The sequence below is a fragment of the Canis aureus genome, chromosome 27 (genome assembly GCF_053574225.1).
Source record: "Canis aureus isolate CA01 chromosome 27, VMU_Caureus_v.1.0, whole genome shotgun sequence".
NCBI classification, from domain to species: Eukaryota; Metazoa; Chordata; class Mammalia; order Carnivora; family Canidae; genus Canis; species Canis aureus.
Genome location: NC_135637.1, coordinates 27,051,299 through 27,188,941, shown reverse-complemented (window position 1 = coordinate 27,188,941; position 137,643 = coordinate 27,051,299). Strand labels below are relative to the sequence as shown.

General features: G+C 50.8%; 7 protein-coding genes and 1 long non-coding RNA gene across 20 annotated transcripts; 5 read left to right on the top strand and 3 right to left on the bottom strand.

Annotated features, from left to right (window-relative positions):
- Positions 1 to 8,096: 8,096 nt before the first annotated feature.
- Positions 8,097 to 20,116, top strand: LOC144299041 (SEC14-like protein 4). 2 transcript variants are annotated; one of them, XM_077874322.1, is made up of 12 exons: positions 8,097 to 8,242; positions 11,146 to 11,221; positions 13,291 to 13,334; positions 13,647 to 13,706; positions 13,843 to 14,031; positions 15,486 to 15,586; positions 15,840 to 15,943; positions 16,982 to 17,065; positions 17,413 to 17,519; positions 17,609 to 17,748; positions 17,842 to 18,011; positions 19,126 to 20,116. In XM_077874322.1, exons 1-12 carry the CDS (start codon positions 8,189 to 8,191, stop codon positions 19,263 to 19,265), a joined length of 1,269 nt encoding a protein of 422 aa, XP_077730448.1. In that variant the 5' UTR covers positions 8,097 to 8,188; the 3' UTR covers positions 19,266 to 20,116. The 2 variants fall into 2 exon arrangements, with proteins under 2 accessions (XP_077730448.1, XP_077730449.1); XM_077874323.1 differs by having other exon boundaries at positions 8,098 to 8,242; positions 15,486 to 15,581; positions 15,883 to 15,943.
- Positions 20,117 to 29,292: 9,176 nt separating this feature from the next.
- Positions 29,293 to 39,044, top strand: LOC144299040 (SEC14-like protein 3). Its single transcript, XM_077874321.1, has 12 exons — positions 29,293 to 29,428; positions 30,413 to 30,488; positions 30,753 to 30,796; positions 30,930 to 30,989; positions 32,010 to 32,198; positions 33,133 to 33,228; positions 33,849 to 33,909; positions 35,035 to 35,118; positions 36,865 to 36,971; positions 37,370 to 37,509; positions 37,608 to 37,777; positions 38,624 to 39,044. Exons 1-12 carry the CDS (start codon positions 29,375 to 29,377, stop codon positions 38,743 to 38,745), a joined length of 1,203 nt encoding a protein of 400 aa, XP_077730447.1. The 5' UTR covers positions 29,293 to 29,374; the 3' UTR covers positions 38,746 to 39,044.
- An 11,993-nt stretch (positions 39,045 to 51,037) lies between these two features.
- MTFP1 (mitochondrial fission process 1) lies at positions 51,038 to 54,543 on the bottom strand. The gene is made up of 4 exons (XM_077874319.1): positions 54,239 to 54,543; positions 53,191 to 53,318; positions 52,582 to 52,814; positions 51,038 to 51,611 (listed from the first exon to the last, which is right to left on the bottom strand). Exons 1-4 carry the CDS (start codon positions 54,303 to 54,305, stop codon positions 51,539 to 51,541), a joined length of 501 nt encoding a protein of 166 aa, XP_077730445.1. The 5' UTR covers positions 54,306 to 54,543; the 3' UTR covers positions 51,038 to 51,538.
- A 3,085-nt stretch (positions 54,544 to 57,628) lies between these two features.
- Positions 57,629 to 77,594, bottom strand: SEC14L2 (SEC14 like lipid binding 2). Of its 7 annotated transcripts, none has more exons than XM_077874313.1 (12): positions 77,434 to 77,594; positions 75,152 to 75,227; positions 70,673 to 70,716; positions 70,220 to 70,279; positions 69,758 to 69,946; positions 68,609 to 68,704; positions 68,371 to 68,431; positions 67,896 to 67,979; positions 64,042 to 64,148; positions 63,800 to 63,939; positions 63,467 to 63,636; positions 57,629 to 57,886 (listed from the first exon to the last, which is right to left on the bottom strand). In XM_077874313.1, the coding sequence occupies exons 1-12, from the start codon at positions 77,485 to 77,487 to the stop codon at positions 57,756 to 57,758; spliced, it is 1,212 nt and encodes a 403-aa protein (XP_077730439.1). In that variant the 5' UTR covers positions 77,488 to 77,594; the 3' UTR covers positions 57,629 to 57,755. The 7 variants fall into 7 exon arrangements, with proteins under 7 accessions (XP_077730439.1, XP_077730438.1, XP_077730437.1 ...); XM_077874312.1 differs by lacking the exon at positions 77,434 to 77,594 and adding an exon at positions 76,830 to 77,040; XM_077874311.1 differs by lacking the exon at positions 57,629 to 57,886 and adding an exon at positions 62,622 to 62,871.
- On the top strand, positions 77,430 to 92,121 carry LOC144299039 (uncharacterized). 4 transcript variants are annotated; one of them, XR_013365851.1, is made up of 4 exons: positions 77,430 to 77,757; positions 86,523 to 86,719; positions 87,347 to 87,482; positions 91,479 to 92,121. It is a non-coding gene; the product is annotated as an uncharacterized LOC144299039 (long non-coding RNA). The 4 variants fall into 4 exon arrangements; XR_013365850.1 differs by having other exon boundaries at positions 91,467 to 92,121; XR_013365852.1 differs by lacking the exon at positions 91,479 to 92,121 and adding an exon at positions 90,105 to 91,393.
- Positions 92,122 to 92,288: 167 nt separating this feature from the next.
- On the top strand, positions 92,289 to 99,384 carry RNF215 (ring finger protein 215). Of its 2 annotated transcripts, none has more exons than XM_077874318.1 (9): positions 92,289 to 92,615; positions 92,870 to 93,013; positions 93,495 to 93,566; positions 93,647 to 93,732; positions 94,207 to 94,363; positions 97,768 to 97,884; positions 97,976 to 98,119; positions 98,369 to 98,471; positions 98,559 to 99,384. In XM_077874318.1, the coding sequence occupies exons 1-9, from the start codon at positions 92,325 to 92,327 to the stop codon at positions 98,579 to 98,581; spliced, it is 1,137 nt and encodes a 378-aa protein (XP_077730444.1). In that variant the 5' UTR covers positions 92,289 to 92,324; the 3' UTR covers positions 98,582 to 99,384. The 2 variants fall into 2 exon arrangements, with proteins under 2 accessions (XP_077730444.1, XP_077730443.1); XM_077874317.1 differs by having other exon boundaries at positions 92,310 to 92,615; positions 97,765 to 97,884.
- Positions 99,385 to 100,894: 1,510 nt separating this feature from the next.
- Positions 100,895 to 115,673, bottom strand: CCDC157 (coiled-coil domain containing 157). 2 transcript variants are annotated; one of them, XM_077874308.1, is made up of 13 exons: positions 115,143 to 115,673; positions 114,832 to 114,923; positions 111,675 to 111,813; positions 109,348 to 109,606; positions 107,445 to 107,616; positions 106,068 to 106,713; positions 105,249 to 105,326; positions 104,706 to 104,896; positions 103,353 to 103,529; positions 103,017 to 103,185; positions 101,823 to 101,962; positions 101,315 to 101,403; positions 100,895 to 101,225 (listed from the first exon to the last, which is right to left on the bottom strand). In XM_077874308.1, exons 4-13 carry the CDS (start codon positions 109,593 to 109,595, stop codon positions 100,976 to 100,978), a joined length of 2,160 nt encoding a protein of 719 aa, XP_077730434.1. In that variant the 5' UTR covers positions 109,596 to 109,606; positions 111,675 to 111,813; positions 114,832 to 114,923; positions 115,143 to 115,673; the 3' UTR covers positions 100,895 to 100,975. The 2 variants fall into 2 exon arrangements, with proteins under 2 accessions (XP_077730434.1, XP_077730433.1); XM_077874307.1 differs by lacking the exon at positions 114,832 to 114,923.
- Positions 115,427 to 134,238, top strand: SF3A1 (splicing factor 3a subunit 1). The gene is made up of 16 exons (XM_077874306.1): positions 115,427 to 115,625; positions 118,284 to 118,405; positions 122,338 to 122,545; positions 123,693 to 123,950; positions 126,314 to 126,388; positions 127,119 to 127,269; positions 127,591 to 127,784; positions 128,671 to 128,788; positions 129,069 to 129,254; positions 129,901 to 130,022; positions 130,126 to 130,371; positions 131,138 to 131,345; positions 131,819 to 131,973; positions 132,648 to 132,749; positions 132,858 to 132,929; positions 133,719 to 134,238. The coding sequence occupies exons 1-16, from the start codon at positions 115,563 to 115,565 to the stop codon at positions 133,818 to 133,820; spliced, it is 2,382 nt and encodes a 793-aa protein (XP_077730432.1). The 5' UTR covers positions 115,427 to 115,562; the 3' UTR covers positions 133,821 to 134,238.
- Positions 134,239 to 137,643: the final 3,405 nt, after the last annotated feature.

Genomic DNA, 137,643 nt, shown 5'->3' with positions numbered 1-137,643 from the left:
CAAAGGGAGATGCTTAACCACTGAGCCACCAAGGCGTACCCCGATAAGAAATTTAAAAAAAATAATGTTTGTGGAGGTGACTGGCTGGCTCAGTCGGTAGAGTATATAACTCTTGTTTTGGGGGTTGTGAGTTCCAGCCCTATGCTGGGTGTAGAGATTACTTAAAAATAAATAGATAGGGCAGCCCAGGTGGCCCAGTGGTTTAGCGCCGGCTTCGGCCCAGGGCATGATCTTGGAGACCTGGGATCAAATGTCAAAGTATAGAGTTATAAGCCTGTGCTTATACTACAGGAAGGTATGAAAGCAAGTACAGAAATAGCCAAAAAACGCATTAAGTTCAAGTGGGATATTTAGGAATAAGCCTAAGTATAATGGTACTAACTTGGGGGAATCATTAGGTTCCTGCCTTTGCTAAAGTATTTGAAGTGCTCAAACTATCCATTATAATGAATTTATAATTTACAGGTAGAGTGTAACTCCCACAGGCCAGGCACTGAGTGACGTTGAGCTTTCCATATTCCCCAAGGAAGTTTGTCAACACGGCCATGGTTTGGGACAGAGGTGACACTCTGACCTGCCCCTGATCACTGTTTAATCCTCTGCTTCCTCTCCCACATCCACCATGAATTTATGCAATAGCTTCCTGACCAGTTTCCTGCTCTGAACATCTGCTGTCTAGCACATTCTTCACTCTTGGCCCATGGTTGTCTTCCTCACACAGGGAGTAATCACATCTGTTTCTGCCTCTAAAACTTAAAGGCTCTCCACCAATGACAGGGCATGGCCCAAAGTTCCTTCATGACCTGACTTCAATCTTTTTGAGGCCCCTGACCTCATAGCCTGTCTCTTCTCTCGCCCTTCTGTGAGTTTCTTTAGGTGGTTGCCTCTACCTAGAATATTCTCCTAGTACCACCTTAGAGGCCCAACCCAAAGACCATCTCCTCTGAGGAACATTTCCAGGACCCTCCCTAGTGCAGTGTTCTTGTTTATATCTTTACTAAAACACTCTATCTTCAGGGGGCTAAGGCAAGTGGTGGTTAATGATCCAGGCCTTAGGTACAGACAAATAAGGGTTCAAACTCTGGCTCTGGGTCTCACCAGCCTCTCAGTTGCTGCATGTATAAATGAGCACTCTGGGCACAATGGTGAGCACAACAAATATGGTCTATGCCTTCATGGGGCTGACAGGTAAGGGGGTGAGTCAAATAGTCTAACTAAGCAATGTCTAATGAGAACAATACTCTGGGGTAGAGGAGCAGGGTTCTGTTTGAGTATTTAACTAGAGAATCAGAGGAGCTGAGGCAGTGCTAACAAGGCAGTGCAGAAGGAGGTAAGGTAAGATGTTCAAGTCAGAGAGAATAGCATGTGCGAAGCCCTGTGCTAGGAGAAAACATCAAGGGAAGAGAGATTCCTCTATACACTCCCTACCTGATGTTCTGTGGCTTGGGAAAGGCAGACCTCCTGGTATTGCGGGGGGAGAGAAATAGAAATTCACCTGTGGCCCCAGACCCCTAACCCATGTTTTTTCCTGGCCCCAGGTCTCTCAGGTAGTTGGTCAGGCTCTCACTGCCCACCGCCCCCGCCCCTCAGGCCCTTGTGCCACCTCCCTTCCTAGAGTTAGAGAGTAGAGGGGATGTGGCCACACCAGGCCCCACCTTTTCCTGAGGTCACCCTGTTTGGTGGTGGGAGCCAACAAAACCTCCCCCAGCTGCTATAAAGCCTAATCTCCACCTCCCAGGCAAGCTCAGGCATGAGGCCACACCTGTCCTGGGCATCTGGGTCAGGTGACACTCCCTCCCAATTCCTGTACCTAGGGTAACCCAAGCCACATCGTACACATTTGGGGGGACATTAAGTAACATCTGTGGAGCCAAGACGTCTGCAGAATAGGACTGAATTAGCTATGATGTGGGGTAGAGCAAGCAGAGGCTCCAGCAAAGTCTGGTCCCACTTCACGCCATTTACCCACAAAGAACTTCTTTTTGTTGGTTACAGGCTTGAATTAGGACCACAAGCTGGCCACCCCTGGCCACCGAGGGATGCTGCCTGGAGAGTTTCTGGAGCACCCAGAAAGTGAGAGGAGAGGCAGTGTGGTGAGTGGGCAGGAGGTTTGGGATTAAGGTTACATACCATAATGACACCATCATTGTAGTTCAGCTTCTCAGCCCATGGGCCAGGGGATCAGGCGAAGGAGGCTGGGAAGGCACACCGTGGGAGAGGGGAGTTGTCTGTCCCTCAAAGCACTGGCATTCAGATGGTTAGAATGAAATTCCTCCACGCCCCGCTAATAGCTGACATTTGAGGAGGTGGCAGGTGTCATGCTACAGGTTCAGAGGAGAGACATCTGTGCTGTATTAGCCTGAAGGACTTGAGCATAACCTGGAAGCATGAGACTTGGCAGGTAGGAGTATACAGCATGGTGATGAGTGCCTGGACCTGTACCAGTCTGTCTGGGTTCCAGTCCTGCCTTTGCTGTTTGCTGGCTCTGAGACCTCGGAGTCTCCTTGCACTTCAGTTTCCTGGTCGCTTAGCGGGGTAATAATAGTACCCATCTCCGAATGCATCAGGAGGACCAAGCAAACTAACCCTGCACTGTCCAAGAGGGCAACCACTAACCACCTATGGTAGTTTGCTAAGACTGCTGTAACAAAGTACCCCAAACTGAGTGGCTTACACAACAAAATTTATTCTTTCACAGTCTTGGACATGAGAAGTTCAAGATCAAAGTGTCAGCAGGCTTGATTCCTTCATAGGGCTATGAGGGAGAATCTATTCCCTGCCTCTCTGCTGGCTTCTGATGGTTTGCCGACAATCTTTGGTAATCTTTCTCGGCTCTTAAAAGCATTACCCAGTCTCTGTCTTCACCCTCACATGTTACCCTCCCTGGGGGCATGTCTGTATCCAAGTTTCCCTTCTTCATAAGGACATCAGTCACTTCGGAATAGAGACCCACCTTTCTTAAGTATGACCTCATCTAAATTAATTACATCTGGGATGACCCTGTTTCCAAGTAAGGCCACATTCTGAGACACTGGGGATTAGAGCTTTAACATATGAATTTGGTAGGGGACACAATTTAATCCAATATACCACATGTGGCTCACTGAGCCTTTGAAATGTGGCTTGTCAGAACTGAAATGAAAGACTACATACTAAGCTGAAATACTAAATACACACTGGATTTCCAAGACTTAGTACAAAAAAAAAAAAAAGAATGCAAGATATCTTACTATTAATTTTTAATGAGATAATTAATTTATCTTATTTATCAATCATATTGGTTATGTGTCGAGATGATAATATTTTGGATACCCTGTGTTAAATAAAGCATAATTAAAATTAGATTTTTAAAAATGTAGCTGCTAGAGAATTTAGAGTTACCTATGTGGCTTCTATTATTTATGTATTGGACAGTGCTGAACTAATATTTACAAAGCCCTTAGAACAGGGCCTGGCCCATGGAAAATACCTGTAAGCACTTGTTAAACAAAGCCTTCTCTTTGGAGGTGACTCATTACTTGTGGCATTTTAAAAATATGACTCTTCTATTTCTCAGACACTGGGAAAATCTGGGAACACATGTCTTGCCTGGCCCTTGTTTTCTTTTTTAAAATATTTTATTTATTTATTTATTTATTTGAGAGGGAAAAAACACACGAGCAGGGGGAGGGGCAGAGGGAAAGGGAGAAGCAGACTTTCCACTGAGCAGGGAACCTGCAGGGCTCCATCCCAGGACCCAAGGATCATGACCTGAGCAGAAAACAGACACTTAACCAACTGAGCTACGCAGGCATCCTGGCCCTTCTTTTATCAAGTGGATTTCATTTTATATTCTGGAAGCATATAGTATATATATTGTGGTCTCATCTTTTCCAAATTGCCTCACAGTATTTCTTCTGTGTGGTTATAAACTCCCCATTAACCACATTAAGCACCGTGGCTTCCTGAAAAATTGTTCCCAATTTTCCTATTAACAATGCATGCATAACTTTAAGCTGAAAGATCCTTTCTTTTAGTTAGGATTAAAAAAAATACAAAAATAAAAAAAAAGATTTATTTGAGAGAGAGAGCAGGGTGGAAGGGCAGAGGAAAAGGGAGAGAGAGTCCCAAGCATACTCTTTGCTAAGGGGGGAGCCTGTCACAGGGCTGCACCACCTTGAGCTGAAACCAAGAGTTGGTCGCTAAACTGGCTGAGCCACCGGGTGCCCCTGTGTTATGATTTTTATTGGACAAAGTGGTCAAGTATTGAAGGATCCTAATGCGGGGATCCCTGGGAGGCTGAGTGGTTTAGCGCCTGCCTTCAGCCCAGGGTGTGGTCCTGGGGTCCCGAGATCGAGTCCCACATCGGGATCCTTGCATGTAGACTGCTTCTCCCTCTACCTGTGTCTCTGCCTCTCTTTCTCTCTCTCTCTCTGTCTCTCATGAATAAATAAATAAAATCTTAAAAAAAAATAAACTTGTTTGAAGGATCCTAATGCATACTGTCAGGTAGTTTCTGACAAGGAAAGCTGAATCACTTTCCAGTCCTACCCCAATGTATATATGTCTCCATTTCACCAACTTCTACCTTTATTATCATATTATTTTAAAAGTTGTGTGTGGGAGGCACCGGGATGGCTCAGTTAGTTAAGCATCTGACTTCATCTCTGGTCATGATCCCAGGGAGGGTCCTGGGACCAAGTCCTGCTCAGTAAGGAGTCTGCTTCTCCCTCTACCCCTCCTCCTGGCTCATGCTCTCTCTCACTTGCTATCTCTCTCATAAATAAATAAATAAAATCTTTCAAAAAAGTGTATGGGGAAAAAAAAGTTGTGAGTGTATGTGCAAGTGTGTGTGTTTGTATGTGGTTTGCTCTGTTTTGTTGCTGATTTGGCGGGAAAGGGGGAGGGTGTATATCTCATTGTTTGTATACTCATGTCTTTGATGACCTAGAGGTTGAGCATTTATTCACTAGATTATTTCCCCTGTGCATTTCCTCTTCTGATAATTAGTGTTTTGAGTCTTTTGTCCACTTCTTAGTGCCTCGGTATTTTACTTATTAATTTACATGCATTCTTTTTAAAAATATCAGTTTTCATACATTTTATTTATTTATTTATTTTACAAATTCACATTAGCAACTGCTGACTTAATTTGTTTTTTTTTTAAGATTTTATTTATTTATTCACAAGAGGCACAGAGAGACAGAGAGGCAGAGACACAAGCAGAGAGAGAAGCAGGCTCCATGCAGGGAGCCTAATGTGGGACTCGATCCCGGGACTCCAGGATCATGCCCTGGGCTGAAGGCAGGCTCTAAACCGCTGAGCCACCCAGGGATCCCCTGATGACTTAATTTGTGTATCTTGTTTAACAATTTTTGTATTTTTATGTAGTCAAATCAATTGATTGTCCCCTTTGTGATTTCTGTCATTGCTTTCAAGCGAAGACATGCCCTTCCAGAGACATGGTGTCAATTTCACTTTCTTTTAGATTTTTACATTTCTTTTAAAAAGATTTTATTTATTTGTTCATGAGAGACACAGAGAGAGGCAGAGACACCAGCAGAGAGAGAATCAGTCTCCCTGTGGGGAGCCTGACGTGGGACTCGATCCCAGGACCCTGGGATCATGATCTGAGCCAAAGGCAAAGAGATGCTCAATCACTGAGCAACTCAGGAGCCCTACAATTTTTAAAAATTTTTATTTATTTATGATAGTCACACAGAGAGAGAGAGAGAGAGGCAGAGACACAGGCAGAGGGAGAAGCAGGCTCCATGCACTGGGAACCCGACGTGGGATTCGATCCCGGGTCTCCAGCATCGTGTCCTGGGCCAAAGGCAGGCGCCAAACCGCTGCGCCACCCAGGGATCCCTAAAATTTTTTTTTAATTAAGATTTTAAATCCCTCTAGGGCAGTGTTGTCCAAATGAAATACAATGCAAGTCACAAATGTGAGCCACATATGTAATTTTAAATTTCTAGTAGCCACATTTTTTAGAAAGTAAAAGGAATAGAGCACAGAGGATTTTTAATAAAAATAATAGAACTATTCTGTATGATACCACAGTGGTGAATATATGTCATTGTATATTTGTCCAAATCCATAGAACATGCCACCAGAAGTGAACTCTAATGTAAACTATGAGCCTTGGGTGATAATGACGTGTCAATGTAGGTTCATCAGTTGTAACAAATGTCCCACTCTGGTGGAGAATGTCCATAGAGGGGGAGGCTGTGTGTGTGGTGGGAGGAACAAGGTATGTGCGACACCCCTATACTTCCTGCTCAATTTTGCTATGATTCTAAAACTGCCTTTAGGGATGCCTGGGTGGCTCAGCGGTTGAGCACCTGCCTTCTGCCCAGGGCGGGATCCTGGAGCCCCGGGCTCGAGTCCCACTTCGAGCTCCCTGCATGGAGCCTGCTTCTCTCTCTGCCTATGTCTCTGCCTCTCTCCCTCTCTCTCTCTGTGTCTCTCATGAATAAATAAATAAATAAAATCTTTGAAAGAAAATAAAAAAATAAAACAGCCCTTAAAAATAAAGCTTATTCATTAAAAAAATTCTAAAGCATAAAAAAGTAAAAAGAAACAGATGAAATCAATTTTAATAATATATCTTATTTTTCCCAATATATAAAAAATTGTTGCAACATGTAATCAATATAAGAAATTAATGAAATACTTCATTTGAGGAGTATTAAGTCTTGGAAAGTTGGCATGTATTTTACTCTTAGAGCACATCTGCATTCGTGCTAGTGACCAGCCACAGTTTCAATACTCAGCAGCCACATGTAGCTAGCTCATGGCCACCAGAGCTACAGCAGAGATCTAGAATTTGTTCAACTCAGAGGGAGGGCAGAGGGGGGAATGTTCTGATGGCCTAATTTACCTCCTCCTTCACTTTCACCTTCCACCTGCTGTCTCTTGAAAATTCCTGCCCTGCCAACCTGTGTTTTCTGACCTTTCTCAGCGAACCCTGCCTGATTCCCGGATGTCATCCTGACCACCTGTGTCAGCCACCCACCACCCGGGGTCTCCTGAGCCTTCCACCACCCCACCGGGGCTTCCAGTGACTACTGTCCCCTCCCATGCCCTGGCCTTCAGGCTGTAGATTCTACCCAGGTGCTACCAGAGGGGCCATCTCAGAATTTCCACCTATGCAGCCCCTCCCTGTTCTGGTGAAGGCATCAATCATAGTAATTATTATGGAACAATAGTCCTCATCCTGGAGACCCGGGATCGAGTCCCACGTCGGGCTCCCCGCATGGAGCCTGCTTCTCCCTCTGCCTGTGTCTCTGCCTCTCTCTCTCTCTGTGTGTCTCTCATGAATAAATAATAAATAAAATCTTTAAAAATAAAAAAGTCCTAACATTGCACACTTAAGTGGAATGCCAGGCTAACCCATGGCGGATCATCTTATCTAGTCTTCTGACCATCTTGGAGCTCGAACCATTTTGCACATAAAGGCCTCCATCAGCTTGTGAGCACGGATAGGGCGCCCCTAGCCAGTGGTCAAGGCCAGGGCCGGGAGGTTGGGGCCCCTCGGGCAGAAACTCCCGGACACATCTAGAGGGTGGAGTCTGGTTTAGGAAGCCCCAGTTCCTTGGGCAGCCCGGGTGGCTCAGCGGTTTAGCGCCTGCCTTCAACCCAGGACGTGATGATCGAGTCCCACGATCGAGTCCCACGATCGAGTCCCACGATCGAGTCCCACGATCGAGTCCCACGTCGGACTCCCTGCATGGAGCCTGCTCCTCCCTTTGCCTGTCTCTGCCTCTCGCTGTGTCTCTCATGAATAAATAAATAAAATCTTAAAAAAAAAAAAAAAAAGAAAGTTTTAAAAGGAAGCCCCAGGTCCTCCAGCTTGCTGGGGAGGAGAGCCGGGTGTGCTCCCCGAAGCTGCCCGCAGGCCCGCAGGCCCGCCCGCCCTCCCCTCCACTCAGGACCCCGTCCGAGCCCCCGCACGAGGCGGCCTGGAGGTGGCGGCGCCTGCGGCCTCCCCTCGAGTCCGCTCTCCGGGCTCCCTGCCCCGCGTGGGGCGCGCCCGGGCCACCGCCCGCCGGACACCCCGGGGTGGGGGGCGGTACGCGCGGGGCGGCGCTCTCGGCTTGGGGCGGGGCCGACATCTGAGCCCCGCACAAAACCACGCGGCGGCTGCGGGCCTGGCGGGCCGGCGCCCTCCTGGCACCCCCGCGCCCCCCGGCCCGCCCGCGGCACCATGAGCGGCCGAGTCGGGGACCTGAGCCCCCCGCAGCAGGAGGCGCTGGCCACGGTGAGGGGCTTCGGCCGGGAGGCTCGGGAGGGGGGAGCTGCCTGGCGCTGCCCACCTGGGCTGGAGCCCCGGCGTTTGGATGGAAAAGGGGTCCTTGCGAGCCTCCTGTCCCGCGCACCCCCTGCGCCCAGTTGCTGAGGCAGACGTGTATGGGACACTGGCCTTGAACCCTTCCCTGGGCTGCCCTGGGGCCAAATCCCGCTTTCCCCTCCCGCCCTCTGCGCCCTCTGCTGCCCGCAGGCCCCGGCCCTTGTCCCCTGGTTTTGGGGGTGGGGTGGTGCTGCCGTCCCCGGCAGCCTTGGGCACACCGCCCCGCAGATCTCCTGCCCGGATTGCAGCATCTGTTTGTTTGGTGTCTTTGTGGCTTTCCGACTCCCCAGGGGGGAAGCCATCTCCCCATCGCTGGTGTTTCCATTAAAGAGGAATGGAGGGGTTTGGGGGATTTCAAGGCCGTCCGTCAAGCTGCCGCTGAGAGTGTCACACCCTGGGGAAGGGGGACATATTCAGGTCTTAGGTGCCACAGCATTAATTTGATTAGGAGATGGCAGGGCCTGGAAACTGTGACTTTACGTTAGGGGAGTGGGGTGACGGACCTACCTGGCTTACACTTTGGGCCAAAGAAGGGCAGGTTTCGGACTTGGGGAGACTATGGTTTCTTTTATGGCTCCCACCCTGGGGAGGATCCTCCAGGGAGGAATGAAGACCCCCCATGGAGGAGGACCCTGGATGAATTCCTGGTGAAGGAGAGAAGGGTCCCAGGTGAAGGGGGGGGGGGGGCTGGGTGAATTTCCAGGTAAAGGATGAGGTTCCAGGAACAGAGAGTCTTGAGCTGAAGGAGGGGTCCCCAAGAGAAGCAGGAGGGGGAGTCCCCTGGTTAACCCTCTCCCTCCCCACTGGCAGAGGCCTCAGGGGAGCCCTGACACTAGGCTCTTGGGAGGGGCTGGACACCTGGCCTTTGGGGGTGAATTATGATGTAAATGCTTGTGGGTCAAAGAGCTTTAAACAATGTAAAAAGAGTTTATTCTTATTTTTTCCATTATTTAATAGAAATGAATGCTAGTTATTTTAAAAATTAGGGAGAAAAAGGAAAGTAGGAAAAAGAAGTCACCCGTGGTCCCAGAGATCTAGACAACCATGCCTAGGAGCATTTCCTTCTAAGTTTTTTACCTTAGCCTAGTTTTAACCACCATGGTTGGGCTGCCAGAGGCTGCTTTCTCCATTTGGCCTCATTGTTCTTTTTTGTTTGTTTGTTTTGATTTTTTTTTTTTTTTGTTTTTTGTTTTTTAAGATTCTATTTATTTATTCCCAAGACACACAGAGAAAGGCAGAGACAAAGGCAGAGGGAAGAGCAGGCTCCCTCGGGAGAGCCCAATGAGGGACTCAAGCCCAAGACCCTGGGATCACGACCTAAGCCAAAGGCAGATGCTCAACCACCAAGCCGCCCAGGTGCCCCAGTATGGCCTCATTGTTAAGATATTTTTTCCATTAAGTTACTCTGGACCCTTCCCAGCACCTGCTTAGTGGTCTTATCTTTTACTTGACGTGCGTCCCAAGGGTGGGGTGGCTTTGAGACTGGAAGGTGTGGACTCCTCCTGGCCTTGTAGCTTTTTTACTTTGTCCATGGGGAAGACCCTCCAGCACCCCAGCCTCCCTTCCCACATCCACAAAGCAGGGATGTGACCCTTGCTTCTCCTGCCTCAGGGCACATCCCAGAGGTTCACAGGAGGAACTCTGGTAATCTGAAGGGGCTGAGCGTGCAGAATTATTATTTCTTGGTTATTGTGACTCTCCGTCACTCCCCCTAAAAACTTCCTCAACTGATCCTTGTGCCTGCTGGGACTGGGTGGGCGATGATGATAGCTGGTGCTCTCACTCACCTTAGTTGTTGACACTGGAGATTTTTCGTCTTTTTATTTGTTTTTCATTATGTGATCAATACATGAACACATTCTTTTTTTTTTTTTTTTTAAAGAGAGAGGCAGAGACACAGGCAGAAGGAGAAGCAGGCTCCCAGCAGGGAGCCCATCCCAGGACCCCAGCATCGTGGGGTCAATGACTTCTAATCCTAAATTCTCATTCACAGTTTCCCACAAACCCACCCCTCCAGGGTTTGCCTTCTGCTCCCTTAGTCCCCATTGAAGTGGGGGACAGTTCTCTCCCAGAACTGAGCCCCAGACCCATACCTAAACTTTCAACAGGTTTCCCAAACTCTGCCAGTGGGCAGAGCCTGCGTCAGCAGGTCAGCAGCCCCTCTCTTTCCCCAGTCTTGACAGGGCCTGATGCGGCATCCCTGGCTTCTCTTGCAGTTCCTCCCTGCTGACCTTTGCCTGGGGTTGTTTCCACAAAGACTCCCCTGTCTGGAGCTCCGAGCAGTCCACATTTGCTGAGTGCCCACATTTTTCTGGCACCTGCTGCAAGCTAAGACTGATGCTAAGTGCTTTACCTGTACACACTCCTTTGACTGGCACAAATTTATCTTTATCCCCACTACACAGATGAGGAAACTGAAGCTCAGAGTGGTTCAGTAACTTGCTTTCAAATCTAGACTCATAAGATCCAGTATCAAGGGCAAGGTTCCTAAATTGTTCTGGTTTGCCTGCATCAGATTCACCAGCGATCTTTGTAAAAATGAGGATGGCAGGGCCCCACCTCAGACCTATAGAATAAGGATCTTGGGGAGGCAGAGAACCCCCAAAGTTTGAGAAGGACCCAACTCTGGTTGCCGTGGTGGGGTGCTCCATTCCCAGTTGGCAAAAAGATCCAGGCAGCTGCTGCTAACTGTGTGATTTCCACCCTGCAGGGTCCCTGGGAAGGACTGACAGGCTGAGTTTAAGAAGGATCGGGGTGGGGTTGGGAGCCCAGGGATCATGGGAGCACCACTGACCATTATATCTCCCCCTCAGTTCCGGGACAAACTCCAGGACCTGCTGCCCACCCTGCCCAATGCCGACGAGTACTTCCTCCTACGCTGGCTCCGAGGTGAGGCTGGCAGGGTCAGGGAGGCAGAGGGGGAGAGAGGGAAGAAGAGTTTCAGGGAAGCTGGTGGGACTTTGGAATCTGAGCTCCCCTCCAAATCAGCAGGGCACAAAAAACCTATCGAGCCTCAATTTCTTCATCTATAAAGTGGGATGGGACCACCTCCCCAAGGACTGTTGTGAGCGTTAAATGAGAGGGTGTAGTACCTGGCACTGGGTGGGCACATGGTCGAGGTGAGCTTGGAGTTCACACCTGGGAAGGTCTCAGGGTGACTGGCCTGGCCAGGCCTTGAGTCAGATAGGCCTGAATATATTCTTCAGGACTTGCCTGTGGGTCTGTCTCCAGTTCCTTGAAGGCAAGGCTGTATGGTCCCCTGAGGGAACCTGGCCACCCAAGCAGGTGCCCAGCAAATACTTCAGGAAATGGATGCCATTAAAGGTAGACAAGGAGTTTCTTCCAGGAATTGCCACAATAGTGTAAAATTAGAATAACAGAAACCAAGGTGGGGGAAATTCATTCCAATTCAACACACCCCATGGTATGTTGTTGAACTTGAATCAGGACAGAAGTCAGAAGCTGGGCTGGGAAGTGCACACACAGCCTCAGAATCTGGCAAACCTGTGATCGAATCTCAGCTCTGCCGTGTGCTAGCAGTGGGCCTATGGCGCTCACTCATTGACTCAGCCTCACTTTTCTCTTCTGGGTAATGGGTATAAAACTCGTCCCCGACCTTCAAGATGCTGTGAGTCAGACATGAGGTCATGGATGTGCACAGCACCTACTCAGAGGAAGCCCTCCCTTCTGTTCTGTTCTGTTCTGTTTGGTACATTTTTTAATTATTACTTTTTATTTTTTTTATTTCTAAAATAAAGCATCATATTTTCAATTAAAGTGAATTTATTTCTTCAAAATAAGTAATCACAACAATAGTTAACCATTTACTAGGAAGTTCCTGGGAACCAGGTAATATGCCAAGCATTTTTTTTTTAAGATTTTATTTATTTATTCATGAGAGACACAGAGAGATAGAGAGTCAGAGACACAGGCAGAGGGAGAAGCAGGCTCTACACAGGGAGCCCGACGTGGGACTCGATCCTGGGTCTCCAGGATCACGCCCTAGGCTGTAAGCAGCGCTAAACTGCTGAGCCACCAGGGCTGCCCTGTGCCAAGCATTTTATATGCTTTTATCTCATGTCACCCTTTGAATAACTGAAAAAAATATTTCTATTTAACAGATAAAACTAAAACTTAGAGAAGGTAGGTGAGTTGCTCAAAATTGCACAGCAAATAAAAGGACAAAACTAGAATTCAAGTCCAAGTCTGTCTGACTCAAAGCCTATGCTCCTCACTACCCCTAATACCAATGGGGTCTGGGCTCCCATGGAGACATCAATATTACAGGCTAGATCAACCTCTGGTTTTAAAAGTTTATAAAGGCTTGGATACTGATATCAAGGGCCTCTAAAGTCTTCTAGAGGATTAAAAGTCCTTGCTTTTTAAAAACATGCAGGGCACCTGAGTGGCTCAGTCAGCTGAGTGGCCAACTCTTGATTTCAGCTCAGGTCATGATCTCAGGGTCTTGAGATTGAGCCCCAAGTGGGGCTTCATGCTCATTAGGGAGTCTGCTTGAGATTCTCTCTCTCACTCTCCCTTTGCCCCTCCCCTTCTGTGTTCCCTCTCCTTCTCTCTCTTTCTCTCTCTAAAATAAATAAACATTTTTCCCCTAAGGATTTTATTTATTTATTCATGAGAGAGAGAGAGAGAGAGAGAGAGGCAGAGGGACACAGGCAGAGGGAGAAGCAGGCTCCATGCAGGGAGCCTGACGTGGGACTCGATCCCGGGTGTCCAGGATCGCATCCTGGGTTGAAGGCAGTGCTAAACCGCTGAGCCACTGGGCTGCCCATAAGTAAACATTTTTTAAAAATAAAATAACAAAAAATGTCCAGAGCCCTAATGTGTTCTTGAGGTGTCACAAAAGGCTCAGGTACTCCTGTATTTCTGTATGAGTTTTCAGAGAACTATGAGTTCTAGATCCGACCTCAAGCCTCCTCAAATCTTGGCTCCTTTTGCAGCTCGGAACTTTGACCTGCAGAAATCTGAGGATATGCTCCGGAAGGTGAGGCCCCATTCTCATGAGTGTCCTGCCTCCCACACACTGTATCCCAGGGATCAGTAACAAAGAGTGGGAACTCTTGCCCTTCCCTGTTCTTGTGTGTTTCCTCCATTCCCCCTTGGATCCCTTTCTACATCAGACCTGGGTCCACCATGGCCCTCCTCTTGGCATTGCCATCCGCAGTTCTATGTCAGAGTCTGGGGATGCTTTGGTAAGGTCTTAGGGGCTGCAGGCAGAGAGACCCGACCTGATGCCCCCAGATGCCTTCAAAGTCTTTGTGGTAAGCAGTCTTCAGGTCCTGACATTTCTCCACAGCACATGGAGTTCCGGAAGCAACAGGACCTAGACAACATCCTCACATGGCAGCCCTCAGAGGTGAGCCCCATGCAGCATCTCCCCAGACCATCAGATGCCCCTCACACTCCCCCACATCCAGCCATCTAATGGAGCGGGGACATGGCCTAGTAGGCTGGTTTGAGTCAGGACCTCACCCCCCACTCCCCATCCCCAGGTGATCCAGCTGTACGACTCTGGTGGTCTGACCGGCTATGACTATGAAGGTTGCCCCGTGTGGTTTGACATCATTGGGACCCTTGACCCCAAGGGTCTTCTCCTGTCAGCCTCCAAGCAGGAACTGATCCGGAAGCGCATCAGGGTCTGTGAGCTGCTTTTGAGGGAGTGTGAGCTGCAGAGTCAGAAGGTAAGTGACTGGGTCCAGAATGGGAAGTACACGGTGGGCCCAATCTGTCTAAAGGATGGCACCAGGACCAGGTAGGAAAGGCATGCTGCCTCTGCTTCTCCCCAGGCCTCAGCATTCTGGGCTTTGATGGGACATGGCTTCTCTTGTGGTCACCCATCTGTGAGCATCTAACATGCCCATGGCACTCTCTGCTGGCAAGTGCCAAGGGTCACCAAAGCCCTTTCCCCTCTGACCTTGGGTGAGTTGTTGACCTTGGGTGCAGTGAGTACTCTAGCTCTGTTCTCCGGGAACCCTGGGAACAGTGGATGGTCAGCTTTGCTTATGGAAAAAATGTCCCCAGTTGTAAACTGCATAACTCTAACACCTAATGGGGGAGCCATTGCTTTGTGCATCCCTGAGAGCAGTGACTGAAAACTTGGCACATCCGTCATGGGTCCCTAGAAGCTAATATGGAATTGCTACTATATACATATATATATATTGAGTCCTGTGGGGCATAGGGTTTTTAAGCCAGGAAGGACCCACACCCACCTGTACAGATCTTCTTTTTGCTCTAGCTCTATTTCCTGGTCCATACCTTACAGAATGAATCTAATGCCAAGTGTGGTCTGTTAGTTTTGTGAGTTTAAGTGTCTACATGAGCCTAAGAAGACACCTGGGTGGGGAGTTCTTATGTCACTTTGGGATGACCTGCCTAATGGCGAGGACAGGGCCTATGTCCTCAGTGTCTGTCATGGAGCTGGACACCAGGTAGACCCTCCCAGCAAAGATTTGTGGCAAACATGAGAGACTTGTAAACACCCTATTCAGTGCCTGGTTTGAATAGATGTGTGTCTCTCGAACAAGATGGCTGATTTTATGGGGTCACAGCAGTGTCTTCTACTTCATGGACGTTTCCAATCAGAGCTGATAATTGTGTGATGACAATACTAGTAATAACGTCTGCTGATATTTATCAGGGACCAGCATGTATCAGGCACTGGGATTTTTGTAAATTATCTTACTGAATCCTCCCGGAAACTATCAGAACCTGGAATTATCCTCATTTCACGGAGGGAGAAAATAAGGCTCAGAGGAGTTAAAAACCCACCCAAGGCCACACAGCCTGCTAGCTGTGTAGCTCTGGCTTGACACACCCTGGGACTGTAGACACCAGCTGATACAGTATACTATTGTACAGAGAGATGCCCAATGAGCAACGAGTGAGGGCTTTAACTCTATAGTTAACTAATTCTGGGAAATGGTGTTGAGCAAACAGTGTGATAAGGGACCACTGTGCCAGAGCTCAGAGGCAGCATCTTCTTAGACCCTAGGTGGGCTCTGTCTGTTTGGAAAACCCTGTGGGCAGTTGGGGGTGGTGGTGGCAGGAAGGTGGGAGCAGTGCAGGTTTCCCTGGCTGGGACCTCCTGCCCAGAGTTGTTGTCTGACCTATAGACTTGTGCTGTCTCATGTAGCTGGGCAAGAAGATTGAGACGGTGCTGATGGTGTTTGACATGGAGGGGCTCAGCCTGAAACACCTGTGGAAGCCAGCTGTAGAGATCTACCAGCAGGTGAGGTAGGCAGCTAGCTCGAGGCCAATAGGTAGCCACTGCCCACACCAGCTCCCAGTCCATGGAGGAGGGGTCACCCCCTACCGGCCCCTAGAGCAGCCAGTGAAGCTGGCCTGGGATCCCCCCTCCAAGGAGAAAGAGGAGCAAGAGTATTCCAGAGGATGAAGTCCATCTCATGGGGAAGATGGATGGCCAGGGGGTGGGGGTGGTAGGGGCTCTTGTCTCAGCAGCATTGAAGGCCACCAAATCCCCGCATAGAATGTGTTGGAACAGGATCTTGACCAGATTCATCTTGCCACAGTTTTTTGCCATCCTGGAAGCAAATTATCCTGAGACGATGAAGAATTTAATTGTCATTCGAGGTGAGCCCATGATGGGGATGACCCCTTGAGGAGGAATGGGGAATGGGGGGAACAGTGGGTAAATCACCCAGTTCAGGGCTTCTCAAACCATCCTTTGTGTCAGATAAGTTATAAGTTTCTAAATGTATATTGTTATTGTCTTTATTTTTCTTGGTGTGGAATGGTAATGGCTAGTTCATGGGCCACACTGGTTGAGAGACATGCTTTGAGTGGGAATGGTCCCCGTCAGTGATGGTTGTATAGTGAGGGGGCCACCGTGTATGCCCTGGGATCAAATGATCTGCTTTCCAATCTAGCTAGTTCGGTGATTTTGAACAAGTCTACTTAACCTTACTAAGCCTCAGTTCTGCCAATCTGTAAAATAGGTATACTCTGACACCTTTCCTATGACAGCTGTGAGGTTAAATGAGACAGTCTTTGGAGGAGTAGCACAGAGGCTGGCCAGTCAGTGTGAGCAGTTCAGGTGGGACATGAGATCTAATGCCCTGTCTCCTTGCACCCAAGAAAATTCCAAGACAACTTGGGAAAACTCTGAGTGGGGACAGGAGGCACCACTGGGAAATCCGCATTACTGACACCCTACAACGGTGGGGGGGGGGCAGCCATTTATTGAGAGCCAGGCACTGTGCCAAGTGTTCTGCATACATAGTTTAATTTATCTCCCTTTTTTTTTTTTTTTTTATTTACTTATGATAGTCACAGAGAGAGAGAGAGAGAGAGAGGCAGAGACACAGGCAGAGGGAGAAGCAGGCTCCATGCATCGGGAGCCTGATATGGGACTCGATCCCGGGTCTCCAGGATCACGCCCTGGGCCAAAGGCAGGCGCCAAACCGCTGCGCCACCCAGGGATCCCCTATCTCCCTTTTATAGTTAACAGCACTAAGCCTCAGAGAGGGTGGGTAACTAGCTGAAGGTCACACAGCCGCAAATGGCAGAATCTAGAACTGTCCAACTCCTGTCCAGCCCAGGGCCCCTGGCCGTGACTATATGCCAGGTCCTCTTTAGCCCAGCTTCCCAAAGAAGTTTCATGTGTTTCAGCCCCCAAGCTGTTCCCTGTGGCCTTCAACTTGGTCAAGTTTTTCATGAGTGAGGAAACACAAAGGAAGATAGTGATTCTGGGAGGTGAGTGACTTGGCCTCCTAGCTATGCCCATCGCGGCTTGGGCAAGCAGAGGTCGAGGTGAAAGCCCCCATTTCTCCCTGGCTTATCCTCCTTACCCACACACTGACCTTGGCCTTAACCCTCACTGGCCTTTGCACACTCAGATGATGCTTCAGACCCTAGGCCCTAGCCTGGGTGGCCACATAAAGCATTTGGGTGCTTCAGGAGTAAGTGCTCAGGGGAGCAAGCCAAGGACATATCAGGTTTCCTCCCTGGGCTTGGCTTCTCTGCCCTCTTTTGAGCATCTCTGAGCCCCCACAGCACCCCCACAACCAGTCCCCCCGACCCACACCACCTTGCTTCCACAGGCAACTGGAAGCAGGAGCTGCTAAGGTTCATCAGCCCTGAGCAGCTGCCCGTGGAGTTTGGGGGGACCATGACTGACCCTGATGGCAACCCTAAGTGCCTGACCAAGGTATAGGGTGCCCAGAGGATGTGGATGAGGATGAGGCAGGACGGGTGGTGGCCATGGTCTAGTGCTTGCTCACCAGCCCTCACCCACAGATCAAATACGGGGGCATTGTGCCCAAGAGCTACTACCTGCGCAACCAGGTGAAGACACACTATGAGCACACGGTGACGGTGGCCCGAGGCTCCTTCGTGCAGGTGGAGAACGAAATCCTGTTCCCGGGCTGCGTGCTCAGGTAGGGATGGCGGCTACTCCACACCTGGGCGCAGCTGGGAGGGGCCCGGAGCCCAGGCAGGTGGTAATTATTGGGGCCCTCTGTCCCATGCAGGTGGCAGTTCGCATCAGATGGGGCAGATATTGGCTTCGGGGTTTTCCTGAAGACCAAGACAAGCGAGCGGGAGTGGGCAGGGGAGATGGTGGAGGTGCTGCCCATCCAGCGCTACAAAGCTCACATGGTACCTGAGGACGGGAGCCTCACCTGCCTCAACATCGGCGTCTGTGAGAGCTGTGGGATTCACTGGAGTCGTTTTCCTCCTTATGGCAGAGAAATGAACTGACACCCCTTGCCAGGCTGTCCTGTGTGCCCTCAATTTCCAGCTCTCAGGGAGGGGTGGGGGTCTCCGCAAGCTACTAGGTCCTGTGGTTGCCAGGGGCATTGGCTTCACAGCCTTAGATCTGGTGAGTGACCCCCTGGGTACAAGGGCAGAGATGCATGTTAGAGATTGGGATTCACAGCCTGAGGCCACTCACTCCCGGGAAGCCCTTCCTCAACATGCTAAGAGGTAATTAAAGTCATGGACTAATCTTCAGAGGTCCTGGCCCGCCCAGGAGCATGGGCAGTCCCACTGTGCAAATCCCAAAGAGATGCTTCTTCCATGCGTTTATCCTTCATTCTCAGGCCACCCAAACCAGATGCAGTCTGGTCCATCTTACGGGAAGCCGTGTTCCCCAGGAACAGCATTGACCTCCCGCTTCTGTAGGGAACAGAGCTAGGAGGGGGACTCAAGGTTGAGGAGCATGAGAGCTTTACTAATGCTTTGGTTAATACATATCCAGCTCCCCGCTGTGGAAAGGGAGAATTCGAAGGGTGGAGACTGAGGAATCTGGGTAACTCATCACATCCCAGAATTCACTTTGCACCTTGTCACTGAAGGGAATGCCTTCTTTAAAAGGCATGATGGAAAAGTGGCTTAGAGAGCTCAGCCCTCTCCTCTGGGGAAAGCAGGGCTTCCCTCTCGATTGGAATCTCAGGATAAGGGAATCCTAGTCCCTCCCTTCCCTCGTTCTGTACTCATCAGAAAGTCCTCTTGACCTCTGTAGGCCTCAGCATCCCCATCCTTAAAATGGTGATGATAGCACCTGCTGTGGGGCTGCTATGGGGATTCGGAAAGCTGGGAGCACCCATGTGATGCCTGGCAAAGAAAAGGGGCTGGCGCCTTCAGGGAGTTAGGGATGCACAAGGTGCACAAGGAGATGGCCCGAGCAGTGGGCTCTGCGGGTGGTGCAGTGGCTGACCCTCCAGCACTGCCCACGGTCCTGGGCCCATTCCCCAGGGCACCGGGTTGCAGATATGTCAGCCTTGCTTTGCCTGACGACTTCTCCACCCTTGCAGATGTCCTGCGTTTTGACAACACCTACAGCCTGATGCACACCAAGAAGGTCAGCTACACTGTGGACGTGCTGCTCCCAGACAAGGCCTCTGAGGAGAAGATTCAAGGTCTCGAGGCAGGGAGACCACCCCCAGCGCAGTGAAGACCCTGGCTGCCTCCGTGCCTGTGCTCTTCAACCCCTCAGCACCCCCTCCCTGTCCCCTGCCCCCCTAGGTGGGGTGGTGTTTGGAGGAGCCACCCCCTACCCCCACCCCCACCTCCCCATCTCACCTGCTTGTGGCCCACCTGGCACAGTGGCAGAGCAGGAAGGGGTCATACAGGCCATAGGCCACACTCAGGATTCACACAGGAGATCCAATCCCCCATTCACAGAGACTGAGTTTGAGGACATTGGAGATGAACCAGGGGCCGCCAAGAAAGTGTCCTGCCCATAGGAGCTGTCCTTCTGTCACTCCTCACAAGGCCTACCAGTGCCAGGACTCACTCATAGCTAGTGATCTTGCTTGGAGCCGTGTGCATGAACCCCAGGCCATGCAGGGAGCAGAGCATCAAGTCTGAAGAGCAGGGAAGCCCCGCTCTTTGCAGTTGGGGCTCAGCAGGGATGGACAGGGCCAGCTGGAGGTGGCCAGGTGGAGGGATGGGGCCAGCTGGGTGGTGGAGCTTGTAGTTTTGGTTCTGGGAGGGTACCAAGGCTCTTTGGAGTTGTCCTCTTGCCTTTGGAAGGAAGATGAGAAATGGAGCATGAGGCCCAGCAGGGCTGGCCATCGGGAGGAAAAGCCACGCTCAGTCACACAGAGCTAAATGGGTGAAGACTGAATCTCTCAGAATTCTCAGTGACCCCGGCCTTCCCCTCCCCACCTGCTGTGATCCAGCTGACATTCAGCTTAGGTTCCTTCTGGCTAAGGACCATGACTATAGCAGAGCTGGAGTGAAGTGGAACCTGCTGGAATAAAGTAGAATGTGCTGGGGTGGAGCTGCCATCCCAGGGGCTTATCAGAGACTCTGATTTACTTCTTGGAGAATTGTCAAGTTTTTCTTCTGTCTGCCAACTCCCCACCACCCCACCCCAAATGAAGCTCAGTAGCTGGCCAGGGATGGCTCCTGTTTCCCAAAGGCTGGCTCTCCTGGTGCTCACAGCCCACAGTCAGGACCGCCGTCTCCTCTGCTGGATGAACTGCACCCAACAGAGCAGACCTGACCCAGAATGAGTCAGTGAAGCTGCTGAGTGGTCAGATGTCCCCTGTTAAAAGGGGTCCTTGGTGCAAAGCATTAGCATCCTGGCTGCAAAGACCCCTCCCAGAGGCTAGAAGCCTCAGCAAACATCAACACTCCAGGGCTTTGCAAACAATAAGCCGGCTTGGACTCCTTTCTTGCTCTCAGATTCTGTGATTTCATTTTTTCCATTTAATAGATTTCCTGATTTCCCAGGGCCTGTTCTTCCCAGGCAAGAAAATGAGGAGGCTTGGGAAGGTGGAGGTCTTCAGGTGAGCTACGTGAAGTCCCTGGGGCCCCAGGCCTTCCACCTGTGGCAGCTGCATCACCCATGGTTCAGCACACAGTCTGAACAGGGGCTCTGCTGCTATAGAAAGCAAACTAACTAAAGGAAACAATTGAAGTCAGTGCACTGAGGCATTGCTGGCCCAACAGTGTTGGAGGGTTTTGGCAAGAAAAAACCCTGCCATGTCCATGCCAAGTAGACAGCCCAGGGCTGTCAGGGGAAAAGCACAAGATGTTCTTGTGTCCAAGGGCAGCTCCTGCATCCCTGCTGCAACAGGCTTTCCCACCACCCCCACTGCACCGGGGGCCACCCTCTATGCAGCCTCTCCAGGTGCAGAGGCACTAGGGAGGTCCAGAGCCACCCACCTTCCCTGTAGGCTATAGAGGGCATGGCCGGCTGGTGTATAAGGGCCCCACATCAGGTTTCTCTGGGTCCACCTGTTGTCCTGATGGGTGAGGAGGAGGAGCTCACAAGGCTTCACTTCGGCCTCACATCCCCGGCCTAAAAACAAAGGATTTGTAAACAAGGGTTCATGGATTTCAACCCGGATTCTTGCCTTTCCAACCACCCACAGCCAATTTCCCACCATCAGCACAGCCTCATCTGGGTTTCTGGCAAACAGCAGTTTGGTCGCACCATGCACAAGGGTTGATTTGCACAAATATGGACTGCCCGGGGAGTGGCAGGTAAAGGACTGAGGGATCCGGCAGGGGCACCAGTGACTCTGAATCCCAGAGCCAGCAGAATGCACCGCATGTGAAGCAGTGAGTGCAGTGGCACCCTCAGAAGTGAGGGAAGGATCTCCTGTCTGGCAAGGTGGACAAGGGACATGTCCTCAGCAACTCCATCCCTGACTCAACACCATCACTTCTTTACAAAAAAAAAAAAAAAAAGGAAGTAGCCCAGAGAGGGGCTGGTTCACCTGAAGTTTGTTTCTTCCTTCATCATCAATATTTATTGAGTGCCGGGCACCAGGCCCTGGAAGCCCTGGGGATGCTGGGGGTGCTGGGCTCCCCAAGTCCACTAGCAGGAAGCTTGCCTGTACTGAGGGAGGCTGAAGTGATTCTGATGGCCATTATCAAGTGGGTGGGTCAGTGGGGCAGGAGCCAAATTCTGGGGGAGAATTCAGCAAAAACCCCCACAAAACCCCAAACCCAGCCTGATGGGGGATCAGATGTGCTTTGCCCAAGGCAGGGATCCCTGAGGGAAGAGCTGAAGGCATGGGCAAGGCTTCCAGACTGAAAAATGGAGTGAGGGCAGCTGTGAGTGTCTGAAGCCAGAGGAAAGCCAGAAGGGCCCTTAGGTGATGCTGGTAATGGGTCACTAATGTTTGCTATTTCTTTGCGAACGACTGTGTACACATTAGGTAGTTGTCAATAAAACCATTTCATAACAGAGATTACAAAACAGAATTGTTTGTCAGGAAGAAATGGTAAAATCTTGGCAGGAAGCCAGGGATGAAAACTCTTGCTTGAAATGAGGTAATTGGAAATAGCCAGGCTTCACCTGTCTAGAGGAGTGGAGGCAGGGCCTGGCCTTCCCAGGGCCTATTTCCTAACTGGAAAGCCCCACAATCTTCCAGGGGAAGCAGGGAAATAGGCAAGGGAATACTACCTTAGGGGTTTGTTTTGTTTTGTTTTGTTTTTGTTTTTTTTTGAGGACAGATAGAAAGGCTCCCCTGACTCCCAAATCTCTACCTCAGTTAAGCAGGCCTTCCAAGAGCCCAGGCCAGAAGGGATACCACTGTGGGACCATCATAGCTGCCTAGAGCAAATCTTCACCAGGGCTCCAGGGCATGGCACTCCACAGTTTGTACAGCCCTTACATGCAACTCTGGAGCAGAAGGGATTCAGTGGGAGGGAGTGCCTTGGTTAAGAGTTTAGTGTCTAATGGCAGGGGATGGGGCCAGCACCCAGGTTAGCTGCCAGCAGTGCCCCTGCCCTGCCTTTCAGGGGAGGAGAGGGTCAATGTGGGGAGGTGGGCCCCTGCCAGTGAGGGCCAGCCTGGGGCAGATGGCACAGAGTGGCACTGGTCAGAGTCTGGGGAGTCTGCCTCTCTGTGGGATGGGATAGGGCCAGCTGCATTCCCTGCCTACCAGGTGCCAGGCCCAAGCTGATGCAGAAAGCATCATCCCATTTACTGATGAGAGCGAGGCCCAAGGAAGTGACTTGTCATGTCACACAATATAAAAGAGGGGGGCGGTAAGACAGCCAGGTGTTAAAGGAGCATGTTGGGTGGGCTGGCTTCATGCTTGGTGACTTCACAGAGGAGGTGGCTGCAACAGATTTGAGCAAAGTGGCTCTCAGCTGACATTGGAGACCTCTGCTTTTAGCCACCAGAGGGCAGTGTTGGGACAACTGCCCCTCTCTCTGCGGGTGGTGGGTGGGAGGCAGTGTGAACTGGGCCCCTCAGCATCTCCCTCACCCCCAAAGGGGGGTTTTACAGGTGGGTTGAGGAGCAGTACACTGGGCCCAGGCTGTCTGTGGGTCCACTGGGAGCAGCAGAAAGAAGTGGTCCCACCTGGGTTCAGATCCTGGTTCTACAACTTGCTGGTTTTCTTTCCAAATCCCTGTGGACTCCCATCTTCCGTCCTGTGGCTGTTACCTTAGTCAGGGCCTCCATCATCCCTGGCTTGGATTATTAGAAAGGAGCGCATGAGTCAGTCTCCTGGTGCCCATTCCTACCCCATCCCCTGAGATTCCACAGGGCAGCCAGAAAAAAATCTTTCTGAAATGAAAATTCTGATCAATCCTTCCTATGTGCATCTTTCACTGGCTCCCCTGTGACTTGGCTATGACACCCTCATTGCAGCCTCACCCAATACCACCAATTCATCAGATTCCTTCCTGCCTCCATGCTTTTATTCATGCTGTGTCCTCAGGCTAGGACCCCCTTCCCAGTCTTGTTCTGTGTACCCTGGAGCCTTCAGGCTCCCAGAGCCCTCTTTCCCCAGCCAACCCTGCTCCCACTCCCTGACATCCCTAGCAGAGTTAGAGTCTCATCTCCATGCTCTTGGAGCAACAGGGGTGCTTATAATGCAGGAGAGTCATCATCTGTCTCCTATTCCCCACTAACCCCTGGCCCAGGCCACACTCTCCAAATGTTCAATAAAGCCTCGCAAAAATAATAGATACCATTTACTGAGAACCTACGTAGGCCTGCTGATCTTGTGCTATCTTGTTTAATCATCATGGCAGCCTTGTCAAGTAAATATAGTCATCCTGGTTATATGGGGAGGGCGGTGAGTAAGGCTCAGAGATGCAGTTGTTTGCTCAGTGATGGCGCCAAGACTGGAATTCAGGATGTTTGATTCCAGGGCAACATCTCCCTCACCCATCCACCCCCCAGAGGTTGGGTCATACTAGGAGCACTGCCAAAAAGCAGAGCCTAACAGCATGACTCAGCACCAGGGACAGACCCCAATAGAGGTTTGGACGGCCATAGAATAGAGAAGGAACCAGAAAGGATGGGCTCACCTAGCTGTGCCTTCATCCTAGAGTATCAACTATAAAAGCAAACACTATTAGGGTGCCTGACTGGCTCAGTCGGAATAGCATGTGACTCTTGATCTCGGGGTTGTGCAGTCAAGGTGCACATTGGGTGTAGAGATTACTAAAAAAAAAAGTAAATAAACTTAAAAAAAATTAAAGCCAACACTATTGGCCACTTATTGTGTACCAGACAATGGGTGGCTACTGGCTTCTAACCATCTCAGTAGCCTTATAAGAGGAGGATGTTATTAGCCCTAATTTACAGGCGAGAAAACTGAGACTTAAAATCACACAGAACATTAAAGGTGAAGCCAGGATTCAAACCCAAGCACCCAGGCCTATGCTTCAGCACCATACATTTCTGAAATATTTGGGGATTGTTTGCTCAGTGTTGGGAGATGAATTACAGCTGCTTGGGTGGTCTGTTTATTGTCACTCCAGATTCAGCCTCTCCCAGAGTAGTCTTGGGCACTCCAGTTTTCCCAAAGATGGCGATAAAAGCAGAGTCCAGTTTGGCATGAAGAACTTGGAACACTCAATGCCCTTACGGTGCCCCAGGTATTGTGAGCGGGGATATGCCAGCTCCTTCCCCAGAAAGTATATAAGCTCCCCCACTTTGAGCCTCCTTCACTCTCCTCCCCATGTTCCTATCACCATAGCCTTCCATCCCTATGATAAGCAGCATATGAGAGAAAGAAGGGAAGAGCCTAGGAACTTGACCAACAGCTTTGTCACCAACTCAGAGTTCTTTGGGGTCTCCTCCAGCAAGGGTTTTGACTTCTTGGTGGCTCTTAGTACTCCATGGCACAGACATTAGAGGCAATAGTACCATCATCATCATCATCATCATCATCATACTTAATTTTATTTTTTGATCACAAAGGGACATGAAACAATGGAGAATATACACCAGAAAAAGAATTACCAATTTCATCTGGGTTTCTGGATATAAGAGTAATATACGAAAATCAGTTGCATTTTTATACATTAACAAGGAACATTCAAAAAACAAAATTAAGAAAATAATTTCATTTACATCAGCATCCAAAAGTAAAGTACTCAGGTATAACCTTAGCTAAAGAAATACAAGATTTTTACACTGAAAACCACAAACTATTGTTAAATGAAAGACTACATGTGAAAAGACATCTATGTTTGTGTTTCAGAAGATTTAATACTATTGAGATGGCAATACTCCCTAAAGTGATCCACAGATTCAGTAATCCCTACCGAAATCCCAACTGCCCTTTTTGCAAAAATGGACAAGCTGATCCCAAAGTTCATGTGGAAATGCAAAGGACTCAGAGTAGGCTAAATAAACAATCTTGGAAAAGTAGAATGGAGTTAAGGAGGATTTGTACTTCCTGATTTCAAATTTTAACATAAATTGCAGTAGTCAAAACAGCGCGGTCCTGGCATAATGATAGACATACAGATCAATGGAATAGAATGGAGAATAGATGTGAAATCCACACACTATGGTCAAGTGACTTTTGACATGTGTGCAAAGGCCTTTCAATGGGAAAAAAATAATCTTTTCAACAAATACTGCTGGGACAATTCTACTACAACATGGATGAGCCTTAAAAATATCACATTAGGTGAAAGAAGCCAGTCACAAAAGACTATATGATTCTCTTCATATGAAATATCTGGATGGAATATCCAGAGCAGGGAAATCTATAGAAATAGAAAGTAGATTTGTAGTTGCCAGAGGCTTAAGTAGGGCCTGGGAAACGGAACGGCTGCTAATGGGTACAGGGGTTGGTTTCTGGGGGGTGATGAAAATGTTCTATAATTAGTGGTGATAGTTGCACAAACTTGTGAATATGTTAAAGATCACTGAATTGTACACTTTAAGGATGGTGAATTTACAATATGTGACTTATAACACAATTTTTAAAAATTTATGATGGAGACAAAAATGCTTAAGAGTAAAGATGGAAAGTAGATTGTTTCAGGATGCTACCAAGCATCATTACAACTCTGGTGGGGCACCCCCAAATCCTCTTCCATCTCCTGTTTTCAAGTCATCCCCACCTCACCTTATAGCCATCTGAACCCTCCCCACTTGCCTCTTCCCACTAATGCTCACCCCACTCATCCTGTGGAAAGGCTTCTCCTGGGCTCCCTTTGTACTGGCCCAACTGATTCTGGCATGACCCATCTAGGGGAAGGTGAGACAGGAATGTGACTGTGCTGAGGCCCAAGAGGGTTGAGGGGCAGCCTTTTCACATTTCCTAGTAACTACCTAGAAGGAGTGGCAGGGTGTGGCATGGGTGGCCCTTCTGCCCCCTGCCGTTGTTTGCTTCTGTGGTTGTTGCCATGGTCCTCTGAAAGTTTGGCAAACTAATAGCTAAACACAATCTGGAGATTTACGAGGAGATATATCCTGTGGATAGGGGTTGGGGTTCTCCTTTGCCAGGGCCTTTGTTTCAAAGGAGGGAAATCACTTCTGCTGGCCTCAAGACACTCCACAGCCCAAGGGTTGTGGACCCAGACTTCCTAATACATGATTATGATTTAGAACATCTATTGAGCACTTACTATGTTCCAGGCACAATGTTAAACCTTCCAAGGGAAGGCAGGGCTGGGCTGTGGTTCTGGTGCAGGTTCCAGAATCAGACAGGCTTGGGTTCAAATCGTCACTCCCCATTTCCTGGCTGTGTTACTTCAGAAAATTTTCTTACTTCTCTGATCTTCCATTTCTTTGTAAAATGTGGATACCTTTACCTGTTTTCAAATAGTCTGATAATGATGTAATGCTCTCAGTACAGAGGAAACGCTCCACAAATGGGAAACTGAGTTCCCCAGGCAGAGACCTAATCCATCTGGTTTACTGCAATATCCCCAGCATTCCCCTCCACATGCTCTTCATTTTCCTACCTCCATACCTTTGCCCATGCACTTTCCTTCCACCTGGGATGCTCTTTCCTCTACTCCAATCCCCTCTATCTACATCCTTCCTTTCTTAAAAGTCTGGCTTAAGTGCTGCCTGCATCCCATGGGAGTAACTTCTGTGCCTAGGTCCTCTCCCTGGTTAGGATGGAAGCTCTTGGAGCCGAGACTGTGGGATAGTGCAACAGCAGAGTGCTTAATTGCATGGGCTTAACTCTGGCTAAGTTACTTAACTTCTTTATACCTCAGTTTGCTTGTCTGTAAAACAGGCTTAACAATGGTACTTACCCCTAGGGGTGTTCTGAGGTTTAAATGAGGTAATGCACTTAGTATGGGACTTGACATGGAATAAGCTTCCAATAAGTGTAATAAACTTGCATTGTCCAATATGGTAGCCACAAACCACCTGGAGTGATTTAAAATTAAATAAAAATTAATCAAAATTGAATTAATTCAACTCACACTTGAATTCCTCAGTCTCACTAACCATTTTCCTATGTGACTAGTGGCTACCAAATATGTCCAATTGGATAGCCCGGATGTGAAACATTTCCATCTTTGCAGAAAGTTCTATTGGATGACACTATAAATGATGATGCTGTGCGCACAGCAGGCACTCTTCCTAGCTCTCCCTGCCCAGCCTCTGATGTCCCTAGAAAAAACTGGGGCACCTCACATGAGAGGGATGGGGGAGAGAAAGGAGACTGGTGGGAAATAGGTAGGATTAGGGGCTAATGAGCGGGCAGTGAAGGAACCCAATCTCCACTTGCTCCTGGCCTGGCAGGAAGTAGGTGTTGACAGCAGCCTGGGGCTTTGCAGAAAGAGGCTGGAATGTGAAGTGGGGCGGGGTTGAGGTGTGGAGTTACCTAACTGCTCCTGAGTGAGCCTGCCAGGTGCCTCAGATGAGGGAGATGGCTAAAGATGCACCCCTTCTCCCTCTGGGCCAGATTCAATCAGGCCCAGAGCAAGGAAGGTGTCCAGCACTAAGCGATGCCAGCTAGCTTAAAAAAGTTCTGAGATTGTCCAGGGATGGGGATGCAGGATGCCTATAGATAGAGAACCTGGGAGAGCCTTGGGCAGGGTGGCTTGAGCTAGGCCAGGGGTCGTTTCAGCCGACGTGGATCTTCTCCAGTCCTGGAAGACATGGTCACAGGGATGTGCTATGCTCTCAAGCAGATGTGTTCCTGGTTTCTTTATAGACAGTCATTGGTAATGTGGCCTCTGCTGTCTTGGAGCTTCTGACAGTTGGACAAGAATAATCCCTTAGATGCTATGACCCTGGATGGTCTATATACCTCCTTAGATCTTCCCTCCAACTGCATAAGGACAAGGCAAGCATCGATAGCCCCATTCCATAAACGAGGCAAGTGACACTCAGAGATGTCCTCTTGAAAGGAACTTCTCATAGGGGATTGGGGAGCAAGGGCCAGGCCTCGCCAGCAGGTCTAACAGTGAAATATCAGGCACCACAACAGAAATCAAAAGACAGGGAAATATTCTGGGTTTCCTTCATCACTTAGCATACTTGGTGGACACTTCTCACTGATCAAGTGTTTAAAATTCCAAGAAACATCCCCACTGCCCCAAGACCATCAATATGCTCTACCTCTTCCTTAGGGCCCAGGGAATGTGGGATCCCAGACAAGGACCCTCATGTCCTCATGATCTCAGCAATGGGAAAGCAGTCAACAGGGTGGGGAGTGCTTAGCCCCTCCCCATGTTGAAGGAACAGGGCCAGCATTGCATGATAGGACTTGAAAGACACCAGAAAGAATAGTGTCAGCACCATGGAAAAAACATACCTTCAGTAAGGACACATTTGAGTTCCATTTCTCTACCCCAGCCTGTCTCTTCTTGAATATGGACTTTGGTGCAGAAGGATATGAGTTTCCTACCCCAACAAACTGAATGAACTGTGTACTAGACTGACCAAGTCCCTGACTCTTACCAGTCAGAGCTGGGTGTAGGGGGTAAACTTTGCAGAACCCTAGATGTGGGGTCTCTTCATTAGGGAGATGGGGAAACTGATGATGGGAGCAGTTCTCACTCCTCCTAAAATCCCCCCCCACCCTTCTCTGGAAGCCTGGGAGCATGGGTGGATGTTTTATGGCACTCAGCCTGGGCTCCTGCGCCCTCTGGCACAGCCTCTTGTGCCTGCCTGCCCCTCAGACCTGTCCCAGAGCCAAGCATGGGACCTCACTTAATCCCACTTATGTAATGTGCAATCCAACAGTTGGCCAAGAAGGAGGTGCCTGGAGCCACACCCAGGAGTGGGGGCTAAAGGCCTCAGTTGGGTCAGGGCAACAGATCAGGCTTGGCTTCTACCTGCAGTGGCCCCTACTCCTCCAGCCTCAACCAGACACCATGAGTGGCCGAGTCGGAGACCTGAGCCCCAAACAGGCAGAGACCCTGGCCAAGGTGAGAGCCCCTTCTCTTGGCGCCCCAGAGGGCTGAGGGGCAGGAGGAGGGGGTGGCCGGAACCGTGTCCCACTCTGTTGGCTCAGCTTGTCTCTGATATTTTGTCTTTACTGTCACCCTACCCAGGATCATGTTCCACAGCAGCCAGTGACATCAGTTCTGTCCAGGGCAGGGGTTGAGGGAAAAGTTCCACATCCAAGTAATAGTGTATGCGCTAGATCAAACTTGACTTCTCATGTGGAAGCCAGAACCAGAGAGGTTTTTCGACAGCTGCCCCCTCCCATCCCTCCCAGTCCCCTTTGGTGGGAACTAAAGGATGTTAATCGTCTGCCCTCTGACTCTGTTTGCCCTCCTTCTCTGATAGTGACTCTGAAAGGTGACCTGTCTGTAAGAGTGAGAGGGACAGAGCAGAATGTGTTGTCATCCCCACAGTCAATGGGGAAGAGAACATATAATCATTAACCATGCTTTTGTAGAAAATGGAATGAAAAAAGGCAGAAGCCTTGATGCCCTAAAAAAAAAGTAAAGAACTACAAATACACTCGTATGCCAAGCCACTTACCCACCCACCCACTCACTCATTTATCCTTTCTTTCATACATCCTCCCACCCCACCCAGCCACCCATCTATCCAATCCTCTTCTGTCTCTTCACCCACCAATATCTCCTTCCTCTACTCACCTCTCTCTCCCTCCTTCCATCCTCTGATTTCTCCTTCCTTCTTTTTCCATCCCCCACCCACTCATCCATCCCCCCATTCATCCATCCATTCTTCTTTCTATCCATTTACTCAGCATCTATCTTTGCTTCCATTCGTCTACCCATCCAATGATCCATCTCTCATGCTATTCCATCTGCCCATCTATCCTTCCATCATAATGGGCCAGACTGCATGTGGAAGAGAAGGGATGATGAAAACCATTATTGAGTTTGGGGGCCAAGGTTAAGTGCAAAAACCACTTTAACCAGCATCTCCCTTCTCAGTTCCGAGAAAATGTGCAGGACGTGTTGCCCGCCCTGCCCAATCCTGATGACTATTTCCTTCTGCGCTGGCTCCGAGGTAAGGGCAGAGGTGGGGGAGATCAGGGTGAGGAGCAGCGAGAGGGGCCTGGTCCCAACTGCCCAGAACAACTCATTGCTCTCAGGATCCAATTACACTGTCTTGCTTCACATGTTCAGGTTCAGGAGAGAGGAGGGTGCAGGGAAGGAAGGTCCTACATAAGCCCCCAATGCCATGCATAGCTCCTCACAGCCTGGGGCCAGGACAAGCTGACTAGAAGTCCGTCTCTCTCCCACCTCACACCTTCCTTCTATCTTCACACAGCTCGGAATTTTGACCTGCAGAAATCAGAGGCCATGCTCCGCAAGGTGAGACCTGTCCACTCCTGGAGATTTGAGAAGGGTTTTGTGGGGGGCAATCTAGGCCTTGAGTCTCCATCTCCATCCTCTCCTTGGAAGTGCTGGGAGCCCAGTGGGGCCTTACCTCTCTTTTCCCTTTCAGTACATGGAGTTCCGGAAGTCCATGGATATTGACCACATCCTTGATTGGCAGCCCCCAGAGGTGAGCAAACACCCTCCCCTCCCACACCAGTCTTTTACAGATATAGCATTCAAGCAGCCTCTAGATCACTGGAGAGCATGAGTGAAGGGTAACAAGCCCAAACGGCCTGTGGAACTGCCCGCAAGCTGACAGGCATTTCTCCTATAATAATTATGAATATTTCCTGGGTGTTTATGAGGTCCTGGCCTGAGGTAAAACTTTACCTGCATGAACTCATTTAGTCATCACAACTCAGTGAGGTGGGTACAATTGTCCCCATTTTACAGATGCGGACACTGAGGTCCAGCAAAGGTTAAGCAGGCTACCCAAGGTCCCACAGGCCCAACATGGAGCTGGGATTTGAAATCATGAAACTGGCTTTTCATCACCACAGTTAGTTTGTGCCTCTGAGCCCTAACCCCTAGGGTCTTACTCAAACATCTTGTCTGTGTGGGAAAGAAATTTAGTCCACCAAGTTGTTGGAGAGAACAGTCCCACTGCTGGCATCTTAGTAAAGCAATGGGTATAGTTTCATTTGTAGAGTGTGAGCTCTGGGCCAGGCACTGTGCTTTACCTACATGATATTGAGGATTTTCCCTAAGAGAAGGATTATCCAAACCATTTTACAGAAGAGGAAGTGGAATGGGACTCAGAGAGGTAGTGTCACTTGTTCAAGGATGCACAACAAGGAAGCAGTAGTGTCTGTATTTGAACCAGGTATGTTGACCTTTCAGAATCCATGTTCTCCATCACTCAGCCCAACTTCTCTTAATGGAAAGGGACGTGGGAGATTTGGGAGACAGAATTAAGGAGCCCAGAGGCCTTCAGCCAGGCCCAGCTGAGACTTGGCTCTGCCATGTTCTCACTATGAGCAAGGCTTTTCCCTGAGGGCCCCCTAGTTTTCTCACCTGGACAATAGTGCCACCTTTCAGGGAAGGTGACATCTAAGTTTGTGTAGGCTTGAGCCACTCAGGTCAGCCTAGTCTGGGGGTCTCCAGGGAGGTACATAATGCTAAGTTTTGTGTATCTTTCCATGCCCAGGTTATCCAGAAGTACATGCCTGGAGGCCTATGTGGCTATGACCGGGATGGCTGCCCTGTGTGGTATGATATCATTGGGCCACTTGACCCAAAGGGGCTGCTCTTCTCAGTCACCAAGCAGGATCTGCTAAAGACCAAGATGAGGGACTGCGAGCGCATCCTGCATGAGTGTGACCTGCAGACAGAGCGGGTGAGGCCTAGGTTGAGCAGTAGGGGAACTGGGGGCAGGTGAGTCTGTCAGGGGATGTGGTCCCAGGAACACACCTGGCTCTCTACTATCACAATCAGAGGACTCTGGAGTCAAGCCACAGCTCAGCTACTTCCTAGTTGTGTGGTCTTGGAGAGTCATGTCACCCCTCTAAGTCTGTTCCTTACTTACACAACAGGAATAATAATAAATAACAGTTGTAAAGATTAAATGGGATAATGCAAATGTATGGCTCAACACACAGAGCCTCATGCATATTTCTCAACAATACTAGTTACTGTTATTCCTTCTGAGCCCTTTTGCCCCTGCTGTTCCTTCTGTTTGAATAACTTTACCCCCAACATACCTCTACCTCCCATGCTTCCCTTGGCTCTCTCCCTTCTATCTTCCAGGTCCCAAACTTAGATGTCAGCTTCTCTTAGATGTCCCTGTCTCGGTTAGCGTGTGTCCCCACAACTCCTGTGCTATTTATTTGCAGCACTTATCGCAGGATTTATAGTGGCCTAGTTGCTTGTCAGTCTCTCCAAACAGATTGTGAACACTTTGAGGACAAGAGTATTATATAGTATCCTCTCCATGACTAGCACAAAATAGGTGCTTAATAAATATTAATTGGACAGAGAGATGAATGGATGACTGAATTTTAGTATGAATGGATGGTTGGGTGAATTGATGGATAAGTGGGTCAATTAATGGATGGATGAACAAACGAATGGATGGATGATAAATGGATAATGGATGGATAAGTAGGTGGATGTGTGGGTAAGTGCATTCACTGTTTTGTCCACTTGTTTCTCTGAGGACAGAGTAAGGGACTGGGAGAATTGCTGAGAGGTCAGGTACTAGGGTCACCGTGTCCCAAATTCTGAGCCTGCACCCTGAACCTTGGGAGTGGTCTTTGCTTTCATCCTTGCAGCTGGGGAAGAAGATTGAGACCATTGTGATGATATTTGACTGCGAGGGCCTGGGACTGAAGCACTTCTGGAAACCTCTGGTGGAAGTGTACCAAGAGGTGAGGAGAAGGCCCCCTGGGTGACCCCTGCTTGCCTTAATGATGAGCTTGGTCTGCTGTGACCTTGTTGCTCACTCAGAGTCAGGATTTGGTAAAAGATGGTTGACTTCCTGGGCTCCAGCGCTGCAATTCAGGACTCAAAGAGCCTTAATGTATTTCCCAAAAGACAGGCTCAGAGTCAATGCTGTACTGAGATCGTAGAGGCCACCTTCTGCCAACCCTTCCCAGCTCTGTTGTCCCTAGCTCTGTGACTCCAGCAAGTCACTTCTTGCCTTCATGCTTCAGATTCCTCACCTACAAAATGGGAATATTGATAGTGTGCATTTCAAAGGGATGTAGGGATATTCCAGCGGGTTGATACATAAAACGTGTATATAGTGCTTGGAAAATTGTGAACATTTAATAAACAATAAAACAATTTTTAGATTTATTCTAAAAATGATTATTATGAGAGTGTGGTTGTAATAGTCTAAAGGGAGAAACTCTCCTCCAGAGGCCATTGGAGGTGAAGGAAAGAAAGGAAACACTCCTTGGCCCTTTGGACACTCCACAGAGGAGAGTACAAAGATGATGAGGTAGAAGGTGAGATGTGGGTTCTGATGGGGTCTTTGGTTCCACAGTTCTTTGGCCTCCTTGAAGAGAATTACCCAGAGACCCTGAAGTTCATGCTCATTGTGAAAGGTATGTGGCAATTGACTTCAGTCTTTTGTGCCTCTGTTTCCTCATTTTGCCTTGGGAGCAATAAAAGTACCTGCTTCCCTGGTAGTGGTGAGGGAGGCTGGTTGTGTGTCTGCATGCTAATCCCTTAGAGCCTGGAACAACAGAAGTGTTCCATAAATAGTAATTTCTATGATTGGCCTTACTGCAAGAAGAGGCAGTTCCAACACTAGCCCTTCCAGGAATTCTCCCTCATTTCCCCCACCCACGTTGATCTCTCCACTCCCAAACTGCCTGTGGCACCGGCAGCTGGAGGAGCCAAATCTGGCATTTCTTGTCTGCTGACTTCTGGAGACCTCTTGTTGTCTTGTGTGTGTTAATCCTGCTTATTTCCTAACTTATCTGCTCCTTGAAGGCAGGACCTCTGATTTTCCACTTCTGTTGTATTCTTCACAGACCTGGGAATATGTGGATGCTCAGTAGGTATTTTGTTGTCGAGCAGGCTGATGGATGGATGTTTAATGATTGGCTAGTTAATTGGTTGGTTGGTTGATTATTTACTCTGTTGGTTGTCTAGTTCACTGGCCAGTTGGTTGGCTGTCTAGTTAAATGACTGGTTGTTGATTGAATATTTGGTCAGTTAGTTGATTAGTTGGTTTGTTGGATAGTTTTAGCTTGGTTGACTGATTGAGTGACCACCAGGCATTTTGGTTGGGTGCATAGGTGAGTAGTAAGGTGGCAGATTGATTAGTTGGCTGGCTGATTTGTCATTTGGCTGGATCCTGGATAGTTGGCTGGCTGCAGAAGGTAATTGGCTGGGTGGTTGGCTCATTGCTTAATAGGCTGATGGGTTTTCTGGTTGGCTGATTTGTTAATTGATTGTTTGGCTAGTTATTAGGTTGGCTGACTGACTGATAGTCTGATTAGTGGGCTGATTAGAAGGTAAATTGATTGGCCATTTTGTTGGTTTGTTGATAATTTGGATGATTGGTTGGCTGGTTAGTTGGCTGCTTGTTGGCTGATTGGTTTGGCAGGTGCAGGGCCTTTTCTAATTCATGACTCCTCCATATTATTGGCTATGATTATTGTGGAGAGAGTGTCCCAATGGAATAATTTTTTGTCCATTATCTTTTTTTTGTATCTCTTCAGCCACCAAGCTATTCCCTGTGGGCTACAATCTCATGAAGCCCTTCCTGAGTGAAGACACTCGCAGAAAAATTGTAGTATTGGGAAGTAAGTAATTCCAGCTCTATCCTCTGAATTCTGTGCCACCTGGAGTCAGAAGTTCCTCCTCAAAAATAAAGTGAAGTGTGTTTTACACTGTAGAGTCTATCCAGTTATCTCTGCCTCATTCCATGTCTTTGGTAACTGAAGCCTCACACCTTCCTCCTTATCAGTTTCAGTTTGGTTTTTAGTAAACCTCTAGGCTATGGGCCTCATTTTCCTTTAAACACTCATCACTTCAATGCTTCTAAAGGAAATTTAGGCTGAGGAGGATGAGGAAGAAGAGCAGGGAAAGGAGATGTGATTCAGAGAAGGAAGGATCAACAAGAAGGGACTGAATAAATAAATAATAATGCATCCATTTGATGATATTGGAAAACCATGAAAAATGATTTGATGTCAAGGGAAATGTCACTAGGATTTTAAAAAGCAGATGATAAAGTGGTATGGATAGTATCATCTTCCTTGTAAAGACAAAAATATATTGCTAGAAAAAATGCAACAAAATGTTGATTTGTGGATGGCAAGAAATCAAGTGGTTTTTAATTTTATTTTTTGTATTTTTCTGTTTCCTAAAGTCTTATAATAAATGTATTACTTTTATAAGTAGAAAAAAATATTATTTTAAAAAATGATATGGAAAGAGAACGGAAAAAGAGAACTAGTTCTTAAATTCAAGCCAATGACCATGAACTGGGAGGACAACTTCTCGAAAGCAGAATGGTCAGATCATCAAATCAGGAGATCTAAGGCTCTGGGGGTAGAATCTTTAAAGTCCTTGCTTTCTTTTTTCTTTTTTTAGGTTTTTATTTATTTATTCATGAGAGACACACAGAGAGAGGCAGAGACACAGGCAGAGGGAGAAAGTAGGCTCCCTGAGAGGAGCCCAGTGTGGGACTTGATCCCAGGACCCTGGGATCATGCCCTGAGCTGAAGGCAGACGCTCAACCACTGAGCCACCCAGGTGTCCCAAAAATCCTTGCTTTCTTTCTCTTCTTGATATTTGAGCCTCAGCCTTTGCCCAGTTCCACAGAGATAGGGAACTAGGTGGATCACAATGGAGCCTCCCAAACCCTGAAGCAGTGTGGGTAATGCCACACTCCAGGTCCAAGTCCAGGGCTCTATCCTACTTGGTGGCGCATAGAGCCCTGTCCATTTGTCCCTGGTGTGCCAGACACTGTGGTCTTTGCTTTTATCCCACTATTGGCAGGGAATATCCCATGACCACAGTGGGGCTGAGGGTGGGCGGGGGAGATAGCCTGGCCACAGACTTGTTGCAAGACTCAGGATGCTTAGAGCTTTGCACAGGTCTGAAGAACAGTAATAAGCATTACGGCTTTGGTGATTAAGCAGCACAGAAGGGGAAGGTCCATTCAAAGGCCCAGGGCTATCCATCCTCCACCAAGAAGTCTGGCTTGAGTATGCCACCTACATGCTGTATGGCCCCCAATAAGGTCCTTGACTTCATAGGGCTTTGAAGTCTCCTTGAGACAATTAGATGATTTTTATCTTCACTATTCATGACTGGAAGACCCTCAAAAATGTGCAAACCCTTATCAGCTAAGAGGAAACATGTTTCCATAGCAACACAATGCTAGAAGACACTTTCTGCAGCCCAATGGGAGGCTGGAGAATTGGTCGTGGTAGCCTAGTCCCTGTAGGGCTTCTCCTGAATTCAGAGCCCCCTGGTGGGAATACAGGGCTGACAAGTCCCCTCCATGCCTGATAACAACCCTTCAACCCCTTTACCCACAGACAACTGGAAGGAAGGTTTGCTGAAACTTATCAGTCCCGAGGAACTGCCTGCTCATTTTGGGGGGGCTCTGACTGATCCAGATGGAAACCCCAAATGTTTAACTAAGGTATGAAGAACCCCAGATAGGGGAGGGGAAGGAGTGGAGCTGAATTCCTTTCTCACCCACTCATTTATTCCACATATGTCTATGGAGAGACCCCTGTGGGCCAGGTATTGAGCTAGAGAGCTCTAGCCCTCCTATCACCAGGCTCTCAGCAGCTATTCAGGCAAACAAGAAATGAGGAAAATTTGACTCAGGGGGATGATCTGTAAGGGAAGTTTCCAGAGGAGGGCTTGACCCAGGAGGGTCAGGAAAGGCTTCCTGGGGGGTGAGAGAGGATGGGATGAGCCAGATACTTCCAGAAGATGGTGAAAGCATATCAGGCCGGAGAAATAGCATGAAATAGCACAAGCAACGCAATGGCCAAAAGAGGGAAGCAAGCCCATTCTGTCCTATGTCTGCAGATCAACTATGGTGGGGAGATCCCCAAGTCCATGTATGTGCGGGACCAAGTGAAGACTCAGTATGAGCACTCAGTGCAGATCAGTCGTGGCTCCTCACACCAGGTGGAATATGAAATTCTGTTCCCAGGCTGTGTCCTCAGGTAAGTGCCAGGCTGCCAACCCATCTCTGGCTGGGGCTTAGACACTCAGGGCCCCAATCAGACTGAGCAGCAACTTGTCCCCCCTCCTGCCCACCCAGGTGGCAGTTCTCATCTGATGGCGCAGACATTGGCTTTGGGGTTTTCCTGAAGACCAAGATGGGGGAGCGGCAACGGGCTGGGGAGATGACAGAAGTACTCCCCAGTCAGCGCTACAATGCCCACATGGTGCCTGAGGATGGGAGCCTCACCTGCTCTGAAGCCGGTGTCTGTAAGTCTACCCTGGCTGGGCCATAGGTCTGGAAGGCTGGAGCCACCTGTCCCATGGTTTAGAGGAGGAAACAGAGGGGCAGTGACTCCCCCTACCTCAGGAACATACAGCCTAAATTAGCGTCATTCATTAACACAGTTGGTCATTCTTCAGGCTACATTCTCAAGCATTTACTACACACCAAGAGCTAGCAACACACAGGTCTCAAAGAGGGTGAGAGCACTCAGGCCACAGGATGCAGGTAAGGGACAATAAGGCAGGTGCAACATTTCCCGGGAAAAAAACAGGGCTCTGAGAAGTAAATCAACTTTTCCAGAGCCACACAGCTGAGTGTGATGCCAGGGTCCCACCTCAGCCTCATGGTAGCTGCATAACCCTGGGCAAAGTCTTAACCAATCTGGCCCCTTGGTTTGCTCACCTGCAAAGCAGATGTACAACCTCTGCCTCTTGGGTGGTTGTGAGGAAGTAGATGGTATGCACTAGCCTCGCCTAGCACCTTACTTTATCCAAGGGGGCTGGGAGGCTTTTGACAATCCCAACTGCCCTGCCTCACCCCTATCAGGCACACATTCAGGTGTGGAGACAATGGGAAGAAGGGGCCATTGTTCTCATTGCCAGTTGGTGCAACTAAAGCCAGGCTGGGCATGTGCCAAGAGGAGGTCAGTGTCTGTTTACAGACATGGCTCAAGGGTGACAGTTCCCATGGGAAAGGGGTGGTAGAAACTTGGCCCAGCTTAGCAAACATGGCAGGTAGAAACATAGCCCGTCCTCTCTCTGTGGCTGGGGCAGGGACATGGGGATTGTGAAGCCAAGCCTAACCATCCATATGTCCATCTGTCCCCCTAGATGTCCTGCGCTTTGACAACACCTATAGCTTTGTCCACGCCAAGAAGGTCAGCTTCACAGTGGAGGTGCTGCTCCCAGATGAGGGCATGCAAAAGTATGACAAGGAACTCACCCCTGTCTAGGCAGCTCCCTCACTTCTCAGAGATCCCTGACCCTCTCCTTTATCTATATCCTACAATCCCCTCTTCCCTCAGAAATTGATCATTAGTCCTCTTGACTCCGTGAGATTAGTGAGTAGAGGAAGAGTTGCCTTGGGGAAGATTTATATGTTGTGGTCATACCAGGAAAGTTATGAGAGGCACAGTTTTGGAGGATGGCAAGATTGCATAAGAGGAAAAAACAAGGTGGAAGCAAGAGATGAATGTCACTGAAAACCAAGAAACCAGAAAATAAATCCTTAGCTTTATGTTCTCACTTCTAAGGCATTTGTGTGTATTTTAATTTCTTCTCTATGACATATAAGCCACTTGGGTTACAGACATATCTAAATTCTTTTAACTTCTACTCCTTATACAGTAGATGCTCAATGTATACTTGTGAAGTTGAATGAAGGTAATGAGCAGGTAATTCACAGGTATGCAGGACAAGGAGCTTACCAGAGCAGATTCAGCACCTTGGACAGAGACAGGGCTGTGGAAGTTGTGGGCTCTCCTGGAGACTCAGGTGATCCAGCCCCCAGGTTTCTGGGTGTGGCTGCCCCCTGGGGTAGGTAGGCGATGCCTGCATAAGGGGTTTGTCTGGCTCAGGGCACACAGCTTTCCCAATCTATCACTCCCACCTGTATCCTCTTCCCTTGGAACTCACAGCTTATATTTTAAGCAATTAAAGAAACTTTACTGGAAGCACAGGAGGTCCTATCTAGTTCTGGTTGCTGCCTGGCAATAATAATTTTAAAAATTTCAGCTACCACCTGGTGAGTACTTTCTTGCTTACCACACATGGTTCCAAGTGCTTTATGAGTTTTGTTCATTTCACCCAAACCTTCCCCAGGGACCACTTATCATGGCCATCTTATGGGTAAGAAAACTAACGGTCAGAGAGGTGAAGTCACCCCCAACATCATATAGTTCTTACGTGGCAGATTCAAGACCTAGGGTTTGTTTTTTCTTTACTCCAAAGACATTGTTTTTAATACCATAATATCACTTCCTGAGACCCTACTTTCATAAAAAAGGAGAGAAGGAATGACTTGTTCATCCTAGACCTTCCAGTAGAAGTGTCCTGGGTGTTATCCTCTCCAATCCCAGTTAATGCAAAGTATGTGTAATGCCCATTGGGCAGCTGGGGCAATAGGAACCCCCAGTGCTCAATTGCATGATGTTTGTCCAAGGAAATTCACCGCAAAATGGGCTATAGCTTTGTTTCTAAGCCTAGCAACCTGTCCACTCTTCACATGACCTCTGAGAAGCATGACCCCCCAACACCCACCATGACCCTCGGTGGCTGAGGAAGAAGTCAGATCTCCAGGACATTCCTGCCAAGCCAGGGAAATGGAGACACTGGCTTGAGCCCTCAGACCTCTTTCCAGGAGATACCAAACTACACTGAAAACATGGGTAGGTGGGAACCAAAGGGCTGGCTGGTTCTTGGGAAGGAGCTGCCCAGGACCAAGGGTGCTGGAATGAGCCACAGTGGAAGGTCTGACCCTGAAACCAATCAAGCAAATGTTCAGCAGTGGCTAGCACTTTCCATCTGCACTTATGGGTGCAGGATTTCATCTCCATTTTATAGATGGGAAACTGAGCTCCCAAAGGCACTGGCCTGGGTTCCTTCAGCCCATGGGTGGCAGAAATACCACTGAAGTTAAGGCCACCTTCCCCCACCTGCTTACTCCCACCAAATTCACATTACTGTAGCAACTTGCCAGAACAAGACTGTCGACTCTTAAAGGTGGGGAAGGTGAGGGAAGGAGGAAAGGAAGAGGAGGAGAGGGTTGCCAGATTTATGGGGGAAAATGCAATATTTAAAACATACTTAAAACGTATTGTTTATCTAAAATTAAAACCTGATGGGGCATCCCATATTCTATTTGGCCACCCTACAAATCAGGGAGAGGGCAAGGGGAGTGGGAAGAAGGGGAGAAAGGGAGGAGGGGGAATGGGCTCATTCTCTTGGAAGACTGTTGTAGCACCAGCAATGCCGGACTAGGGGTCCTTCGGAGTGCTTGGCCCAGCATTGGTGTGCAGGGTGGATGCACAGGGCAGTCTTACCCTTGCCCCCAAGGGAAAGGCTCTTGCATTGCAGCAAGGTCACAAGGAGGATGCTGGGGTGGACCCTTTGCACCCTTGAAGCTGAGGTGGCTGTGAGCACCACTGGATGCCTCATTTGCCTGACCTCCTCTACTGCTGCTTAGAGACCTCACTTTGAGTAGAAGGGTACTTGCTACCAGGAGACAGGGGCAACACTAGGAGCCTAGACTGGGGCTAAAGCCAAGAACCAAAAAGTGCCCCTCAGCATCTGTTCGATGCCCAGCCATGGCAAACCAGCTCCTACTCTATTCCACCATCAGTGAGAAATAGCCCTCCTCAGCTTCCAGCCTCACTCAGGGGCCACTTAGTTCCAGTTCTGAATGTCCAGGAGGTGGTGTAAGGAGATGGAAAAGACCTGACTTTGTCACTGTGGCTGATGGGCACCCCATTCCAGCAGTGGTCAGCAAGTAGTGTAGGGGCAGGAAGACCAAGGCCCACATGCCCCCTACCATGAAGGGTAATTGCATTTCAGTTCTAATGACCCAGAGATGACTGGGAATGAAAGGTCTCAGCTGTCCTTGGTGACTGCAGGCTATTCCCGTAGAGGGATCAAATTTGACAGTTTGGGCCACTTACCATGCAGACCGCAGCCCAGAGCAAACCGTGGGCAGAGAACAAGCCAACTGGTGCTAAATGGGTTACTTTCCCCAGGAAGCCACTACTGCAGTGGCTTCTCCAGAGAGCCCACTTTCACATCATGCAGTTAAGAGGTCATATTTGTCCCTCAACACAGAGGAGTGCCAGAGAGAGTTAAGGCAAGACCAGAGCCCTTGAGCGATAGAAAACTTTATTGTACATAAATAAAAGGGTGGTTTGGGTGTCTTCTGAAGGGCCTGTGCTCTGTCAGCTTTCCTTGATGGTAGCCTGGGACACTGTATCCATCTCCTCCCCAGAAGTTCTCTCCATTGCCCTGGCCACTGGCTCCATCTCCTGGGTGTCCTGATCGACCAGGGCTCCCCTCGGCATACTCCCCAGACAGCCAAGGGTATGGTGCAGCTGGAAGGCCTTTCCTACCTTCTTCAAGGTCAGCAGGAACAGGATCAACCGCAGAGTAACAGCTGAAGGCCAGCACCACTGCCATCAAGTCCTTTAGGACGGGGCTGGGGAGTGGCTCAAGACCACCCAGAGGTATGAGGCAGACCATGCAGGAGAGCTGGAGCAGACTTCAAGCCCAGAGTTAAAGTATGAAAAGAAGGGGTGCCTGGGTGGCTCAATTGGTTAAGCATCTGCCTTCAGTTCAGGTCATGATCCCAGCATCCTGGGATGGAGCCCCATGTCAGGATCCCTGCTCAGTGGAGAGACTGCTTCTCCCTTTCCCTCTGCCTCCCCCTCAGCTTGTGCATGCTCTCTCTCTCTCAAATAAATAAATAAGCAAACTTTTTTTTTAAGTAGGAAAAGAAAAACCAGGAACATGTTGGGTGAAGCAGGGTGTGGCTGGGGATAGGACAGGGCAGTGAGGTCAGGATCAAGGGCAAGAATCCATGACCCTGGATAACAGAGGGGAAGAGACCTTTCCAGGTCTAGGCTGCCTCCCAGCCCTGCATCTACCTTTACACCATGACATCAGCAGTTTCTTGAACCTCAGTAGCCCTACGACTACCATATGGGTGCTCCCTTCACCTGGAAACTCTGTGGAAGGGAAGCTGTTAGCTCTGGCATCTTCTTCACCTCCCAGCCCCTGGCAGAGGCCCAGAGCCAGCTAACTCCTAACCAGGTGTGTGTTCAACTGCTAAATGGGGCCCGGGGCAGAGGGCAGTGAGGTGTCCCCTAACGGGGTTTAAAAGAAGGTAACTGAACAACACAAATATCCATCCCCAAGGTACTGATTCAATTCTAATACCTCCATCCCATGGATATACCATCATAAATGTCAAAGAGGTATCTGACCTACAGAACTGTAGAGTATTCTAGAAGGCTATAGAATACTATAAAACTTGGATCATTATATTCATGTGTATATACAACAAAAGCTGCCTGGATATGGCTGCACTAAAGATATTCACTAATGATGGTCTACATTGCAGGATTAGATCTTATTGAAGTATCTAAATTGCTTTAGATGGTTATATATTTGTTTATTGTATTTGCTTGGTAAAGGAGGCCAGAGGGAATATATTAGTACACCCGTCATAGGTCCTGGCACCAAGAAGAGCAAGCTTCCTCCTCAAAGCACCCAGGGGACAGAAGAGGCATTTGCAGCTATCTGATGGCCCACAGCCTACCCACCCAAGCCACAGTTTCTTCCTGGTTCCTGCCCCCTGACCCACCACCTTGTCTACCCTCCCAGGCCCTGGGCTGTACCTGTGCCAGATTCAGTAACATCCATTGACCACATAAGCCGTGGGCCCCCCAGCAGCCCCTCTAACCTGGTCCCACTCTGTCTTACCACAGAGCCAGCCTCTTTTGGGATGGGAACAGCCAAAGTCGCAGGAGTCACACACAGAGCTCTCCCACTTATCATCTGCCAGCTGTCAATGGTCCAGACAGAAAGATATGCTCAGTCAGAGGGGAAGGGGAGGACAGTCTGCCTAGGGCAGAAGCCTGCTCTGAATCCTGATTCCAGCATGGCCATATTAGCTGGGTGACAGCAGGCCATCACTCAGCCTCTCTGGACCTTCCTCTCTCTGGTTTTCCTATATCAGGGAGAGGCCACCTACATTTCCAGGGTAAGGATTTCCCATGGTACAGATGAAACCTCCCAGTATAGGGCCAACTTTAACCATGATTCCATTTATTCTGGAATGGTCCTAGAAGCGTTTGCTATACCCATTTTACAGGTGGGATGATGGAGGCTCAGAGAAATGGCTGAACTTCCATTCTCTTACCCTGCTCACCCCTACCAAATGGGTGCACACATGTCCCACCAAGAGCAGAAGACTGAGGCCGGACACAGGATGGTACAGGTGGCCCACGTTCTGCCCTCCTCCTTACTCAAAGCCTCGGGGGTCCACACTCCACCTCCTCCACACCTACACACACCAGCCCAAGACTCACCATGCAGTACCTGGAGGGTCACCTGCAGGGTTGTCGGGTCTAGGGTGAGTGCTTCTTGGGTGAGAGGGTCCTTTGAAGGGCTATGCAGAGTGCCTGACAGGCCGGCTGCAGCAGAACCATTCACCTCCTGCCTGAGGAGCATCCTAGCTGGGTGACTGCCGAGGAAGAGGCGCCATAGGTCAAGGAGGTCTGGTGGGTCCCCACAGCCGGACTGAAAGGCAAGCCCTGGGCAAGTTCCCCCAAGGGGAGGCAGTGGGAGTGGGAAGACCAAAGAGAAGCTGCTAAATAAGCTTGACCAGCACTAAGAATCATCATAGTTGCCATTAGGGGCAATTTCACACATGCATTGTGAGCTGCACAACCACCTCTATTTTACAGATGTGGAAACTGAGGCAGGAAGTCCTGCTACCATCTGCCTATGGTGGTTACATGCAGCTGTCAGCTACAGAACTCAGATTCAGATTCAAACTCCCAAGCAAGGGCTCTTCTAGAAATATTTAAAGGTTGGAGTTTTTATATGGCAAGTCTCAGAGGATGCCAAATGGCATTAAAATGAAAGCTGAATTTACCTTTACCCTCTTCCTACAAAAACTTCTTTTCATCTGTGTGAGCAACCGCTTGAAAGCACACTCATCTCTGCATGGCCCCCAGTTAATTCTTTTTACCATTTGGCCACCCCTTTTAAAAAAGATTTTACTTATTTATTCATGAGAGGCACAGAGAGAGAGGCAGAGACATAGGCAGAGGGAGATGCAGGCTCCCTGTGCGGAGCCACCCAGGTCCCCCTACCATTTGGGCGTCTGGCCACCTTGCCATACTGTCTCAAGAAGGATCATTTCGATCCAGAGGGCCTCAGGCAAGCTAAAGACCAGAAAGGAGTTTTAGGTTTTTTTTTTGTGTTTGTTTTTTAAGAATTTAAGGCATTTCTTTAGTGTTTGTTCAGTATTTACTACATGACAGGCTCTGCCTTAAATACCCGGGGTGCAGAGTTGGGGTGGTCTCCTGCTCCCAAGTTTGGCCTGGCTGGGGAGCTCAAGCCTCAAGAAGCAGGACTGCTCTGGACCTCCAGGAGGGTCCTGCTCAGCCTGGGACAAGACTGAAAGGCTCCCAAGAAGCAGGGTGAAGGTCAGGGAAGAGGAACAGGTGACCCAGGGTTCTGGTGTCCTCAGCTCTCAGTGGGGGATTCCAGGAGCTGGTGGCTTTGGAAACGTGAGGCCAAGTGTTGAAAGGCACCTGGCACAGCAACTCACAGGCCATCAGGAAAGAAGTCCTCTCCTCCAGGTATCCTCAGGATGCCAAGTCTGGCACCTGCTGCTGCCCAGGCCAGACAGCGTGGGATGAGTGTGGGACAAGTTATCCTCAAGAAGGCTCACCAGGGGTACTGCTGGCAGGGAGGAGGCTAAGCTCAGCGAGGGTATGGGGGAGGACACACACCTGGCACACCATCTCCTAAGGGAGCCTCATTGCCCAGACCTTACTGAGCTGCTGCAAGACCAGAGCAACCCGCAGAAGTCCCCTGGGGACGACCATAATGAAAAGAAATCCTGCAGGTCCTCCCCACCCCCTACAAGCTTCCACATTCCCACCCCCTACAAGCTTCCTTAAATTGGCCCAGAGGAGGCTGGGAAGGAACAAGCCCCACCTGGAGCCCACATGGCTGAGCTGGGCACAGGCCAAATACTTCCACACTCCCCCCACCTGCCTGCAACGCCTCCAGATTTTAGAAAAGACACTAAAGTCCTCCTTCCTCAAGAGGATTTAATAAGGTTAGTAAGAGTTGATGCTGAGGGAAGGCTTATCACACAGTGGGCTTCATTTTCTCAGCTGTAGGATGGTGATGGCGCCTATTGCATTGGCTCTTACAGAGATTATGTAACACACTGCTTAATGCAATGCCTGGCATACAGCAAGCGCTCCATCCAGATTTTCTGTGGGTGTCTTTCATAACTCTTGTGCAAGGGGAGGGAGGAGCATGAGGATGAAGAGTGCTGTATGGAAAGATGATCCTGTCTGGGAGGAAAAGTCGAGAAGCATTCACAGGGTAGGTAGCATCCAGCATAGAGCTGGATGCTGAGGGCTGGCAACAGAGGAAGACGGATGTGGAGAGGGCACTCCTGGCCGGTGGCATGGTCTGAGTGAAGGCAGAGAGGCTAACGTGCAGGGCACATCCGGGGAATGGTGAGGAGTCAGCAGAGGCAGGAATGCAGGAGCAGGGATGTGTCGTGGTGAGAGATAAGGCTGCCAAGGCCTCCAGGCTCTGAATGCCAGGCTGAGGTGTTCAGAATGGATCCTGGAGGATGTCTGGAGTGATAGAAGGTATCAAAACAGAAGGTCCCTGGGGAGACTCAGCCAACAGCATGATCAGATCAGAAGAATGTTCCTTTATGCATTGGGCATTTAAGGAGTTCCCAAGATATTAGCTTGTACAAATAAGACCATGACGATGACCCTCAGCTGCACATCTTGAGACAATCATGCAATTATTTCCTCTGAATAAAGTCTTAGGACTGGAATCATTGAAGTGTGTAATCGGCATAATTTATGTCTGAGTTGGTCATCAGGTGGAACAATTCAATCATTTGTCCTTGAAGTCGAGGCCTCTTGACACATTAATAATAGCCAATATTTGTGGAGCTCTCTCTGTGAGCCCCTGCTCTGGCTTAATGCTCTGTGAGCCATTTCTCCTGTAATCCTGGCAGCAGCTTCAGGAGGTCATTACAGAGAATTGTATGGTGAGGAAACCAAGGCGCAGAGAGGTTAGTAACTTGCCCATGGTCACACAGCCTGTGAGTCAGCCGCTCCACAACGGGCTGGAAGGCAGGAGGTACAGAATCAGAATTGGGCTGGGGAGAGGGAGAGAGGGAAGCTGGAAGAGATGGGAGGAATGTTGAATTATGTGAGTTGGGTGGAGGGGGCGGACTGTGTGAGCTTGGGCCAGTGACTCCAACTCCAGGAAACATGAATCCAACTATGATGTGATTGTAAAGAGTAAATGAGCCACATCACAGGAAGTGTTCAGCACAGGACTGGGCGCACACTAGGAGTTAGTTGTTCACTGATACTGTTCTCAGTAACCCTGGAGGAAGTTTGAACCAGCCAACACGGGCAAGTTGGGTGGTGCTGCCTCTTTGTGGTGACACTGAGCATTGCATGAAGGTGACCCTTGGGGGACCCAAACTTCCCTGAATGCTCTTGGACAAAGCCCTGAGCAGGTGGGAAAAGACAAGTTTTCCTGCCCCCAATCCCAACAGGGGTCTGGCCCCACCCTCAGGCAATGGGGGAAATACTGGTTTGGAGGAAGCACTGAGGAGGCTCCCAAACCAATCCTAGGGGATCAGAGGGTCTCTAGAAGGGGAAAGAATTGAGTAGGCTATAGTCAGGAGAGGGTGAGTGGACCTGCAGGAAGAGGTAGGGGAAGGGAGTGTCCCAGTTGGAGAGAATAGTGTATGAGAAAGCCCAGTCAGGGCAAATGCCAGATCCAAAAAATCAAAAAAGAATGGCTCAAATGAAGATTTAGGGTAGGGCACAAGGGATGGGGTCATCCAGACCATGCAAGGCTCTAAGAACCCCCAGAAGGAATCTGGACTCTGTTCTGAACATTTTAAGAAGTGGCTGGCTAGATAGAAAAGCTGGGGGCAGGGCAGGGAGAGACAAGCCAGAGGCTGCTGCCCTCATCCAAGCCTGGAGGGGACAGATAGGACATGTGGTGGCAGAGGATTGGGGCCAGAAGCTACAAAAGTGAATGGGAAACCCCAGGGAAGAGCGAGAAGGGCCTGAGCCCAAGTGTCAGATGTCGGAGTAGGAGCTGGAGAAGGAAAGCTGGAGCAAAGGCTCCAGACAAGCAGGGGCTACAGCCGAGGCCACCATCCTCCCCCTGTCTGGCTGTTTGGGGAGGAGAAGGAGCAGAGTACGAATGGGTCTTGCCCATAATCCTACAGGTTGTGAGGCTTCTGTCAAGCCACTTACCCTCTCTGATCCTAGCCGTGGGTCTGCACAGGGTGGGGAAGGTGCCATGACCCACTTCCTGGGTTGGCAGGAGGGCCAGAGTGGTAGTGTGCTGGTAAACATTTAACTTCTGGCTCCCTAGGCGAGGGGGAATCCATGCTTTGTTGATCTCCATGGTGTAGACGGTCCTATCATGACCTATTTCAAGCTACCCAAGAGAAGTCATTGGACAGAGTTGAGAAACCGCAGCCAACACAAGTGAGTAGAACCACCAAACAGATACAAGAAATGTAAATAACCTCAGGAACACAGATAATAGTAAAGCCTAGTAAAATCAAGAAGCAGTGTGCTGGGCAGCCCTGGTGGCTTAGTGGTTTAGTGCCGCCTTCAGCCTGGGGTGTGATCCTGGAGACTCGGGATCGAGTCCCATGTTGGGCTCCCTGCATGGAGCCTGCTTCTCCCTCTGCCTGTCTGTCTCTCATGAATAAATATATAAAATCTTAAAAGAAAAAAAAAAGCAATGTGCTTTGAGTGTTACTGTTTTTTGCTTGTTTGGGTTTTGGTGGGGAGGGGTTTTGGGTTTTTTTTTTTTTTGCTTGTCCTCTAAGATATAATTGACATATTACTTGTAGGTATATGACACGACTTGCTATTTGATATACAAATATTGCAAAATGACTACCACAGTAACTCTAGTGAACACCCATCGCCACATAGCTACAAATTTTTCTTCTTGTGATGAGAACATTTTACTACCTTTGTTTTTAATATAACACATTTAAATCTGAATTTATACCGCTTTATTTATGTATAAATATTTATTTATTTACTGTTCCCTAACTTCTTGGGGTGGGCCTCCCCATCAGAGTTGGACAGGTCCAGAAACATAGCAGTAGCCCCTTGCTCCACCAGTTGCTCCATTGTGGCCAGACAGACCTAGCCGAGAGGCTCTTTCAGTAATTACAGCAACCAGGCCCTTCAAGCTCCGACATGCTGCAGCCACCTTGTGCCAGCCTCTCCCCGTTACTAAATTTTTTAAGATTTTATTTATTTGAGAGAGAGAGCAAACAGAGGGGAGGGACAGAGGGAGTGGGAGAAGCAGACTCTCTGCTGAATTCACAGCCCAAAGCAGGGCTCAATCCCAGGACCCTAAGATCATGACTGGAGCTGAAGTCAGAGGCTTAACTGGCTGAGCCACCCAGATGCCTCCCCTGCTGCCATTATTTTTTCAAATAATGGCTATGTTTAAAATGATTCCTAAGAAGGTAGTGATCTTGTTTCTGGCCCATATGAATGCCTCAAGTGCACCACTCACTGACCCACAGCAAGAGGATGTGCCGGGTTTCAGGCATCCAGAAGAGGCCCAACTTCTGCCGAAGGGGTTGCTGGGCCCCTGAGCAAACATTAGAGGAGCAAAGGGAGGAGCACCCTGACTTCAGTGCCCACAGGCAGGCCTCGGTTTGCCCGCCACCCCACAGCTCCTGTCCCAGTTCACATGTGGCAGGCACAAGAAAGGCCCTTACCAGGGTTGTATGGCTGGAGTTGAATGGGTCTCCAGCTATATGTTTAATAAAGATTAGACTCAGAGCTCAAATGTGGCAGACCAAGATAATGTTCTTTTTATATTTGGGGAAACTGAGGCCCACAGAGGGAAAGGATTTGCCCAAGGTCAAGTAGTAAGCTCTCCAAAGGCCAGATCCGTCCTTGGTTTTGCTGATCAAGATACCTCAAGTGGGTCTTGTAGTTGAAGAGGCCAGTGACAGCTTCCTCAAAGGTCTTCAGGAGCATGACAGTATCTCCCACAGGCCCATCTCCCCAATACCAGGAGTGCCTCCTTGAGCCAACTGCCTCCCTGCCTCAGAGCCTATCCCTGATCCCCACCTCCAAAACCAAGAGCCACCAACCTGCCAGGGCTCTTCGATGGGGTGACCAGGAGCCCAGACAAGTAACCTCACAACAGGCGCACACACTCTCAGGAAGGCTCATCTCCAAAAGTCCCCACTGAGAGGGAGGTTGGGGATGGAGATGGGGCAAGACAGAGCTGAGGGGCAACATGGGAGGGGCATCAGGGCTGGTTAAGAAAAATCCTCAAGATTGTTCAAGAGCTAAAGTATTTCCAGCTGAGGAACAGTGGCAGGTGGGATGGGAGAGGCTAGGAGGCAAGTGATAGGGAAGGACACAAGGCTGTGGCAATGTTGAGAGCTGTGCCTGACTCTGGCCAGCAGCTCCTAGTTTTAGGGGGAGCCCAGAAGGTGGAAGATACTCAGTGATCAGGGAACTGATGGCAGAATCCAAATGTCATAGGGATGCAGGTGCGGGTATACCCCCCGATGGGGAGATGGAGAGGGCCCAGGATTAGAGATGGGCCCAGAAGGGGGCAGAGGACTGGAGAGTTGAGGGGGCTCAGAGCATTTAAGGGAGCTGGAGAGAGCAGCCAGATATTGGGCAGAGGTCAAGGGGGGGCCAGGGAAAGGAACCCAGCTGGTGTGGGATGAGAAGGGCAGCAGAGAAAGGCCCCATCACAGACTCCCAGCCATCACACTCACCTTGCTGCTAGACACCCCTCAGAGCATAAGCCACAACCTGAGCCCCCATCCTGTCTCACCAACAGTCCCGCCCCATCTCTTGATCCCTGTCAGTCCCCATCCAGGGGCAGGGGTTCTCTCTGGGGAAGGGTTAGGCCCCATGTCTACACCCAGGCTGCGAGACATGGCCAGAACTGATTTGTGGCTTGGCACCGGGCCAAGTGACAGGGACCTAGGCCTGCTTCTGCCCTGTGCTCCACATCCTGAACCCCACTCCCTGCTCTTCCACCCCTCAGATGTTAGCAGCCAAAAAAGGGGCTGGCCCAGAATCAAGGAGGAATGCCCCTTCAATGCTCCCAGGGACAGCCCCCGGGTCACTCCCTTTTCCCCAAGGCTCCTGAGTCTCCGGTGATAGTCTCTGTGACACTCGTACAGGGGGCTGTCTTCACCTCAGGCACCTTCAGACACAGGTAGCATCCCCTCCAGAGGTGTTGGTGCTTTAGGAGGCTTGCTGAGAGGTCAATGCCCAAAGATCCCAGGCATCTGCAGGGGAGCGTTGGTGGGTGGGGAGGTACCCAGCAGGCCCTGCGCTGGTTACTGCAAGTGACATATGGCAGAAGTCAGCCTCCACCTTTGAGGGCCCCCGGGCCTGCTCCCCACTGCCATACCCCTGCTCATCCCCAAGAGAAAAGAAGAGAACGCAACTTCTTGAGAATTTATTGGCTGGGGGCTGTCCTGCCTTCCAACCAGGCCTGAGCAGATCAGCTAGCTGGAGAATCAGTCCTCAGGGTACCCCCTATGGCACCCCTGCATTTCTTCGGGTACTTGCTGCTTTTTGGTTCAGCCACACTTTTGCAGGGCCAAGCCACTGGGCCTCCTGGGTTCCCAGACTGCTAAGTGATCTGGGCTTCCCCTGTCTGGGCCTGTCTGCTTATCCTCCATGGGAGGATGTTACTTTCCTGTCAAAAGACAGGTCCACTCCCTCTCGGTATCACAGATTCCAAGGAAGCAGATGGGGTTTAGGTCTCCCATTCCTGTGAGTCATGGCAGCTGCTGCTCCTTGAGGTCTTTGTTCTCTTAGTTTCCATCTGGCTCAAACATACCCGGGCCTCAGACTCAGGGAGCCAGGCATCCATCCGTACCCCCTGGCAGGAGGAGGAAGTTGGACTAGAGCAGTGAATGGGCCAGTTATCAGGGTGGGGTCAGGAAGAGCTGGGCTTCTCCACTGAGGGGTAGAGCTTGCGTAGGCTGGAGTCCAGGAGGAAGTCCACTGACCTGTGGGGTGGTGGACAGTGATGAGCAAGTAACCACTGGGAGCTAGAGGGGGGAAAGGGAGGTAGGAGGTCAGGGCTAGGAAAGGGACTCCTAGATGCAGGACACAAGTGCCATCCAGGTAGCAGACATCATCCTTTTCTTTGTTCAGCTGGGGAAACTGAGTCATAAAGAGGGTAAAAAGCTCACTTAGGGCCTTTATTTAAGCTATGTTCCCTTGGGAAGAGACTGCTCTTCTCACTCTATGTTGATCTGGTTGAGTTGGCCCCATCTCTGGTTCTAAGAGCAGGCAGATGACCCAAGTGTGGCCAATCAGAAAAGAGAAATTGGCTCAGGGGAGGGCACTGAGTCCAGAATAGACCCATGACAGCCTTCCTTGGGATTTTCTTGGTCAGTTATGAAAAGCTTCCTCTGGGGCTTGCTAAACTGATGAGATGGAAGCTAGGAGCTGCTGGAGGCTATTTCTGCTCCCACGTGGGGAAAATGAGTGAAGCCAACATAGGGTAGTGTGGAAAGAAGAGCAGTAGGATGGGGAGATCAAGACCCCTAAAGACATCATTTGGGTGTCTAGATCCAGCCATGCCTGAAAGCAGCATAACTCTGGACTTTTCAGTTTCATGAAACAATTAATTCTTATTTTACTTAACCCAGCTTTAGTCGGGTTTCTGTTACCAAAACCTCCCCAAACCCATCCCCTCCAATTTGCACCTGTTCCTGCGTGCCTCTGGCTGTTCTGTGACACTGGGCTTTCTTCCTAGAATCTACTGGTCCTGTGTCCTATACCCTCAAGGCACCTCCCAAGCCTTTCCTGTCAAATACCTGCCAGGACAGAGTCCTTTCTACCTCAGGAGCCCTGACTGCCAGCCCTGCCTCTGCTGCTATTGTTTTCTGCAAAGTGGGAACACCCCACTTCTCTCGGAGCTTATCTCCACCTGTAGAGTGGATGATCCCTGAGGCTGGGAGGGGCACCCACCTGTCAATGGGATGGATGATGACAGGGATGACCAGAAGCCCCAGTGCAGTGGTGGTCCACTTGCGGACAGACAAAGGCCAACGGGTGGCAGTGCCCAGGATGTAGAGAGAAGCAGCACACACACGGTTGATAGTGAAGCCTGGGATAGCCACAGAAGCCAGAGCCTGCCACACAAAAGTGTCCACCACAGCCACGGTCACCCTGGTGCTGCGACCTGCCTCCGGGCTTGGTACCTGGTAGGAACAAGAGACAATTAATCCAGCAGGGGAAGAGGTGGGAAATCCTGTGGACAAGGGAATGAGGCTGGAGCAGGGCAGGGAAGGGGCCAGTGGGGATGGGGACAGAACCACACTACTGTCAGGTTCTGGACTGTGCCAATTCAGGCCTGAGGGTGGACTCATTCACATCCAGAACTGGGGTACAGACTGTGTCACATGCAGGGCTAGGGGTAGGGTGCACTACCTACAAACAGGACTGGGGTATGGACTGCAACAGGCAAGGTTGCAGGGATTGGATTCGTCCACCAGGGATTTTGCCACATGCAAGGCTGTGGTAAATCACAAAGGGAGTGGACTAGGGTGGGGGGTTGAGGGGCAGGCTAACACTCACGTCTCCTGCCTTCTTGCCCTTGTCAATGGCATCGGCCAGCACGTAGGAGCTGGACACACCATAGCTCAGCCACACCACAGCTGCTGGCACCAGGGAACGGAATGCCTCTCCCACCTCATTGGCATAGCCTGTTGGGGAGAAGACATTTAATTCTGGTGTAGGGAGTGGGGTGCCTGGGTGGCTCCATCTGTTAAGCATCTGACTTGATTTCGGCTTAGGTCACGATCTCAGGGTTGTGAGATGGAGCCCCACGATGGGCTCTGTGCTGAGCTTGGAGCCTGTATAACATTCTCTCTCTCTCTCTCTCTCTCTCTCTCTTTCTCTTTCTGTCTCTCTAAAAAATAAATAAAAATAAAAATAATAAAAATAAAAAAATAATAATTCCGGCTATGGGGAAGGGAGATATTTTGCTCCACGAGGGGGCACTAGTCCTAATCCCAGCCCGCTAAGCAGTAGCTGGGTGACCTTAGATAAGTGATTTTATTTCTCTGAGTTTCAGTTTCCGGCTCTATAAAAAGGCACCTATGAAGTCCACCTCGACTCCGGGGCCATTGCGGGAGAGCTGGGTACAGTCGCAATTATTCCCTCGCCCCCCCCCGGCCTGGGTTCTGGAAGCACGGGCGCCAATGGGGAGCAGGTCGGCTGATGAGGCCCTCAGCACGTGCCAGGTCCTTCCAGGGCCTCACCTCCCTCTACCCGTACAACTACCACTCCACGAACACTGTGCTCATCTCTATCTGCCAAGAAGAAAACCGAACACCAAGCAGAGCCCGTATGAGGGCCAGATGCCCACTCCACGGCCAGGGTCCCGACGTCCCCTCAGCGCCTTCCCCCCGGCCCTGGAGCTTAGGCCTGGGGGGCTGATCCGCGCAGGGCCGAGCTGCGGGGCCTCGGGCAAGTGTCTGGCCCTCTCTGAGCCCGCTCTCCGGCGCAGGCACAATGAGGACTGCGGTCCTTCCCCCTTCTCCAGGCCTCTGGCTGGCGTCTGGCGACCTCTGCGTCTCCAGCCCCAGGGTGGGGGGTCACCGTGCCCCCGCCCCCTACTCACCTAGGTACCGCACCCAAGTGTCCCGGAAAAGGTCGCGCTCGGCACCCCGCGGGGGCGGCTCGGCCATGGCGCTTCTGGCTCGGCTGGAGCCCCTGCAGCCGGTCCTGCTGCCGGTCCCACCTCAGCTTCCACTACGGCTCCGGGCTGCCGCGGCGGGACCAGCCGAAGGTCCCGGACTGAAGGACACAGGTCGAGCTGTCCCCGCCAGCAGGGAGCGTCTGCAAATTACCCCGCGCACCGAAGCCCCTCTCCCGGGCTTGGGTTTCACAGATTCATATTCACGTTTCCTCCGGGGTTGAGTGGCTGTCGCAATCCTTACCCGCGACAGACTGTAGATTTGGAGCCCAGGAGACGGGGGTTCAAATGCGGCATGCTACACTTCCTGGTTACACTTTATAGCTGTGTGACCTCAGGCAAGAGACTGTGTACTCTGAGCCTCATTTTATTAATTTATTCAATGGGGAACACGGTGTTCACTCCAGGGACAGTTGCAAGGATTAATTATTAAGAAATCATTTATTAAGTTTACCACTGGCCAGACCGTTCGGTGAAGACTCTAGACAGGTTACTTTCTTAAAGCATCCCACCAACCTGGGACCCCCATTTTACAGACAAGGAAATAGGGGCACACACACACACACACACACACACACACACAAATGGGTCACTTTCTCAAGTCATACAGCTAAGTGGTGAAGCTGGCATCTGAATCCAGGCAGTGGCTCCAGATCCTGCGCTCTTAAATTGAGCTGAGTTAAGGAGCCTGGGGGGAGGGTGGATATTTGGACTCCAGTGCCTTCCTGCCAGGTGCCATGTTCATATATCAAGTTCTGAGGTCTAACTGGATTGATGTAACCCCCAGACCACGATTCTTGTGGGAAGGACCTAGTATGAATGAATGAATGAATGAATGAATGAATGAATGAGGCTAAGGAAACAAGACATCAGGGAAGTGAGCAGAACCGAATGAGTGGTCTTGGGTAGTAGCGATTACTTAGAAACTCTTCCCCAGCCTGACCTCAGTTTTTTCATGTGTACAATGAGTGCGCTTCACTAAAGCTGTGAATCCTTTGGATTTTGGAGGTATCAGCTAGCAAAGAGGCAGCCATTAAAGACAGGTAGTCCTGGGTTCAAATCCCAGTTGAGCCACCTATTAGCTACGTCTGTAAAACCCACTAGAGGCCCATATTTCCTGCGCGCTCACTTGTTAAGCCTCTCTTCTAAGCGCTGTGCGCGTATTATTTCCTTGAATCTTTCCAACAATCCAGGGCCATAACCACAGGGCTGTTGCCTGGTACCCAGAGGGCACTCATTTTAAAGAAATAGCTTTTTATGATTTTCAAATAAAGATTGGAAACATAAAGACCACTGATTCAGTATTAAGGACCTCATTTTGGGACACCTGGGTGGCTCCGTGGCTGAGCATCCGCCTTTGGCTCAGGTCGTGATCCCCGGGTCCTGGGATGGAGTCCGACATCAGGCTCCCCGCCCCCCACCCCCCATCCCCGCAGGGAGCCTGCTTCTCCCTCTGCCGGTGTCTCTGCCTCTCAATCTGTGTCTCTCATGAATAAATAAAATCTTTAAAAAAAAAAAAAAAAGGACCTCATTTTTAGTCCTCGGCGTCTCTTGTCATTTTATGGTTGTGTAGGGCAGCCGGATCAGCGGTGGTGACCTTGCAGGAAGCTGGGACTCGGCCAAATGCGATCTATAGCCCCGGAAACACCGGTAGCGCTGGCGGGGAATTAGGAGACGGTCCCTAGCACCACGTGAGCGTCGCTCGGCCGCTCCCCTCCCCCTCTGTGCCCCCCGCGGGCGCCGCGCTCTCCCCAGACCCGCACTTGTCCGTGCGCAGGAAACTTCCGGTGCGCACCGTGAGACCGAGTGGGGCGGGGCCTCCGCCCAAACCTTGAAGGTGGCCAGCAGCCCCCTTGGTGCCCTTAACAAAGATGGCGGAAGGCGGTCCTTCGGCTGGGCCAATCGGGAAGCAAGCTGGTCGTCGGGTCCCCTGGGAAGCGCGCGCCCCAGAGGACTAGCGGGTGGCTTCTGCGCGTGGACCCCACTTATTGGCGGCCGGGTGAGGCTACTGAGGCACAAATTCTGTCACTCTGAGTGAGGGGCAGTGAGGAGCTAGGTGGTGGGCATTGACTTCCATTCCCCGTGCGCTGAACGTTGCTTCTTTATTCATTGGTTAATTTTCCTAACAGAGCGTAGTAAACCAAGGTCGGGACGACGCCTCGTAAGCGGCCGGGCCGGCCCCGCCCCTTGCTCCTCCCTCCGCTTCGCCCGAGCGTCTCCGCACGCGGGGCCCGCGCCTGGCTCTCCCGCGGGCCCCGGCGGCGCCGCCTTCCCGTGTCCGTTTGCAGGGCGTGGCGTGGCGGCACGTGCGGTCCCCGGTCGCTGAGCGCCTCCCGGGCCAGCCCTGCTTGTCGCCGGCCGGAGGGGCCGGGGGCCTTCCGGGCGTTGTCGCTGCCCCCAGATGCCAGGCCGGCCTTTGGCCCCCTGCCCGGGCAGCCTCCCCGCCAGACCCCAGGAACCCAAAGCACCCGCCGGACGCCTCCCCCAGAGATGGGACCGCCAAAGCCTTGCTGAGGTCAGTCAGGAGGCGGGCTGGCCGGCACCGTGGGACACCCAGACTGGGGAGGGCCTTCACCGAGATCTGCTGTCTGGATGTCACTTGTCATTTTTGTGTGGGATGCTCAGATGGAGAGTTACTTGATGAGAGGCTGGCGGCCCTGAGACGGGGCGGGGGTTGGACGCCTCGGCATTCACTCCCACCCTCAGCCTCCCTGGCCCTCCCCGGAGCTGGGATCCTGGAGGTGATTTCCCTGTGCTTTGTTTGCGTGGAAGGACAGTGGCTGGGTACCAAGTGTCTGTCCTGAGAAGCTCTGAGTCACTGACAGTAATTAGGGTCCCAAGAGTTGCAGAGGTCTCAAGGTGGCTTCCCTGTCTACCCCTGAGTGGGAAGATCTGTGCTGAGTCAGGCCATCTCCTGAGACCTGGTGGGAAACGCCAAGAGGTCCTAGCCTCAGAGATAGGAAGTTTACAAGAGCCCTTGACCCCCACCACCATGACTCTAGCAATCTGCTACCCTGCTACTCCTCATTATGATCTAGACTGGGAGCAAGTTCCTCCCCTACAGCCGGCTTCCCTGAAGTGTTAGGTCTCAATCTCTCTCCCTTTTTCTAGTTTCTTCCCTGCTGCCACCCCCATCTTCCCCTCCCTTCCCTTCCTGTCTCAGCTGTCACTGGACAGGTGAAGTTGGCACGGCTTATAGGATGGTGGATCCTATCATGGTGCCCAGCCCCGGGGGACTCTTAGTAATTTGAGAGGCACGGAGACCCTCTCCTGCTGCTCTCTCTCTTCCTAATTCTGAAATGAAAGTTCCCCAAATTCAGCCCAAGGTCTTTCTTGTAGCCCAGCTTTTTTTGGGCATCTGGGTACTGGGGAAATGATGGCTACAGGGACAGAAACTGACAGGGAGACACTGAGGGAGCCAGGTCTGCTGTGAGGAGAGGCATTACTTTGGGGTGACTGCCCCCAGTTGTTTCATCTTCTCTTCTGAGGCTTTGTCTGGAAGCAGGACCTCCACAGTGAAACTGACCTTCTTGGCATGAATGAAGCTGTAGGTGTTGTCAAACCGCAGGACATCTGAGGGGAGGCAGAAAACCAGACAGTCAGGCAATTCTGACAAAGGACAGCGATTTGTGTTGACTGAATAAGGCAGTGTGTGGTACATAATGAGGACCAAGGTGGCATAAGCAATTGTCCCTTACCTTCTGAAACTTCAGATCTTTACAGAGAGGGGGCAAAATATAAGAAAGACTATGCTGAGTGCCAGGATGAGTGAGAGAGGCAACCACATCTGTCAGTGGTTGGAAGGGGAGGGCCCTATAGACTGACATCTATAAAAACATGTAAAAGGCTTTTCAGAGGAGTTAGAGCTCGAACTGGCAAAGCAAAATCAGTAGCTGCAGTAGTTGTCATAATAATAACAGCAATGGTAACGATAGCTCCTTGGGTGTCTCAGCCCTGGATTGGTAATCTATATATACTATTATATTATTGCTCAAAATAACTCCCAAGTTCAGCATTAGTTCTGCTTTAGAGCATATAATAAAAAGGAGGTCACAGTGTTACACGGTGAGGAAGTGATGGTGCTGCAATTTCCCCGTGGCAGCACTGTTGCCTAACTTGGGCCCTGGAGAGACCAGCCCGGAGAAGGTAAAATATACAGAGTTTTGGAACCAGGAATTTATCCCACCAAAAGATAAATGGCCAAAGATGCGCACCGCATCCTTGTTTGTAATTCTGAAAGATTCGGAAAACTCAAAATGGGCATGAACTTGGCAGAGAAGGCTTTGAAGCCTTGGCCAAGGAACAGAATGCCTTTAATCTACCCCTTTTCTTTTTGAGAAGTTGTTCCCTTTTAGTCAAACAGCCGTTCAAGAGAACAGAGTGTGAGAACAAAAACACTGGCTCTGCCCTTTCCCTGTCCTGATCTTCTCTTTTTCCAGAAGAAAAAAAAAAAAAAAATTTAAATAAGCCCCCCCTCCAAAAAATGTATTTAAACCTGAGGTTTAACCTCTCCCCTCTCCTGCCCCTAGATAAAATGCATAGTTTAGATGTTGGGCAGACACACCACCCACACTTTCTTCATGGTGGGAAGTGAGTATTACTCATTGATATCCTCTCTGCCCCAGAGGTCTCTCAGAACCAGTAGTTCCAGAGTGGTTGAGCGTCTGCCTTTGGCTCAGGGCATGATCCCAGGGTCCTGGGATCGAGTCCCACATCAGGCTTTCTGCAGGGAGCCTACTTCTCCCTCTCCTTATGTCTCTGCCTCTTTCTGTGTCTCTCATGAATAAAATCTTAAAAAAAAAAAAAAAAAGGAACCAATAGTCCCTCTGGAAAGAGGGACACTTCCTCACTATCCTGGATGACAGAGTCCCAGCAACCAGGATTAGTCATGCTGGGGGAGAGTTCTGAGCTCCTTGGATCGAGATGGCTCAGCCTTGTATAGTCTGTCCTCAGAAATGAGGAAGGGGCTATTGGAGGCCCAGGCCCCAGGGAAGTGGAGTTCATGAATTGCATGGTTCATTTTGACACTAATCATGTACTGACAGACCTGTAGAGCCCCCCTGAGGTCCTCCAGGTTAGGACTTCTCAACCTTTATTGGGGAACCAACCCCCTTGAGACTGATGAAAGCACACCATTTCAGATCACCTGGAGCCCATCATGGACCCTTGGGGGCAGAGTTTCCCATTGGGAAACGCACCATTCTGAAGAATGGTGGTACATGGGTGTAATCGTGTCCTCTCATTTATATATGGAAACAAATATGTATTCTAAATTAGCTTCCCTTTATTTCTCCTGACGAGCGATTCTGTCACTTTTTAAAGTACGTATTTAGGTGGGTTGTATTATCCATTAATTTCATTTCAGAATAGTAAATTAGACTCTGTATGTTATAAAAGAGAGGTGTTTGGTCTTTAAGCTTTACAGTCACTGCTCTGGGAAGTCTACAAACCCCAGATTAAGACCTGCTGCTCTGGGGGGGGGGTCCCTGGGTGGCTCAGCTGTTTGGCGCCTGCCTTTGGCCCAGGATGTGATCCTGGAGTCCCGGGATCAAGTCCCACGTTGGGCTCCTTGTATGGAGCCTGCTTCTCCCTCTGCCTGTGTCTCTCTCTCTCATGAATAAATAAATAAAATCTTTAAAAAAAAAAAAAAAAAGACTCCTGCTCTAGAAGGGCCTTGCTGGCCAGCTAGTAGAACATGTGACTCTTAATTTCAGGGTTGTGAGTTCAAGCTCCATATTGGGCATGGAGCCTACTTAAATACAAAATAGGGGCTCCTGGGTGGCTCAATGGTAGAATGTCTGCTTTTGGCTCAGGGCATGATCCTGGGACCCCGGGGTCCTGGGATCGAGTTCTGCATCAGGCTCCCCACAAGGAGCCTGCTTCTCCCTCTGCCCACGTCTCTGCCTCTCTCTGTCCTCATGAATAAATAAATAGAAATCTTAAAAATAAATAAACACACACAAAAAGACCACCTGCTGTAGCCCACTCTCCTTATTTTAAGGAGAAGGAAAGCAAAAGCTAATTATTTAGAGACACTTGCTCAAAACACTTGGAGAGTTGGTTGCACAGCTGGACTCAGAAACCAGGCCTCTTGGAGCCTAGCTGGGCTCTTTTCTCCCCAGCACTGCCTGGCAGTACTGTTGAACCTTCATCCAGTGTTTTAGGTCTTTTAAACTATGTTTTGCACTCCTGGTGGACAAAGTCCAGATCTTTTCTCTGAATCCTCTTCTTTCCTAGTATTATTCTACACTCAGGCTCTCAGGAATTATTAGTTGAGAAAAAAATAAGTAAAATCAATTCAGACTTTGCTTCTCCACCTTACTAGTTAAGTACAGTTGGGCAAGGACCAGAATGGCCTGAGGTGGATCCATGTGCTCTTGCCTTTGGAGGCTGGCACAGAGTTTTAATTTCTCCACGGAGTGATTATGTTCCACTCCCAGGGAATCGCCTGGTTCTTCAAAAGCGCTGCCCTCCCACAGGTGAGCTTGTAACCTAATACTGGGTTCTTTATGGGCTCAGGTCTAACCTGAGCCATGGCTCCAGACAACAGCTGATTCCACCTCATTGTCTTTACACCTGGGGAGGGGACGTGGGTGCTGAGACCTGCCTCTAATCCTCCTTAGAATGGACAAGAAGCAGTTCCCAGTCAAGGCCCCACAGGCAGATAAATGTTCGATCTGGGAATGTATCCAAGAAAAGCTAAAATAAATTTGGGTTTGCAAACCTAAGCCAGATTATATTGTATTGTTCCTGGGTCCTTTCTTAGGCTGTTATCCTTCAGATAATATAGACAGTAATAGGCCATGCTGGGAAATGGGTTGGGTGCTGCTACTGGCTATATGATCTTGGGTAAATTACTCCCCTGGTCTGGGACTCCACTCTACCCCCTGTCACATCAGGGGTAGACCTGATCATCTCTAGGATAGGCTATGGCCTAGAGATCTGGACCAGAACTCGAGGATTCCCTCATGTCTTCTGTCTTTTGGTGTGTATGCAAGCTACTTTGTGGGAGAGATAACATCCCTTCTCTATACCTCAGCTTTCCTGTCCACTTAAAAAAAAAAAAAATCAAGCTTAGGGCACCTGGGTGGCTCAGTCACCTAGGCGTCTGCCTTTAGCTCAGGTTATGATCCTGGGGTCCTGGGACTGAGCCCCAGGTCGGGCTCCCTGCTCCATGGGGAGTCTGCTTGTCCCTCTCCCTCTCCCCCTACAATCCTCTCTCTCTCTCTCTAATAAAAATCTTTTTAAAAATTCAAGGTTGGGATCCCTGGGTGGCGCAGCGGTTTGGCACCTGCCTTTGGCCCAGGGCGTGATCCTGGAGACCCGGGATCGAATCCCACGTCGGGCTCCCGGTGCATGGAGCCTGCTTCTCCCTCTGCCTATGTCTCTGCCTCTCTCTCTCTCTCTGTGTGACTATCATAAATAAATAAACATTTAAAAAAAATAAAAATAAAAATAAAAATTCAAGGTTATATATCAAATATGCTCTGTGGATAATAGTATCCGGGCTGGTGTGCTAGGCCTTGTTCTTGCTGAAGCATACAGTAATATGCCTTTTCCTCCAAGGACCTGGCTGCTTGCTCACTAACAAGCATACTCCCCCCTGGGGAGCCATACCACAGAGCATCTATAATAAAGGAGTGTTGGAGACCAAAGGTTGCCTGGCATGTGGGGAAGTACACAGCATCTGAAGTTGGGATGATGGTGTGAGACATCCGGGGGCTAGCTCCGATATCTCCTGGTGATGCTGCCCTAGAAATGGTGCATAGGGCCTTTCCCATCTCCAGCACCATCTCCACGATGGTCTTTTTTCCCCCACACAGGTCTTGCCCTAATTATTATAATGGTGACTACAGTGTGTTGAGTGCTTGCTGTACACCAGGCATTATGCTAAGTGCTGTCCATTTAATCATCATGTATCCCCATGAGGTAGAGAATTTGATCCCTATTATAGCAATCATGAAACTCAAGCTCAGAGAGGCTAAGTCACACGCCTAAGGACCAGTCAGTCTCAAATCCAAGTCAGCTTGATGATAAAGCCCTTGCTCTCATCGACTTTCCACACCTGGCCCATTGGCTCCGATGTAAAGAAAACTGGACATTTGAAGGGCTTTTTGTGTGTGTATGTGGTTTTTCTGCTTATAAATGTAGTACATGATCATTGTAAAATAACATAGTTGCAGAATTAGTGTAAGAAGGTAAAACCCTCTAGAAGCTTCCTACCATCCCAGAGATAACCACCATTAGAGTTAGCACAGATTCCCCAGAATTCTTTTCAATGTATACACTTAAAAAAACAACAACAAAGTGTGTGTATACCATATGCTGTTTCATTCTTTGTTTTTTTTAACATGTATCAGACATCTTACATGTCAATTTATTCTCTCAAATGGGTATAATGTATTCCATTGTATGCATGGGCCATAATTCATTTAACAAGATCTTTTTAAGACCATTTGGTTTATTGCCAGTTAAGGCTGCCAGGAACATCCTTGTCTCTATATCTTTGTGTCTTTGTGTCAACATTTCTGTAGGATAAATTTGCAGAAGTAGAATCACTGAAAGGAAATTTTAATTGATACCACAAAGTTGAAGGAGGTAAAACACTTTCTTTTTTTTCTTTTTTTTTGGAATTTAATCTTTAAGTAAAAACACTCAATTCCTCCTGGCTAAACTTCCTGTTCGTGTTCTGTACCTGTTTTTTGATCAAGTTGAAGATAAGTGAGACTCATAGGGTCAGGACTGGGCTTTTCAGCATTCTGCTCACCCTGGGATCCCTGCACCCACCGAGGCAGGTCTGCCTCTCTGATGTCTGGGGAAGGAGCATTCCCCAGAAATGTCTGGTCACAGTTACAGATCCAGTTAAACTTGGACCAGAGAGCAAGTGTTCTGAAACCTTGTGGTCACCTAGCACCATGACTCACCTCAACCTGGAAATATCAAGTCAGAGTCCCACCCTGCTGCTAACCAGGTGGGTCCCCTGCTTATTTCCCCTCCCCAAACCTAGGTTCCCTCATCTGTGTAAGGAGAGGGTCAAAATGATGGAGCCCTATGTCTAGTTCTCACGTCTGAGACCCTAAATCCTTAGAAGAAGAGGGACCTCACAGGCAGACAGCCAGGGCAGGGGCTTTAAGCCATGAGAGAGGTACTTACAGATGCCAGGATCACTGCAGGTGAGGGTCCCATCCTCAGGAACCAGGTGGGCATTGTACCTCTGGTTGGAAAGCACCTCTGTCATCTCCCCTGCCCGCTGCCGCTCCCCCACCTTGGTCTTCAGGAAAATCCCGAACCCAATGTCCGAACCGTCTGACATGAACTGCCACCTGCAGGGGACATCCTCTCATTCAGGCATGATTGCATCTGTGTGCGTGCTCTCGGTGGGGGGGGGGGGGTGTTCTGCCCCCAGGGTGGCTCCTCCCACCCCAGCCCAACCACTAGCACCTATGGCTGAAAGTCACGGGTGGCCATCAGGGTCCAGAACACTACCTGAGGACACAGCCAGGAAAGAGGATCTCATACTCCACTTGGTGTGAGGAGCCACGAGAAATCTGCACACTGTGCTCATACTGCTGTTTCACCTGATCTCGCACGTAATACTTCTTGGGAATGTCACCCCCATAGTTGATCTAGAAGCAAAGCACAGAGTGAACTGAAATGTGCATTTGAGCCAGGTTTCCCTGATGAGCCCTCGCCCCTATGGGCTATGCAGGGGACTATGCAGCTCATACCTTGGATTTGCACTTGGGGTTTCCATCGGGATCGGTCATGGTGCCCCCATACTCCACAGGCAGCTGGTCAGGGCTGACATATTTCAGTAAAACCTCCTTCCAGTTTGCTGGCAGCAGAGGGGAAGGAAGGAGGAAAAAAGGATCGTCACTAGACAAGATTTCCTCACTGCCCTGTGGTCAACACAAAAGAGGCAGGAAAAACCTGTCTGCCGCAGCACGCAAAATGCAGGCATTGTAAGCACATGATGTGCACTCAGCTCCGCAGAGGGTCCAGGAGGAGCCATCACCCAGAGGACTGCCCTTTCCCTGGACTAAGAATCAGGATATCCAGTGTCCTATCTCCATTGCCTCTGGCCAGTTGAGGAACCTTAGGTCAATCCCTTCATTCTGAGCCTGGTTCCTCCTGCCCCACAGGGCTCCAGTGGGAGGGACGGGAACTAAGTCCTTGAGAAGGTGCTGTTAACTGTTAACTGCCCCCAGACGTGTCTGAGAGTAAATCATCACCCTCAGGCAGGTGATACAAATATCTGGTATGCGATCAGAGGGCACAAAGAAAAGAGGGAAGGGCATCCCCTGCAGAGGGAACAGCATGTGTAGCAAGCAGGAGGGCCTGAATCGCCCGATCCACCCTGGTTAGACGGAATTCCATCCAGGAAGGTCCAACCACATGTCTCCTCCCCTACTTTTACCTACATGGAATCGTGCTCAATCGTGACTTACTGACTGCGCCACTATAGAGAGGCCCCTTAAATGGGTTTCCTTGGCTTTACCCCAGCCACGACTTCACTTCTGCTGTTTTTCAGGCTGTCTAGCTGCCAGTGACTCGGCTCCTTTTTCTTTCTTTTTTAAATAACCAAGTCCTTTCCTGACTAGGAGAGTTTGAGTCTAGTGCAACCAGTGCTGAGAACCACTTCACCAACTCCAAATTCCTAAACCACTGTCAGCCAAGTACAATATTTTGATACTGGAAACCTTTTCATGCTGACCCTAGAGACCATAAATAGGCAGCAGCTTCAAGCCATGGGGTAGAACCCAGGTCCTCTACTGATGCTGACTAGAATCCCACAGCGGCTGTCCGGGGTCTCACAGCCTCAGATTTCTAGGGTCCTGAGACCATGTAACTCCTAGAACATGGCATCTAAGGTCTTGGGGAGAATGTAATCTGTGCTCTTAAGCTCCACTGACCAGCCCAGAGTGAATGTCTTCCCTCCTCTGTTCAAGATCCCGTATCTTCTGAGCCTGAGGCAGGTCTGGTTGAAAGGGCTTCAGGTGTGGGTGGGAAAACAGCCTGCACCTCCTCTGCAGCTCTGCTGCCAGGAAACCCGACCGGCTCATGCTCATGGTGGGTGGTAGCAGCAGCAAAGCCAAAAATCATCAGAGCCTTTTGCTCAGATTTTGTATTTCTTCCCCCAGCTCAGCTGGAAAGTTGGAATAGGGCCAGAGGGGCCCTTCCCATCTTACAGAGAGAGAAACTGAGGCAATAGGAAGCAGAACTCTGTTGCTGCCAGAGTCAGGACCAGAACCCAGAAGTTTTGTACTTTCCAGAATGCTTCACGCCACTCCCAGGGCTCACTAATACACATGGGGAAGATCTCCACCTCTGGTATGCTGCCTGATGGGGAACATTCAGAAACCTTCAGAATCCCTCTTACCTACCCCCAAGGCCGACTCCATAGGTGGCATCAAGCCTGACATGAGTCAGTCCCAATCTACCTTTCTGGCCTTTTCTTCCCACCCATTCCACTAACACTCCGCCAAAAGTCAGCTCCTCTCTATCCCGGCTGGCTTGATTCCTGGGCATCTTCCTCGCTGCTTCCCCTCGTGCCTCAATGTCTGCCTGACTCCCCTGCGTATCCAGTCTCTGTCGAGTGAGGCCCTGCCAACCTCATCAATCACTCCTCCTTCTCCCTGGTGGGCTCCTCTTGCTCCACCTGCTCTTGAGCTCAAAGTTCCCAGGGTTTTTTTTTTTTTTTTTTTTTTTTTTTTAAGATTTTATCCATTTATTCATGAAAGGCAGAGAAAGAGAGGCAGGGACATAGGCAGAGGGAGAAGCAGGCTCCCTAGGGGAAGCTTAATGGGGGACTCCATCCCAGGACCCTGGGATCACGCCCTGAGCCTAAGGCAGATGCTCAACCCCTGAGCCACCCAGGCATCCCTCGGCTTAATTGATAACTCCCAAATTTCCAAACTGGGGTTCTCTCCTCAGCTTCAGGCCCAAGCATCCCCAACATCTGTAGATCTCACAGACTCCTCAAACTCAGTGTCAAGCTAATTCCTCCAGCTGTGTCCCCAGCTGAACTAATGTCACCAGTGATTATAATACTCAGTCATTCATGCCAGAGACCAGAAAGTCATTCTAGATTTCTCTTCCTCCTTTCCTACACCCAATGCGATCAGGTTCTGCTGTTTTACTTCTTAAGTAAGTCCCAGATCCGGCCTCTCTTTTTTTTTAAATGTTGCTTTGTACTGAGCTCATAACTAGTTCTCTTTTTATTTTTTTTTAAAGATGTATTTATTTATTTGACACAGAGACAGCACAAACAGGGGGAGCAGCAGGCAGAGGGAGAGGGAGAAGCAGATCCACCCCAGAATTCTGGGATCACGACCTGAGCCCAAGGCAGATGCTTAACCATCTGAGCCATCCGGGCTCCTCTATTTCTACCCTCCCCCTGCCCAGCTCAGGCTTGCAACGTCTCTTGCATGGACTGCGGCCCTGGTATACGCACACTGGTACCTGTCCTTCACAGGCTTGCTGGTCAAATGTGTCTGCATTTAAAGTCTGATCCTGGTACTCCCCTTGCTCAGAACCCTTCTTTGGTTCCCCACAGCCCGTGGAGCTGTGTCCCGGCTTCCCAGCACGGTGCCCTATCTCCCGGCTCCCCTCCAGCTGCACCTCTCCCCACGCCCTGCCACCCCGCCGCCCTGCCATGCTCTCTACAACGGCCTGAGCCACAGCGCCTAAGGTCTGTGCTCAGTGCTATTCCTTCTGCCCAGCGGCTTCCCGCCTGGCTTCATCTGGCTGCCTCTTACTCATTCCCTAGCACTCAGATGAGGTAGGCATCCCCTAACTGGGGTCAGGAGGGGTGAGTGCCCCTGCTCGCTGTTCCCACCCCCTTCTTTATTCCCCGCTTTTACATTTAACGTGCAGTGCTGCTACATGTCTATTTGTGACTCTCCTTCCCCAAGAGCACTGCCAGGGACGCTGATTCATCTTTGTCACCTAGTCCAGGGCTGGCACACAGCAGGTGCTCATCAAAGGAAGCCACTCCTAGTTGCCCCTAACTAAAAGCAACCTCTGCTCCTGTGACCTCTGTGGCACTTCCCTCTGCCATTTCTAGTACCTTTTCTAGCTTGTATTGTCCCTTTCTCTCTACCGGCTTCTCTCCTGTTAATACTGTAAGCTCCCTGAGAACAAGACTGGTGTTTTGGGTGCCTGGGTGGCTCAGTTAGTTAAGCGTCTGCCTTTGGCTCAGGCCATGATCACAGGGTCCTACGATGGAGCCTGAGTCGGGCTTCTCGCTTAGCTGGGAATCTACTTCTTCCTCTGCCCCTCCCCCTGCTGTTCTCTCTCTCTCTCTCATATAAATAAATAAAATCTTTTTTTAAAAAGACAAAAAAGATTGGTGTTTCATTCATCTTTGCACCTACAGTGCTCAGTACTTTCTTCCAGAGTGTTTGAGAGAAAGAGTGCTTATGAAAACAGAAGGGAAGACCCTAGCCCAGCCCCCACTTGCTCCTGGGTCCCACCACTACCAACCCAACAGAGGAAGCCTTTGCCCTAGACACTTCTAAACCTATCTCCGATTTGGGTCGTGTACCATCCCATGGTATTGAGAAGAGTCTGGGCTACTCACCCCCCAGGACCATGATCTTCTTGCGTGTGTCCTCACTCAGGAAGGGTTTGATGAGGTTGTAGGCCACAGGAAACAGCTTGGGGGCTGGAACAGAGACCAAGCAATGTGAGACCAGGAGCAGAGCTCACCCTGTCCCTGATAGTGTCCTCCACAGACCCCTGTGTCAGGTCACAGGTTCCCTAGTGCTGTGGGGCCCACACAGGCAGCCCAGGATGCGAGGCTTGGCATGGCCACCTCTTACTTCCAGCTTCCCTGTCTGGACAGCGGGTATAGCCTTCCTACGTCACCGGTCCAAGAGGTTCCAAGGAGGTAATAAATCCTAAAAGCTTTGTGAACTGTGAATTGGTCTGCCTATGTCAGGGGTCCTCAGATGCCCTCCTCTGGCTCATCCCATTCTACTCTCCTGAATCTGGCCCAGGAATGCTTTTGGCCCCTCCTTCCCATTTGACTTCATCACAGATAGCTCCCAACCTACCTTTAACAACAAAAAGACGCTTCAGCGTTTCAGGATAGTTCTCCTCAAACATACAGAGAAACTGTGGAAACAAGATCACCGAGTCCAGCAAGCTCAGACCTCTGTACCAGGGAGGAAGGCCCTGCCTTCTGCAGGCTAGACTTGGCCCCCATGGCCTCACCCACAGGGCATCCCAGCAGGGTGGCCTACACCCACTTTCTTTCCTCTCCCCACCCCTCCTCCCAGCCCCACCCCTCACCTCCCCATAGGCCTCCACTGCCGGCTTCCAGAGATGCTTGAGGCCAAGCCCCTCGCAGTCATAAATCAGGGTGACGGTCTCCACCTTCTTCCCCATCTGCAAGGGGCAGAGGGGCAGAAAGTCACATCAGGCTGCTGCACTGCAGAAACCTACTCCAGTTCAGGGCAAGAAGCTGATTTGCTTGTGTGCTGAAATGGCAACCGTATTTGGGCGGGGCCATATCTAGAGTTTTCCGAATTGAGATAATCACCCCCAGGCCAAAACTGTAGACTAGGCTCGTCACTCTTCCTGCCTAAGTGTCCCTGTTCTTATCCAGTAAACAACTGGGTGGATCTAGATTATATCTGAGGTCCCTCCTGTTCTGCAGTTTGGCCTGATGGCCTGCCTCTTCCTCTGGGCGCAGCACCTGGTAGCGCCCAGTCCATGGGGCCTCATGTGACCACTTATCTGGCACACAGGCACAGAGACTCTCAGTCCAACCTAGTCCTCAAGGGTGCCCATCTAGCGCTTCTCTGCATCCGCAGCCTGCAGGGTCTCTGGACACATTAGGCTCTCAGTGCAAGTTTGTGAATGACAGTGTTGAGATGTTTCCAGATATATGACATCATTTCACTGCATCCTTACACCAGCTAGAGAGGAAGGCAGGAAGGAAGATCGGGGTGGCTCCAGCTCTCTCCCTTTAGCCTTTTTCTCAGAGAGGGAATCACCTGTCCTTATCTTTTTTTGAATGCAGCGTTAGAGAAGCACAGACTCTGAGCTCATCTACACCAACAGAACCCAATACTATGACAAAGATTTTACAGATGCTCAGATGAATGAGAAAAGCAATATAATGTAGTATGTTATCTATGAAAGTAAATTTCTTTAATTGAAAGGACTTCCCTTTATTCTGAGACTATGCCATTCTTATAGTTTTGAGGGTTAATTATAGCAACAGTAGCCGGTAAATTTCCTTTTAAGCCCTGGAAAAAAATAGAAATGTGGCAACACGGGTCAGTCCCTAAAACATTGAGATTTCACTTGTCCGTGAAATCCAAACCTCTGGGCCTCAGCCCTGAAGTTATGCGTAAATCCCTGTGTGATATGCCCGCTTCTGCTTGAACACTTCACAGTGATGAACTCGTTTTCAACCGAGCTAAGCCCACTCGCCTTTTCGGTCTGGCGGGCACACTCCTGCAGGAGCCGCTCACAGTCCCGCATCTTGGTCTTGAGCAAGTCCTGTTTGGTGGCTGAGAGGAGTAGACCCTTGGCATCCAGAGGTCCAATGATGTCGTACCAGATGGGGCAGCCGTCGAGGTCATAGCCACACATGCCCCCTGACAGATACTGTTGGACCACCTGGGCAAAGACATAGAAGGGGCATCTGGTCAGCAGGTCAGGGGAGGCCATGCCTTCCCTGTATCCCGGGACCTTTCTATGGGTTCATCAGGCTCTCCTTCCACAGCCTTTCCCCCTGGATGGCAATGGATACCCACTCTGGAACCCTTAGGGCTCATTTGGCATGGTCAGACCTCTCCTCTGAGGGTCCCAGTCCGACAGACTCGGGATACAGATTGTAGGTGTGATGGACCTAACTGACATAGTGGGTGGGGTAAGATCATCTGTCCTCACCTCTGGAGGCTGCCAGCTTGTGATGTGGTCAATGTCCTTTTGTTTTCGGAACTCCACGTGCTGCAAACATACAGTCAGGACTTTAAAAAAGCTGGGATGGAGGAACCCCTTAAGACATCCAACAATAGGTAACACCGTGCCCCAGGTATGTCACGAGAAGGCAAGTGGCAGGACTGGAGAAGAAGGCACTGCCTGTTTTTGAGGTCTGTGCAGAATGGACTGTAATTCTTAGCTGGCCCAGAACTATGAAAGCTCTGTGTTACCAGGGAAGGGAATGTACTTTGTCCCAAAGGGATAAGGCAACAGTGGTCAGCTAATACTCAGATATGCCACACGAGCCAGAGGCTGTGATCGAGTGGGCAGAGTGGGCAAAGGAAGTCCAAGCCCAGTGTGATTCTGATGGGTGGGAACCGAGGCAGGCAACAGTAGGATATGGAGCCAAATGGATCTCACCTTTCTGAGCATGGCCTCGGACTTCTGCAGGTCGAAGTTTCTTGCTGTAACAGGGAAATGTGGTCAGGGTTAGACCAGCGGCCTGGGCATCTAAGGTAAGGGAGATTTCTCTATTCCTGTGCTTGGGGCTGACTCCTCCCCAACTTCACCCCCAGCTGACTCCTAAATCACTCCACCATGCAGAAGCTTATTAGGAAGACCTTCTCTAGGGGTTTCTGGAACACCACTATCCCGAAAGAGCAGGTCAAGGATCAGGGCAGGTGGGTGCAGCCTTGTAATTTCAGAATCAAAAGAATTTTACCCTAGTGGATGCAACAGGTGAAAGATCTCATCTCCTCTCAAGGAAAGTGAACCCTGGACCCCTTTATCAATCAGCCTTCCCCCTTTGCACAAAGTTAATCTCCTTCACGGTCTAACATCCAGTTCTGAGAACTTGACCTACAGTTCAAAGATGAACACAGCTGCCCCATAATCTGGGGCAGATCTAGTAGAATATCCCCTGAGGACAGAAGGGTTGATGAGCCTCCAGTCAACGTTGCCATATCTGCCAAGGACCCACACAGACCCTCATGGGACACAGAGGGCCCTCCTCCCAGGGTTCCTGGAAAGCTTCAGAATTAAAGTTCACCTAGGCCAACTCTTCATCTGATGCTCCAATCCCCAAGTCATCCTGCTCAAGCTTGAACACAAAGACCTCACTGCCCCCCAAAACCACCTGCTTCCAGATAATCCGAGCTGCTATTTGCACTCAGTGCTCATGGTTATGCTAAACGGAGATCCACTGCAGGAGGCACTCAGAAAGTAGGATCCCTTCCTCAGCCACATGACACGCTTTCCAATACTGGTGAATTCTGGGCTGCCACCTGCATCCCCTCGGCCGTCAGGTTGCCCATCCATAGATCCCTTCTTGGACCATTCCTCACAGCCCGGTTTCAAGTCCATCCACAGAACTTCCCTTTGGATGGTTTCCAGTCTGCCAGTGTCCTACTTAAAGCGGGCTGCCCAGAACTGAGCACAGCACCAGGTGTTGCCTACCCTTCTCCAATAAAGCCTAAGAACTTTCTTGGCAACAGTCATACCCTTAACTCAGATGGAGCTTATAGTCAACTGACCCTCCCAAATCCTTTTCAGCTGTGCTGCAGCTAAGGCTCCATCCCATATGTTGTGAAGCGGTTTTCTGGATACATCCCTATCAGATTTCATCTTGTTACCGTTGGCTCACTCCATTTCATCCTTTAGGGAGTTTCTGAGATCCAGATTCTGATCAATTTTTGCCAACTGACCTATGAACTGTCCCTCCCAGCCCTCTGTCCTCTGGATCTGACTGACATCTAGATCTGCTGACAGCCCTGGAACCTGGGCCAGACAGGCTGCCCTCTGGACTGTCACCGGTCCCTTAATCACTGATCTCTGGGAGTGGCCAAGCATATTCCCTGACTCTGCTATCATGAAATCCACTCCACTGTCCTGCACCCGAAGAGGACATCAAGAGATTTGACCAATGCCACACCCGTCATCGGTGCCACACACACATTTGTAGAACTTGACGGCCTTTACTGTTAAGAAGTTTCTTCCGATGGCCACATTTCATGCACCATCATGGCAGCAAGGGGGAGCTTTAGGAGGAATATAATCTGGGTTTGCATCTCAGCCATTCCCCTTTCTCCCAGTGTGACTTTCAGATACTGCACATCTCCAACTGAATCATCAATGATCTAGAAACACATGAAAGATGCTAAGCAACACACTATCATGATGGGGGAGCCCAGTTGGTTTGTGAGAGTGGGAATCCTCCATAGGAACAGAAGTGGTGGTGAAGTGTGTGTGACCCCTTATCTCCGGACAGCTCTCTAGTTAGCCCGTATCTGCCAGCACCCAACACCCAGGGTCTTCTCTGAGGGCCCTCCCCGAGTTGCCACTTGGCCTTGGCAGCACCCGGCATGGTGCCTCCCGGTGCCTGCTGAGTCAGGCCTCTCCAGGGTTCCTGTGCCTTGGTCTGGGGCAGATCAAAGCATGGCTTAGGGCACTGCCAGAGAACATGACCTAGGAGCAGCTATCCTGGGTTCTTATTTGATCACTTTTGAATCCTGAAGAAGGAGGAGACTCAGACCTGCTTTGCCCCCTTCCTCCCCGACAGGCACACAGTTTCTACCGTCTTCTTGTTTTCATCAGGCCATCTGATCCTCCTTGCTGGGAAGCCCAGAGCTCAGCCCAGTCAGGGGGAAGCAGTACAGACTAGTATGACAGCTATCAGGGCCAGGAGGCCCACAGAAAACTAAACCCGTGTGAGGGGAAGGGGCCGAGAGTGGAAGCCTGAACTAACACCTAGGTGAGAGAAAGACATACTGCTAGCATGCGCTTTGAAAAGGTTTCCTTTAGAATCAAAGGCAGAGAGGGAAAAGGTTTCCTTAAAAAAAAAAAAAGGCAACAAAAACCCTAATTAAAATTCACAGTAGAGTTTGACCAGGCCTGAGCTCCTGCCCGGGAAATGTAAGGCACAAATAAAGTGCCAAGGAGACATTTCCTCTGTCTGAAGAGGCAGAGCGTGGCTTCAGGGGGCAGCTGTGGCTTCCTGGAGAGAACACTGGCCTGAAAGCCTGAGGCCCCTGGTTGCTGCCCTGATTCTGCTTCTCATTAGCTGTGTACCTTCAGGTACGTGCCTTCCCCGCTCTGGGCCTCCGCTGGCAAGGCCTCCCACTGGCCATCCATCTGGCAAAGGAGGATGACTATACTCTTCGATATCCTTTTTTTTTTTTTAATATTTTATTTATTTATGTGACACAGAGAGAGAGAGAGAGAGAGAGAACATGAGCAAACAGAGCAGCAGGCAGAGGGAGAGGGAGAAGCGGGCTCCCTGATGAGCAGAGAGCCTGCCTCGGGGCTCGATCCCAAGACCCCAGGATCAGCACCAGAGCCAAAGGCAGACGCCTAACAGACCAAACCGCCCATGTGCCCCACTCTTCCGATATTCTTGCATGCAAAGAGAGGGGTTATCTCAGGACTGGGGAGTTAGGAATGCCTGGGAAACCAACCACCAGGAGCCCAGGCAGCCTCCTCTCAGATAAAAGAGCTGCGTTATTATTCAGCTCTCTGAAACCACTCTCTACCTAACAGCAGCTCGGTGGTGTGTTTGATCATCTTGCATCTGGCTCTTTAAGGCAGCACAGCCTTCCCACGCTGACTACCCACCCACTTCTAGCTATAGTCCTTCAGCAAATGCTAGACCAAAATATCCTCCAGCGCTGGACCGACTGCACTGCGCCCCCGTGCTGCCCCTCCACCCAACCTGAGTGGGCTCGGTGGGGGGTGGTCACAGCATTTTGGGGGAAAGGGTCAAGTGGTACTTTCAGAGACACAAGGGGCCCCATGTGGCTTTCCTGGCTGCACCACCCCTAGGGTGCCTCCCAGTAGGTCCCCAGAGTGTGGCAGCTCCATTTCTGGCCAGAAAAGAAATATACATCTCTTCACCTGTCCCAAGACCCCTGGGTTAAGTATGTGTGTGTCTATGTCTATAAATAAACAATCGGGCATGGTATACACTTTAGTGTTGGGGGCCATGAGTCTATATCACAACTGAATCTCTGCTAGCCTAACACAGTGGAATTTTCTCTATTATTTCAATGGCCAGGGATAAAGTTTTTATAAAGAAAAAAAGAAGTGTCACAGGAATCAGAGAGGGTGGCACATGAGAGCAGAAGAGAAAAAAGAAAGGAGAGATCTCAGGAGTTGGGGCATGGGGTTGAGTTGTACTCTGATGCTCCGAGAAAGCCATGCATTTCATTACCACATGCAGAGTTCCATCCTGTTACATCTTGCAACAGGCAGGGCAGCCTGTCTGGTCCTATTCTACCAGAGAGGAACCTAAAGCAGATGTGTGCACCTGGCCCACATGCCATCATCTGGCCAGGGCAGAGCTAGACCTAGAACTCAGGGCTCTGGAACCCGGTAGGGGCTCGAGGGTAGTCTTGTCTACCTAAGTTAGGCACTCTGTCCCTCCTGCAAGCTAAACTCTGCCCTAAACTGCTGGCCTGCCATCCCCAAAGGCCACAGAGGGGGATCAGCCTCTCCCAGGGGCCTGCACTCTGGTTCTAAACTTGGCTCTGCTTCAAGCTTCCCACATGGCTGGGTCTTGCTAGGCTTCTCCTCAATCCACTTCCCCAAAGTCCATCAGCAGAGTGGATTTATGGAATGGGTGGAAAGTGCACTGGGCTGGGAGTCAGCCCACCAGCTCTAGACTTCTCTCTGCCTGTAGCTCAAACGCTGTGTGACTTGGAACAAGTTACTTCACCTCTCTGAGCCTCAGTGTCATTATCTACTCAATAGGAGGGTCAAGGTTACGTAATCGCCAAGGGCCCTTTTGGCTCTAAAGGTTGAATTCTCCAGATTTGCAGATTGCCAGGGGCAAGGTTCCCAGAGGGTGCCATTCTGCTACTCAGAACAAGCCCCTGCCCCAGCCTCCCGCAGCCCCTCTTCCCTCACCTCGGAGCCAGCGCAGGAGAAAATAGTCATCTGGATTCGGCAGGGTGGGCAGCACATCCTGGACATTCTCCCGAAACTGTAGGGAGAGGTAGTAGGGTGAGTGGCAGGTCCCACCCTGACCACCCGCTGCCCAGGACTCTCCATAGGGACTGTGCTGGACCCCTCTACAGCATGGGTCAACTCTGCAGACACCGGCTGAGCACGTAGGCTGCATGGTGCACTCTTTGCCTCAGTGGATAGCAAGGAGGAGGCGGGAAGGGAGTAACACTCTACCCCTGCCTGGCTGTGTGCACTTCCACACTCCCTAGTGTGGCAGTGGGCATATGTGTTCCCAGCTAACTGTGATAGTAGACACTCTGGGACGTGCCACAGTAAAAGCTGTTTGCCAAGCATTCCCTGTGTGCCCAGCATTGAACTTAGCACTTATCTTCTTCATGCTTCACTCAGAATCTCACGTCTTACTGTCCCCATTTTACAGATGAAGAAATAAGAGCTCAGAGAGGCTAAGTAACATGCCCAAGGTTGAGCAACTAGTAATCGGAGGAGCGAGGATGCAAACCCCGGTCTGTCGGAGGCCAGAGCGTGCACTCTTTCCACTGTAGTCTTCTGCCCCTTAGTCATGGACTGGGGAGCACTGTGCTGGGGAGTAGAGGGAAGGAAGAGTTGGATTGTGACTGGCCCAGGAAGACAGTGGGTTCATGACGACTTCAAAAAAGACACTTGCCAGAAACCAAAACAGGTGCCAAAAAAACATTTGCTTGGGCTTGAAGGACTTCAAAGGTAGCAGGAGGGAGGAGGGCCATCCAGGTGGAGGGAACAGTTCCAACAGGAAGCCACGAAGGGGGAAAGTGCAGGGAGTGCCAAACAAGAGATATGGACAGTGACCCCGAGGGATGGCCACATCTACCTCCAACTGCTCACTACCCTGTGGGTGAGCACCCCCCCCCCCATGCTGTCCCCATGCCTCCTGCTCCCAGTCATTCACCCTTCTCTAGTCAATGACCTACAGGACAACCACGGAGGGGACCAATGAGGACCTGCCACTTCTGCCCCTTGCCTAGGTCAGCAAGGGACTCAGAACATCCAGCCCCATCCCCCAAACAGCGCCCAGACTTCCAGGGAAACTGGTCCTCCAGGGCCCACCCCTCACCAAGGACCCCACCCAGCCTCTGGTCTCTAGTTTAATCACCACCTAATCCCTCCTCTGCCTGACTTCCCCTGCAGGTCAGCAGTAAAACCTGAAACCTCCCTATCCAGCCTCCCTGGGATGGGGGAGGCCCAGCCTGGGGCAAAGCTTTCACAGGGTTGGTGCCTCAGCCCCACAGCTGTGGCAGGAGACACATGTCCCCAACATCCACCCCCCCCCCCCCAACCACCACCACCACCAGCTCCAAGCAACGGAGAGCTGCTTGGCTGTGGGCATCCAAACCTTGAGACCAGACCCCATCGATTCTGGGTTCAAGGACAGCCAACCTCCCATCTCCTCAAGGGCAACAAAGAGTAGAGTCCGTTGGTGGAGAGGGGATCCAGCCTCCAAACTGTCGCCCCCTCCTCTGCCCAGGCACCCGGCAAAGCCAGGGTTACTCCCTAGCCTTCTGAAGAGCATCTGCCTGAGTTCCCGGCCAGGGAGGGGCCTGGACCGCAGGACAGAGGAGGGCCCGTCTGAGCTCAAACTAACCTCAACCCAGTAAGTCACCCATGGGATCCCAGGCTTCACACAGAAGGGTGCTCCCTTCAACATCCTGGGGTCCAACCCCTCATTTCATTTCCTCAAGGGGCACACAGTGAAGGACGGGTTTGCCCAAGGTCGCAGACAGACTTGGTGCCCCAGCAGGGGCTCTCCAAGTATCCTACGGAGATGTCAGGGCCCTGTTGGCGGTGCCACTGCCCCCGCAAGAGGAAAACCTCCCGGAAATGGGAGGAAACCTGGGGCCCTACCCCTGCCCCTGCCCCGGGGGGCCCCGCTGCCAGGCTCCGGGATGAATATTGCCTTTGTGCCCTGGCTGCCTCCGAGGGCTCCCAAGCAACCACGTCTCCCCAGGTGGCACCGCCAAGGGCTCACTCGGGGCGGAGGCTGGGGTGGCCAAACTTCCCCGGGGCCTCCTCGGCCGGGCCGGGAGGGAGGGGCGCGCCGCGGGGCGAGGGGCGCGAGCCGCCAGGTGCCACCGGCCGTGACTCCGTCCGTGGCCCGCCCCCGGTCGGCCCCTTCCCGGCTCCCGGCCGCCGGCGGGCGAGGCCCCGGCCCGGGGAGGGGGGGCGGGGGGGCCGGGATCAGGGCTCACCTTGGCCAGTGCCTCCTTCTGCCTGGGGCTCAGATCGCCGACTCTGCCGCTCATCGTGGCTCGGGCTCGGGGCGCGGCGGTTGCGGAGCTGATGGAGCTCGGGCTCGTTCTCCGCCGCGGGAGTAAAGTCCCAGCCTTTGGCCCGGGCCGCGGGGCTGGCAGCCAAGCCCCGCCTCTTAAAGGATCCCGAGGGGTGGAGTGCGGAGGGATGCTCGGGGCGCGCAAGCCTCCGGCGGGTCCGGGGTGTGCTCCTGCGGCGGAGACCCCGGCAGGAGGCGAGCAGGGGTGCCCCCCCCGGGGCCGAGGCCAGTGGACATGAAAAAGGTCAGCAAATCTGGGTTCTAGTCTCAAATGTATCTTTAGCTCGCCTTGTGACCTTGGATGAGACACCTGGGCTCCCTGGGCCTCAGTTTCCCACCTAGATGCTATCTAATGAGCTCTCCTTTGATCAGGTCCTGTAGTGCAGAACCTCACTCCCCAAGGCGGAAGAGAGCTTGCCTCCAGCCCCTGCGGGGGGGCCAGATCCTGAAGCCTACCCACTGCCCTGCCATGAACTGTGGTACTGGCCCTCTTCCTGTTTGCCACTGGTTTGGGAGCACTGCTGCCAGCTCCCCGGCAGGTGTTGATAGGCTTTACCCTCCACCTGTGAGGCAGGCAGGCCTAGGGGACAAGGAAGCACAAACCCCATCTCCCTACCCAGGGCCCTGACCTCTGCTCCCTGCCTTCTCAGCTATCCAAGAGCTGCTCCTAAGGTGCTCACCACCTCAGCCAGACCTCAGCCAGTGGGGAGGAGTGCTTCCTCTCTGGGAGTCAGAAGACCTGGGTTTGAACCCTAAATCCTCCACTTGTCAGACTTCAGCAAGTAACTTCACTTCTGTGAACCCAAGCCATTTCATTCCCTACATGGAGGTGATGATCTGCATTTTACATCAGCTTTACAGGATCAAGCGAGCTGATGTACATAAGTTCACTCAGCGCAGTCAGTGCCTAGCGAAGGGTTTCCCTCTGTGACCCCTCCCTAGTCCACCCTGCACAGCCTCCCTTTGCTGCCTGCCTGGCCAGGCTTTGGCCTCTGGGTGGGGATGTAGGGTGGACATGGAGGAAGCCTCCGTAAAGCTACAGCTCTATGAAAGCAGGCCTGCTATCAGCTTATCTGCTTCCCCTGCTCCTGCCCAGGGGCAGAAGCTGTGGGTTCCTATAACTGCAAGTCTGACTCGAGTAATGGATGCCTCCATGCCCTCTGACTGTCCTCCCCTGCCTCACAGCCCCTCCTTCATACAATAAAGCCATTTCCTCCTTTCTGAGTTCAATAGCCTTCCCCCTCTGCCTGGGCACACACCCCACCTCCACCACCACCACCACTTACTCTATTCCTACCTCCATGATAGCAGCTGTTCACATTCTTTCCTCCTACCATGTGCAGGCCCTAGACACTGTTCTGGGGATCCTGAAATGAATCAGACACCATCTTGCCCTCCCAAAGATAAGACACAGGCACCATCATCCAGAATAAGAGTCAGAAAAATGTGCCAAAGAGAGCAAGTACCTGGGAGGTTAAAGGAGGAGAACTGGCTTTGGGTTATAAGAATCCTAGAAGACTGTGGAGGGAATGGCATTGGAGCTGGGCCCTAAAATATGGGGTAGGAAGGAAAGGGAAAGGAAATCCATTCATTCCATGCTGGCACAATGGCATGAGCCAAGTTTGGGTGGTTGATAGGAAGCATAGGTACTGCCAGAGAGGAGGGAAGAGGAAGAATAGGTGAGGAGGACCCATGGAGAACCACAGCGTGGCCCTGCTTTGCAGCCCTGGCCCTCCTAGACTGTGAGGTCCTTGGACACAGGACCCATCTCTGAATCCCCACAAGCGCCCTACCCCCAGCACAGCAGCCTACACACAGGGTCCTGTTCAAGAAATGTATTCTGAATGAATGCAGGCAGGAAATGCTCCAACAGGCATAGGGCGAGGTGCTGAGGGAGCCCTGGGAAGGAGACACAAGCCCAGATCATTCGGGGATCAAGCAGCTCACCTCACTTAATAGTGTGGAAAGACAGGGGATCCCTGGGTGGCTCAGCGGTTTGGCGCCTGCCTTTGGCCCAGAGCGCGATCCTGGAGTCTTGGGATCAAGTCCCAAGTCGGGCTCCCGGCATGGAGCCTGCTTCTCCCTCCTCCTGAATCTCTGCCTCTCTCTCTCTCTCTCTCTCTCTCTATCATAAATAAACAAATCTTGGGATCCCTGGGTGGCGCAGCGGTTTAGCGCCTGCCTTTGGCCCAGGGCGCAATCCTGGAGACCCGGGATCGAATCCCACGTTGGGCTCCGGTGCATGGAACCTGCTTCTCCCTCTGCCTGTGTTTCTGCCTCTCTCTCTCTCTCTCTGTGTGTGTGTGTGACTATCATAAATTTTTTTTAAAAAATTAAAATAAATAAATAAATAAATAAATAAATCTTAAAAAAAATAGTGTGGAAAGACAAAGGCACAGTTCCAAATTGTTAGTGGTGTGACAGATGTAGAGAGCTTTGCCCGGTGCCTCCCCGTATAGCCTGGAATTCACACAGAACCAGGCCCAGGAGCCCGTGGGCATTCCACCTCTAGAGTGGGGCCCCAGCCAACTTTGCATTCAGGTCTCCAGGGGAGTAGACAGCAGGATGATCCCAGACTCTCCAGGTTAAAAGACAGAGGCAGGCCACAGCGGGCCTGCTATGGGTGCCTGTCTGCACCTGACAAGGCCCCCACCGTGAAGATCCGCTGCAGGGTGCAGAGTTGAGGGTCTTGCTTCGGCCCTCCTACCCCTGGGAGGAGTTTTTAGCTGTCCCAACAGATCTGCCCTAGTTAAAGAATCATTGGCTTCAGGCTCAGGGCAGAAGGCATGGCTGCCTTCCTTGTTGGACATGTGGCTGAAATCTTTATATAAGACCCTTCCAGGGGATCCCTGGGTGGCTCAGCGGTTCAGCGCCTGCCTTTGGCCCAAGGCGCGATCCTGGAGTCCCATGATGGAGTCCCGCGTTGGGCTCCCGGCTTGGAGCCTGTTTCTCCCTCTGCCTGTGTCTCTGCCTCTCTCTCTCTCTCTGTCTATCATGAACAAATAAAAAATAAAATCTTTAAAATTAATAAATGTTTAGAAAAAAAAAAAGACTCTTCCAGGGGCAAGATGTAGGGCCTATTCAAAGGAAAATAGAAGAATAGCTCCTTTATAGCACTTTACAGTTTGCAAGGCACTTTCAGATCTAGTTTTTCATTTAAGCCTGTGGTGACCCTTTAAGTCAGGTGATTTATTGAGGAAAGAGGTGGTCCCATAAGAGTACGTGTAGAGGGGATCCCTGAGTGACTCAGCGGTTTAGTGCCACCTTCAGCCCAGGGTATGATCCTGGACACCGGGGATCGAGTCCCACGTCAGGCTCCCTGTATGGAGCCTGCTTCTCCCTCTGCCTGTGTCTCTGCCTCTCTCTCTCTCTCTCTCGCTCACTCTGTCTCTCTCTGTGTCTATCATGAATAAATAAATAAAATCTTAAAAAAAAAAAAGATTAAGTGTAGATTTAGGACTTGTATCCAAGTCTCTGGTTTCTGGGCCAAATGCTTCCAGGTACCCACAGGTTGCCGTGTGGACTCACCTGGGAGTTCCCTACACAGGCTACCCAGGAAAGCATGAGGAAAACATTCATCCAGCAGGAAATCATCCTCAGCCCCAAACAAGCCCCCAGGAATCTGGAGTTACCCATGATAAAGATCTAAGTGAAGTATACACACTTCTTCCAGTCTGCCCTTCTCAGGTCCTGTGGCTGCCTGCTTCTCCTTCCTCCACTGACACTTACCTATCTCCAGCCCACTATGGAACAGCTAGTTAATCTGATAATATAAATCCTAGAATATTAATCCAGTAGACTCCTCTGAGCTGGTTACTAAGAGAGAGCCCCTCCTCCGCATCCCCACCTTTTCTCTAACCCCTTACCCCTGTCCAGCAAGTCTCGCTTCCTGCTAGGTATGTTGTTCACCTGCTCAAGAATCTGCAGTGGCTCCCTAGTTCCTTCAGGAGTCAGCCCAATCTCACTGATCTGCGCTCAAGGCCAAGGCCTATCTCATCCCAGTATCTACTGTGGGCCTCCACTGCTGCTCCTCCCCTCCACACACTTTCATTTTAGTCAAAGAAGCTCCATGCTGTCCCTCAGACATACCTCAGCTCTCCTGCCTCTGTCATAGTCACTTCCCTCTCCCTTTTCCTCCTACCAGATCCTCCCTGATCTTCAAAGCCCTGATCAGATGCTGTTTCCAGGAACTTCGCCCTGATCTAATCAATCCAACATGGGAGCCCTACCAAGCAGTACCCCCTCTCTCCTGACCTTGACACTGACTACTCTGTATTGCAGTGGTGATATCAGCAAAGGCCTGGCCCAACAGGAAGAGCCCAGCCTCTTCAGTCAGGCAGGCCTGAGGGGAGATCCGGGCCCTGCCACTTGCCAGCTCTGTAATGAGTGTGCTGTGCTGAGTACCCCTTGCCAGGCAAGGTAGTAGTAACAGCTGAAAGAAGGCTGCCAGGCCTAGGAGATCTAGAAGGAGCGTGGGGGTAACTAGTGGTTCTAGTTTTGGGAGTTAGTGCCTTGGGGCTGAGATTCCTCTGGGAGGTGGCTGTGGACACAGGCAGGGGCACTGGACTGGGAGTCCGGGGCCAGGACTTCTGGCTGTGTTCTTGAGTGAATGTGCTACAGTGACTATTTAGCAATGAGCACTGGCACGGGAGGGGGTGCTCCTTGGGGCTGTCTGCCCTGGGCTCTGGGCTTTGGATGACTTCTCTAAAACAAGGGCACTGACCTCCAGATCAGAGACCCCAGGTACCTTGTCCTCTGATTGTCTGGTACCAGCAGGGAAAGGGGGTGGTGCTGGGATTGGCATGGTGGTTTGAGAGTCAGAGAAAACAGTCTTTTAAACCCTTTAACAAATATTTGTGGAACACTCTACTTCCATGGGCCAGGGCAGCAGAACTCTCTAGAAAGCCCTTGTGTTTGCAGGCGACCACACAGAAGGGCCCTGACTCCAGCCTCCTTGCCTCCTTTCCTTATCCCAGTCCTGCCATGTGGGGTTTCAGCTGCCTTAAGTTTGTTTTGTTTTGTTTTTTCCCCAACAAAGTGGGGAGGGAATGAAGAAATCCCACACTGCCTGGAATGCCATGACGACAGAGGTGACAGCAGCAGAATGAGGAAGCGACTGTGATGGACTCAGTCCTGTACTCCTCCAGGTGGTCCAGGCTGGAGCTGGGAGCCAGAGTACCTTGCATTCCTTGGCTCCATTCGGAAGTATTTAGGCAGCAGCTTGGTGCCAGGCATTGGGACACCTCGGAGAACAAGGCTGACCAGGCTCTGCCCTCAAGGAGTCCCTGGTCCCCAGGGAGATGGCTGGGACAACAGATCATTCAAGTACAGTGCCACCATATTGGTCAGTCAGGAAGCTCCCTGCTGGGTTGGGGGGGTAAGGGGCATCTCAGGTTCCTCAGAGACCTGATGACTAAGCAGGAGTTCGCATACTGGATGGGGCAGGAGGCCTAGAAACCATTCACTCCTTCCTTCACATATTTCACTGAGCGTTGTGGTAATCCTAGGGTAGGAAGACTGGCCTCATGGTACTTACAGTATTGGGGTTGGTGGCATGCCCAGACTGAGCTTGGGCTGTGGATAAGTGAGAGGGGAAGTAGGGATCAGATAAAGAATCAGGGCTTAGGGGCCCCTGGGTGGCTCAGTGGTTGAGTGTCTGCCTTTGGCTCAGATCGTGATTTGGGGTCCTGGGATAGAGTCCCTCATCAGGCTCCCTGCAGGGAGCCTGCTTCTCCTTCTGCCTATGTCTCTGCCTCTCTCTGTGTGTCTCTCATGAATAAATAAATAAAATCTTTTTTAAAAATCAGGGCTTAGGGGTACATGCGTGTAGAAGGGGCAGGTGACAGGAGGGACCTTTGAGAGGTGGAGACGGGCTATTCTGAGACCCCTGAGCTAAGGGCTCCCTTAGCTCCTGCCACCCCCTGTGCGGATGGTGGATGGCAGATGGCAGGAGTAGGGAGGTCCTTCTCCTTTGGGGACCTCAGCATCCTCAGGACAGAACGAGACTGGAACCTCGGCCAGGGTAAATTCAGACCATGGGTGGAGAATGCTTTTGAAAGCTGAAGGGCCACCTATGAATCTCCCTTGGGGAGGGTGGGGCGGGTGTAAGGGAGGGGCAGGATGAGGAGCCCCCTTGTCAGGCCCCTCAGGTCCCATCCCCAGCCCTACCCAGAATAGAGGATGGCAACCCCTCTACTCCCTCCCTCTTTCCCTTCCTCCCCAGCTCCCAGTTAGGAGAGCAGGGGTTTTTATGGACTTTGGTCTAGGAGGTGGTAGCCAGGGTTCCGAATGACTTCCCCTGGCAGCTCCTTGGCCCCCGCTGGGGCCTCTCCCCCTGCAGGAGTGCCATGAGAGCCAGAAAGCAGTCCCGGACCAGGAGCTAGGAGGCCTGAAACCAAAACCCAGCTCCTCAGGGGGCAAAGTCACCTGCCTTCTCCAGGTGCCTGTCACCTGCAGGGAAAAATAATCCTTGCCTCTCTCCTGGGGCTGCTGTGAGAACTGCAAGTGAATTAAGGGCTAGAAAAGTGGTGGGTGTGCAAAGTGGGAGGATTATCAGTACTATTATGTGTTATTTCTGAAGCCACAACAAACAGGAGAAACTGAGCCCGCCGGCTCCTCTCAAGGAGCCTACTTCCTCCTACTTCCGCAGTCCATCCAGGCTTTGTGAAGACACAAATCCTCTCTCCGCCCCACTTCCCACACCCAACCCCCCCTAATTAAGTCCCTTACCTTCCCAGCTATCATTGTCTAATCCCTAAGCCCTTTCTCACCAGTCTCCAGGTGTCTCAGGGAGTCAAATCCCTTTAGTGGCCCAGTTAGCCATGAACCCAGAAGCTTCGGGCTGGGAGTGGGGACTGCAGGACTCCCCCAGGGTGGGAAGGGGAGGATAGAGGAGGGCAGGAAGGGTGCCGGAGACCCTGCCCTGACTCTGGACTGGCTCACAAGAGCCTGGAGACTTCCCCTGGGAAGAAGGTGGTTTCATTCCTATCCGGGGACCCTGCATCTGAGATAGAATACAGATTCCACCACCAGATCTGTTCAGTGCAGGTCAGTGCCTTTGGGAAACAGAATGGCAGGGGATGAGTCACCCCTCCCCGCCCCCTGCCGACTCTGGAGCCAGGCTCCCTGGGTTCAGGTCCTGTTTCCATCACCTACCAACGTTACTTGACTTCCACCCCTCAATGTCCCTTCCATAGGATGGCAGTGATGATCTTACTACCTCATACGGCTGTGATGAGATTGAACAAGTTTATTCATGCAAAGGGCCTTGAATAGTGCCTGGAACATAGTAAATGCATCAGCGGTTTTCACTTGTATTTCTTTCTTTTTCTTCTTCTTCTTTTTAAAAAGATTTTATTTACATATTCACGAGACACACAGAGAGAGATGGAGACATAGGCAGAGGGAGAAGCAGGCTCCCTGCAGAAAGCCTGATGCGGGACTTGATCCTAGGACCCCGGGATCACGACCTGAGCTGAAGGCAGATGCTCAACCACTGAGCCACCCAGGAGTCCCTCACTTGTATTTCTTATTTCCCACCCCACCCTGATATTCTTGCCATTTACATCTTAACCCCCACACCACCCCTCAGAGAGGCCTTTCTTCCTCTGGTACTAAAGCTGAAGCAGGTCCCCGCCTTCTCCTGTGCTATTTTATCTCCTCCATATGGCACTTAACGTGGTCTGAAATTACCTTGCTTGTGTACCTGGTTATGGTTTCCTATCTATTCTAAAGGGCAGGAGCCATTGCTGGTCATGGTTGTTGTTCCGTGTCCAGTGCCTAGATGACCCAACATGTACTCTGCCCTCTGAGGGCTGGGCCCAGGGAAGGAGCAGACCCCTGGCCACCCCTCTACTCAGCAGCCTTCCTGTCCCTGACACCACAGTTAGTTGCTGCCACTCTGCACCTCTGCACCTGCCCTGTGTGATCTTCGGCAAGTCACCACCCCTCTCTGGGCATCTGGGTGAGGAAAGGGAGGTAGCAGTCGAACCAGGCAACCAAGGGACAGTCTAAGATTTTTCTTAGAAAATGTGTTATTAAAAAAAAAATTTTGTTATATGTCCTGGGGCTCATGCCTATTAGGTGGAAAGACCTCAAGGATCTCTGGGGCCTGAAAATATAGACCCCAGCCTAGCTCTCTTGTTGCCACTAATCCTGAAAGCCCCATGGGGATAGGGGTGGGGTGTGCTCCCCTGAGCTAGGCATCACCTTCCTGAAGGCCCCTTGTAAAAACAGCAAAGCCCAACACTGGGCCCCTGCGTGGTCCTATTCCCTGGGGACTAGCTTGCCACCTGGTGGCAGCTTGATTACATTGGCCCTCTTCCATCTCGGAGGGTGCTCATCGGGTCAGAGACATGTTCTGGATATGGACTTGCCTTCCCTGCCCTTCATCCTACTTCCAGCATCACTCACAGAATGCTTTGTCCATTTTGATGCACAGCCTGGCATCTCACTGAAGAATTCATTTCACAGCAGAGGAAGAGCAGCCATGGGCTCGAGCCCATGGAATTCACCGGCCTTTCCACATGCTCTATTCCTGGTGTCTAAAACATTTCACTGCCCCAACCCCATTCCACTTCGGGTAATGCATATTCTGCTTCACATTTTAAAAAATATTTTATTTATTTATTCATGAGAGTCACAGAGACTGGCAGAGGGAGAAGCAGGCTCCATACAGGGAGCCCGATGCGGGACTCAATCCCGGGTCTCCAGGGTCACACCCTGGGCCGAAGGCAGGAGCCAAACTGCTGAGCCACCCAGGGATCCCCCTGCTTCACATTTTTGTTAACAGCTTCATTTCTTCCCAGGTGGCCCTGCAACTTTAGAGGTTGAAGGAGACGGGACACTGGGCCCTCCTCCACACAGTTCGTAGCCCAACCCAGTGACAGGAAACCTTGTAATCCAAGACACAAGCCAGTTGGAGTCACAGCATTTCTGGTGAAAGGACTCCCCCCCCTCCCCCCGCACCACCACCAAATTGTTTGGTTTGACTCTCATTTTCTTTTATAGATGGGGACACAAGCCAAGAAAAGGGAAGTGGCTTGCCTGGAAGAACATAGTAGAAAGAGTGACACCGCTGTCCCTGGCAGCTCCCCACTCAGCTCCAGAAGTGAAGCAAGCTGGTATCTGGGGGCTTGGCTCATCTAGAGGGGCCCAGAGTGCTGAGCATCCTGTCTGCCCATCCCTGAGAGGAGGGAGGCCCAAAGGTCAGCACCAGGTCCAGTAGCCTGCCTCTTCCCCCAACTGGGATCTCTTCCTTCACTGTGGGGTCCTCTAGTCTCTTCTTCAGATGCTCCCAAGCAAGGCCTCTCCTGGCACTCATGGCCTGCTATCAATCTCCTGGCCTTTGCTGCCCTGTCCCTGCTCCTCCACTCACCCCCACCCCACCACACCACACCCCATCCCACACAACAGCAGAAGGGCCCTGGCTGGGAAGGGCTGGGCTGGGCTGGGCTATACCCTGCCACATTCAGACTATCTCCCCAAGCACTTGTCTCTTCTAGGATAACTAACGGTTACCAGTGGGAGGACAGACCACAGAGTAATTTGGTTACTCACCAAGTTTACAGGGCCACTAAGGCTCCCACCAATGGAAAACTAGGATGGGGATATTTGTGGGGAGGCAGAAACTTGTTCCAGACTAGGGACAGGTATAGGCAAGGGGTCTGTATCTGGTTGTGTGTGTGTGTGTGTGTGTGTGTGTGTGTATGTACATGTGCATGCTAAGGGGGTAGTGAGGACCCCTTGCCTAGGTGAGCAGGACGGAGTTTAGGGAGCAAGTAGTGGGAATAGGGATAGGCAGACAGTAGAGTCAACAGCCTCACTGATTACAGGGTGTATCCTTGCAACCCTGTCATTGGGGCTGACAGATGGGCTGGGACATTACAGAACTGGAGAAACAAGACTCTCTGTGGACATCAAGGGACCAGCATAGTGCATTTTGCAACTTACGAAGAGTGATTTCTTAAGGTATGAAAGAACATAAGTAACCTATGCAAAGAATAAAGAATCATATAATGAACACCCAAGTGACTTAAAGAGCAGAACACCCCTGGTTGCCCTTCCCCAGTTACATCCCACCTGGTGAACTGAAGTTCTTGCTTTTCAGTTCCTTGATTTTTTAAAAAAGATTTTGTTTACTTATTCATGAGAGATGCAAAGAGAGGCAGAGAGATAAGCAGAGGGAAAAGCAGGCTCCCTTTGGGGAGCCTGATGTGAGACTTGATCCCAGGACCCCAAATCATGACCTAAGCCAAAGGCAGATGCTCAACTCAGCCACCCAGGTGCCCTAGTCCCTTGATTTTCTTTATAATTTTGTTACAGATGAATTTATCTCTTATAAAAATATAGCTAGTCCAGCATGGTTTTTTTTTTGAGGTGAAATTCATGTAAAATTAATCATTTTAAAGTGAAAAAAAGTCAGCAGTACTTTGTACATTCACAGTGTTATTCAGCGAGCACCTCTATCTGGTTCCACAAGATTTTCATCACCCCAAAAGGAAAAGTTGTACCCATTTAGCAGTCACATACCATTTCCCCTCCCCTCCCCTCCAGCCACCAATCTACTTTCTCTCTCTAGAGATTTGCCTATTCTGAATATATCATATGATACCTAGGGTTTTGGTGTGTGTTATTTCACTTTGCATAATGTTTTTCCACGTTGCAAACATGGGTCAGGACTTCATTCCTACTTATGGCTAAATTATATCCCATCATATGAACATATCAAAATGTATCCACTTGTCCATCAATAGAAATTTCAGTTGTTTCCACCTTCCAGTTATTGTGAATAATGCTGCTATGAATGCTGATGTACAAATATCTGTTTGAGTCCCTGCCTTCATTTATTTTGGATATATACCCAGAAGTTGCATTGCTGGATGATATAGTAATTTTATGTTTAATTTTTTGAGAAACCACCATACTATTTCTTATAGCAGCTGCACCGTTTTACATTCCCACTGTTGATCCACTTTGAGATAACTTTTGTATATGATGTAAGGTAGGAGTCCAACTTTATTCTTTCACATGTAGCTGTCCCGTTGTCCCAGCACCATTTTTTAAATTATTTTATTTTTATTTTTAATTCTTTTTCCCCAGCACCTTTTGTTAAAGAGACTATTCTTGGGATGCCCGGATGGCTCAGCAGTTAAGCGTCTGCCTTTGGCTCAGGGTGTGATCCTGGAGTCCCCAGATCGAGTCCCATATCAGGCTCCTTGCATGGAGCCTGCTTCTCCCTCTGCCTGTGTCTCTGCCTCTCTCTCTCTCTCTCTCTCTGTCTCTCTCATGAATAAATAGGTAAAATCTTAAAAAGAGAGAGAGAGAGAGAGAGACTATTCTTTCCCTTATTGAATAGTCTTGGCACCCTTATTGAAAATCAATTGGCCATAGGTGTCTGGGTATATTTCTGGACTGTCAATTCTATTCCATTGACCTATAAGTTTCTTTACGCCAGGACTACACTGTTTTGATTATTGTAGCTTTGTATAAATTTTAAAATTGGGAAATGAGAATCTCTAATTTTGTTCTTTTTGTCAATATGAGGTATTAAGGGCTCCTTGCAACTCCATGTAGATTTTAGGATGGGTTTTCCATTTCTTCTTCTTCTTTTTTTTTTTAAAGGTTATTAGAATGTCAATATGGTTACATTTAATCTGTACATTGTTTTGGGTAGTATGGCCATCTTTTTTTTTTTTTTTAAGATTCTATTTATTTATTTGACACAGAAGGAGAGCACAAGCAGAGGAAGAGGCAGGCAGAAGGAGAGGGAGAAGCAGGCTCACAGAGCAGGGAACCAGAGTAGGGAGCCAGACACGGGGCTTGATCCCAGGACCCCGGGATTATGATCTGAGCTGAAGGCAGATGCTCAATTGACAGAGCCAGCCAGGTGCCTCAGTAGTATGGCCATCTTATGGTAGACAATATTAAGTCTATCAATCAGTTAACATGAATGTCTTTTTTTTAAGATTTTATTCATTCATTCATTCAAAATTCATATATATTTTTTATTTATTCATGAGAGACATACAGAGAAAGAGAGAGGCAGAGACATAGGCAGAGGGAGAAAGCAGTCTCTCTGCGGGGAGCCTGATGCAGACTTGATCTCAGAACTCCAGGATCGCGCCCCAAGCCAAAGGCAGGTTCTCAACCACTGAGCCACCCAGGTGCCCCCATGGATGTCTTTCCACTTATTTAGGTCTTCTTTCAATTATTTCAGTAATATTTCGTAGTTTTCAGTATACATGTCTTTCAGCTCCTTGCCTAAGCTTATTTCTAGGTGTTTTGTTTCTTGGGCAACGATCATAAATATAATTGTTGTCTTAATGTCCTTTTAAAATCATTCATTACTGATGTTAGAGATACACAACTGATTTTTGTGTATTGTTCTTCTAAGTCCTGATGTTTTTGAGCTTAAATAGTATGTATCATTTGGAGACTTGCTTTTTGTGCTAAGCATTCTGTTAGAATTATCCACGGTGATACACACAACTATTCCATTTGTTTTTCTTTATTGCATGGTATTTTACATATGAACATAGCACAAATTTATCTCTTCTCCTAGTGATGATGAGTTGGGCTATCTTCACACAGGGCTGCTCTACACTTACCCAGGAAATGGTTCTCAGCCAGAATCGCACATGAGAGTCACCTGCAGTGCAAGGTTCTTGTCATCACCAGCAACAAGGTCCACCTCCAGAGATAATGATTCTGTTGATTTGGAAGCATCAGTATTTCAATTATAGGAATAATTGGTTGCAAATACTTTCTCCCCATTTGTGGCTTTCCCTACCACTTTATTACCAGATTTTGATTAACACGAGTTTTTCATTTTATTGTGGATGCATTATTTTCAATCTTTTCCTTTATAGTCTGCTTTTATGTAGTAAGAATTCTCTCCTGACCTTGAAGTAAACAGGATAGGCTTTTATGTTTCTTTCTAAAAATGCCTTAAGTATTACTTTTCATATTTAGATCTTTAATTCACAAGGAATTGATTTTTCCAGTACAATGAGCAGTAGAGGTCCAATTTCATTTCTTTTCCTTATGGGTAACTCATTTTCTTGGCAAGATTTGCCAGTCACAGTGCCCCCTCTCCCCAACTGCAGCGCTCCCCCTGACAAAGCCACATTTCTATGTATAGGTCAGTTTCTGCCTTCACTGTTTGATGCTCCATTTGTCTGTCTTTGGACTTACATCAGACTATTCTCTCCATCTAATTCTTCAGGAGCATCCCGACAATTCAACGTTAGTGGTTATATGGGTGTTTACTATAGAACAGTTTTAATTGGGGCACCTGGGTGGCTCAGTTGGTTAACCATCTGCCTTCTGCTCAGGTCATGATCCCGGAGTCCTGGGATCAAGCCCTACATTGGGAGTCCCTGCTCAACAGGGAGTCTGCTTCTGCCTCTACCCTTCACCCCGCTCTTCCTCACTCTCTGTCTCTCAAATAAATAAATATTAAAAAATGATTTCGCTTTTTTAGTATGTTTGAAATTTTTTCATAAAAAAATATTGAGGGAGGGACGCCTGGGTGTCTCGGTAGTTGAGCAGCTGCCTTTGGCTCAGGTCATGATCCTGGGGTCCTGGGATCGAGTTCCGCATCCGGCTCCCCATTGGAAGCCTGCTTCTCCCTCTGCGTGTGTCTCTGCCTCTGTCTCTCTCATAAATAAATAAATAAATAAATAAATAAATAAATAAAATCTTAGAAAATATTGGGGGAAGAGTGTTGTGGCTTACCTGGCCTTTGCCTTTTTATCAGGATATAATTTTTAAAAGACAGAGGTTTCAGAGGAGACAATTTCTAGCTGCCACAACCCTTGGAGAAAATGATGAGTTTTAGGACAGTGTATGGACTTCTCACATTCCTGTAAGCATCAGAGATTATTTGTTGGAGATGAGGCAGTGCTGCTTTATTTTATTTTTATTAAGATTTTATTTATTTATTCATGATAGACACACAGAGAGAGGCAGAGACACAGGCAGAGACAGAAGCAGAGACAGAAGCAGGCTCCATGTAGGGAGCCCGACGTGGGACTCGATCCCGGGTCTCCAGGATCACACCCTGAGCTGAAGACGGCGCTAAACCGCTGAGCAACCGGGGCTGCCCCGGCAGTGCTGCCTTAATATCGTGCCCATTTCACTACCCAGAAAAGTGACGTAGCCTCTTGGCCCCACTGAGGAGCTGTGTCTGTCCTGCTTTGTTTAGGCAAAACGCCCCCAGCCCCTCTTCCTGCGCCTCTGGGACCCTTGCCTCAATCCCCCCCATCTGCGTCCCACACCAATCTGTCTGGTTCTCTGTCTCTTGGAGTTTGGTCTGGTGCGAGATGCAGGCGCAGGGAAGATGCGGGTGTGACTTGACCAAGGTCACACCGTGTGACCGGAAGGCTGGCGCACAGCAAGGGCCGGCCAGCCTCCAGGCCACCACACGTCCCTCGCTCCTGCCCTTCTGGGGTCCGGATCGTGCCTCTGCCGCCCAGGTCTCCAGCTATCCCCCTCGGCCTCCCTGCTCTGATCCCCGCGCGTCTGACCACGCCGGACGCCGTGTGACCGGCTCCCGCCGGGCTCCCCCCACTCCAGCCTCCCAGGCCGCCGGCGCCGGAGCTCTCCGCGGCCACCAGGGGGCGCGCGCGGCCCGGTCGGGCGCGGGAGCCACGGAGGACCCCCCCTCCCGGCGCCCCGCCCCGTCCGGCCCCGGCCCCGCCCCCGCCCCTCCCGGCGCCCCGCCCCGTCCGGCCGCGGCCTCGCTCCTCCGCTCCCCCCCGCGCCCGGGACCCCCGGTTCCCCTGTCTCGTCCGCTCGCCGGCTCCGGCCATGGGCCCCGCCGCTCGCCCCGCGCCGAGGTCGCCCCCGCCGCCGCCGCCGCCGCCGCCGCCGCCGTCGCCGCTGCTGCTGCTGCTTCCCTTGCTGCCGCTCTGGCTGGGCCTGGCGGGCCCCGGGGCCGCGGCGGACGGCAGCGAGCCCGAGGCCGGGGCGGGGCGGGGCGGGGCGCGCGCCGTGCGGGTGGACGTGAGGCTGTCGCGGCAGGACGCTCTGGTCCTGGAGGGCGTCAGGATCGGCCCCGAGGCCGGCCCGGCACCCCCGCTGGGCGGCCGCCTGCTGCTGGTGAGCGCAGCGGAGCCTTCTGGCCCCCCGGCCCCGGCACACCCCGCACCCCGATCCGGCCTTCTTCCTGGACCGAGCCCCGGCAGCCCAGCGCCCCTCCCCAGGCTGCCCCGGCCTCAAACCCCGGCTTCCAAAACTTGAGATCCAGACGCCTTCCCCTTCAAACTCGCTCCCAACCCTGGCCTTGCAGCCCCTGTGCGTCCAACCTCCTTTCCTCCCCTTCCTCCCTCTGCCCGTGGTCCCTTGCCCCGCAGATGGACGTCGTGGATGCTGAGCAGGAGGTACCCGTAGAAGGCTGGATTGCAGTGGCATACGTGGGCAAGGAGCAGGCCGCCCAGTTCCACCAGGAGAGTCAGGGCAGCGGTCGGCAGGCCTATCCCAAGGCCCTGGTCCAGCAGGTGCAGGGGGGGTATGCGGGAAGGGGGCTGGAGGAGGGGGTTTCAAGGCATCTGCTAGAGCCAGACCACCAGGTGGGCCCTCAGGGAGCGTCCAGAGAAACCCTGGGGCCTGGGTGAGGCGATTGACCCCAGTTTGGAGAATTGAGTCCGTGTGGAGTGGAAGCAGAGAGGTGGGAGGAGGCCATACAGAGTCAGGAAGCTCCACCAGGCTCGGAGAGTATCTGACGGGGAGTTCCTGCTGAGAGTTGTGGGCAGGCCTGTCCTGCTAGGACCAGGGGAGGCACATAATTGTTTGGATCCCACAGAACATCTGGGGGAATAGCAGGAGGAATAGGAATTTCTGCCCTTGACCTCAAGGAGTATACAGCCAGTCTATCCAGAGGAAACACTCATTGCAGAGTCAGGAGCTAAGAACTGTGGTCGTGGGTAGTGAGACAGGTGTGTGGGCAGGCTGCCAGCTAGCTTCCCTGTCCCCCTGCAGATGCGGAGGGCACTCTTCCTGGGAGCTTCTGCCCTGCTCCTCCTCATCCTGAATCACAACGTGGTCCGAGAGGTAAACTGCTTCAGGCGGTGGGGGTGTGCAGGCCAGGGAAGAAGGGACCAAGGCCAGCTGACCTCCTTGTCTTTCAACAGCTAGACATATCACAGCTTCTGCTCAGGCCAGTGATTGTCCTCCATTACTCTTCCAACGTCACCAAGCTGTTAGAGGCACTGCTGCAGTGAGTTGGGGTTTGGGCTCCAAAGGAGTGGGTCTGGGAGCCTGGGTGGTCCTGGGAGGGGTGCCTGAATCTGCCATGGTCTCAGGGGTCTTAGGACCAGGGCTTTTCCAGTTAACCTTAAGACTGTAGTCTCCTGGTCTGAAAAATGGGTGAGGGGACTGGAGCAAAGAGGTAGCTCTAGGAGAACAGGGGAATTGGCTCCAGCGAGCAGGAAGCTGGATTCCTGATTGACAGGTTCTTTCTGAGACTTGCAGCACCCCCCCCCCCCGCCCCTTCGCCTCCCCCCCCCCCCCCCCACCTGGCTGACATGAAGACTGGAAAAACCAATAACCGGAAAATGCCTGGGGACCAAAGCTGAAGGGCTGTGGGATGATACTTGGGGGTATCTTTTTTCTACAAGGCTGGGGTAGGTGGGGCTGGGTCTCTCCTCCCAAGAGCCCTTCCCTCTGGCCCCTCTGTGGCTTTCCCTCTCAGGAGGACTCAGGCCACAGCTGAGATCACCAGTGGAGAGTCACTGTCAGCCAACATCGAGTGGAAGCTGACCCTGTGGACCACCTGTGGCCTCTCCAAGGATGGCTATGGAGGATGGCAGGACTTGGTGTGCCTGGGAGGCAGTCGGGCCCAGGAGCAGGTGGGTGCCTGGGGAGAGGAGTCTCAGGTGGGCTGCACACATGTCTTATCTCAGACCCTGTGACCTCTCCTTGCCTTGGTGGCCAGGCCTACTTCTTCCACCTCCCAGGGCTATAATGAACATTCATTGACGTGGTGGGTACTCAGTGTAGTGCTTGATGGGGTCATGCATAATCAGTATCAGTTACTATTGCCATATTATTCTCCTGCTCAGAAGCCCTGCTTGGCTCCCCATTGCCTGCAGAATAAAGTTTAAACTCCTTAGGCTAGCTTTGATAGCTCTTCTGTTTACTCACTTTTTTTTCCTAGTCTCTTCCTTATACCTTGCCAGCCTATGCCATTTACTGGCCTTCACACACGCCCTGGCCTCCTGCCACTAGGCCTTTTCCATGCTTGGCTGCAGGCGTGGACACTCTTTTTCTGTCTCCTTATGTCCCGGTCTGCTTGCCTTCTTTGGGAAGCTTCCCTCACAACCTCAGCTCACTGTTCCTCTCTCCCTCTTCTAAATCGCAGCAGTGCTTTGTCAGGCCCTTCATCGCATCCTTAGGACAGCCCGAAGTGTACAAGTGTCAGGGAATGTGACTTTGTCTCCTGGGGCTGTGTCTTACTAGGCCCTGAATTTTTCTCTCGAGTCCCTGCTCTGTCAGGGCAGGTATGACCTGGTCTACTGGCAGGCAGCTTCCAGAAGATGTCAGTGGAATTGGACCATGCAAGGCAGCTTCAAGTCAGGCAGATTTGCCATGTTAGCTCAGTGATCTCAGGTTGAGTGTTTAACCTCTCTGGTCTCATGTTCCCCATCCTGTGAATAGGAACAGCACAGGCCACAGGATTGTCAGGGGGTTGTGTGTATAGAAAGCGCATGGTGGGCATGGGGCAGGTGGGCAGCTCCTGCTACTCTGAATATGTTGACTGTTACAAGTGAATAAATTAGCAGTCACCAGATAACTTTTGAGATCCTAGAACACATGGGGCTCTACGAGAAGGGCTGTGGAGGGTCCAAAAATCCTGTGAGACCCAGGCACTGTCCTGAAGGGCTCAGAGATGAGCAGAGGAACTCTCACATGAAAAGGCCTTGGCAGCTCAGCCCAGACATGTGCTAATTCCTTGTCGAGCAGCGGGAACTGAACCACAGCTGTGTGAAGGGAGCATGCACTGGGACTGGGGGAGTGAAAGGGCTTTCTGGAAAGAAAAGGCCCCACTGGGTCTCCCCCTGGAGGGCAGCCCACACAGACCTCTGGGTGGGGCAGGCAGTTGGTGAGGGGCTGTCAGATGAAAGAAGAGCCCACAGAAAGACTGGAGCTAGGGGAAGAGCGGGCTGGGCTAGAGGCCTGGAAGTGGGAATGTGTGCAGCCTGCACATCAGTCTGGCTGGTACAGAGGGCAAAGCTGAATAGCCGAGCTGCCGGCCAGGAGGGACCCGTACAAATGTTGGGTAGCCGTGATAGCCAAGGTGTCTCAAGGATGGCTGGGGACAGCTCTCAGCCACAACTCTAGGGCCCATCCTTCTAGCCTGGGCTGAGCTACACACCTATGTATCAGAAAGGTCAGATGAACTACTCCCCCACCAACTGCTCTGATGGACAGACCCTGCCCTCCTTCCTCACCTGGGCGTCCCTAAGATGTGCTCAGCCTGAGGAGGCTGGGTGTGCAGCCTGCAGCAGAGCCCCAAGCTGGCCATGGCCTTTGCCTCACAGGCTGCTCTGAAGCATGGAGCTCCAGTTCTGCCCTGGAGAGCTTACACTGCAGAGGACTCAGTGAGTCCTGCCACGTGTCAGCCTGGTTCAGCAGGACACAGGGCACAATGGCAAGGCAGCTCCAGCCCTGGGCTCCAGGGGCCCCATCTGGGGAGGAGACAGGCCAGGGCTGTCGCTCTGCTGGGGCGAGCACTGAGCTGGTGGTGGACATGGGCCCTCTGGGACACAGTAAAAGCATCTGAACCTAGCCTGGGGGCCTGGGGAGAGCTTCCTGGAGCAGGTGCCACCGTCCTACCACTGTCCGGGAAGACGAGGGCACAGAGACCAGAGGGGAGAGGGTGAGGAATGGGAAGCTGGGGCTCACGAATACCTTGATAATGGCCTCTCCCATGCCTCCTGCACTCTGAGCAGAGCAGCATCTTGTCACACTAGCAGCACCCAGCCTTGTCCAGAGTGACATTCTTTTAACAGCAAATCATTTCTCGCCCCCCCCCCCCAACCTGATAGTAGGTGAGGTTCATTGTTGGCGGGGGACGAACATGATGGCAGAAAGCTACTCAGAATGCAGAAAGCTTTTAAATGGATGTATTTATTAGTCCTAACACCTCAGAGACCCTGGGAGCCACTGCCTGTGTGCGTGAGCCGGCGGGGTTTTGCTTATTCTGGCACGTTTCCTGAGCTAGCTGTTTTGTTGTCAAAGGTATACAGTTATACAGCTGCCACACCGCCATGGGGGGAGTTAAGTCCAGGTCAGGGCGTGCCCCCATCCCCACCCCAGGAACTGAGGCCCCTCTTAGTCCTCAAATGCCGACGCAGGTCAGATGTGGCTCCTTCCCACTGGTGGGAGCCTGAGGACCACCAAGGGCAGTGACAAGGAAGCACACGGTGGTGTGTGAGGAGGGCTGGGCTGGGCAGGGGAGGCAAGAGGGGAGCATCTGCCTAGCCCTGTGGTCAGGGAGAGCTCTGGAACAAGGGGCATCCAAAGGCCGAGGGAAGGGGTGAAGAAGACCTGGGAACATGAAAAAGAGCCTGGGACCCTGAAAGGACCAAAGGGATGGGAGATCTAGGGCCTTGCCAGATGGCTACTAGAGGAGTTCGGGTTCTCTCCTGAGGGTGAGGGCATCGCAGGGAAGGGTGTCAAGCAGGGGTCCTACGTGATCAGGTTTGCCAGGGACATTCTTATAGCTGTGAGAAACGGGCTGGTGAGGCTGGAGTAGGGCACTCAAAGAGCAGAGATGTGGGATGGAGGGGAGGAGTGCTTGAGACACCTCAGAGGGAACCATGGGAATGCTCAGCCCAGATGAGTGGGTAGGTGATCGCACCCAAGACAAAAAGTAGGCCAGGAGAACTACGGGGTAGGGATAGGGATGGGAAGGTGATAGGGTCTTGGGCTGGGGAGTCTGTGAGGCTGCCAGAAAGAAGCTTCCAAGGATGCAAAAAACACTGAGTTTGTTGCCCAGGAGAGGCCTGCACTGGGGACAGATGTGGGTCCCCTCAGCAGCTGGACGAGGAGCTGTATAGACAGCAGGGGCAGAACCTGGGAGCACAAATGGGAGGCATGGAGGCTTCAGAAGAGGAAGCCAGGAGCCTGCAGGGAACATGCTGTCAACGGACCTTACCTGACCGGTCCTCAGACTGGATTTCCTAGGGGGAAGGGGGAAGAGTGTAGAGTGGCCCTGGCACTCCTGACACCCTGCTCCTCTCCCCAGAAGCCCCTGCAGCAGCTGTGGAATGCCATCCTGCTGGTGGCCATGCTCCTCTGCACAGGCCTCGTGCTCCAGGCCCAGCGGCAGGCATCAAGGCAGAGCCAGCGGGAACCTGGAGGCCAGGTGAGAGCCAGCCCCCACCCCCCACTCCCCCAGGAACCTGGGTGCCCCCAGCCCTCCAGCTGGCCTCATTGTGCCTGCCCTCCCCTGCCAGGTGGATCTGCTCAAGCACCGCGTGGTGCGGAGGCTGGCATCCCTCAAGACCCGGCGCTGCCGTCTCGGCAGGGCAGCACAGGGCCCCCCAGAACCTGGTGCTGAGACCTGCGCTGTGTGTTTGGACTACTTCTGCAATAAGCAGGTTAGTGTCCTGGGCCGTGGCCAGCCATGAGCTGACCTATGATGTCTCTCTATTCCCGAGACCCCAGAACCGTGCTTACTGGGTCCTTATCCTGCCAGCTCCTACTGTGACTAGAAAGCAGAAGGGGGTGGGGGAGTGCAATCGGCCACAGAAGTTTCAGCTCCACCGCTCAGGTGGGGGCCAGGCATCCCCACTTGGAGATCCCCCCCAGCCCTTGACTCTGTGGCCTGAATCCTGCATACCCTGCAGTGGCTCCGGGTGCTGCCCTGTAAGCATGAGTTTCACCGAGACTGCGTGGATCCCTGGCTGATGCTTCAACAGACCTGCCCGCTGTGCAAATTCAACGTCCTGGGTGAGCACCTGGGGTGGAGGCCCTTGGCTAGCTATACCTGCTCCCCACCTGACACCTCCCTTCCTGTTTTTCTCTCCTGTCCTACAGGGAACCGCTACTCAGATGATTAGCTGCCCCAGTTGGGTCTCTGCATGTGGGCACAGGACCCTCCTACCTGCACCCTGGCCCCAGGCCTGGGCTCCTGGATCAGAACAGTGGGATGGACAGGAAGCCCTGCTGGTGGGAGGAAGGATAGGGGCCTCCCCTGCAGAGGGCAAGGCATCCCATCATATACTGGGAAGAAGAGACCACAGCCCCCAGTCCAATGATGCAGGGTCTGGACCTGCCAGTCAAGAAAGAGAAGCCACGTTGGGGCCTTTCTCTTCCATCATGGGGGGCTATCTGTCCTCCTCACAGGCAGATCCCAGGACCCCAGGCCCCTGCCCGGGGTGTGGGGCATGCAGCCATTCCCAGGGCCCTGGCACCTCTCTGACTTGCCTGTTGGGGGACCCCTGCGGACTGAGGCTGCAGTGGCTGGCCAGGCTTTATGCTTATTTATTGGGGGTTGGATTGTGGGAGGAGCTATCTGACCTTGGGGACACCGCAGCCTGACCCTCTTTCAGGACACATGTCGGTCAAAGCTGTGATGTTCAACCGAGAGGCCCCTCCCCTGACAATGCCCTCAACCCTTGGACACTAGGAGCTGCAAGTGCTACTGCCTGTCCAGCTGGGCTCCCTTCCCAGGCCTGGCAGGGACCAGAGGCCTCCGAAGCCATCCAGTCCTGTGCTTCTTGGCTGGGCTACAGGTTGCTGACCAGGATACTTGAAGCTGCAGGATAAATGTGGTGCATCTTTCAGGGGCAGCCGGGTTTTTTTTAGATTTGGGGTATGGGAGGTTTAATACTGAAGTAAACATGGATATATTTTAGCATAAGCTATCAGATGTGTGTGGATGTCTCGAGACAGAAAAGTCGCCTTGGGCTCTACTGCCTGTGGGAGGTGGATTCTAAGACGGGCCCCAAGATCCCACCAGCCCTAATGAACACGCCTTGTTATAAACCTGCAACTGTGAGTCTAATGGATTTTACTCCCATGCTTAGGTTATCTTACATGGCACGGTTGACCTTAGGATAGGGAAAGTATCCAAGAGGGCCTAACCTAACCATGAGAGCTCATTAGAAGCAGAGAGTTTTCTCTGGCCTGGTGGAAGAAGAGGAAGGGCATTCAGTGCGTGAGAAATTCTCTGTTGCTGACTTGAAAAATGGAGGGGGCCGCGGGCAAGGAAGGCAGGTAGCCTCTAAGAGCTAGGAGTGGCCTCTGCTGACAGCAGCTCTGCCAACAATCAGAATGAGTCTGGGAGTGGGTTCTTTCCAGAGCTGTCAGGAAGGTAACATGGCAGATACTTGGATGATCCTGAACGGAGGACCCAGCCACAAGGCCTGAACTTCTGACCTTCAGAACTGTGAGCAGACGGGAGCTGCGCTGTGATGGGTGCTCCCTCTGGACTTGGGCCCATGCCTCCTGCCTCTGGAACCCCACCCCAAGGGCTGGCTCTCACCTGTGAGGGGCAGGGCCAGGGCCTCCCAGTTCACCTACACATGCGGCCCCTCTCAACCCTTCTCTGAGTGAAGGCACCCTACCTGTTGGCCTCACCAGGGGAAAATGTCATATCATGCTGGGAGTGCCCACCCTGAGGAGTCCTCAGCAAGGCCTTAGAGCCTATCCTTCACGGACGAGGCTTCGTGAAGAAAACTGGATGGCGGGCCTGGTGTATGTGGGTGGCATTAGTCCTGGGGCCCCAGAAGACAGGCCTGGGAAAGCCAGAGCTTGCTGAGTGTCCCACGGTCTGGTTATGTGAGGCCTTGCCCTGCCTTCTAGGGATCCAACCTCCTGGATTTAGAGAAACCCTCTGACTCACATTTCCTGAATGTGAATAGTTCCTCAGTAAAATGAGAGCTGACTTCTTGGGTCCTTAAGGTCCCCATCCCAGGTTCAGAACTGGGGCAGGAGGCCCCAGGCCCAGCTCAGCATTGGGGAAGGCTTCCCTGCCCTCTGCCTGCCTGTGAGCCCAGAGCCAGGACCCCCTTTTCTGACTCCTTCCTCACTGGGCCTACCTTGGTAGCTGTTCTCCTTCCCTGACGTACCCCCTATCCTGACCCTGCTCTTCATTGGTAGGGGTCGCTGAGTCCATGGCATCCTTTTGCCCATGGGGCTGAATGATTGCCTTTCACCTGGCCCAGGCACTACAGCTTCCTTTTCTCTGGTGTGCCCTCCTCCCACTGCTCTGTCAGGACGGAGGCAGGTAGTGCTGATTTACTGAAGGCCCACAGTGTGCCAGGCCTCTGCTGGCAGATGACCTCCGTGGCTGGGGACTCAGTGGTCCCTGCCCAAAATGGGGAAGGGAGGACTCTACCTCTGGCTCAGCTAGTGATGTAAGGCCAAGGTTGCTGTGGGGAGATGGCCAGGGCTTTATTACATAGAATGGGTTGCCAGCCACCTGCCTCCCAGCCCCACTGCACAGCAGGCTATGTGGGCCGCTCCTGGGGCTGGTATGCAGGGCTGGCCTGTCCCTGGCCTGGTGACAGTCTCCTCCTCAGCCTGGCCAAGGCCCGGATGGGGTTCTGAGCACAGTTGGTTGAGTGGGTCATGTCCTCCAGGGAGGACTTGCTGGGCCGACTGCAGGACTGCTGAAGTGGGGATGCCTGGAGCTGGCATGGTAGGGTCCGGCCCGCACTGGGTGTCCTGCTGCTAGGCAGGTGCCGCCTGCCCAGGGGCCTGAGGGAGGACCAGATGGCAAGATTCCCTGTGAGTAAAGGGGACCAGCCCACCCCTGTCTGCCCCACCTCTATCAAAGCCTTACTCACCCTGGGGATGCTTTCTGGGCCTGAGCTGCAGGCACTGCTCTCTGGATTCCCTTGCTTGGAGGGGCCCAGAGCTGGTCCTGCGGGATCAGCTGCAAAGAAAGCCAAATTCAGAAAGGCCCAGGAAAACTCTCTGCACTGTTCAGCAAGGGTGTCCTTGCCGTGGAGGGGGAGAGGAGAGAGGGCCCAAAGCAGTACCCGCAGCCCCTTCCTCTGAGGGGCAGGGATTGGGAAGCCTTCCAGGGCCGCCTCAGCTGCAGTAAGTGTGGGAAGTTTTGCTTTCTGACAAGGCTCCAGGTTGTAGTTGAAATAAAAGTAACAAGAGCTGGAGGGGGGAGTTTGGAACTGGCAAGTACTGTAACACTCCTGCCTGCTTGAAACATGGAAATCACATGTGATGAGGCAGGCTTTCAATAGGTTCCCAGGGAGGGGTCGGAAGACTTGCTGGGTCAGGGGCCTCCTCCAAGTTCCAAGGGCTGGCCCTCTCAGGTTGGGGAGCCAGGCTGCACACCTTTAGGCTCCCCTGCTGAGCTACCTCCCGAATTTTGGACAGCATAGACCGGAGCCTCCCATTCTCCTCCTGCAGGACTCGGATGCGGATGTCGTTGGCCTGGACCTGCCTCTCCATGTCGTCTGTAACGTTGCCGGAGCCTGCAGGGATATACTGTCTTTCATCTCACCCCGCCAGGGCTGCCTCTTGTGCCCAGTGGAATGGGACCTCCTAGGGTACACACACCAGCTGAGCTGGATCAGTGCACTAGGCCTCCCCCCTCGTCTTCCTTCTCCTGAGGCCTGATCCCTGTTTCCCACTCTCTACCTGCTGGGAGGTGACCACAGCATTGTAGAATTTAAGAACTGAGTGGGACCTCAAACTCCCTGGAGACTTTGTAACTAGATGAGAGTGAATCTCTTTCCAAAGCTTCCTGTTTTGAGGGCCAGAGAGACAGTGAGTTGTCTAAAGTCATGTAGCCAGCTCTGGGGTATGAGTCACAGGAATTCAGCAAAGACATTCTTTCCCACCACTTGGAAGATAATATGCTTTCTTTCTGACTCCATGAACCAGAGCAAGTTGCTGCCTGCTTTGCTTCTTGGTTTTGTGGTTTGTAAAAGGGCTGTTACCCATCTTGTGGCATGGATCAGAAGACAACGGAAGGGCCTGGCACATAGGACTCAGGACTGATGACCTATGGTGACCAGCTAAATTTCGGTGGATCCTCCAAGAGCTCTCAAGTGGATTCACCCTCCCGGGATGAGGGCTGGAGGGCCTGGAATGAGAACCTAGGTTGCCTGGCATCCCATCCTCTGCTGAGACAGGTATCTAGCTCTCCTATGCCATGGGATGCATGACATTGGACACCTGAGGCTGTGCCCCTGGAGATAGCTCCATGGTATGGTTTGGGGAGACACCAGGATGGGGGACACAAGGACGCTGAGCAAGGACTGGTATGTGATACGGTAAAGAGCACAGGCTACAGACGCAGTTAGACCTGCACATGGACTCAGCCATGCGACAATGAGCAGTCACCTCCCTTCTGGGCTTCCATGTTCCCATCTACACAGAGTAGATAACACATGAAGCACCTGTGTGTTCTGGGGACCCGGTAGGGATCATGCTGCAGGCTGAGGAGCTGCAGACTCCAGTGTCTTGCCCAGGTAAGCCCTCAGCTGCCTGTCCATGCCCTGGCTACCACCTCCGGGCCCCTACTTGGGATCTGGGCTTCAATGGGTCTGTGCAGGTCTGGGAAGGCCACCAGCAGCCGCTCCCGCTCCCTCAGCTCCACAAGCTCGCGTTCCAGCTCCGATATGGTCAGCTGCAGATCCGTCGTGGCCTGCTCTAGGCCTTGCTTCTCCCGTTGCAGGCTCTGCAGCAGCTCCTAAGGCAGGGAGAGGCTCAAGTTTTGCCCAAGGAATGGCTCCTGGCTCCCCTGGGTCACCCCCCTCCCATCCAGACACAGCACAGGTCTATAGGCACTTAGCTGGCCAGAGGCCCCTCTGGTGAAAGGGAAGAGCCAGCCCACACCCTTACCCTGCTAGCTCCTACCTGCTGGGCCAAGACCTGGCTCTGTCCCTGTTCCCTCTCACTCTGTACACTCAGCAGCTGCTCCTCCATGTTGGCCCGCTGGGCCTCGGCCTCATCCAGGCTGCCCCTCAGCTCCTCACGCTCCTGGTCCAGGCTGTCCAGCTGCTGCAGCAGGGCTCGCTGTTTGGACTGCAGGGACTAAGCCAGAGAGGGCGGGCAGGGAGGCTGTGAGGCCCATGGGGCAAGGCCCAGCCACAAGACAAAGGAGGCTACAGTATCTTCCACCCTCCCCCTGTGCCTCACGTACAGGGGAGGCTGTGCACACATGTGCAGCACAAGGGGCAGAGGGGAGACAGGTGCATAGCCCACTGTACTCCCCCAGCCCAGTCAGGGCCAGGCCCCCCAACCCCTGCCCCCTTGAAAGCAGTTGACTATCAGTCTAGTCCCCTCTTCTTTCCAGTGACAGTCTCCACTCGGAGAGGAATTCTGGCCAATACACTGTGCTCCTTCTCCTTAGGTCTCCTGTGTCCCATCGGCCCATGTCACTTGGGACCCCCATTTCCTGACACCCACTGAATGCAAAGCCGGAAGAACCAGTGTTGGTCTGCTCTGAGTCCTTGCTCCATCTCTGGCTAGCTGTGGCGCTTTGGGCATTTCCTTAATCTTACCACGCCTCAGTCTCCTCATCCATAAAATAGGGATGACAAGAGTATCTACCTCTTACCATTGTGGTAAGCAATAAAAGATGGCTACAGAGGCCAAAGCCCAGCACCTCGTTCACAGCACACATCTGCTATCTGGTGACTGTGACTGTTCGCAGGGCACTGAGAAGAGCACCTGCTTGGGACTGAAAGGCTTTCCCATCCTGGGCCATGCCTGACGCTGGGGACTTCTATCTGGGGTCTTAGCTTCCCCACCAAGCTTCTGAGAGGAAGACCAGTCAGGACAGTTTCCAGACCCATCCCTTTCTCTAGATGGCAGGTCACCTGCTCCCTCAGCCTACTCTTATCCGATGCCTTGCCTCACCCTTTGCCCTCCCTATCCTTCCTGATAGACTAGTCACTAGCCCTTAGCATCCAGTTCAAAGGCCATTTCCTCCCAGAAGCTGTCCTGGGTGACTGTCCCTCTGTGGCCCCCTGCTATACTTTCCCTGCACCTCTTAGCCATCTGGCAGCAAAGCTGTGGTGGCTGAGGAGCTCCTCCAGAACAAGGCAAGGCCTCCTTTGGCTGTATCTGTCCTTGGGTCACTGTTTCCCCAGTGGGTGTGTGTTGGAGAGCAGGTACTCCACAGATAAGCCTCTAACCCCCACCAGTGGAGCTCTCTTCCTGCAGCAGCCTCTGTTGCAGATGTTCCAGGTGCTGGGGGCGCCTCACCTCCTGGTGGCGGACCATGCTGTCAATACGGGCCTTCTCCTTGTCCAGCTCTGTGCTGGCCCAGTGGATCTGCTGGCTGGCCCCATCCAGCCGCCCGGCCAGCAGTTGCACCTGCTCCTCCAGCTGCTGCACTTGCCTCTCGGCCTCTGCCCTGCGCGCAGCCTCCTCTTGAAGCTGCCGGGCCTTTGTCTCTGCAGAATTGATTGGGCACGGGAAGGGGCAGAGCAGGGGAATCCTGGGTGTAAGTCCTTGCACTGCCTCTGACCCAGGTGGGGTGGGAGGGGTCACAGCCTGTCTCTGGGCCTCAGTGTCCTCAGCCACAAAATGGGGCTCTGAACCCTTCCTGAAGTGGGTTGTGCAAACAGAAGTTGCTCTCTGGGTGGGAGATGGCACCCCACCCAACAGTGCGACCAGTCAGGCCCATCCTTGTGGTCCCTTTCTCTCTGCCCCAGAAGCCCAGGGGGCAGAGACAGAGGGTGCTTATCCAGCTGCACCACTGAACACAGGGCATGTGGCACAGGGCCACATGATGGGGCTCCTCACCCATGGCCTGCATGGACTCCTGTTGCTGCTCCAGCTCCCCCTCCAGGGTGGCCACCTTCATCTTGAGGTCACTTGTTTCTATGGCAAGAGAGAGAGGTCCGTCAGAGGTTCCCTTGGGCCTGGCCAGCGCCTTCACTCCCAGTGTACCCTGCAGGGTAGTGGCAGCTGTTGCTGTGTGGAAGGGTTGCCTGGGTTTGCAGAAGCTCTGGGCAGGTGCCAGAAGGCCTGGGCCCCCATTCACCCTGCTTCCTATTGGCCAGCTGCCATGTCTCTACACCTCTCTGGGCCTCAGCGTCCTCCACAGAGGGAACAGGCTCAGAAAAGGCCAGTGACTTGCCCAAATCCCTCAGGCCTCACAACAACAGCAGGTGCTGGCCCACTTCCGGTGCCATAGCTGTGTCTTTGCCCGATGGCTTTCATGGAATCCCAGGCAGCTGCTCTGCCAGCTGGAGGTACCAGGTCTGTAGCTCCCCAGGGAGTCCCCTTCGATGACACACAGGAGTGAGCAGATGAATTCTCTGGCTCCCCTGCCCTCTGACAGAACAACTGTGAGCCATGTGTTCTACAGCACCAGCTCCAGTGTCCCCCCATGGGGTTAAGCTCCAGATGCCTGTGCTATAACCAGCCTGAGCAGCCTTCCCTCTGGATCTCTTAGCCACTCCCTGGCCTGGGTTTCTTGACACCAACTACTTGTACCTGCAGCCCTGTTATGGGGTCTGCTCCTGGGAGGGCCCGCGCTAAAGCTGTAGCCAGCCCTGAGACTAGGGGTCTCCAGGACAGCTTCTGGGAGGAATTGGCCTTTGAACTAGGGACACAGACCTTTGAGCAGTTGCTGCTTGTTCTGCTCCCACTCCACCAGGTGCTGTGCAGCCTCATCCGCCTGTCGCCGCCGCTCCCCCTGCTCCTGCTGCAGTGCCCGTTCCAGCTGGCCCACCTGCTTCTTCAGTCCATCCTTCTGCCCCTCAGCCTCCTCCAGCTGGGCCCTAAGTGGCCCAACAAGCTGAGTGAGGGCACCTATGTGCTTAGTGAGGCGTGTCAAGTCTTTGCTCTGCTCTACTGCCCAGTGGCCCATGGTGGTGGCCGGCAGTGGCCTGAGGCCCATGCTGTCCTGTACCAACTGCTGGAACTGGCCTAAGGACGAGGGCAAGTTCTGGCTCTGACACAGGCTGATGATCACCTTGCCCACCTCCCGCAGGCTGCCCTGGACACTGATGCATGCATCGCAGGGCACCAGCGCTGTCTCCACAGTCTGGGAGTGAACGCTCCTACTGTTCTTGGCAGTCCTGGTTGGACACTGTAGGGGGACGCTGATGGGGAGGCTGTCCAGCTCTTGGCAGGTCTGGGGCAGGTCTGGCATCGGGGAGGGGGGCTTGATGAACTTGGCAGTCACAAATTCAGGGCTCCTGGCTGGTTCGCCCTTGGCTGTGGGCTTAGAGGTGAGGTTCTCACCTTGGTTTACCCTTTTCTGTGGTCAGGAAAAGAAAGGGAAAGCAGATGAGGGAGACAGGTCTGGGAGGTGATCAGTATCCTGGAGATATTCTGTGCAGCCTCTCCTGATGTGCAGATCCTTAGATATTATCTGATGCCAATGTGAATGAGAGAGAGAGAACCTTTTTTCTATGCTGCCTCAACTTACCAAGCACAGGCCAACTCTCTGCTGCTCCCTGTCCCAGCCCCGGGCTCCATGTAATAACATGCATGATACCAGGAGTGTAACAGTGAAGCCACAGCTGCACGTCATAGGGTTCTCGCCTAGTGGACTAGCTTGATCTTAATGTCACCATAGTTGCTCTCAATTTTCCTTTCCTCCATGTTATGGCGATGGTGGTCCTTCTCACGGAGATTTGTGAAGATTACAGGATAAGCCATAACAAATGGGGCTAATGTTAACATTACCCAACAATGCCCCGCAAAATGGAGAGACTGTTGTTATTCTCACCATACAGATGAAGTGAGGTTCAAGATAGGTAGGGACTTTTCCCAAAGTCCCACAACATAAACAGCACAGCCAGGTAGCCCAGACATGACTCCCTAGGCCTGCATTGCTGACTACATACTGCATGGCCCTCGACTGAGAGGCTCCAGAGTCAACACTGTCTCCTTCAAGCAGCATGAAGCCTGCAGAAGTTACACACATGGTGTGCAAGGAAGCTGGGACTGGGGCAGGGTGGACAGGTGTGAGGGTAGCCAGCTCACCTGAGGGGATGCCTGCTGATAGATCATGCCCAGCTTCAGCAGGCTGTTCCAAAAGCGCCGCACTGTGAGCCCCACAGACATGCAGGGCCCCACAGCCCGGGCAGGGGGCACCGTCTGCTCCAAACCAAGGTTCTCCAAGTAGCTTGCACAGCTCTGAAGCAGCAGCAGGAGCCTGTGGGCAGAGATGGCAGGGTCAGCTAGGACAGAACCTGGTGCCAGTGTGCCTGCACACCACACGACTAGTAGCCTCTGGCTCTGGGGATCTAGAGGGCCTTGGAATATGCTCTGCCCGACCTGCTTCAAACCCAATCCAGGAGCCACTTCCTCTAGGAAGCCCTCCCCAAAGGCTGAACTTGGGGGCCTCTCCTGGGCCTCCCAGCTGACAGCACTTCTGCCCAGCTATTCGCCACCACACTGGGATGCTCTGGTAGACCGGGTCTCGCTTCAGTTGTATGGTACATGCTCGGCAAGTGCTAGGTGGGTGGCTGTAGTACATCACGTGGCTCAGAACCTTCACCTTACAGAGGACAGAGCTGAGACCCTGCGAGCACCTGTGAGCCTGCCCACAGCCTCAGGGTGAGCATGTAGGGCAGGGACCCCCCAGCAGTTTCCTGATCCTAGTCAGGGTCGTCTTCTGCAGGGCAAGCTGCTTCTGTGACATCGGAAATGTGTCATCTAGACACTAGAGGTGTCTATCCTAACTTTGATTTTCAAAATTAGAGTCGAGCTGCTTTTAAGGAAGAGAGGCATTAGAAGGACAAGTTTGTATTTGAATGGAAACCATGCTATCTTAAAGGAAAAGGTATTGTATTTACAAAACATCTGGGCAGGTTAAGCAACCTTGTCTTGTTCCAGGCGCAGAGAGGTCATCCTAAACCTACTGGAGTCTTGGGCAAAAATGGTCTGGGGGACAAGGCACCACCTGCTTTCAGGCCCTGCCCCAATCTGTGCCAAGGTGTCTTCCGCTATGAATGGGAGGACTGTGCCTGCCTGGGGTGGCACTCAGGGGTGGGAAAGCACCTGGAAAGACACAGCATGGCCTGGACAGAGAGGGTGGAGAAGACATGTCAGCAATAGCTTCACAGGCACATGGGGAGACTGGGCCTTGATGGATGAGCAGGGCTTGGCCAGAGACCAGGAAGGGGTAGGCAGGGCACTCTTAGCAGAGGGCGCAGCACACGTAAAGGCATGGAATAAGGATGATGTGTTCTATGCTTATGTATTAGCCTCTCACAGGTTACAAATAATACTTTCACGTGGCTCAGAGCCTTCACCTTATAGAGGACAGGTGTCCCCAGGCAGATTACCCCCAAGCTGCTGGTGTCCTTGCCTGTTAGGCTTCCATGACTTCAGTATGTGTATGGTTCTGGAACACGGGGAACCTGGGTTGTGGTCCCCAGGAAGTGGAAGGCTGACGGCCATGTTAAGTTTAATGACAGCGAAGAAGTGGAGGGGCTGCAGGGCAATCTTCCCAATAGAGCCAGAGTCTGGAAAATCATATCCCAATCTGACCTGGTGACCTGCAGTAGGAACAGCATAGCCCCCGAAACACTAGGAAAAAGGGCCTGGGATGGAAACTCTAAGCAGCAGCTGTGGTATCCCCGATGCACGGAAACCCTAAGGAGGCAGCTCATGGAAGCTGCAGAGGCAGCCCTTGGAGGTGCAGGGCTGCAGGGGGGCTAGCAACTCCCTGAGGGTGGAGAGCATCAGAAAGCACAGCACATGACAGAAGCTGAGATCACTGAGGGCCCTGAGCTGGCCAGCCTCCTGACAGGTACTCAGTTAAAGGTGACTATTGTTACCAACGTGATCCCTGCTGGGGGTGGGGATCCCGAGGCTGGTCTACTGGTTTAGGGGTAGATGCAAGCACCCTGAGATCACCAGGTTTGGTCAAGGCCCTCACCTGTCGATGACCAGCTCCAGCAGAACAGCATGGGACAGCTGCGTGAACTCGGGGTCACCTGGCACGTGGTCATAGTGCTCTAACAGGGCCACCATGTCCAGGTCACAGGCCACGCGGTCAGGGAACTTCCAGGAGGGGAAGCGCACAGGCCCAGCACGAGAGAACACGTCCACAATGGCTCCCTGAAGGTCAGTGAGGTCCTTGCGCAGATTGTCCATGCAGGACTGGCTGCCCAGCAGGTGTGCCATCCTCGTGATTCCTGGGGTGAGCAGAGAGGATCCCTGTTAGCTAGAGCCACATGGTTGCTGTTGGAGGAAATTTCAGCATCCGGATATGCCCAGTTGGTTAGATCTAGGCTAAAAGTCCAACCTAGACCCTGAGGAAGAGTCTTTTGCAGGCCTAGAGCCCTTTGTTACCTGGTTGTGGAGAGACCTCACCAGAATCCCTCTCCTTCACCCTGTCCCACATCTACATTGCCAATCCCATGGCTCTACCAGTTCCTCCAAGGGCCTGGGTGTGCCACACCCCTACTAAAGGCTGGGTATACATCTATGAACAAGAAGTACCCACAGTCCCCTCCCTCAGCAAACCACTGAACAGGCTATTGACGACTGAGAGTCATGGCTACAGTGTGACAGGAAGTGCTGGATCATACTGAGCTACCATCTCCTTCCTGGACCATTGCAATCACTTCTGACAGGGCCACAGGTCTGCCCCCTCTAAATGACGCGCTTCAACCTTAGAGATCTGGGCCAAACTTGATCTGACCATGTCACACTGGCCAACACCCCTCAGAGCTCCCTTAGGAGAAAGGCCACCTCTGGCTGCAGTCTCCCCCCAGCCTTTTCTAGTCCCCATACCACCATCCTACACTCTGCATTCCAACTCCTGTCAGCTCCAAGGAGCGGCTCAGGGGCAGGCACTCATTTCTGAACCTGGGCCCATCTGTCCACTCTGTATGAATCATGCTTTCCTCATCCGATTCCCATCAGCCGCCTAATTCCTCTCATCCTTCAGGCTTTCTGGAAATCACTTTCTCCAGGAAGCCTTCCCTGAGCACCCTCCAGGCTGGGTCAGATAATCTCTCTAGGCTTCCCCCATCTGGACCCTGATCCCTCTCTGCTGGAATGGCCTTCACACTCTAGGCCAGGCCCCAGTCTACCTTAGCCACTGGAATCCCCCATATGGCCAGCCTAAGGCCTGGCCCATTGTAGAGGCTCACTGGCAAGTGAATGACTGAGTAACTGAATAGAGAAATGAAAAGAATCCACAAAGAAAAATATGTTGATTTGGGGGAAAAATAAGTTCTAAGGTGTAAGAGAGGAAAATCTAAATATTTTTATCCATACCCAACCTGATCATTCTGGTGACAGGGGGCCCATCATATGTGAATACAGAATCCCAGTCCTGCCCTTTCCTGGCTGTATGGCCTCAGGCAAGTAAGTCACTGTACCCCTATGAGCCCTAGCTATCTCAGCTGTAACGTGGGCACACCATCCCCAGCCAGGCCGGGTGGTTGTGAGGCCATTAAAGGTATCCATGAATAAACTGTTTGATCTAGGGCAAGACACCAGTAAAAGTATTCAAGCAATCGTAACCATTAGTCTTGTGATTACTATTATTAGCAGCAACAACAGCAAAGAGCATCTTTGTCTGGAGCCATTGCCTGCCTTCTGTATGTTCCCCTTTCCCCCTGCAGCCCACACATAATGCTTCTCATCCACCTCTAGAGTCTGCGGATATCTGAAGCCAGTGATTTGGATGAATGGTCCCTGGTCCTTGACTCAGAAGGTGGAGAAGCATGACATTATCTTGGGCTCTCCAGTGGCTCATCACATGACTTGCCAGTTTCACCCTCTTCTCTCTGTTCAGGGCTGGGAAGCCCTGGTCTCTCTCCACCCTGTGGCAGGGTCCCTTGTCCTTTGTGGGTTTCTCAGCAGCAGAAAGCACTTCTACTCCTCCTCCCTGCACTGCAGGGGCTGCGTGGGCAGTATTTAGGCCATGGCTGGTCTCTCTGATCCCCAACAAGTCCAGGAATCTCTCTTACTCCAACCCACTTCCAGCCCAACCTCACTCATCTCAGAAAATGGCACCCCTGCTATGTGCAGCGGGGTACTTCCTTTACCCCCTATCCAAGCACTCAGGGCTGCCAATCCCGTGTCCAGACCACACTGAGAACCCACCACTGTGTTTGTTGGTGCTGTTCCACGCTCCATCTTCTCTCCAGACCACTGCTACAGCCTCCTTGAGGGGTCACCCTCATCCTACCCAGCACCACCTAGTCTGTTCTGTATATGGCCAGAGTGATCATTTAAAAGGCAACTCACCTCTGCACAGGTGCCTGCCTATGAAGCTGATGTCTGACTGTCAGGCTAGCTTGTAGGCTCTGGGGTTCAGGTCAGAGGCTCATCCAGGTGCCTGGCTTCCAGTCTCTAGTGCAGAGCTGGCACTAAGTAGCTCTTCAACCTGAGAATAGATGAAGGCAAGAATGAGTGAATGGGCACTCAGGACGGCTTCCTGGCAGGAAGGAGGGCAGGGAGGAGGCTGTCCCAGAAGGGGAGGGTGTCCTGGGCTAGAGGAATGCTTATGTGGGGTCATCTGTCTTGAGCTTGAGCACAGAGGTTGTGCTTTAACAGTGCTAGGCCCTGACCACAGGACCTACTGTGTGCTACCTCCTGAATCTGCCTCTTTTATACAGATGAGGATGGGATGCCTGGGTGGCTCAGTGGTTGAGCATCTGCCTTTGGCTCAGGTTGTGATCCTGGAGTCCTGGGATCGAGTTCTGCATCGGGCTCCCAGCAGGGAGCCTGCTTCTCCCCCTGGCTATGGCCTCTCTCTCTCTGTGTCTCTCATGAATAAATAAAAAATACATACATATTCAGACAAGGAACCTGAGGTTCTGGAAACTAAGGGATTAACCCAAGGTCACTCAGGGAGCTAGGATTCTTGAATCCAACATCTCTGCTCTGTCTTCAGGCCACGGTGCTTGTAGGGCAGCACTTAAAAGAAATATAATGCTACCCACATATGGGATTTTAAATTTTCTACTAGCCACAAAACAAGTAAAAAGAAACAAATAAATTAATTTCAATTAAATACTTTATTTAACCTAATAAACCCCAAATACTATCGCTTCAACATGAAATCAATGTAACAGCATTAAGGAGATTATTTTGCAGTCTTTTCTACATTCAGTCTCAAAATCCAGTATCTATTTGACACTTACAGCACACCTCAGTTTGGACCAGCTACCATTTTCAAATGCACCACCACACGGATTAGTGGCTACCCTACTGGACAGTGCAGGTATAGAGGGTCAGACACTGTGTGTTCATTAAGTAAATGGTGACTGTGTACCTTTGACATTTTGGGCACTGTGTCAAGAATAGGGACAGAGAAGGACACACAGAGCCCTGTCCCTAAGAGCCACCGCCTACCTCTGAGGATCTGTACAGGGTGGCAAGTTTTGGTGTGTCAGCTCTGTCAGTTCCATCCACAGGGCAATGAGTATCCACCCTACAACACTCACAAAGACACACAGGCCCACATGCCCGCACATATATGTTGCCACAGCGACTGACTCTCATGAGATATGGCCACCACCTGTGAGATTTTATATCTCCAAGGAATGAAGCAGAAACAAACAGACTGAAAGATTCTGGGTTTCCTTCCTGGAATGGGAGGGAGGAAAGCAAGCAAGCAAGCAAGCAAGCAAGCAAGCGATCCTGCCCTGGGAGGAGGCATATTCAGGAGGCAAAGCACCTAAAACTCAGGAACTTGTCTGTGAAGACATCAAGAAACACTGACTTGCTCACCCTCAAATAAGCTGGATGTCTGGCTGTCAGGCTAGCTTGTAGGCTCTGGGGTTCAGGGTCAGAGTCAGGTCAAATAACTATAGCTGCTATCTGGGGCCATCTGAGACACCAACTCCTGTTAGATTCTGGTTCTGATAAGCAGCCACAAATGCCAAAGCATCAATAATATGTAAGAGGAAAACAACATTGAAAAGTAGCCAGTTATCTTATGTCATTTCTTCTGAATATTGGGGATTTCTAAGTTAGAAACATGGTTTGAGAATCACTTAGGTGTGTGACAAGTGAAGGAGCATTTGACATGCGTTTTCTCTGTAATTCTTGGGTCTTGAGTGGAACCCCTCAGCTTGAAGCTGCCAGCCCCGCATTGACTATTCCGCATTGACTATTTCTGAGATCATACAGGTGATGGCACTAACTGGGTGGACTTCGCCCTCTCCTCAGTTACCTCATGCTCATGGTAGACTTTTGACTTGAAGAGAAGGGAAGGAGCCTTTTCTCTACTCCCATTCAACATGCAAGCCCCTTCGTTCATTGAGTCATAGGACTCAATGGACCAGTCATAGGACCCCGCTGGTAAAGATTATGCCTACCTCCTGGTCAATGCCCCTCCTGAGATTCAAGGTCACAACCATGAAAACATTTTGAAAACTCTGAAATTATCTATATATCCCAGTTGTCAGCCTCTGACTCAGGACTGCTAATTGCCTGGATCCCTAGGGACAATGAAGGGACTTGGTGAAGACAAAGGAATAAGCCGCGGCACTGAGAGAGGAGTAAGAATGGCCTGGGTTTGGATTCCCACGCCACTAACTCTGAACTTCACTCTCCTCATCTGTAAATAAACTGCTGTAAGAAATTAGTGATGTACTGCGTGTAGTGTTTGGTGCAATAGCTGTCCATGATAAACTTACGTTCAATAAAACCTAGTTATAAATAAAATCTTAAAAGAAAAAAAAAGGATCCCTGTGTGGTTCAGCGGTTTAGCGCCTGCCTTTGGCCCAGGGCTTGATCCTGGAGTCCTGGGATCCATTCCCACATCAGGCTCCCTGCATGGAGCCTGCTTCTCCCTCTGCCTGTGTCCCTGCCTCTCTCTCTCTCTCTCTCTCTGTGTGTCTCTCATGAATAAAGAAATAAAATATTTAAACAAACAAAAAACCCCACAATAAGTCCTAGCTATCATTATCATTCTACATTAATAATAACAACGACAAGGCAGCCGGGGTGGCACAGCGGTTTAGCGCCGCCTTCAGCCCAGGGTGTGATCCTGGAGACCAGGGATCGAGTCCCACATAGGGCTCCCTGCATGGAGCCTGCTTCTCCCTCTGCCTGTGTCTCTGCCTCTCTTTCTCTCTGTGTCTCTCATGAATAAATAAAATAAAATAAAATCTTTAAAAAAAAATAACGACATAAACCAGCTACGGAGTGTGTGCTTGTGAGAAAGAGAGATGGGGTAAGACATTTGGTAGGGCATCTTTTCCTATCCCGTTTCCATTTCGCAAGTAAAGAAATTGTTAAACTATCCAAGCAAAGGCTAAAAGTCGACCCGCGGTCCGGAGCTGGGATGGAGAGGAGAGGGGACGAGGTGGACCGGATCTCAGGAAAGGAAATGGAAAGAGCGGGATTCGAGGTGAGCTCGGTAAAACTAAGGAAGTGGTCAGGAGGAACGCACCTTTGGGAGTGAGGGACGGAGCTTAAAGAAGTCTTGATTCGAGACGGTCCACGGGGCTTGAGGGCGGGACCATGGAAGGCAGAGGGTGGAACCTTGAAAGGCAGTCCCACGGGAAGAGAAACCAGTGGGAATTTGATTTCGGGACTTGGGAAGGGAGTCTGAAGGAAGAAGGCATGAAGCGAAACCGGCTGAGGAAGGAGGCGGGGCCTTGAGGAGGCAGGTTGGAGGGGAAGGGGTTCTCCAAAATGACAAGCCAATGGGAGGGAGCGGAAGGCCCTTGAAGGCGGGGTCGGAGGGAGAGAGGAACCCACCTTTAAAGTAAAGGAGAGGGGGGCCAGGGCCGTGGGGTGCGTGCGGAGAGCGTCCGGTGGGTGATGTAGAACGTCTCCCCAGGATCCTGCGTCGCAGCCTCAGCCCCTGTGGTCTGGTCGGCTCATGGAACTGCCCCCCGACGCGCCTAGGGCTCCGGGGAACCCCCACAAATCCTAGCTGGGTGCCTCGATCGCTGCCATGGCAACGGCGTCTCGCGCTGATCACTCCAGGGCGGGAGCAGGAAGTTGCATCATGAATAAGGGGCGGTCCCGGAAGTGCGTCAGCTCCTCCTCCTTGGCGTCGAGTCTCTCGGACGCCGCCATCTTGCGAGCTTGTTGTATCGTCCGTGCGGGGAGCTGCTTTGACGCAGCACCGCTCACCTTCAGCGAGGCGGACTGGCAGCCCTGAGCGTCGCAGTCATGCCGGCCGGACCCGTGCAGGCGGTGCCCCCGCCGCCGCCCGCGGCCACCGAGCCCAAACAGGTACCGCGACCCCCACACCTCGACCGGCAGCCCTATCCTCGGCTTGGGCCCTCCCCTCCGGCGCGGGCACTCCTCACTAAGGCAGAGGAAGAAGCGGCCGCTTACGAGGGCTTGGAGGACTACAAGTCCCAGGAGGCCGCGCGCTTCCCGCTCTGCGCGGCCTTCGGTAACGAAAGCGCCCTTGGAACAGTCGTTCTTAAAGTGTGGTCCGCGGACCAACAGCATCAACATTGCCCGGGAGTTCATTAGAAATGCTAGACCTAAATATTAATACATTTTTAATAAGATCTCAAGGTGATTGATTAAAGTTTGAGAAACACTGATTATGCCCATTCGCAGGTTTTCTGTGGTTATTGGGCCCACCTTTGGCCCTCCTCACCCTCGCCTTTCCCGCCGGCTTTTGCCCAGCAGTCAATTTCGCATCCTGTACGGTACAGTTTAGACAGTTCACAGCATCTGCTTGGTGCTTACTCTAAGCCAAACACCGTACCATGCTCCGGCTTACCCAGAATGAATGAAGCACAACTAGTGTAGGCAGCTCATGGTTCTAGTGGGGAGGCAGATATAAGATGAATATTCTACAAATGTTTATTTTTTCGATCACCGTAAATGATACAGTCAGCACTTATTAGCTGAGAGGGAAAAGGGTGTGTAAATAATTGCAGTACTGTGTGATAGGCACTTTTAGTATCAGGTACAAAAGAAACAAAGCAACATTTCTTTGATGGAGTGTAGGGGAAATTAAAGTAGGTGAAGCCTACATGAGTGACAGGTAAATGGCTTTTAGAAGGATGAATTAGTAGTTTGCCAGACAGGTGATTGGAAAAGGTTAATGGCATCCTTTATTCATTAAGCAAACATTTATTGAATACATGCTATATGGTGACCACTGCTTTGGGTTCAGAATACAGCAGAGTACATGATAGAAGAGGTCTATACCCTTACCACAAGTATTTTAAATATATCTGTATTCCTGGCATTTCCCAAGTCACTTGGGGAAAAGTAAACAAAGTAATATCAGATAATTGCAAAGACATCAGGGTAGGAATCGGATGATGTCTCTGGTAAAGAGTAAATTAAAAAGTGTGATTGAAACATAGGATTGGGAGAGTGGTGGCAAAAGATGCATTTGGGGGCATTTGAACTTTCCTAGTAGATAGTGGGGAGAAAGGGAAGAGTTTGGAGCTGGTTAATGACATGTTTGTGTTTCAGAAATTCAGGTAGGCAGGTAATGATGAGAATTGCTAGGAGCACAGTTTACTCAAAAGATGCTGAGAGGTGGTTTGGGGGGGCAGACTGGATGGGCAAGCTCAAGTCACAATATGGCTGGTGGTACAGACTCTGCAACTAAAGTGATGGAATCCAACTAAAGTTTTGGAATCCTGGTCTTCCATTTGGGCCAGTTAAGCTTTATGTTCCTCAGTTCTTTCATCTGTAAAATGGGGGGGAATAAGAGTATTCACATGAAAGGGCTCTCATAAAGGCTATAGCGTTAATTTATTTAAAGTTCTTAGAAAAGTATATGGAACCTACTGCGTGCTTGATAAATGTTATCGTTGAATGTGGAGGCTGAGGAAGGGAAAGGAGGCCCATGTTTCTGCCCTGGATGACAGTATATTGTTGGCCAGTTATGAGAAAAGTGGTTAGAGAGGAAAGTGCCTGGGAGTCAGCTGGATCTGGAGTTCTGTGGCACACAACAAGAGTGATCGGGGACATCAATTTGTGTGTGATTGTTCAGCCTAGAAGTGGTAGGGGAAGTGAAGGACCCATGGTTGGAGTGCCTGAGGACAGTGTGAATACTGTGGAGAATAGAATTTTGGGGAACTCTAATATAGGGCAGGAGGTGAAACAGGAGCCAGGAAGGAAACTCGGATGGAATGGTGAGCAAGAAGGCAAAACACATGAGAATGGGGCCTGGGATTTGAGTGGAGAGGTTTGTGAGGGAATGGTCATGGTCACATGACCAGATAGATGACTGCTGTAGTTGGCTGTAGGCAGTCATATTTGACCAAATTTGGCAAGAGCACTTGAAATGGATGGGAACCAAACAGGAGCTGAGGAAATAGGTAGGAATGGCAAGACAGAGAACTCAGGAAATTTAGCTATCAGAGGAAGAGGAGGAGAGGACAGCCACAGAAAAGAATATGAGGGCAGGGAACTGCTATTTTTTAAGATGAGAGACTGACCCTTTGTTTACTAAGGGAAAGAAACTGGTGAAGAAAGAATATTGGAATTTACAGGATAGTTGATGTATATTCCAGTAGGGTTTCACAAAACATTTGAGCATTGAGTGGTAAAGACTGGAATAGATGCAGAGGAAAACGACATAAGGAGCTGCCAGCAAAGAATCGCCTATCTTTATTCAGCAGTCATTATCTGGACTCTTGGTACAAATGCAGATTCTCAGTGTCACTGAGACCAGCTAGCAGCAGGAAGCCAAGGAGGCTGCTCTCTTCACTGGTTCCCTGCGAGAGTTCCATGCAAGTGCTGTACAATTAAGAGAACTGCTTTTCTGGAGCAATGGGTCCTAACTCAAGAAAAGTTCGTAAGAGAGAGTCTATACTGGCAATAAATTTTAGAGGAGGTTGACAGTAGGGATCCAGTCCCCCAGATCAGGAGTGTCGAGACATCATTTTCCTTTCCTTTTGTTTTTCACAGCCCACAGAAGAAGAAGCTTCTTCAAAGGAGGATTCTACCCCCTCCAAGCCAGTGGTGGGAATTATTTATCCTCCTCCGGAGGTCAGGAATATCGTTGACAAGACTGCCAGCTTTGTGGCCAGGTAACATAGCTGCTTCTGCATTGTCCCCTGGGTCCGGTAGCTTATCTAACCCCACAGCGGTCATGAGGTAGGCAGTGGGCAAGATTGGCGTCTCCAGGACAACATGGCCATGGCAGAATGTGAGTCACGCCATCCCCAGGTCGCCAGGAGCCAATGCTTCCAAAGTAGGCCTGAGGAAGTGCCTGGAAAGCTGTCATGGATAATGTGTGTGTGTGTCTGAGCTGCTGACTGGAGGAAGACATGAAAAGGTGTTGATCATTCTTAACCATGCAAGAGCTGCACTCCTTAGACCTTCAACTGACCCATCTGCAAAATGGAATAAAATAATGCTTCAGAGTTGTTGTGAGGCAGGAGAGAAGGAATGAGGCCGAGTGCAGTTCAGGTACATCATGCAGGTGTCAGCTGTCTTCGTGGATGACATGGAAATCAGTGCAGAGTTCCTCTCATCCTTCCCCATCATATTTTACATGCTCCCACTTCCTCAGGTGAAATTCTCTTGATGGCCACTTGACTCCAAAGGTCAGCATATCCCCTGGTTTAAAGTATTGAAAGTATTCTTTTGACAGCTAGCAGGCCACATGCAGCCTATTGAGCTTTTGTTTGTCCTCACAATGTATACATTTTTTAAAGATTTATTTCCAGCTGGGAGAGGAGGTAGGGAGAAGGGAGGGTCAGAGGGATAGAATCTCAAGCAGACTCCCCGCTGAGTGGGGAACCTGACACAGGGCTCCATCCCACAACCCATGAGATGATGACGTGGGCCAAAACCAAAAATCTTGACACTCAACCAACTGAGCCAGCCAGGCACCCCATCACAGTATTTTTTTTTTTAACTTGAATAAGTTACCACCATTTAAAAATGAGATTGTGCAATAAATCTAGATTTCAGGCTTCTGTCAATGAACTGGACAGCTCATTGCATGTAAGCAATAGCTGGTCTAGAACAGACTACTGCCCTCAGGGCAAATGCTCTCCAGAGGGCCATGCCTTGACCCTGAGGCAGCATCCCCATCATAGTACATTGTTTAATAGAGGGCTCCTTCCTTTTTTTTTTTTTTTTTTTTTAAGATTTTATTTATTTATTCATGAGAGACACACATGCAGAGACACGGGCAGAGGGAGAAGCAGGGTCCATGCGGGAAGCCCGATGTGGGACTTGATCCCGGGACCCCAGGATCAAGTCCTGGGCTGAAGGCGGCGCTAAATCGCTGAGCTACCCGGGCTGCCCCCCCGCCCCTTTTTTTTTTTTTAAGATTTAGAGGGCTCCTTCTTTTCCAACCTCCTAATAAAGTAAAACCTAGAGGTTACTCTGCTTGAGGCCATTTGCTTGTTGGGGTCCATGCAGATTTATATCCTTACATTTCAAAGGCTTTGATTAACCTGAGTATTGCATTAAGTCTGCTCTGTGCTTGGTTGAACAGTGTCAGATTTAGGGCTGTGAGTGTTGTGTTTATGATAAATGTTTAATGTCTCATAGCAACGCTCATGCTTCTCTTTTCGCCTTGATAATTTAAAAACAGAATAATAGGAAAAGGGTGTTAGAGGAAGAATCATCACAATCTACCAGAGTAGTTTCTACCAGCTGTTTTCATTTTCCTGTTTCCTTCTGGTCCTTGACATCCTTTTTTAGATCCTTGTAATACTAGTAGATACTTTCACATCTTGTTTTTCCATTTTGTGCTGTGTTATGAGCATTTTCCCATGTTGCTCCATGGTTCTGTGATGCTGTGCCGTCCTTGATGCACCATGTGGAGGTGATTGGCCTTTCTTGACTTGGCTGTCTCCTATTTTCCTTCATGGTTGTTTCCAACTTTTCAATTTGGCAAACAAAGCTGTGGGGAAATCTGAGCATTTTCTTTTCTTTCTAGATTGTTTTCTTAGAAGAAAATTCTGTGTGGCACATTACTGGCTGAAAGAGTGTTTTTAAAGATTTTCTTAAGCATTTTGCCAAGTAGCTTTCCAATAATTTTGTGCCAATCTCTGCTGCCACAGAAATGAGTATCCAAGTTTTCTTTAAAATAAAAATGTATGCATCCATATTTCTAGATTTATTTTTGGCTAAGGTGATTGCCTTGTAGGCATTTCTAAAAACTGTGGACTTGCTTTCATTTACATTGCAATCAAGGAACAGACCAGCATCATCTCGCTCTGTGATAAAGGAAGCATACAAGACCATCTTTTCACTTCTGTTGGGTCTTACATATCAATTGATGGAGCATACAGTTAAAATCACTGAGTATGTTTTTCCGAAAGAAGTTTTTTTCTCTCTAGACTTGGTCTTCCTTTCCCTGCATTTTCCTGTCAAGAAACTGAAGTGGAAATTACCCTTAAAAAGTCCCACCAGCTGGGTTGACTCAGAATCATGTCTTTTTCTGCTGAAATCTGTTCCTTGTGTTAGAGAACATAATTCTAAAATTAACATTAAGTTAATTTAAAGGAACAGAATAGGTTGGAATGAGCATTCCTGCCTTGTTTTCTTTCAGATTATTCCCAGATGTGGTGAGGTTATGACTTAGGAGGCAGTGATAGAGGAGACAAGCAGAGCCCCCTCCTTTTCTAGCAGCCCTTTGTCTGCCCGGATGTTTGCTGGGTATGACGGCCTACTTTAGCAGTATCTAAGTGTGTACTCATCTTTTTCCTTGTAATTGGTTTGTATTAGTTGAGAAGGTGGAAGATGCTTCTTCCCCAGCATTAGGTTCCAGTTGGACTCATGCACTGCCTAATTGAGACTTCGTGGTGTTATTCATGCTACAGTGTGTGACCAGAACTTGCAAAGGAGCTAGCCTGGGTATTGATGACCACTGCCATGACATAGTTTGTTATGGTGGCTAATCTGGGGCACAGCATTGCCTGTACCCTATCTCTCACTTTCTCCAACTAGCAAGGCCAAGATTCCCTAAAATCATGGGAGGCACCTTTTATTTTTTTAAAAAAATTGTTACCCTGAGATTTTTTTAAGGCATGCAAACTGGGGACCTGGGGTGTATGTGGGAAACGGTCTTGGTATGGGGAGAGATGAGAGGCCTCCCTTCTGTTCTTACCACTCCCCTTGTCATCTGGATGTGCCTTATACAGCAGCACAGATCCAGGTCCTTGGAGAGCAGTGTTTCCTGCGGGAGCCCCACCTGGTACTAAATTAGGTGATTTTAGGTAGTACTTGGAAAAACATTACACCAAATTGTTTACATTTTGATGTTTTTTTCAGTCCTTGTGGTTACCCAAAGGACAAAGTGTCAGTTTGGTGTTAGTATGTCTTTAACACCACTCCAGCACTCCATCATCTCTCTTTTTATTTTTTTTAAAGATTTTATTTATTTATTCATGAGAGACAGAGAAAGAGGCAGAGACGCAGAGGGAGAAGCAGGCTCCATGCAGGGAGCCTGACATGGGACTTGATCCAGGATCTCCAGGATCACGCCCTGGGCTGAAGGTGGTGCTAAACCGCTGAGCCATCCAGGCTGCCCCTCATCTCTCTTTTTAACTAAAAGAACCTGCCTCAGTCTCAGCAAATTTGGAACTAGACTTTAATTATATTAGTTTGTTTTCATTGTGTTTAATTTTACGCTTTTGTTAGTAAAGTCACACTGATTTTTATTTGCAGTAGTAATAAATGTTTTTCTTTCAAAGTACATTTTAAAATAAGTTTACTAAAAGAAAACAGTAAGTTTAAATAGTTTTGGATGGCAAGACTAGCAGAAGAACTATAGGAGCGACAAGTCTGAGAGACCTTATGGTAAAGGAGGCCTGGCTCGGGCTTGGAGGAGGCAGATGACTTTGACCACTGATGCCAGGAGCTTTATGGAGGACCTCTGCTTCATTCAGGGATGGGCTAGTTTGAGTGATGAGTAGTGGCATGGAGGGGGCTTGAATGGGCAGTGTTCTGGGTAGTTGCAAGGATTGTAGTGTTAATTTTTCTCTTTTCCTCCTTGTAGAAACGGACCTGAATTTGAAGCTAGGATACGACAGAATGAGATCAACAACCCCAAGTTTAACTTCTTGAACCCCAACGACCCTTACCATGCCTACTACCGCCACAAGGTCAGCGAGTTCAAGGAGGGGAAGGCTCAGGAGCCCTCAGCCGCCATCCCCAAGGTCATGCAGCAGCAACAGCAGGCCACCCAGCAGCAGCTGCCCCAGAAGGTTAGAGCCATCCCCTTCCTTCATATCCCCGGGGCTGAAAGGGAAGCCAGGCCAGGGAGGGAAGGATAATGAACTCTGTTATCCAAACCTCACTGCTAGCCAGGAGAAACATGAGGTTTTTATCCACAGAGGCAGACACTGAGGCTCAGGCAGCATAGTATTGCCGCCTTTGACGTTTCCTGAGCATTGCTTATCTGGCTCTATGCTCAGTACTTTAGGAGTCTTGTTGGCACCGCACAGCAGCTGCTTGAGGAGAACAGCAAAGTGACCATTTTACAGATGAGGAACCTGACACTTGGGGAAGTAGGATTTACCTGGGCCATAGAGTCAATAGTCCACAGAGTTCAAGTTCTTAGCCTGTACTTTTTGCCTTGACCATGGAGTGAGGACAGTGCTGTGATGTGGCTTGTGGGCCCCTCCTTGAGCCATCCCTCTCATCCATCCTATCTTCCCAGGGCCCTTCCTTGTGGCCTGCTGTAATACCCTAATCCTCTTTAGGTCCATCACTTAGGACAGTTAGGGTTGTCAATGAGAACAAGAAGAGCTGGCACATTTTGCCTCCTTTATAGACCTAGTCTGGTCCCTTCTCTTTGCTCTATTCCTGGACCATGGTGGAAAAAGCTACCTCCTGTTTTACAGTGGGAAATAAAGGTTGGAATAGATTCTATGACCATGCATTACCATTTACTACTGCTAAGGCCTCAGACTACCTCAGTTTCCTCATCTATAAAAGGGATTCATAGTACCTGTTCTATCCACCACATGGTTCATGTGGAGGCCAGATGAGGTAACAAACATGGAAGTTCTCTGTCCAGGGGGTCCTCCGCACACATGTAGGGCTTACTGTGTCCTCCGTCCTCCTCTGGTGGGGTTTAATAAGGCATTTTCCCGTCAGATCTTCTGCCCCTCAGTTTTGGCCCTTGATTTCAGGGCAACAGCAAAAATACAGAAGGGCAGGTTCTTGTTCGAAGCCATTTGGGAATTTGAGTCCACAGTTTGCCAAGAAACTGGCACTCTTATGAGTTAGGATTCTCACACCATGGGCCAGAGGTGTTTACATGATTAACAGGAGTGTAGAGGTCTCTGCCATCCTGTCTGGGGTGTCTTCCCATCACCTCTCAAGCCTCACATTCTCTCTGCATCTTAGGTCCAAGCCCAGGTGATCCAAGAGACCATCGTGCCCAAAGAGCCCCCTCCTGAGTTTGAGTTCATCGCAGACCCCCCGTCCATCTCAGCCTTCGACCTGGATGTGGTAAAGCTGACAGCTCAGTTTGTGGCCAGGAATGGCCGCCAGTTTCTGACCCAACTGATGCAGAAAGAGCAACGCAACTACCAGTTTGACTTCCTCCGCCCGCAGCACAGCCTCTTCAACTACTTCACAAAGCTGGTGGAGCAGTACACCAAGGTGCCTCGCCAGGGCAGGGGTGGGGGTGCTGGGCCTAGGGAAGGAAGGCACCATGAATAAGCACTGGATCTACTCATGTCTATAAGGACATGACTCCTCTGTGGACCCTCAGGCAGGTGTTAAAAATTATACTTCGGTGTAAGATCTTGATTTCTAATTCAGTTCTGCCTCTTAAATGTAACATAGACTGCTGGTTTTAAATAGAAGTAAAATGTGTGATTGATAACTGCCATTAGGCTGGTGCCTGCTGTGTGACAAGGCCAAGTGATGCTAGCTGCTTTTAAAGTATATTGAAATATTCAGTTGCCTAGCACAGATGTGAGAAGAAGCAAGCCCTTAATAATTACCTCCTTTTGCCCAGTTTGCTCTTCATAAGAACCTAGGAGATATTCCCTCCTTCCCCTTTTTTTCTTTATAAGGCAATTTTTTTTTTAAGATTTTATGTATTAGGGAGAGAGAGAGAGAGGCAGAGAGACATAGGCAGAGGGAAAAGCAGGCTCCCTGCAGGGATCCTGATGTGGGACTCAATCCTGGGACTCCAGGATCACGCCCTGAGCTGAAGGCAGATGCTCAACCACTGAGCCACACAGGCATCCTCCTCTACCCTTTTTTAAAAGCAGAAATAGGCTCAGAGAGTTGAAGTCATTTACTCATGGTCGTCAGCTAGTAAGTAGCTGCACTCAAATATTTATATTGTTTTTCACCCCGAGGGGTACCTTACATTAGAACTATAATGTAAATAAGCACTGGGGTTAGGAGTTGGGGTAACTAGGTGATGGGGATTAAGGAGAGCATATGATGTGTTGAGCATTGGGTGTTCTATATGTTGGCAAACTGAATTAAAAAAAAAAAGCACTGGAAAACATTTAACATAAGTAAGGATAAGCTAGTATTGTTGGGATACTTGTATATGTAGCATTCTGTCACTTAATCTCTAGTAATTTACAAGGTAGCCACTCATACTTATTTTACACAGGAAGTAGGCACACAGTTAACTTGGACAGGATCACACATCTAGGGCTTGCTAAACTGGGACTTGAACTCTGGCATTTTTACTCCAGAACCTGAGATCTGGGTGTTAGGGTCTGGATTAAGAAGATCTTAATTATCATGCTACATTGTTAGAATCAAGATTGGGACAAGTCAATATTAATATTTAAAAACAATCAAATTAACTTCTTGCAAAGTACACTGATACAGACTTGCCAGTGGCTTGTTTTTCTTGCTCCACATGTAGCTGAGGTTGTCTTCCCTCTTTACTGGTGTGGTTTATATATCTGTTTTTGTTTTTTAGAGTAGCACGTTAAAGATCTGACTTGAAAAGATTTGTAATGGTTTACTCTTAGTTCACTTTAAGTATGTAACTAGAAAGGATTATAAAGGTGCATGTGTTTGGAAAATGATCAAATCCAAAAATGGTGGTGGAATAGCTAAAACAACAATCATGAAAGCCAAAGGTTTTGTGTAATTAGTTATCCAGGAGCAATTTTAATTAAGCCCTGTGTTATTTTTCCTTTGTGTACTACTTCCAGGGTTGAAGGTCTCGAGATTCCTTTTTATTCTGTTATTTTCCTGTTCTTCTTTTTCAAGATTTGGGTATTGACATTAGCATTTTAACCTGAGGTCACTGGTGTCTGTCTCTGGTCATTGGAGACCATAGGAATAGATTTATTCATGAGGTAGAGGTATAGGGAGGATAGAGTGGGGCTGAACCCACTTTACTAGTGACAATAAATACTATTGGGAATTTATGCTGTTTTGAACAAAGCCATCATTCGTTGTCTCATCAAATATATGTTCGTTGTCAGACTTTATTTCAAATGCTAGACATAAAATAGTAAACTAAAGATAGAAATCTCTGTTTTTGTGTAGTTTCTGTTCCAGTGAGGGGGACAAGCAAGTGCAATGTCAGTGGATGTCCGATGGTAATAAATACTACAGAGAATAGAAAGCAGGGGACGGAATGTAGGAGATGAAGTCTGTAGGCGGCAGTCTGGAGTCCGGGTTGTCAGGGGAGCATGTGCAAAAGGGTAGGAACAGCCCTGTGCCCTGAGACCAGCCAGCACATGTACACTATATGCTGAGTGATGAGCAGTGCTTTTGCCTATTTTCCTGCCGATCCTTGCAACAGTTTTTTAAGTTGACTCTGCCAGCTTTAAGTGGTGGTGTCACTATTTATAGAAGGCAGCCAAGTTACAGAGGTTAAGTAACTTGTCCAAAGTCACACAGCAAAGTGGAGCTGGAATTGGGACCTGGAACCCCATCCTCTCACTTTTCCTGTGCCTTTCTACAGGTCCCGGAAGGCCACTTGTTTGTCCTGTATTGTGTGGCACTGACACCTGCTTTAACTCTTCATATTGCAGATCTTGATTCCCCCTAAAGGCTTATTTACAAAGCTCAAGAAAGAGGCGGAGAACCCCCGAGAAGTTTTGGACCAGGTAAACTGAATTATAACTAGTTAGTGGTGGTGTGGGTTGTTTCATACTTGGAATAAGGCTCTGAGGTGGGACCTTATTCAGTTCAGGCACAGGAGTGGTGGGAAGAAAGGCCTTATGGCCACAAAGGCTGAAGAACCCTGGACTCTGCTCTCTTTCTACTTTCTCTCAGCTTTACTGGATCTTCCTCTTTTCTGTCCTCACTAGAAGCCAACTGATTAGTAGATTAGATGATTAGAAGCCAACTCCTGAATAGGCTTGCTGGTGACAAATGCCTTTTGCTGCCCCAAGTTTTCAGAGTCAAGGAGAGAGAAGGCATATTGGTGCTGCCTGTTCTGGGTGGCTGCATGAAGCCTTTGTTTCTCAGGTTCTCAGATTGCTGCTTCTCTTGTGGGTATGTGTTGTCACATACACTTCCTGGGACAGAGTTTGCTGCTCTGTGAGCATAGACCTCCTTGCCAACTCAAGCAGAAAACTGAGGTTATAACAAATGGCTGCCCTTGGGGCCCAGACACAAGGTTTCTGTGACATTTAGAATTTTTATTCTTTCCAATCTATGGGTCTGACTGAAACCAAATGCAAATACCAGCGTTTACTCCGGAAGTTCTCCCTGTAGACAGAACAGCCTCCTGTTTCAAAGGAGATGCTGGATTTGGTGAAGGGCCTGGAGGTGACAGCCCCATCAGCAGCAGACCCTGATCAGCTTAGCATCATGCCATTTCTGTCTCTTCAGGTGTGTTACCGGGTGGAGTGGGCCAAGTTCCAGGAGCGAGAGAGGAAGAAGGAAGAGGAGGAAAAGGAGAAGGAACGGGTGGCTTATGCACAGATCGACTGGCATGATTTTGTGGTGGTGGAAACCGTGGACTTCCAACCCAATGAACAAGGTAGATCTGTGACTCCAGATGAGTAGCCAGGAGCCATCCTGGAACATCTCAGGTATACATCTTTTCCCAGGGAGCAGCACAGTCCCGCAGAGAGTTTTATCTGTCTGTTTCATCTCTGCTATCAGAATCCTTCAAATTTGCCACATTGCCCCCACTTAAATCCAATAGAGCAAACATCGTGCCAGATGTTGGGTGGACGTCTGGAGCTGGGAGAGAAATCGGGCCCTTGGAGAGCTTACAGTGTGGGGAGGGCAGACTGATGGGTCTTTGCTAAGGATTGTCTGTGGAGGTTGCCTTTGACTCTGAATCACCCTCTACCAGGGAATTTCCCTCCCCCCACCACCCCGGAGGAGCTGGGGGCCCGAATCCTCATTCAGGAGCGCTATGAGAAGTTTGGGGAAAGTGAAGAGGTTGAAATGGAGGTCGAGTCTGATGAAGAGGATGAGAAACAGGAGAAGGCAGAGGAGCCTCCTTCCCAGTTGGACCAGGATACTCAAGTGCAAGATATGGATGAGGTATATGCTCCTGGGAGGTCCTGCAAGCTGGCCTTTCCCTCTGGAGCTTAAGGAGATGGTGCTTTCCACAAGTCAGATCCAGCTCCCTTATGAACCTTGAAAGGAGGCATGGGTCCCGAAAAGGGATCCCAGCTGAGCAGCTGCCCAAACCCAGGCAGCATAGAGCCTCTTTCTAGCTCTGGCAACAAAGATTCATTCACAGGCAAGGATCTAAAAGCTGTGCTGGCTCTGTTCTGTGACCTTCCCCCCTTGGCCCAGAGGCCCTATTCTCCCCTGCCCCCATGCCAGCTCTCAGTAAGGGAACACTTTTTGCCACATGCTTTGATGCATTTGAGCCTAGGCCCAGATGATTAGTGGTTCCCAGAGCTTTTCTCAGTGTAGACTGTGCTTCTTTTCGGCCGCCTCTACCACCCCTACCCCCCCTCCCGCCCCAGGCAGGCATAGAGTCTCCGGAGCCAAGCTGCTCTCCTCCTCTTGGAAAGAAATTGTGTGTGAGAAGAAAGGCCCCTGTGTCTGTGGGAATTAACTTTTTCTCTCCCTCCCAGCATTGCTCCATGAGTAGCTACCATTGAGCACTGAGTTGCCCCCCGCACCCTCCCTCCCCAGCATGTTTAAGTGCCCTTGGTCTCCTGGGACTGCCTGGTGCCAGCTGCTGGAAATGCCTGGGCGGAGTGTTAGCACCACGGCCCCCAGCACTCCCATTCATGTTGTGAGGAAACAGCTTGGCCAGCTGCCGGCTGGCCTCGGCTGCCCCCAGAGGCTTAGCACATAGATGCTGGCTGGCAAAGACCTAAGTTCCTTGCCACCCTGAGAGCCATCAGGGCTTAGCTTCAGGGAGGTGGCCTGTCAGCCATTCTCTGAGTCCTACCATTGCTTTGCTTTTCAGGGTTCAGATGATGAAGAAGAAGGGCAGAAAGTGCCCCCACCCCCAGAGACACCGATGCCGCCTCCTCTGCCCCCAACTCCAGACCAGGTCATTGTTCGGAAGGACTATGACCCCAAAGGTAGGGCCTGCATTCCTGCCTTCAAACGTTCCCCAGAGCTATCTGTTTCTAGGAGAGAGTGAGGTGGCTTGTCTCGAAGGCATTGATAACCCATCCTTCGCAGGCCTAGCGGTGGGGAACAGAGCTGAGTCATCTCTGGTGCCCAGGTGCCTTGCACAGTACCAGGTATAGCATGGCACTAAATGGATGTGTCTCAGATGAGTGATGTGTAAATGAAACAACAGTCTTGATCCTGACTACTTTCCAGTGTTCTCATTCAGGCATCTCTGTTTCCTTTTAGCTTCCAAGCCCCTGCCTCCAGCTCCTGCTCCAGATGAATATCTTGTGTCTCCTATCACGGGGGAGAAGATCCCTGCCAGCAAAATGCAGGAACATATGCGCATCGGACTCCTTGATCCCCGCTGGCTAGAGCAGCGAGACCGCTCCATCCGTGAGAAGCAGAGTGATGATGAAGTTTATGCACCAGGTGAGGTGGCGGTTCTCCCACCCGGTCCATACTTCTCTGACTCAGTCCTGACTCAATTTGACCCATAGGAGTCTCTAGACCATGGTAAACTTGCTTTAAGTAAATGGCAACAACTAAGATCAACAAAACACTTTGAGGATAGTGGATCCTGTGATGCTACAAAAGAACTCCCCATTTTCTATAAAGACTCTTTATAAGACTCCTCTAAAGGCAGGCACCTGACATGGATGGCATCCCAGAGGTTTCAGAGCTAGGAAAGTTGACCTTTTTGGGGCTGTCTTAGAATGAGGGCTCGGGTGGCTGGAGCACCCTGAGTGCCTTTGAAATGAGACACAATAGGAAGAATACTTCTGTCCCAGAGGCAGGAGACTGAGCATTTAGTCCTGACTGCTACTTGCCATTTGTGTGACTTGGTCTCTCAGTTGCTTTTCGTAAGTCAAGTGGTTGGACAAGCTCTAGTGTACAGGCTTAGTGTTAACCAGGCAGCTTTCCCCAGGCTCAGAGGAGAGGCATGCCTTGTTGGGACCCAGACTCAGCCTGCCCCCATGGGGCTACCCTATACCCTGCACCAGGAGAGTTCTATTAGAAAGGCACCTGGTTTTAGTTTCCTTTTTGTCCCCTGCCTCTATTCTGTGACTGTATCTAGGTCTGGATATCGAGAGCAGCTTGAAACAGTTGGCTGAGCGGCGTACTGACATCTTTGGAGTAGAGGAAACAGCCATCGGTAAGAAGATCGGTGAGGAGGAGATCCAGAAGCCAGAGGAAAAGGTACAGTTCTGATGGATCCTAGTGCCTTCCCCACCCTCACACACCTAGACTTGGGCTGTATTCTAGGACCCTTGACAATCTGTGGCCTTGCTTTTCCTTGCAGGTGACCTGGGATGGCCACTCAGGCAGCATGGCCCGGACCCAGCAGGCTGCCCAGGCCAATATTACCCTCCAGGAGCAGATAGAAGCCATCCACAAGGCCAAGGGCCTAGTGCCAGAGGATGATACCAAAGAGAAGATTGGCCCCAGCAAACCCAATGAACTTCCCCAGCAGCCACCACCTCCATCTTCAGCCACCAACATTCCTAGCTCTGCCCCACCCATTACCTCTGTGCCTCGGCCACCTGCAGTAAGCCAATATCTATTTTGGGACTGATCTTGTAGAGTTTGGTTCTTGGGGCCAGACACTATTGGCTGTGAAGGACAACTTCTTTATGGTAGAGCCCAAGTACTGCTTGGGTCAAGTTGAGAGACAAAGGACTCTTTAATTTTCAGTGGGAACCTCTAGTCTGATCTTCCATCTTTGGGAGGATTGGAATAGGGAGGGAGGCAAGAGGCAAATTGTGAGAAGCAGGCTTGGGGCAGAGAAGGGCTACAGGGCTTAACAGATCTTCACGTACTGATGGCCTGACTCCAGAAAACTAAGTTGAGGTCAGCTTCTTCTTTTTTTTTTTTTTTTTTTAATTTTATTTATTTACTTATGAGAGACACAGAGAGAGGCAGAGACACAGGCAGAAGGAGAAGCAGGCTCCATACAGGGAGCCCAATGTGGGACTCGATCCCAGGACTCCGGGATCACGCCCTGTGCCAAAGGCAGGCACTAAACCACTGAGCCACCCAGGGATCCCCGGTCAGCCTCTTTAGTGGCTCTTTCAGTGTCTGCCACAAGCAGCTGGTTGACTCGCAAGTGGAAAGAGTGTTCTCCTCAGCCTCTCGGCATAGTTCCTGTCAGAGTCTGGTTGTGAGGCTGCAGTCTGTCAGCCCCAGGGGACTCTTTCAGAGCTGTCCAGCCCTCATCCTCAAAGGCTACAGGTGGCTAATCTTATATGGCCTTATATGGCCTTAAGGTCCCGTTTTGGCTTCCTGTGACCTAATGGATCCCTTCTCCCCCACAGATGCCGCCTCCTGTTCGTACCACAGTTGTGTCTGCAGTACCTGTCATGCCCCGACCCCCGATGGCATCAGTGGTCCGACTACCCCCAGGCTCAGTGATTGCACCCATGCCACCTATCATCCATGCACCCAGGATCAACGTGGTGCCCATGCCTCCCTCGGCCCCTCCTATCATGGCACCCCGCCCACCTCCCATGATTGTGCCAACAGGTCAGTGTTTCTTGTATCACTTGCCAGGCTATTGGGTCAGCACTATAGACCAAACTCTGTGAGCAGAGCAGTGGCTAATGGTAGTGGCCAGCTATTTTAGCTGGGGCCCAGCCCAGAGGAAAGCCATGACTTCCCCACATGAATGATCCCTGGGCTAGGAGCTGGGCAGCCACAGGTCCTGGGGGAGATAGTGGGGTTTGTGTACTGAATGGTCAGGCCCCAGACAGGTGCAGAGGTCTGGTCATGCTTGCTGTCCACTGGCCCCTGCTGGCAGGGAACTTGCTGTCCGTTATGGGCAGTCTCCGGGGCCTCCCTGCCAGGGAACCTGCTGGCTGCCAGACTTAACAAGTTGACCCTTCACACCTCTAACTGGGAAGAGCAGGAAACCTTTGCAATCTCCCCTCACTTCTCACTGGCCCTCAGTTCCAGGGCCTTCCTCCCACTCATGAGACTACTTATTCTTGTCCTTGCAGCGTTTGTGCCCGCTCCACCTGTGGCACCTGTCCCAGCTCCAGCCCCAATGCCCCCTGTCCACCCCCCGCCTCCCATGGAGGATGAACCAGCCTCCAAGAAACTGAAGACAGAGGACAGTCTCGTACCTGAGGAGGAGTTCCTGCGCAGAAACAAGGTATGTGATATCAGAGTGCCACCCGTGGCCGTGGTGTCTAGTTGGGGGATCCAATCCTGCTGCAGTTACACACTACCTGGCTAAGTATCTGCCTTCAGTTCGGGTTATGATCTCAGGGTCCTGGGATCAAGCTCCACGTCAGGTTCCTTGCTTAGCAGGGAGTCGGCTTCTCCTTCTCCCTCAGCCCCTCCTTTCCCCATAATCGCTTGCTCTCGCATGCTCTCTTTGTCTGAAATAAATAAAATGTCTTCGAAAAAATAAAGATTTTATATATTAGAGCATGCACAAGCCTGGGGGAGAGGGAGAAGCAGACTCCTGCTGAGCAAGGAGCCTGACCTGGGGTTTGATCCCAGTACCCTGGGATCGTGACCTGAGCCAAAGGCAGATGTTCAACCAACTAAGCCACCAGGCACCACTGCTGGGCATTTTCTTACCACTTTTTCAGTTCCAAACTTACCAGGAGTCAGGGTAGAAGTCATTTTAAAGAGAAACCAAATCTTGAAAATGGGGAGTCAGTTGTGCCATGTCACTAGTTACATTAGTAGTGAATTGGGCCAGAGTCCAAGAGCCCAGACGGACAGGTGACATTGTTTAGATTGGCCCAGGAATAGGAAAGCATAGTTCCTGGTGGGCTCAGGGTTCCCAGGGCATAAAGGCCATGTCCTGTTTTGTAGGGTCCAGTGTCTATCAAAGTTCAAGTGCCCAACATGCAGGATAAGACTGAATGGAAACTGAACGGACAAGTGCTGGTCTTCACGCTCCCACTCACAGACCAGGTATGAGTTCTGTGGCTAACTGGCATCAGGTGCAGGGGGTTCAAGGAGACGGGGCAGCTTTCTTCAGCTGACCTTAGCAAAGGGGTGAGCAATCTTTTGGTCCCACAGGTCTCTGTCATCAAGGTGAAGATTCATGAAGCCACGGGTATGCCTGCAGGGAAACAGAAGCTACAGTATGAGGTAAGTCAGATAAGTCGGTGGTCCTGCCCCTTGGGTCTCAACACCTCTGCCATCCCAGAAGCTAACTCCTCTGTGGAATAAAGGAATGGGGAGATGTTGGGGTGGCCACATGAGTCTGTCCTAGAAGTGATGTTGCCTGGGAGTGCCAGGGTAGGTTAGCCAGACAGGGCAAGGCTCTGATAGGGGGAGCCCTCGCAGTATAGTCTTGTGTGTGGCCCAAAATCTTTTGCCTCAATGGCTAGGGTGGACATCAGGAACTAGACTTGGGAATGCTATAGTGGGCTTCAGGCCCAGTGGTGGAGCCATCTCAGCCAGTGTGGTCTGGGGTAGTAGCCTGGCTTTGTGCAGGGACACAGAACTGATCATACAGCTCAACCTGGTACCCACCTGGCCACAATGGGGCTGCTTTATTCTCCCTCTTAGGACTTTGACAAATTCCTGAGCCTCAGTTTCCTGTTCTATAAAATGAGACTCTTGGATTGATCTCTAAAAGGTCTTATGATTTAAGAGTCAGAATTCCATGGGGTTGGTCTGGGTCAACATCTGGGGAGTTGACAAAGAGGAAAAGCATGGGTTAGTAGGAAGGAAGGAAAGCAGAGCATTCTAGGGGGAACCGGAGACCTTCAATGTCACCCTCTGCCACCCCCATCCCCACCCCCACCAGTGCCCCATCTTGTTGCAGGCTGCTGTATTCACTGAGCTCAGAGTGAATGGATGTTGGGAGTTATGAGACTGTACACTACTCAGGGCCAGGATGCCCTGTGCTAAAGCATACTATCTGTTTTCCAGGGTATTTTCATCAAGGATTCCAACTCACTGGCTTACTACAACATGGCCAATGGTGCCATTATCCACCTGGCCCTCAAGGAGAGAGGCGGGCGGAAGAAGTAGAGGAGAGAAACCTGCTGTTAGATCTCAGCCACTGCCGTTTTTGCCTCTCCTGTCTCCCACTGCCCTATTCTCTGCCCCAGCCCCAGGAGACCCTGCCTTGCACATTTGTTTCTCTCTCAACTAAATTTGGAAATTCAAATTGTCCTGACAAGTTTTTTTCTTCACATGGGTAAGGGAGAGCTTTCTAAGCCAGTCTTCTCCCCAGTGGTCTCTGGAATCCTTTTGTGTTTGAGTCTTGACTTGAGGGGATTCATTTCTTTGAGTAGCATGTTAGGAGATGTGAACTCAGAAATGTCCTGTGGGATAGTGTCATAGTACTAAGTGGCACGTGGCTGATAGAATATGGTTGTTCTCATTGTTAATCATTTTGTATCTTGCCATGGTTGTCTAATAAACCTCTTGTATCCTTCTTGTGAAATCAGTGTCAGAAGACTTGTCCCTTGGCCACCTGTGTCCTGTCCAGACCCAAGGCAGTGGGAGCAGGCAGGCTACCTTGTGGCTCTTCTTCTGCTCCGAGGAATGTTGGACTTTGAACTAAATTCTTATCACTACCAAGTCTTTTATGAATTTTAGAAAGATTTATTTTTATAGCTCTTAAAATACTTGGATCTTTCAAAAGCACACCGTATGTATTTAATAGACTGCTACAAAATGCTTTTAGCATACCAGGACCACAGAAGAACAAGGACAAGTGTGATAATAGTTTCTAGGCTAGTGAGCGATAGAGAAACACATGTAGGTGAGACTCAGGTGGCAGTTTCTACAGGCCTGGAATCACCCATCACCTAATTGGCCCTGTGTCCTTAGGCTGGTGGCTTACCCTGGGAGAGCACAGGGACATGAAGTTTTTTTAAATTATATTTATTTATTTTTTTTTTTAAATTTTTATTTATTTATGATAGTCACACACACACAGAGAGAGAGGCAGAGACACAGGCAGAGGGAGAAACAGGCTCCATGCACTGGGAGCCCGATGTGGGATTCGATCCCGGGTCTCCAGAATCGCGCCCTGGGCCAAAGGCAGGCGCCAAACCGCTGCGCCACCCAGGGATCCCTAAATTATATTTATTTAAAAAATACTTAACTGTGCCACAGCTATGAACTTTTTTTTTAAAGATTTATTTATTTTAGGGAACCCTGGGTGGCGCAGCGGTTTGGCGCCTGCCTTTGGCCCGGGGCGCGATCCTGGAGACCCGGGATCGAATCCCACATCAGGCTCGCGGTGCATCGAGTCTGCTTCTCCCTCTGCCTGTGTCTCTGCCTCTCTCTCTCTCTCTGTGTGACTATCATAAAAAAAAAAAAAAAAGATTTATTTATTTTATAGAGTGCCAAAGAGCACAAGCAGGGGGAGCTGCAGGCAGAGGGAGATGGAGAAGCAGGCTCCCCTGCTCAGCAGGGAGCCCAATGTGGGACTTGATCCCAGGACCCTGGGATCATGACCTGAGCCAAAGGCAGACACATAACCAACTTGAGGCACCCAGGTGCTCCAGCCATGAACCGTTTTAAAGATTTTATAAAACTTAACCTACTTACTTCTTATTTTAAGTACTTCAACAATTTTAACTTATGTAATGTTGAGTATTTCTGTTTTCTACTTGAGTCAACTGAGAACAGAGACGGTGGGTTGCATGTCCACAGTCACACAGTAAGAAGCTGAAAAGAGAATGTGTGCTAAACGCTTGTCACAGGCTTGCTCCCTAGTAAGAGCCAGACGTAGGCTTATTTTTGGAATTGTGCTATCACAGGGAGTTAGGCGCTGCTGTGGGTGTTTAGAGGGAGGAAGGTGAGAGCCTGTTGAAAACTATTTCCTGGTTTAAAACCTAAATCTCATTTTATTCTGAGAGGATCTCACTCGTGTTTATCCCGAGAGTACCTTATGCCTTTTCTTTGCAGTCCTTCCATTGGATCCAGCTAGCTGCCTCACGAGGTCAACTCCAGGGCTCAAAGGGGTGAGGCCATTCCCAAGGTCATAGAACCAGTATCCTAGTTACCACCCCACTCTGCTCTCTACCACTACCACTACCACCACCACCCCTCTAGTCCCATATATACTCACAAGCTCAAAGCTTCTGACTCAGACCTAGGGCTCAGGTGGCCTTTCTACAGTGACACTTGTATGGCTCCATTACAAACGGCTAGATCCCTCACATTTTTAACTTGATTGAGGGATGTTATTCCTCACTCTGTTTGACCTCTACCTCCCACCTGCTTACTGGATGTGTCCCCAGGAGCCAGGGTTGAAGTGGGCTATATGGTTTGGGTGCCTAAAATGAAGTGCTGGCTGCTTAACACTCAAAATTGCATTGATCATCACCTGGAATGGGGGTCAGGAGACCTGGGGATGTTTTATGCTTCAGGCTCTCCATTCTTCCTGGGGTTGGCTCTGGGGATGGGGAATAGGCTGTGGTGTTGGTCACTCTCCCCCACAGATGTCAGATTCCTCAGCCCAAGGCTGTGACTGGAGGCCAGGAATGCTGCTGGGTGGAATATGAGTGAATGGGTCCTTTGAGCCACCCTCTGGGGCCCGAACCCAGTCTGGCGAAGCTCCTGAATGAACATCTGTCCTGGCTTATTCCTGTCAAAGAAATCCCTTGACCACGGTGGCCTTATGACTGTTCATGGCCATGGGCCCAACACTCAGGCCCAACACTCCACACTTCTGGTTTAGGGCCTGTAACATGAAGGCAATACCTTGCTGATGCAGCTTTTCTGAATCTCACTGCAATCCTCTGAGGATTGTCTGCCCCGTTTTTTAGATTAGGTAGATACCTGAGGTCATTTGGCCAATGAGGCTCTGGAAGGCCAAAGCAGCTCTTCCATTCATGGTGACACCACCATCCTCACTGCCTCTCCAGACCAGACATGAAATGGGGAGGAATGTTCCTGTTGTGGAACTGCTAGGAAACTGGGCATGATTTTGATGCTCTCAGCCTGTCCATCTAGACACACAGGGGACTTTGGAATCATAGACATCAAGGAATTTTACTTTCTTTTTTTTTTTTTTTAATTTTTTTTTTTTTATTTATTTATGATAGGCACACAGTGAGAGAGAGAGAGGCAGAGACACAGGCAGAGGGAGAAGCAGGCTCCACGCAGGACACCCGATGTGGGACTCGATCCCGGGTCTCCAGGATCGCGCCCTGGGCCAAAGGCAGGCGCCAAACCGCTGCGCCACCCAGGGATCCCAGAATTTTACTTTCAATTTGACTGCTTTAAGTGAGTGCTTGTCATGTAGACCAAGGAGGCCATCTATGATTAGACCCATTTCACTTTTACTTACTTATTTTAGAAAGTGAGGGGAGGGGCTGAGGGAGAGAGAATCAAGTAGATTCATCATGGAGCCTGATGCAGGGCTCAATCTCAGGACCCTGAGGTCATGAAAGGAGCCAAAATCAAGAGTTGGGACTCAACCAATTGTGCCACCCAGGCACCCGGACCCATTTCACTTTTTAAAGTTAAAATTTGTGGGGCAGCTCAGGTGGCTCAGCAGCTTAGCGCTGCCTTCAGCCCAGGGCCTGATCCTGGAGACCTAGGATCGAGTCCCTCGTCGGGCTCCCTGCATGGAGTCTGCTTCTCCCTCTGCCTGTGTCTCTGCCTCTCTCTCCCTTTGTCTCTCATAAACAAAATTTTTAAAAAAATTTTGTGTTAGAGAATATATACAAAGGCTATATTATGATAGGGTATATACTTGAAATATATGGTGTACTGTAATTATAGCAATTCTTAAATGTAATATTTAATCCCTATAAATCAAAAATCAAAGGCAAAATATATGGCTTACACAGTATGTTTAAGGGTATGCATACTGATATATAAGATTTTT

Bases quoted from the DNA above. Each gene is read 5' to 3' on its own strand.
- LOC144299041 (XM_077874322.1), top strand. From the start codon at position 8,189: ATGAGCGGCCGAGTCGGGGACCTGAGCCCCCCGCAGCAGGAGGCGCTG. The intron at 15,587-15,839 runs GTAGGCAGCTAG...ATCCCCGCATAG, and splicing joins GAGATCTACCAGCAGGTGAG to AATGTGTTGGAACAGGATCT. The intron at 17,520-17,608 runs GTATAGGGTGCC...CCTCACCCACAG, and splicing joins ACCCTAAGTGCCTGACCAAG to ATCAAATACGGGGGCATTGT.
- RNF215 (XM_077874317.1), top strand. From the start codon at position 92,325: ATGGGCCCCGCCGCTCGCCCCGCGCCGAGGTCGCCCCCGCCGCCGCCG. The intron at 93,733-94,206 runs GTGAGTTGGGGT...TTTCCCTCTCAG, and splicing joins CTGTTAGAGGCACTGCTGCA to GAGGACTCAGGCCACAGCTG. The intron at 98,120-98,368 runs GTTAGTGTCCTG...CATACCCTGCAG, and splicing joins ACTACTTCTGCAATAAGCAG to TGGCTCCGGGTGCTGCCCTG.
- CCDC157 (XM_077874308.1), bottom strand. From the start codon at position 109,595: ATGGCACACCTGCTGGGCAGCCAGTCCTGCATGGACAATCTGCGCAAG. The intron at 106,714-107,444 runs GTGAGCTGGCTA...TCCTGACCACAG, and splicing joins ATCAGCAGGCATCCCCTCAG to AAAAGGGTAAACCAAGGTGA. The intron at 104,897-105,248 runs GTGAGGAGCCCC...TCAATTCTGCAG, and splicing joins GGAGTCCATGCAGGCCATGG to AGACAAAGGCCCGGCAGCTT.
- SF3A1 (XM_077874306.1), top strand. From the start codon at position 115,563: ATGCCGGCCGGACCCGTGCAGGCGGTGCCCCCGCCGCCGCCCGCGGCC. The intron at 126,389-127,118 runs GTAAACTGAATT...CTGTCTCTTCAG, and splicing joins CCCGAGAAGTTTTGGACCAG to GTGTGTTACCGGGTGGAGTG. The intron at 132,750-132,857 runs GTATGAGTTCTG...TTGGTCCCACAG, and splicing joins CGCTCCCACTCACAGACCAG to GTCTCTGTCATCAAGGTGAA.
- MTFP1 (XM_077874319.1), bottom strand. From the start codon at position 54,305: ATGGCCGAGCCGCCCCCGCGGGGTGCCGAGCGCGACCTTTTCCGGGAC. The intron at 52,815-53,190 runs GTGAGTGTTAGC...TGTTCCTACCAG, and splicing joins AGGGCAAGAAGGCAGGAGAC to GTACCAAGCCCGGAGGCAGG. The intron at 51,612-52,581 runs GTGGGTGCCCCT...ACCACCCCACAG, and splicing joins ATCATCCATCCCATTGACAG to GTCAGTGGACTTCCTCCTGG.
- SEC14L2 (XM_077874309.1), bottom strand. From the start codon at position 76,892: ATGTTGAAGGGAGCACCCTTCTGTGTGAAGCCTGGGATCCCATGGGTG. The intron at 75,228-76,829 runs GTTAGTTTGAGC...CTCTCCCTACAG, and splicing joins GGGTGACTTACTGGGTTGAG to TTTCGGGAGAATGTCCAGGA. The intron at 68,705-69,757 runs GCGAGTGGGCTT...TGCCCCTTGCAG, and splicing joins GTGCCCGCCAGACCGAAAAG to ATGGGGAAGAAGGTGGAGAC.
- LOC144299040 (XM_077874321.1), top strand. From the start codon at position 29,375: ATGAGTGGCCGAGTCGGAGACCTGAGCCCCAAACAGGCAGAGACCCTG. The intron at 30,990-32,009 runs GTGAGCAAACAC...TTCCATGCCCAG, and splicing joins TTGATTGGCAGCCCCCAGAG to GTTATCCAGAAGTACATGCC. The intron at 37,510-37,607 runs GTAAGTGCCAGG...CTGCCCACCCAG, and splicing joins TTCCCAGGCTGTGTCCTCAG to GTGGCAGTTCTCATCTGATG.